At 43.1% G+C, this 121896-nt stretch overlaps 2 protein-coding genes and 1 pseudogene across 3 annotated transcripts; 2 read left to right on the top strand and 1 right to left on the bottom strand.

Annotated features, from left to right (window-relative positions):
• The first annotated feature begins 292 nt into the window (after nt 1–292).
• Nucleotides 293–454, top strand: LOC132440112 (small nucleolar RNA SNORA62/SNORA6 family; annotated as a pseudogene).
• Nucleotides 455–3747: 3293 nt separating this feature from the next.
• SLK (STE20 like kinase) lies at nt 3748–60839 on the top strand. 2 transcript variants are annotated; one of them, XM_060034126.1, is made up of 19 exons: nt 3748–4505; nt 21968–22132; nt 24325–24373; nt 24703–24852; nt 31299–31371; nt 31530–31724; nt 32535–32616; nt 34582–34710; nt 35057–36427; nt 38406–38536; nt 38764–38887; nt 40344–40523; nt 42951–43043; nt 50420–50549; nt 51150–51274; nt 51790–51978; nt 52533–52658; nt 53836–53949; nt 57162–60839. In XM_060034126.1, the coding sequence occupies exons 1-19, from the start codon at nt 4356–4358 to the stop codon at nt 57306–57308; spliced, it is 3723 nt and encodes a 1240-aa protein (XP_059890109.1). In that variant the 5' UTR covers nt 3748–4355; the 3' UTR covers nt 57309–60839. The 2 variants fall into 2 exon arrangements, with proteins under 2 accessions (XP_059890109.1, XP_059890110.1); XM_060034127.1 differs by lacking the exon at nt 42951–43043.
• An 808-nt stretch (nt 60840–61647) lies between these two features.
• COL17A1 (collagen type XVII alpha 1 chain) lies at nt 61648–113093 on the bottom strand. Its single transcript, XM_060034128.1, has 57 exons — nt 112960–113093; nt 105342–105404; nt 103408–103452; nt 102042–102146; nt 100917–101051; nt 98649–98696; nt 97708–97743; nt 96642–96689; nt 95127–95270; nt 93740–93898; nt 93061–93132; nt 91670–91741; nt 90776–90844; nt 89553–89714; nt 89098–89178; nt 87912–87956; nt 86677–86889; nt 85876–86097; nt 85483–85512; nt 85078–85104; nt 83711–83737; nt 83546–83608; nt 82701–82805; nt 81869–81931; nt 81174–81209; nt 80487–80540; nt 80079–80114; nt 79512–79547; nt 78801–78863; nt 77567–77602; nt 77229–77300; nt 76427–76453; nt 75442–75477; nt 73596–73631; nt 73281–73361; nt 72136–72171; nt 71531–71608; nt 70596–70649; nt 70435–70476; nt 70219–70272; nt 69690–69749; nt 69349–69375; nt 68989–69021; nt 68834–68908; nt 68476–68526; nt 67879–68004; nt 67218–67355; nt 66820–66888; nt 66347–66487; nt 65785–65874; nt 65574–65684; nt 64944–65090; nt 64317–64661; nt 63701–63838; nt 63395–63457; nt 63159–63239; nt 61648–62798 (listed from the first exon to the last, which is right to left on the bottom strand). Exons 2-57 carry the CDS (start codon nt 105391–105393, stop codon nt 62746–62748), a joined length of 4548 nt encoding a protein of 1515 aa, XP_059890111.1. The 5' UTR covers nt 105394–105404; nt 112960–113093; the 3' UTR covers nt 61648–62745.
• Between the last annotated feature and the right edge of the window lie 8803 nt (nt 113094–121896).

Genomic DNA, 121896 nt, shown 5'->3' with positions numbered 1-121896 from the left:
GGAGCTATCACAGAACTTACCTCAAAGGGTTTATATGAGGTTTAAATGAGATGATACATGTAAACCACTTAGCACAGTGCCTGGCATGTAGTAAGCACTCCATACATATTCAGTTTTTAATTTTTAATGATATCCTTATTATTATCAGTGAAGGTTAGTTATCTGGTAAATTGTGAAGACAGTTCTCCGCTCACCAATCTGTCAGTGAGTGGAGACAAAACATTGTGTATTAAATGAATACTTTACGTGGCCACTGTTTAAACTTAATTTTTAAAGGATTAAAAATTCAAGGAAGGCAAACTATATTTACAGTTAACACAAACATCTAGATATCCCACTGGCCGATGAACTCACAAGTGTAGGTAGTGTGCTACATGAGGGGCAAGTTTTTCGCTAACGTCACAAGGGTCTCTGGCCCAATGAGTGGAGTTTGATAGTAATACTTGCTACAAATGTAAAAAACAAACAAACAAAAAAAACCCATCTAGATATCATGGTCATTATTGGGAAAATCTGAATCTGACTAAATATCATCTCACCTGGTATTATTAAATAATTTCTGTGGTTGTAACTTCATGGAAAAACTATATAAGCTATTATTAACTCCACAATCATTTCACCAAAGTATGTTGAACTTGATCACCTCATTTATACACTACTGACCATGTCATTTGATATTATTCATTGATATGATGAGGCAATTCATAAAATAAGAAATAAAGGTGGCCAGTATACATCTGAAAAGGTGTTACATCACCAACAATCAGAGAATTGTAAATGAGAGATTATTTTGGACTATCTTGGCAAAGTTTAAAAAGATGGATTGGGTGCTATTGAGGGGCTGGTGACACTGGCATTCTCATACCTACATTGTTAGTAGGAGCAGAGATTAGTACAACCTTTCTAGAGGCCAATTTGGCAATACAAGTAAAAACAATTAAAAATATGTTCTTTGATTCAGCAGTTCCACTCCTTGAATTTTATCTTAAAGGAATATAATCAGACAAATACACAAAAATGCTTGTATGTGCATGCTCACTGCAGTGTTGTTTGTGATGACAAAAAATTGGAAACCACCTAAATGCCTGCCAGTAGAGAAATGCTTAAATAAATGATGGTAGAGCTATACACTGGGACTCTATGCAGCTATTAAAAAGATAGATCTATTTGTGTTGACATGAAAGATGTCCATGATCCATATCAGATACCATTTTTATATTAAAAAGGTATATGCATAGAGAAAAATTTGGTCATCTATAACTTTTTAAAAGCAGCTTTATTGTGGTATAATTTACATACCATACAATTCACCCATTGTAAGTTTACAATCCAATGACTTTTGGTAAATGCGTATAGTTTTGCAAGCATTACCACAATCCAGTTTTAGAACTTTTTTGTTACCATCCAAAGTTCCCACCTGCTCATTAAGGCTTAACTTTTAACAGTGGTTAGGTTGAGGATGAAGTCTGGGAGAGTGAAGGCAGGAGGGGAGAATTATACACAGCTTCCTAGTTTATCATTTCTGTCTCATTTGAATTAATTTACACCAAGGATATACTATCTTTTCATTGAGAAAACAGTAAAGGTTTTTCTATTTTGAAAAGAACAAAAAAAGGAAACAGACTTATACCCTTTGACCCAAATCTACTTCTGGTAATTTACCCTAAGGAAATAATCAAATATGTGGAAAAGGATCTGTGAACAAATATATTTATCAATGTTTTATCTGAAACAGAGAAAAGTTGTTAAGCAATCTAAATATCTCATGATGGAAGAAAACAATTACTAATCACACTGAAATATGAAAGGTACAGGATGCAAATATTTATATGCAATCTTTATAATTTTATCCATGTAAAAAAAGTTAATGCACAGCCAGAAAGTCCTGTTTGGAAATATAATGAAATCTTTCCAATGGTTATCTCTGGATGGTAGAATGATAGCACTTTTAATTTTTTTGTGCATTTCTTCATTTCCCACAATGAGTATGTATTTTCTTTACATCTGAAGCCAACTACATAAATGATACTAATTAAAAATAGGGTTTCCCTGGTGGCGCAGTGGTTGAGAATCCGCCTGCGGATGCTAGGGGACACGGGTTCATGCCCCGGTGTGGGAAGATCCCACATGCCGCAGAGCGGCTGGGCCCGTGAGCCATGGCCGCTGAGCCTGCGCGTCCGGAGCCTGTGCTCCGCAACGGGAGAGGCCACAACAGTGAGAGGCCCGCGTACCGCAAAAAAAAAAAAGAAGAAAAGATTAATTATGGTATTGTTTTCACAGGTGTTTCCATTTGTCAAAACATAAAAGTGTATATTTTATTTATTTTTACAATAACTTATTCTCTCATTTTTATTGAAATGTAGTTGATTTACAATGTTGTGTTAGTTTCAGGTGTACAGCAAAGTGATTCAGACCATATATATATATATATATATATATATATATATATATATATTTCTTTTTAGATTCTTTTCCATTATAGGTTATTACAAGATACTGAGTATAGTTACCTAAAAGTATATATTTTAAATATGTACATTTTATTGTATATCAGTTATACCTCAATAAACCTATTAAAAAATAGTCTTGAGAAACAAGATCATCATACCCCTCTTACTGCAAGAGGGGTTTTGTTATGCCATTTTGGGGCTGGAGGACAAAATGATTTGGTAGGGGTACTTAGACAGCAAAATGGCCTCTGCTCCAGATAGCATGCATGCATGCATGCATGCATGCATGCATTCATGGAATCTGCCTTCCTATCACATGCCAGGAATGTTGGTAGGTACCTGCATATCATGATGCTTAACCAGCCACTGCCCTGAAAATGCTCCCTCCTAGTGGAGGGGAAGGCGCGGCACCATCTGACAGATTGAAGCCAGCACCCACATTAGGTCGTTTTCCACTAGTGCTGTCCAAGGGGGCCGGAGGCAGATCAGGAAGTGAAGGCCTTAGTAAGTGGTTCAGATGGAGTCACGAAGGGTGACACCAGGATTACGGCTATGGAAGTGGCCAGAAGAAGGTAGATTACCCTCAAGGGAGTGTCGTGGTCATCACTCAAGAAGCGGGCTTAAACAATTTTTATATGTTTATGTCTGTCTTACGTGCACACTTGTAACAACAGCAGGAACTGAAATTGAGCGTTTGCCGGTGCAGGCACCTTGCAAAGGGCTTACATCCATTGCCTCATTTACTCCTCGCCACAACCCCCAGGTCGGGACTTTAAGGACCTTCATTTCACAATGAAGAAACTGAGGCTCGGAGAGGTTAGGCGCCCAAGGTCACAGAGCTCATAAGCTCTGGATCCAAAGCAAACAGCCACCACAGATACTTCCCACTCACTCTGGGGCCCGTTTGAGAACGAAAAGGTCCAGATCGGGACAGCTCAGCTTTCGCTCGCTACGTATTTTCCCAGATCCAGAATGGAGGAAACATCCGCTACCACAACCAACAGGGTCGTACGCAAAGGGGCAACTCCATCAAAGCCGTTGGCTGACAAGAATTTGGGGCTTGGAGGACAAACCCGGAGCAACCGTCAACCAGCTACCAGCTCAAGCACCAACAGCGCACCCCGCGCCGGGGGCAAGCAAGCCTCCTAGGGCCGCCAGCTTGCGGGGCTCAACGCGCGTGCGCGGGGCCAGAGGGGCCACCCCCGCGCGAGTGCGCGGAGAGCCTGGCGCGCGGCCGGGGGAGCGCGCGGGCGCGCTGCGGCGTCGGCGTTGGCGCGCGCTTTAGGCCGAGGCTGCGTGGGCTGGGGAGGGAGCTAGGCGGCGGCGTCGGCGGCGGCAGCGGCTGCGGCAGCGGCGGCGGCTGCGCCCCAGAGCCCAGGGGGACGCGCGGACCTCGCACCGCGGGTGCAGACGGCTGCGGAGGAGACCCCGGGCTCCCGGCCCGGGGCGGGAGAGCTCGGCCAGACGACTGCCCGCCTCAGAGGCCGCCGGCCGCGTCCCTATCCCGGAGTGGCCGACGCCCCTGGAGACTCGCCGTGACACGGGCCTAACCGCGGTGGCCGCGGGCGTCCGGACCACTCGGGCCCGTCGGGCCGGGCTGGTAGAGGGACGAGCGTCCGGGCAGGTGCCGTCCCCCGAGGGCCGGCCGGGGGCCAGGCGCTTAGCCGCGCGGCCCGCGGGCCGGGCTCGGCAGAGGGGCCGCCCGCGCAGCGTCCCCACCCCGCGGGCCGGAGCGGGAGTCGCGCCCCGCCTTCTCCGGAGACTGCCGGGCCGGAGCGGCGGGAGCCCGGACAGCCAGCGCCCGCCGTCGCCCGCCGGGCTCGCGCGGGAGAGCGGGGAGGAGAAACTTTGCCTCTTATTGTTGTTTTTACTCCTTAAGTGTAAGGAACTCTGTTGGGAGGAAGAATGTCCTTCTTCAATTTCCGTAAGATCTTCAAGTTGGGGAGCGAGAAGAAGAAGAAGCAGTACGAACATGTGAAGAGGGACCTAAACCCCGAGGAGTTTTGGGAAATTATAGGAGAATTGGGCGACGGAGCCTTTGGGAAAGTGTACAAGGTAAGAGGGAGAAACGGGAAGTTGCACTTGTGAGATCAAAACAGCCCGTGGCCCGGAGTGGCACGAGGATTTCTCGCTCCCGCGTCCTGTTCCTGTCTCTTGGACCTTATTCTGACTTCGTAAACGTACGTTGGAACTTTATTTAGGTTATCATCCAAGCAGTAGCTGAGAGGTAGGGTTTAAGGCTGAACAAAATGGGGCCTGGATGTAGTTTAAAGAGTGGTTGCCAAACGGAGGCAAGGTTTACCGTCTGCTCTGTTAAACGTTAAAGGAAATGAGGGTGTTCTTTAATTTAAAGGAGGGGTCTGGATGTGGCCCTCAAGCATTTTCAAATCAGAAACTCATTATACTTTTCAGTGGATTTCTATTTGTGTACTAGCTGTTTGCATTCGTATATATACTTACACTAAAGCAGTTCCCTTTTGGGGTCCAGAGTATATATTTGGTTGTATCTATTGCTCATACATAACCAGTCTCTTGGGGATGAGAGCGAAGTGATTGCTACTTGCAGACTATTCTTGACTTGGTGGCTTGACAGCATACTGTAAAATGGAGTGGAATTTCTGATAGAAAATTTTTGGAAGAAAACCTGCATCTGGTATTAGTTTCTAAATATAATTATAATAAGCATTGACTAGAAGTCAATTTCAGGGCTTAAGAAATTAAAAAAAAACATGCACCTACATATATACACATATTTTTACATACAGATATTCATTTCAGTAGAAAGAGGTTTGCTGTTTCAATAGGAAGGCATGGGTTAACTGTTTACTGTCTTGTAAGGAGTATATGAATGATGTCATCAGAATATTTTAATCCTGAAGGGTGAGGATTTTATGAGACAGTTTAAGGGGAAGGACCCACAGGGTTGCCTAGAAGTGAAAATATAAATAACTTAAGTTTATACAGGACTCTGCAGTTTTTAAAGTACTTTCACATAATTTGGCCCCCATGAGAGTTCTGCGAGATATGCAGGTCGGTAGTATCTACATTTCATAGATGAGGACACTGAGACTCAAATTGTTCACATTCACACTAGTCACAGCCTAGATTTGATCTCAAGTCTTCTGACCCCATATTTACTGTTACTTTTTTTTTTTTTAACTTTAATGTCTATTGGTAGAAGTGATAGCATTTTTCCTTCTTTCTAAGCATCATCACACTGTCTGCCTTTGCCCTGCCTCTAATGCATCTCACAGCCCCTCATTCTTAGTCTGGAATATCTACTCTTTTCTGTGTGCTTTCAAAACACATTGTTCACCTTGCTTACTATGGCACTTGGCACATGTTAATGTATTTATGTTTTTATGATAAGACTAGGGGCCAAAATTATATACATTTGGGTTAATTCTATTGCCTTAGCACATAGTGCATTTCTCTTTATATTTGTGGAAATGAAGGAATGTGTGTTACCTGCTTGTGAGCGCTACTGAAGCTACTATGTGCTGTGAAAGTTGACAAAGTCAACTTCAGTGCCTAATGTGGAGGGTAGACTATGGATTTCAACAAGAGCTTACAGTATAGAATGTATGGTAGACAGGGCTTTTAGTGCAGTGGGAAGATCACTCCTGGGAGTTAAGAATTGTGTTTTATTGCTGGTTGTCACAAACCAGCTTCGAGATCTTCGAGAAATATAATGTCTTTGGACCTCCTTTTTCTGAGGTGGGAAATCATAGATTTCCCTAAATGTTTAGATTCTTTTACCCATTAATGTTCTGTGAGTATGCAGTTATCTAGGAAAGGCAAAAATAAATCCTCAAGGCATCTGGGATCTGGTAGTTAGAAGGCAGTAGGTGATTATGGGCAGTTTTCATGGTATAAATGTTTTATTGAACAGGAACAGTGTAATATTAAGACACTGGCTCCAGAGTTGGACTATATCTTGGCTCCCTCAATAGCAGCCTGTGACCTTGGACAAGTTACTTAATCGTTCCATGTCTCATTTTTCTCATCAGTAAGACCTCCTCCTTAGTGTGTGAGAATTAAAGGAGATAAAAAATGTAAGACACAAAAAAGGGCTCAGAAAATGGCAGAAAATTACTGTTGTTACATTTACAGCTCGGAAACAAAATATGGGATGGGACAGGAAAAGGGACCTACGAAGATAGTAAACCATTTTCTGGCACAGGCAGATTGTGTGGACATGCTAATGCTATGTGATTTAATTCTTTAATGACTCTGCAAAGTGAATGTATCCTCCTATAGTGGGACACCAATTGAAAAAATTTTGAAAAACAAGAGACTTACTCCATGTAGTTGAACACTATAAGATTGTGTCAAGGATAATTTTTGTGGGCTTGATTATCTATTTTAGTGTGATACTTGAAGAGTGTGAGTTCTTTGCATCTTTTCTTTTCATCTTTCATTTTTTTATGCTTTCAAGGAGTAAGCTCTGAGATTTTTTTAAAAAGAAAATTTTAAATTTAAACTTATCTGACCTGTTCTGCCTTTTTTGTAACCTTTTTTTATTGTACAAGATTCTCTAGGAATTTTAAATGTATAGACTTCTGTGTAAGAGAAAAAGCTTTGATAGCTTTTTTTTGTTTGTTTGTTTTGTTTTTCTTTTTTTTTTTTTTTGCGGTATGTGGGCCTCTCACTGTCGTGGCCTCTCCCGTTGTGGAGCACAGGCTCCGGACGTGCAGGCTCAGCGGCCATGGCGCACGGGCCCAGCCGCTCCGCGGCATGTGGGATCTTCCCGGACCGGGGCACGAACCCGTGTCCCCTGCATCGGCAGGCGGACTCTCAACCACTGCGCCACCAGGGAAGCCCTGATAGCTTTTTTTACAATTGTATGTAATAGAAAACTATTTCTGAAGTTGATTCCAACTGTCATTTGCTTATGGAAATTAGTAACTGTTACAAAGGTTAAATTTCTAAATAGGCAATCATTTTTCCGTCATATTGTTGTATGCTCTGCACTCAGTCCTGCACTATACAACTCTGTAACAGTTACTCTCTTGCCTGAAAGATCTTCCCAATTTTAAATTTATTTTCTCTTTTTAATAGTATTATTTGACACATAAATGAAGATATGTAGTATCCCTCACAATTTTTTATGTTTAGATTTCTGTTGCTTTTAACAGAAAAAAAAAAAAAAAGGAATGACATGAAATGATCTGTTGAATTGAAGCTGAACTATTGACTGTGTGCTGGATGAAAGTGATTCTTTTTATGTCCCTGATGGGCATGCACTTTTTTTAAAAAAAAAGTAGTGAAATATATAATCTTTGTATTGAAAAGTACAAAACATACATGTACGTTTAGCAAACAATAGTAAAGTGAACTCATATTAACAACCATCAGAGTAAAGGAATTCTGCCAGTACCCCAGAATCCTTCCCACCTCCTTTCTGAATTACTTCCTCTCTCCCCCTAAAAGAAACCGCTATCCTATCTGTACGTTTTTCATTTCTTTCCTTTCTTCATAGTTTACTATCTAGGAGTGTATAACTAAACATGATAACTTTAGTTTTGTACGTATTGAGTGTATTTTGTGTCTTGCCTCTTTTGAAATCAGCATTATGTTTGTGAGGTTTGTCTTTGTTATCGCTAAAGCGGTATGTAGTTAATTGTTGCATAGAATTCCAATATATGGTTACATCACCAATTATTTACCATTGTACTGTTAATGGATATATCAGTTGTTTCCAGTGTTTGGCTTTTATACACAGTACTGGTGCATATATGTATGAGTTTCACTAAGACTCAGGAGTAGAATTGCTGGGTTATAGGGTAGTGTAACTTTAATTTTACTAGATGATGCCATACAATACCAGTTTACACTCCCACCAGCAGCGTATGATAATTTCCTTGCTCTGCATTCTCTCCAACATTTGATATTGTCAGAATTTTTAAGTTTTGACAATCTGATGTTATAGTTTTCCTTGTGCTTTTAATACATCTTTCTCTGACTGCTAATAAGTGATTCTTTCCATAGGTTTATTAGTAATTGGAATTTCTTCTTTTGTGTTCAGGTTTCTTGTTCATGTTCCTCTTGGATGTCTTTTCCTTGTTTATTTGTAGTGTATTCTGGATTTTAACCATTTGCTGGTTATGGTTATTGCAGATACATTTTCATTCTGTGCCTGTCTTTTCATTTTCTTTATGGTGTCTTTTTATGAACAGGAAGTTCTTGACTTTAATATACTCCAACTTTGTTTTTTCTTTTTCAGTTAATGCTTTCTGTATTGTATTTGAGAAATTCTTTCCTGGAGTGTCCTTCCAGTTGTTGGATGGGATGCTGCCTGATTGATGAATCACCTAATAAAGCTAATTAGATCTTTGGGAAAAAAAAAAAGAAAAGAAAGGCTTTCCTAACCTGAGATCATGGAGCTAATCCCCTATTTTATCTTCTAAGAGCTTTATGATTTTGCCTTTAACATTTAGGTCTACAACCCTAAATGTTAAAATAGATTTTTGCAAATGGTATGATATAGGGGTCCAATTTCATTTTTTTCTCCGATGGATACACAATTGTCCCAAGACTCATCACTGGGGGAAACTGTTCTTCCACTGCTCTGCAGTGCTGTCTGCAACATGTGTCTATTTCTGCGATCTCTAGTCTCTTCATTGATCTATGAGTCTATTCCTTTGTCAGTATCCTGCTGTCTTAATTAGGAAAGCATTGAAACAAATCTCTGCTAGAGAAAGACTTCCCCTTGTTCTTATTCAGCAGTGTCTAGTATATTCTTGGCCTTTAGTGCTTTCATGTACATTTTAGAATTAGCTTAATTGAGTTCCACAAAAAAACCTGTTGTGCCTTTTTGAAGGGGTTTTATTGAATTTATATTTAGATCAACTTTGGAAAAATTAACGTCTCCCTGATACTGAGTCTTCCTACCTATGCATATGTTTTATCTCTAGGTCTTTTTTTAAATATCTCTCAATAATGGCTTATAATTTTCTTCCCCAGAAGTCTTAGGAGCTCAGACTACTTCGAGAGTCTCTTAAATGCTTTGTTTTTCCTATTGGAATTTCTTCCTTATTTTGGTTATGTACAGCCTTCAGTAGTCTTCTGAGAAAGGATGAATGGAAGGTTTGGTTTTTAAGACCAGGCCTGTCTGAATATGTCTGTATTATAATGTCATACTTGATGTATAGTTTGGTCGTAGAATTCTAGGTCAAAAATACATTTTTGAACTAGCGTTGGTGAGGACAAAGAGCAATTGAGAAAATCCCCATCCCTTACTTATGGCCAGTCTTCCAAAGTGATTGTATGAATTTATACCCCCATAAGTAAGGGATGGGGATTTTCTCAATTGCTCTTTGTCCTCATCAACACTTGCTATTGTTATTAATACTGTTATTAATATTTTATGTTAGCCATTCTGGTGAGTGTGAAGTGGTTTTATTTACATTTTCCTTATGACTAAAAAAATTGAGTCATGTGCCTATCGAATATTTGGGTATTTTCTTTTTTGTGGAAATTTCCTGTTTGCCCATTTTAAAAAAATAGCTGTATTGAGGTATAATTTATATAACTCAGAATTCACCTATTTTATGTTTATAACTTGATGAGTTTTAATAACTTTGTACAGTTGTGCAACCATCACTACAATCTAGCTTTAGAATCCGCTTTTGACCACCTGAAGTTCCCTTGTGCCTATTTACAGTCAATTCCTGTTCCTGCGGGAGATTTCTTTGTCTGATTACTAATGAGGTTGAGTTCCTTTTTATATACTTATTGGCCATTTGGATTTCTTCTTTTCTGAAGTGCTTGTTAAAGTCTTTTGGATTCTTTTTCTTTTTCTCACTGATTTATGGGAGTCTATATATTCTGTTAACTAATCCTCTCAAGTTATATATGATGCACATTATTTTCTCTTGCTTTGTAGTTTGTCTTTTCTTTCTCTTTGTGATATCCTTCTTTTGTATAGACATTTCAGATTTTAATGTAATTCAGCTTATTAACTTTTTATACTTAGTGCTTTTTGTCTTAAAGTTTCCTTACCCAGGGTGATGAAGATGTCCTCCTCTGTTATGTTCTTAAAGTTTTATGGTGTTGCCCTCTTCCTATACATTAGGTCTGTAATTAAACTAATGTTGGTTTTTGTCTATAGTGTGAAGTAGGGGTCCAGTTTCATTTTTTCTGTGTAGATACCCAGTTGTCTCAACACAATTTACCGAAAAGACCACCCTTTCCGTATTGCTTTGCAGTGCCTCCATCATATGTCAAATGTCCATATACACATGGTATATTTCTATGAATTTCCTATTTCTTTAGGATAAATTCCTAGAAGTAGAATTGTTAGGGCAAAATACGTGAGCATTTATTAATGTTTACTGTGAAATTACTCTAGAAAGGTTTATAAATTAATTTTTAAATTAATTTTGAATTATATTGTAAGATGTTATGGAAAAACCTGAATGAACTTTTTGGCCAATCCAATACAAATAATTAAAGAACTTCTATTTATTGGGAAAATTAACTTGTTAGAGATTGAAATTAGTTTCTTTGACCATTACTCTAATTATTGTTCCTTCTCTTCTCTCCATAAATGTAACTATTATCATCGGTTTCTTTTTCTGTTTGTTTTGTTTTTTGGGTTTTTTTTTGGCCGTGCTGCGCGGCTTGCGGGATGTCAGTTCTCTGATCAGGAATTGAACCCAGGCTACGGCAGTGAAAATGCTGAATCCTGTCCTCTGGACCACCAGGGAACTCCCCATCATCAGTTTCATGTATATGTTTCTAGATGTTTTTCTGTGTACTTATGTATATATACATGGGTTATACCTATTGAAACAACCCAACAATGGTCTGTTTCTGTGCCTTTGTTCCTTGACCTTTTTCAATGTTAGTTTTTATCCTTTTAAAAAAGTATTTGCTTTTTCAGTAGACAAAAGGAGTATCTGTTTATTTCATTTTCCATTTCTCTCATTTTTAAAGAGATTGCCGTTTAAAAATTAATTGAATTATTCATATTCTAATAGAGTTGTTTTCTTGTTGATTTGAAAGTACTTTTTATGTACTATGAAAATGAGCACTTTATAATAATGGTGCAGTTATTTTAGTTACTTTAGTTTATGCTGCTTTTTTGATATAAAGACATATAATGTTCTTTATTCTACAAAATCTGTCAATGTGTTACTTTGCTTTTTTTTCCTTCACTTTCATGCTTAGAAAAGCCTTCCCTACCCAGAAATTAGATAAATATTTATCTATATTTTCTTCTAAACTTCTTAATAGTTCAGTTATGAAGAATTTTAATTTTAATTCATCTGGAATATAATTTTTTTCTGTGGATTGATATGGCGCTCTATTCTACCCTAAAAAAACCAAAAATATATTTTCTCTATTTCTAGAAATGTAAATACTATTATTTTGAAAATATAGCAAAGTATAAAGAAGAATATATAAAAATAATTCTACCTTTTAGATAACCTGTTAATTTAAAAGAACTCAAGGATATACTCATGTGGTTAGAAACTTGAACAATACAAAAAATGATAAAATTGAAAAATGAAAGCCTTCCCCGCCAGTCTTTTTTCCTGAATTTAGCCACTATAATAATATCTGTGTATCTTTTCAGGTAAAGTTTTATGCCTGTATGAGCATATATACAAATGCTTGTTTGTAAAACTGAAAATATATCAACACATGCACGTTAGTATATACAGGTGAACTTAACTGCCTGTCAAATTGATAGCATAATCATACTGGAAAAGTGCTTCAAATGATGTTTTTAATTAATTAATTAATTTTTGGCTGCGTTGGGTCTTCATTACAGTACGTGGGCTTCTCATTGTGGTGGCTTATCTTGTTGTGGAGCACAGGCTCTAGGTGCGTGGGCTTCAGTAGTTGTGGCACGCAGGCTCAATAGTTGTGGCTCGTGGGCTCTAGAGTGCAGGCTCAGTAGTTGTGGTACATGGGCTTAGTTGCTCTGTGGCATGTGGGATCTTCCTGGACGAGGGCTCGAACCCGTGTTCCCTGCATTGGCAGGCGGATTCTTAACCACCGCGCCACCAGGGAAGTCCCAAATGATTTTTGAATAGAGTGCTCTGACTAGTGGGATATATTTAAAGGATAAAAAGAACAGCAAAGAATGCTTGAACTTTATTAAATAGGTTTGTTACTAGTAGTGATACTAATATTATAATTCTGAAAATACTTTATATGTACTATAGGATAGAGCAAATTAATTATTATAGGGCTGTTTTCGGAACTAGGTTGTAACTCGGAGAAAGGGGTTATAAGCATGAAATGTAAGGAGGAACCCTGTGACATTGATTTTTGAACTGGAGGTTTTAGTTTGAACTCGTGATAAAACATGCACTCATGCCCCCAACACACATACACACACACACACACACACACACACACACACACACACACACTACATATATACATATTCCTGTTTTCCACTGAAAAGGCCTAGAAGTAATGATAACTAGTACTCCTAGCTCTTGGTTTCTAAATACCATTCCCCACTAAAAGGAGCCAGGGCTCGTTGAAAAGTCTGATCCAGGTCTGGGCTAGAGAAGTACAAAAGTGATAAAAATTGAAAAGTAAAAGCCTCCCCACTACTCGTTTTTTCCCAAAGGAGCCTGGATATCTTGGACCAGAAAGCAAAGATATGCTCAGAAATTAATGGGGACATGCCCAAAGAATACCGGTTAGTTTTGAGCAACAAAAATATCAACAAAATAGTAGCCTAATAGAGGAATGCTAGTTGGTTAATATATAAAGATTGATAAAATTAGAAAAACCACTATTTTGCAACCACACTATAATAATTCAGGCAAAAATTATTGATGGATGCTAAAAAAATCATTGTGTGGAAGGCTGTGGAGGAACATGGTTTCACCCCGTAAGTATCGTAAGTAAGTATCACCCAGTAAATGTACCTTTTTGGTAGAGAGAGCTGATGGATACCATCTTAATCAAGTGATCAAACCTGGGGTTAATCAACAGTAACAGGAGGAACTGTATTTTCTGATGTAATTCAGTGGGAACTGTATATAATCACCAAATGTAGTATTTTTGTTAAAGATATTTAACCTGAATCTGATAATGAGGAAACAATCAGACAAATCCATGGTTTGAACTTTTAAAAATGTAAGCAATAAAGGAGTTTTTTTTTTTAGATATTTGAGAAATTTGAATATGGAGTATATATTAGATATTGTATCAATGTTAAATTCTTTGAGTATGTTAATTATATTGTGGTTATATGTGAAGTGCAGCTTACTTTGCAAGTGGCATAGTAAAAAAGAAATGCATGTGTGTGTGTGTTAGTATATACATATCTATACACATACATACATATCTTTTACATATATATGTAAAAGATATGTATGTGGATCTTGTGTGTGTGTATTGAGAGTGAGAAAAGCAAATATAACAAAATGTTAATCGGTGACTCTGGGTGAGGGGTGTATGGGTGTTCACTGTCTGTTCACTCAACTTCTCTGTAGGTTTGAATTTTTCAAAATAAAAAAGTAAGGGGTCATATTTTAAAATACTCTTCTACACATTGCTTTATTTCACTTAACAGTTCTCCTTTTCACATTTTTTCCCTCCCTCTATATAGTCATCATTTTTCTCTTTCTCTTTTTCTATGAAAGGAGAAAGAAAGTCTCCTTTCAGAGTAGGCAACTACTTCTGTACTATTACTAAAGTTATTTGGTGTTTATTAAATATCGCATTATGTTTTGTACTCAATACCACATGAAGTCCAAATTCCTAGCATGTATACATTTATGTTTTAAAAGAGGTAACTGAAACTTTGGATTGCAAAAATAGCTTTAACGTGCTGGCTTTTCTTTTTTCCTTCTTTGTAAAAATCTTAGTATTTGTGTGGAATAACTTACCTTGACAGCAGCATGTTCTGGTCCTTTTATAATTTAACGTTGAGAATGGTTGTGTGGCAATGACCTTCCTTACCATCTAAAAGCCTTTATTTTTCTTGAGTTAATGTCCAGAAGTAGTACATCTTTGTCGTATTTTTTTGAAATTGTCTTTTCGTGTTCTCACTTTTTCATCTTTTCAACTACATAGCCTATGCAAATTTCCACAGCTTATCTTTCACACAGTTGTCAATAATGTTTCAGTTTATTCAGGCTGCTCCGAGTCAGCAAGTCCTTGAAATAAGTGGGAAAACTGTGTGATCTGAGAATTGGTAAAACATTTTGGAAACTGCAGATTTAGCCAACATTAACTTATTACTGACATTTTGCTGTTGGTATCTTGACCGGCAGTAACTCAGTTTTCAATAAATAACCAGAACAATATAAATAAAATAGTGTTTGGGAATATAAAGAGAATATAGAGTATATTCCTTTCTCTTTTGCAGAATTCAGGAAATGAGATGAAAATTCTTTTTTAAAAAAAAATTTATTTATTTGGCGATGCCAAGCGGCATGTGGGATCTTAGCTCCCCAGCCAGGGATGAACTCATGGTCCCTGCAGTGGAAGCGCAGAGTCCTAACCACTGGACTGCCAGGAAATTCCCCGAAAAATGCTTTTTTAAAAAGGATTTCTGTAATATTTCCCAGATGGGAAGAGTATAGTTGATCCTCATTATTTGCGGATTCTGTATTTGTGAATTTGTCTACTTGCTAAAATCTGTTTGTAGTCCCCAAGTCTCTACATGCATTACTTTCACAGTCATTTGTGTACGTGTGCAAAGCTATGTAAAATGTGAGTCCCTAGACCCACACATTACATGCTGAGATTGAACTAGGTGATGCTACGTCTTCTTGTCTCAGCTCTCATACAGAGATTTCCAAAGGATGGAGACAGTAGAGAGCAATGTAGTGAAGTGCAAGAAGCTCCTGCTTTGGGACGAGTTGGATGGGGTTTGAATCCCAGCTCTGGCACCTGTTAATTGGGGCAGCCACCTAACATTTCTGACCCTCATTTTCTCTTTTGTAAAACAAAGAAAATAGAATCTACCAGGATGGGTTGTTTTTGAGATTGAAGATTATAATCTATGTGAGGAGGGGTGTGTGTGTGTATTTCTTTTAGGAGCAGTGGTTCAGTATTCACTAATTCAGGATTTGTAGTGACCTATATAGAACATAACTAGCACAAATAATGGAAAGCAACTGTATATCTTTGCCAAGTGATGTTGAGTAATTTTATTCTCATTTGATATTCACACTCATTCCTAGCAAAATCGTATCAGGGCTCTGAGAAGATCACCAGAATTAGCATATAATGTAAAACAGGTAGCAACAATAGCTAAACAATCTAAAACTATCTGCTTTCTCTAGTGCTATTCTTTTTTTTTTCCCTCACTTAACTGCTCTTTGGAACTTTGAATGTTTATTAATCAATATTTGTTTTTAATTTTTTTAACTTTTTACTTTATGTTTGAGTATAGCTGATTAACAATGTTGTGATAGTTTCAGGTGCACAGCAAAGGGACTCAGCTATATATATACATGCATCTCTTCTCCCCCAGACTCCCCTCCCATCCAGGCTGCCACATAACATTGAGCAGAGTTCTCTGTGCTATACAGTAGGTCCTTGTTGGTTATCTATTTTATTTCTTTATTTTTAAATGCATAGATGTTTTTAAAAGTTTTATTTATTATTTATTTTATTTTTGTCTACGTTGAGTCTTTGTTGCTGTGCACAGGCTTTTCTCTAGTTGCAGAGAGCGGGGGCTACTCTCCGTTGCGGTGCGCAGGCTTCGCATTGCAGTGGCTTCTCTCGTTGCTGAGCATGGGCTCTAGAGTGCAGGCTCAGTAGTTGTAGTGCACGGGCTTAGTTGCTCTGTGGCATGTGGGATCTTCCCGGACCAGGGCTCGAACCCGTGTCCCCTGCATTGGCAGGTGGATTCTTAACCACTGTGCCACCAGGGAAGCCCCAAGAATAGCTCAGTCTGCCTTTAAGGGGCTTGTTGAAAGCCAACTAACAGCTGGAGGTGCCGGGGAATGAACCTGGGGCCTGGTACATGCATGTACATGTTGATCCCAAACTCCGTGACTATCCCTTCCCCCCATCCTTCCCAGTATGAGTTTGTTTCTGTTTTGTAAATAAGTTCATTTGTATCATTTCTTTTTAGATTCTGCATAACCAAATATTTAATACTACTCTGTGTCTTAGTTCTCCCATCTATAATCCTCATCTGTTTTAGAAGGATTATGCCACTTATTAAATTCGTGTCTTTCAGCTCCAGACACCCCCTTCTATGGCTCTACTTTGTGATGCTGTTCTAAGATTTTGCAAATCACATTTCTGACTTGCCAGCTGCTCACTTTTAGGTTTCAGAAGTATGGAGCACTAGAGGGAGGCTGCAAGGAGGAGGAGGAAGAAAGAACCTACACCTTTCTCTTTGTTTCCTGTGGGCTCCCTGTCTGCTTTCCTGTTACTTTGACCATCATCCTAGTGGAAATTCTTCACTCCAGCAACAGTAGTCCTGAATTCAGTTTGTAGTTTTTCCAGCACTCACAGAGCCAGCCTCATCACAGCCCTTACTAACACCAGCTCCAGTTGGCTAGTCTCCTCTTCTTCAAAAGGTACCCTAGCCCCACAAGATCCTCTTCCAAGTTCAGAGCTGCCAGCAGCAGCTGAGCAGAGCAGCACTCTCTCGTCAGGGAGCTCAGTTTCAGCTCTGCAGAATCTTTCCTCCAGGTTTCTGAGTTTTAGTTATTCCAGTCTCTTTCCTTGGCTCCTGTGATTCGTGAAGATAAAAACATAGTGATCTTTAAGTGATCACAACTGATCTCTGAAAACTGTTTATGTATTTAAGTTATGTCTCCTTTAAATTAATATCTGAGTATTTGTTATTTCATTCTTGTTTTTATTAACATTTGTTTAGTTATAATTACATCTTTATGTGAAGAATTTTCATGCTTTAGGTGGTAGATGAGACTGGTTTTTTTTAAAATAAATTTATTTATTTATTCATTTTTGGCTGCATTGGGTCTTCGTTGCTGTGCACGGGCTTTCTCTAGTTGCGGCGAGCGGAGGCTACTCTTCGTTGAAGTGTGCGGGCTTCTCATTGCTGTGGCTTCTCTTGTTGCGGAGCACGGGCTCTAGGCGCCAGGCTTCAGTAGTTGTGGCTCGTGGGCTCAGTAGTTGTGGCTCGTGGGCTCTAGAGCGCAGGCTCAGTAGTTGTGGCGCACGGGCTTAGTTGCTCTGTGGCATGTGGGATCTTCCTGGACCAGGGTTCGAATCCTGGTCCCCCGCCACTGGAAGGCGGATTCTTAACCACTGAGCCACCAGGGAAGTCCCGAGACTGTTTCTTTTTAACACTTTATTTGCATTATGTTTGTTGATAGTTTTACACACTTAACAACGTTTATTTCAGTTTTGATTTTTAGAGTTCTCTGGAATCAGATCCTGATGAGTAATCAAGTTATTTTCAAACAATAATGTAAGAAGCACTATATTTTCTAATGTAAATTTTATTTATTATTTATATTAAACCAAATGGTATTATTGTTGGTTTAATTAGTATACCCAGGGCAATGGAATAATGAAATTTGTTACTACAAAGAACTTTAGAGATTATCTAGTATTAATTATTTTTCCCCTTTCATGCCATTCTATTCACAAGTAAAATACACATCTTTAAAATCTTCCAGGACATTGGTAGAGGCATGCAGAAGCAGGATGACTTTTAACTTTACTCACAATATCCTTGGTCTCTTACCAGGGCTTGTATTTTATAGTGTTCCTCTTTAAGAACAGTTCCTCTGTACTCTTTCTTCCCAAAGTGTTAAGTTAAAATGGTGAGAGAAGGGCTTATTTCTCACTGGCTTATTTCCTGACTTGGGGGAGGGTGAGTTCTATTTATTATTTTTTCAACTGTAGTGTCTTTCTTAGAGAGATAAACGTAATGTCATATTTTAGCAGTTATGATAGACTTTTTTTTTTTTTTGCGGTACACGGGCCTCTCAGTGTTGTGGCCTCTCCCACTGCGGAGCACAGGCTCCAGACGCGCAGGCTCAGCGGCCATGGCTCACGGGCCCAGCCGCTCCACGGCATGTGGGATCTTCCCGGACTGGGGCACGAACCCGCGTCCCCTGCATCGGCAGGTGGACCCTCAACCGCTGCGCCACCAGGGAACCCCAGACTTTTAACTTTTAAACATCTCTCTAATTGGGATATGTCCCAATTTATTGATTGACGCCTTAGTATTGTTCGCCAGATGGCAGTTGTGATGTATCTGTCATTGCTTATGCTTTGTGAACGTAGTTGTATCTCTGGTGTCATACAGTTGCAAACCCTTGATGTTTCAATCAATAAACCATTTAAGAACGTTTTGAAGAAAGAATGTGAGTCCTAGTTGTCATCTGAAAGCTTCATTTAGCACCTGTGGTAAGATCAAGAAAGTATCAGCATTATAATTGCAAAATGGGAGACAGTGGCTTCAAAGAAAATTTTGGAGACAGTAGTAGAGGGGCACTTTTTAAAGAAATGCTGCATCACCAAAGCTTTTCATGGCTAGAGAATGATATTTTGTGGAAAAACACAGACATTAGATAATTCTGAGTGAAAAAGTGACTCAAGAGTTAAATGTGAAGAAGTGTTTAATTTTTCATGTATGCACAAGGGTAATATACGCTAACAATTTTTGTCTATATTTATCCAGAAGAGCTCTTAAAAAGGAATAATGTGAAAGTTCTAAATGATAAAGTGCCTGGCAGTTTTTCTTTCTTAGTGGAGCGTAAGATAATGGCACATCTTAAAAGACTTCGTAATTTTGATAAAATATGGTAGATTAGCATATTATTCTAGAGTGGTAGTTATGACTGATAAAGTTATCTTTTTATCCATACATATTCTGTGAACCCTAAACATTAGGGTTACTTTGTTAGTAATTAGTATTAATTTTTACCTCTACCTAAGGAAGTAAAATGTAGCAAAATCTAATTAGGAGAATTCCCATATATAGGCTAATACCTGGTTTGTTTATTCTTTCTACCTAAGGAAGTAAAATGTAGCAAAATCTACTTAGGAGAATTCCTATGTATAGGCTGATACCTGGTTTGTTTATTCTTTCATCATCATCTCAAAGGTTAGATAATAGATCCCTAAGAAATATCCCATAGCCTGATTTTTTTGTATCTTATTGCCTCTGTAAAAATAATACATGTCCATTTAAAAATGTAAACAATATGAAAAATATAGAAAAAGTCAAAAGCACGTGAAACTCTGCCATCCCCACTGATGATGTCTTTCCAGATATTTCTTATGTAGCTATCCCTGTGTGAAAATGGATGTGTAGTTTTTGTAAAACTGCATACCTTTTGTGTTTAGTAAGTTACTTTTTTTCCATTCAGTGATATGTTGTGGCTTTTGTCCCATCTTAAGAAATATTAATTGGTTAGTCAAATAATTTTAATGGTTGCATAATTTTCCATTGTAGAAGCATACTGAATGATTTAAGTAGGTTCCCGTTAATGGACATTTAGGCTGATTAAGTTTTCTTTATTGTAAACAGTGCTTTGATGAATATTTTGTGCATGCATTATTTTTTTGTAAAATTATCTCCTTATAAATTATTAAAAATGGGATTTGGACATTTATTTGTTTATTAAAACACTTATTACTAGCTTTTGAAAGTTTGCTATTTTTTCTTTTAAGGTGATAGATTTACTGAAGTGATGGTAACATATGTAATATTGAAATGTCTTTTAAAAACCCATTAGTATTTTAAGATTTGATTCCTAACTTTAAAAAATGATCTTGGCTTCTACTACATATTTGGAAACCTTTCATTTCTAATAAATGGAGGTGAGAAGTTATTCAATTAAAATGGAAAAGTTAAAGTACTAAAAACAATGAAAAATAATTAAACTGATGGAAGTATAGGGAAACTGGAGAGGGTAATGATTAAAATAAAGAAAGGGCTTTGGAAACAACCAGGATTTGAATCCTGATTCAGCCTCTTACTAGCTCTACATGACCTCGGGGAAGCCTTTTAATGTCTCTAAATTTATTTATCCTCCTTAAAAGTAGGGATGCTAATATATCATGGGGTCATTTTGAGGATTAAATAATAATAGTAATAATTCCAGATAAGATGTTTGAATCTTTTTTACTATGTGTGGCAGGTGTTGTATTAAATGTTTATATGTATTATTTTCACTTGGCAAGTATTTATTAATTCTCACAAACTCGTGAGATATAAGTATGTTTTATTGATGAGGAAGCTAAAACTAAAAAAGGGAGTTTGTAAGTTGCCCAAGCAACATAGTTAACAAGTGGCAGAGTCAGAATTTGAGCCCTACCAGGCTGACCCAGTAGAGCCTGCAATTTGAAATTCTATCGTATGTGTATATAAAGCACTTAGCACAGTGAAAAGCATGCATCAGTTAATATTTATGTTTAGGCTATCTTTAAAAAATAAGTATGTCAAGAGAATGAGAAGACAAGCCACTTGGAGAAAATGTTGGCAAAAGGTATATCTGATAAAAGACCGTTATTCAAAATATATTAAGAATTCTTAAACCTCAACAATTAGAAAACCTACAGTCTGATTAAAAAATGGCCAGAAGATTTGGACACCTCACTGAAGAAGATATTCAGATGGCCAATAAGCATATGAAAAGATGCTTAGTATCATATGCCATTAGGGAGTTGCAAGTTAAAACAGGGAGACACCACGACACACTTATTAGAATGACAAAAATTTATACCAACACCACCAAATGTTGGCAGGGGTGTGGAGCAGCAGGAACTCTCATTCATTGCTGTTGGGAATGCAAAATAGTATAGGCGCTTTAGAAGACAGTTTGGCAGTATCTTGCAAAACTACACATACTCTTACCATATGATCCAGTAATTCTGCTCCTTGGTACTTACTCAAAGGGGTTGAAAACTTAATGTCCACACAAAAACCTGCACACAGATGTTTATTGCAGCCTTATTCACGATTGATAAAACTTGGAAACAACCAAGATGTCTTCAGTAGGTGAATGGATAAACAAACTGGCACATCTATATAATTGACTATTATTCAGCGCTAAAACGAAATTAGGTATCAAACCATGAGAAGACATGGAGGAATCTTAAATGCTTGTTACTAAGTGGAAGAAGCCAATCTGAAAAGGCTACATACTGTATGAAAAACAAAACTATGGAGACAGTAAAAAGATCAGTGGAGGGGTTAGGAAGAAGGGCAGGATGAATAGGCAGCGCATAGAGATTTTTAGGGCAGTGAAACTATTGTGTATGATGTTATAATGGTGGATACATATCGTACATTTGTCCAGACCCGTAGAGCACATACCAGGAGTTAATCCTAATGTAAACAGTGGACTTTTGGTAATAATGATGTGTCAATATAGGTTCATCAGTTGTAACAAATGTACCACTGTGGTGCAGAATGTTGATGGGGGGGAGGCCGTGCATGTGTAGGGAGGAGAGTACATGGGAACTCTGTGTACTTTCTGCTCAGATTTGCTGGGAGACTAAAACTACTCTAAAAAATAAAGTTTATTAAAAAAAAATTTAAAAAGCAAGTATGTGTTATAAGCATGAACTTTTGATACTTTTGTTTTTAGGCCCAGAATAAAGAGACCAATGTTTTAGCTGCTGCAAAGGTGATTGACACCAAATCTGAAGAAGAACTTGAAGATTACATGGTTGAAATTGATATATTAGCATCTTGTGATCACCCTAATATAGTGAAACTTCTAGATGCCTTCTATTATGAGAACAATCTTTGGGTAAGTATTTTCTGTTAATCTATAGGAATAACCAAAATGAGTTAATTGTCCTAAAGAGGTTTATAAGTTTTGTAGGCCTATTTTATGTACTACCTCTTCTTTTTAGTCACTTATGCTACTTGAATGAGAATTGACCTGCTGATGAGAGGGTCATTAACAACATAATTATCCTTAGCTTCAACAGATGTTTTTTTTTTTTTTTTTTTTGCGGTACGCGGGCCTGTCACTGTTGTGGCCTCTCCTGTTGCGGAGCACAGGCTCCGGACGCGCAGGCCCAGCGGCCATGGCCCACGGGCCCAGCCGCTCCGCGGCATGTGGGATCCTCCCGGACCGGGGCACGAACCTGTGTCCCCTGCATCAGCAGGCGGACTCTCAACCACTGCGCCACCAGGGAAGCCCCTTCAACAGATGTTTTGATGTGTATTTCAGATTGTACTGTATTTCATGATAGTTTGGCATTGGACTCAAATGTAGAAACTTCGTTAAGAATATTAAATTTCCTAAATAATGAAATTAGATGCCTTTCTTGTTTTTAATTAATTTTTTTTCCCAGTTGGAATTTCTTTCTTTCTTTGAAGTCTTTTTTTTCCTGCACTTTTAAAATTTTATTTTTTCTAATTGAAGTATAGTTGATTTACAATGTTGTTAGTTTGAAGTGTCTTGTTTAAATTTAAGTGTCTTGATTTAAATTTAAGCATTTACTTAAAATGTTTTAGAGTTTCTTTTGTTTTTTTGCAGTTGTTTATAATTTCTTATACTAAACTTTTGATAAATCATGTAATAAATTATAAAATGCTTACTAGAAATGTTAAATACTGGGTTTGCCAAAAAGTTCATTCAGGTTTTCCCTTATGGAAACTTTTTGGCCAACCCAACATTTATCTTACATATTATCAAGCCCAACTTTAGTGCATGATGTAGTGGCCAAGTCTGTATGTAAAAATTTTATTCATTTTTAGGAAATATTAGGCATAAATAAATATATAAGTAAAGTGTTAATATTTAGTATAATAACCAGTCAGTCACTTGCTCTGCACCGATCTAATTTAATCAAGAGGACTTTTTGAAATGGAGTTTTAGTTTTTTCTCCTTGAAGGAAGAAACAAAGTGTTACGAAAGAAGAGTAGATTGTACAAGCTGTACCTGATTGGGAATCAAAAGGCCTTTATTTTTTGATTTTGGTGACGCTAGGCAGGAGCTTGAATAAGTCAATTAACCTTTATGACTTGTTGACTCATCTCTAGGATGAGTAATGATCTGTCTCTCAAATTATTTTTCATATGATACAATGAATTTCCAAACAATTTATTGGCAAGCTCCTGTAAAAAATAAAGTGTTGTTATACAGAGGAGAAAAAAGTGTGAAGCTACACAATTTGTTAAGGTATGTAATTAAAAATAAAGTCTGTAGTTATTATTAGTGTGGTGCCTTCTAATATAGTTGTTCAGAGTTCTAGCAGAATGTTTCCAGAGATAGTAATGAAAATGAATTCCTAGACAACTTAATAAATAGATAAGATCTTAACTTGAGACTATTACAAAATAAAAAGCTGGACAACTGTGAGGGACAGTTTAGTGGGAGAGATAGACATTAATTAATCAAACAATCATAATAAATATAAAATTAAAACTGTGATAAGGGTTAAGAAGGAAAGGTGCATGGTGGTATGTACCAGGGAGGTCTGGGAAGGCATCCATCAGGAAGTGATAATTGAGCTAGGATCTGAAGCTTTTGTATATGTTTTTTCTCCTATTTTTTAGAAAAACTAAAAGTTTCTCTTTTCAGGGTTTATTCCTAGAAGTAAAGTTAAAAAATATACTTGATCACTTACTTCTCAATAGTTACCTTAAAAAGGAGAGTATAAAATCTTTCAGTGGTGATGAAATGGATATATAATACTGTCCTGAATAAAAATTCCACACCTGGTAATTTTACAGAAGCAGGGACACTAAAAATGAAGATTAACAAAAATGCACATATTTCCACAATGTGTTTTCTTTGTGCTTTCTTAGTTGTATATCATTTAGACTTGTAACTCTTTTTACAAAGAAAATCCTTATGGTTGTTAGCATACTATTGTTTCTGTAACCTAGGTTATTTTATAGCTACTTCTTTATCTTTTATGCTAAATTGAAGAAAAAATACTCAAACTCAATGTCATGTTAGACACATGCTTTTTTATTTGCCTGCAGATCCTCATTGAATTTTGTGCAGGTGGAGCAGTGGATGCTGTGATGCTTGGTAAATGATTTTTTGTTCTTCATGTTTATATCTTAAATTATACTTTAAAAAGTCAAATGATTTCAAACATTTATACATATATATTTATCTTATTGTTTAGAGACATTCAGTAAGTTAAGAAATCAGCCTAATTATTTTTATATTCTTGGATAATTGTAATAAAATTCTAAAATTAAACATTGAGTATAATATGTGAAGAAAGTTTTGTGTATAGTTTTTTAAAAATCAATTCATTGTGTATGATCTTTGGCAGTGATGGTAAAGTTATATAGCCTGCTGGTATGCTTTCACTGTACAAAATGCAGATTTGTTTACTTTTTTCCTTGTAGAGCTTGAGAGACCATTAACTGAGTCCCAAATACAAGTAGTTTGTAAGCAGACTTTAGAGGCATTGAACTACTTACATGATAATAAAATCATCCACAGAGACCTAAAGGCTGGAAACATTCTTTTTACCTTAGATGGCGATATTAAGTTGGGTAAGTTTATTCCTTTATATAAAACATTTGAATTTGTGCTTTGAGATTTCCCCCGTATGTCTGTAACTTAATATTGTTTTGTTACAAGTCAAATATGTGAAACATGGAGAATTATATTCAAATACGTGAAACATGGAGAATTATTCAGTGTTAATTTTTTTTCCCCATTTATTTAGGTCTTCTTTAATATCTTTCAACAGTGTTGTATAGTTTTCAGAGTACAGGTCTTTCAATTCCTGTATGCTTTTATTTATTTATTTATTTATTTATTTATTTTAAACGTCTTTATTGGAGTATAATTGCTTTACAATGGTGTGTTAGTTTCTGCTTTATAACAAAGAGAATCAGCTATACATAGACATATATCCCCGTATCTCCTCAGTGTTAATTTTTAAGATACTTCCTTGGAGGGAATTCCTTGGCGGTCCAGTGGTGAGGACTCGGTGGTTTCACTGTTGAGGGCCCGGGTTCAATTCCTGGTCAGGGAACTAAGATCCCATACACCATGCAGTGTGGACAGAAAACAAAACAAAACTTCCTTGGATACATAATTATCCATTAACTCCCAGAATTCCTAAGTATAGGTACCTCATATAAAGACTCTTTAAAAAGTAAGAAAGGATGGATTTTTATTTTTAAAATGGCACACTTTTAAAAGACTGGCTAATTATTTTTCCCTTAAATTTTTGTATGTAGACTTAATACTTGTAAATATAATACATGTAGAAAATGCTATAGTATGTAAAACCACTAACTTAGTTTTATGTTCATTTCCAAAACTCATATCTAGTGGGTTTTTTTTTCCATGTTTAGTTTTATATTTTATTTTGTAGATATAGTATCTTGGCTAAACTAACAAAGTAACTCACCTTAAGTCTGAAAAAGATGCCTAAAATAAATGTAAGGACTAGAATTTTTAATTTTGTTTTTTACACTGAGGGAATAAATGATAATTTCATAAGGAGAAATAGATGTAGATTTTAGATGGGAAATTAATGAATTTCATATACGCATACAAATAGAAGTAAGTATCCCCAAGATATGAATTAAAAAAAAATCTGGTGATGAAGTCTAAATTTGGGTATTTTGGATGGATATTAAAAACAAAATATATTCAAAGGCCATGCTGATACCAGTGATCATAGTCATTTCACTTCACTTTGTCATGACATCTAAACAGGTATAATTTGATATACTACTAAATTTTAACCTTTTTATTAAGAAATGGTTACAGATACAGAAAACCACACTAACAGTTGTGTAGCTTATTGACTTGTAGCTTTGTACATAATAGCTTTGTGACCACCACCTAGATAAATAGAATGGGACTTCCCTGGTGGTCCAGTGGTAAAGAATCCACCTTGCAATGCAGGGTATGTGGGTTCAATCCCCCCTGGTCGGGGAACTAAGATCCCACATGCCGCGGGGCAGCTAAGCCCAAGTGCCGCAAACTACAGAGTCCACACTCTCTGGAGCCTGAGAGCCACAACTAGAGAGAAAAAACCCACACGCCACAACTAGAGAGAAGAAGCCTGCGAGCCTCAACAAAGAGGCCGCACGCCACAGCGAAAGATCCCGCATGCCTCAACGAAAAAAAAAAGAACTAGAACTATGTCAGGCACCCTAGCAGCTGTTTCATGTGCCCGCTCTCAATCACACTGTCCCTCCCTTCTCCACAGGTAATCTATATCCTGACTTTTATAGTAATCACTTCCTTGTGTTTCTTTATGGCTCTATCACCCAGTGTTCATGTCTAGACTTTAGAGTTTAGACTTACCCATATTTAAAACCTGCTTTTTCTTCTAAGTCTCTTTTAATTTATAGGTTGCCCCCCACCGCCCTGTCATTCCTTTTTTCTCTTTACATTTTATCTATGGCATTCATTCTCATGGCATGCTTTCTCAAAGAAAGTTGGTTCTTTGGGGACAAAAAATTTTAGTGTTACCATGGTTGTGACCCTCCAAAGGCCCATAGATATACACAAACAGATATACAGTATATCTGTGGCATTAAAATTTCATGGGGGGGAGGGAGGATTTGGAAAAAATGTCTAAAAAGGCTCCTTAGGAGAGAGATGAAAAAAAGGTTGAGAAACACTGATGTATAGGACCTAGGCTGTTGGACCTGTAGAGTTTCTCTCATCTTGCATTTTGCTGACTGTGTACTCCTGATGACTTTAGTAAGTTCCTCTCTGTATTTCCCTCAATTTGCAGATGAATCCAAAAGCCTCATCAGTCTCAAGTCTGACTTTTTTGGCAAGACTATAGGTGGTTTTGTGTTCTTTCATTGGGAGGCATGTAATACCGGCTTTTTGATCTTTTTTTGATGTTAGCAGCTGTTGATGTTTAATGCCTATATCCGTTCTTTGATTGGAGTGGCAAAATGAATTACATCATTTTGTTTTCGTTTATTATTTCTGATAATAATTTTGGTGTAATTATTCATCAGTTATTTCATTATTTTCATTTATCATCATTATAAAATTAGGAATACTTATATAAAAAGACACTTCCCTTCAACTGTTTGGTTATTCAGGAGTGTAGTTCCTATAGACAGGACAGGAAAAATGCTTGATCCTTTCCTTTTATTTATTTAGCTTTAAAGACAATGAATTGGTTCTCTCTCATCCTTAGTTGGTGGCCAGTATTTTTTTAAATGGCATTATTAATTCATGAATGTAATTTTATGTTATAGGTTTCAAATCTATTACAATTTTTATCCTTATTAAAGCTCACGTTGTACCATCTTGGTCAGTGGGAGCTTCTTCAAGCTGGCTTGTTAATCTTTTTGACATGACTCTACTAATCTTTGGTAGATTCCTTGCCATCTGTTAGGTTGAGATGTTTCAGGCTCATCTTTCACATTTCCTGCCTCAGACCTGTAATTAGCCATTTCTTCAGGAAGCCCTGAAGAAGTTGTTTTAGTAGGACACGGTATTTCAAGACCACAATCTGAGTGTTAGACATGCTTATAGTTTCTGGATTTGCCTTCATTCTAGGCCTTTACAAAGGACAGAACTAGGCTCTCATGAGTTCCTACATATGACCTATTCAAATTCAGGGTAAAGCCTTTTTTTTTCCTTCCCTTAGCCCCTTCTGTATTACATCTGTATCGCTTTTCTTCTATCCTGAGAATCTTGCTTCTCAAGAACATTGAAGATAGATTTGGAGTATTCTGTAATTACTCATTTTAACCTTCACTTCTATATTCAGCGCTCACCACCGCTCTTGTTCATGTCTCTTTGGTTATGTTGGTTGTCTGAAGTTCATTCTCTGGTAGATTTCTCTGAAAGGGCTCTCTGAGTTCTTATATAATGGTAACACTTCTACCCTTTATACTTTGAAGGTCAGTTTTGCTGGATAGAAAATCCTTGGTTCACATTTCCTTCCTTGAATATCTAAAATATGTTCCTCTGTTTTCTTCTATTATAAAGTGTTATTGAAAAGTCTGATGAGAATCTGATTTTCTTTCTCGTGTAAGTCATGTGATCTTTTTGCCTAAATGCCAAAGACTTTTTTCTAAGGACTAAACTTTTCTAAGTGTTGTTTTTTTGTTTCCCGCTCGCCCCCCGCCCCCCAGGAAGGTTTTCTGTAATTATAGATATGAGTATTTGTTCCGTTCCCTTGCACTGACTTGCTCCTTTGGAGACTTTTATTATCTTTTTGTCAGGCATGACAATCATCAGTATTTATAACTTTCTCTCAGGTTCTTTTTATCTTTCTTCATTTTTTTTCATTGTGGCGAAATATACTTAAAATTTACCGTCCTAACCATGTTTAAGTGCACAGTTCTGTAGCATACGGCGCATTCACACTGTCGTGCAGCCAACCCTACCACGCCTCTCCAGAACCTTTTCATCTTCCTCGACTGAAACTCTGTACACATTAAAACGCTTAAGTCCCCATTTCCTCCTTCCCCCAGCCCCTGGCAACCATTCTCCTTTCTGTCTCTGTGAACTTGACTACTCTCCATACCCCATGTAAGTGGAATCCTGCAATACTTTTCCTTTTGTGACTGGCTTATTTTACTTAGCATAATGTCTTTAAGGTTCATCCATGGTGTAGCATGTGTTAATTTTCTTCCTTTTTAAGGCTGAATAATATTCTGTTATATGTATACACCACATTTTATTTATCCATTCATCCATTGATGGACACTTTGGTTGCTTCCACCTTTTGGCTTTTGTGAATAATGCTGCTATGAACATGGGTGTACAATATCTATTTGAGTCCCCGCTTTCAGTTCTTTTGGGTATATACCCAGAAGTGGAATTGCTGGATCATATGGTAATTCTCTGTTTAATTTTTTGAGGAACCACCCTACCATTTTCCACAGTGGTTGCGCCAGTTTACGTTTCCACAACAATGCACAAGAGTTCCAGTTGCTCCACCTCCTTGCCAGCATTTGTTATTTTCTGTATTTTTGATGATAACTATCTTAATGGGTGCGAAGTGGTAATGGGTGTGCATTTGTTGTGTTTATTTGCTCTTGCATTCCTCCTACTTTAGCCTTTGTTTCTAAAATTGTTTTTTATTTCTAATTTTCCCTTGAGTTCTGTCACCTCATTTATGAGTTTTAAAATTCTGACTTCTGTTACTCTTTTATGTCATCATTTTTTAGTCTTGTAGCTCGTTTTGAAATATAATTTTGATCTTTTTTAGTGCATGTTTTTCTGTAAGTGTACTGAAATCTTATTTGAATACAGGAATATACTTCTGTGTAAAATAATGTATGCCATTAAAAATAAGTACATTTTTGAAGATTTAGGAATGCCAAAATAGTTTTGAGTTGGTTGACATTTAAAATAGTTGCACTTTGTTTCATTAATTCATAAATACAGAGAACCTTCCAATTCTGTGACAGTGTATTAAGTGTACACAGATGCATGTAGAACCATACTATCCTCAAGAACCATATATACAATAATCAAATTTTTATGGTCTTGTCAGATCACATTGTTACAAATGGAAGTAAGTATGTAAAATGCTATTTTAACAGACCAGCATATATATGCCATATCATTATAAGTAGAACTGTAAAGCACATAATGACCTTAGTTTTCCCCTTTGCACAAAAATGAAGATGGCTTCTTGTCCCTCCTTAGTTTACCTCCTGCTCATAAGAGTGCTTCGAGAGGTACGAATGTTGACAGTGGACCTTAGTGGTTTAGGCCTGTTTCTCAACCTCCTTTCCCAGTCATGTTCTGAGGGGGAAAAAGTTAAAAAGAATAGACCATTAGTAGCTTCTAGGAACACACTGGAATACGTACTGAGCTGACTCTGCCTGAGTAGAAAACCTCTTCTGGCAGGAATTTCATATTGTGATCTCAATCCCGTCCTGTGGAAACATGGCAAGTTATAAGTTGAGGAAGTAGGGGGGTAATAGGGATGGAGAGTCCTGAATACATCTATTTATGTTGCATTTTCTGCAGATATATCTCCCAAGTATAGTAAGTTCTATTGGCAAATTCATTTATTAATTTAATTATAAAACATTAATGAAATATCTAGTGTGACAAGAGACTTCATACACCATATTAAGAAGCTTAAACATCATTCTACAGGCAATAGGTGGCTGCCAAGATGTTTTAAGCAGGAGAACTGTATATGGTCAAAAAAAGAAAAGAAAGAACTACATAATAGACATAAGTAACTAGAATATAGGGCAGGATTTCATGAGTTTTAAGAGTTCTACGGCCAAAGTATCACAAAGGTTAAAATTACACATATGATTAATAACAGTAGCTGACGTTTATTGTGTGTATATTCTGTGCCAGGCCTTGGGGCATGAATAGTAAATACAGGATTTGTGGTATTTATTCTGTTTTGAGAATCATGGCATGTCAAATGAAACTTTAAAAGTTAAATGTATATGGCATGATTGAGCTCTAAGCTGAAAAGGAGTTAACAACTGATAAAGCTATAATGTTGCTGTGCCCTATAATTTAAATTAGAAAGCATCGTTCCTAATTATTTTCTTTGTGGTATAATTTTATGAGGAAGTTAGCAAGACATATGCTGTCATAAAAGCTGCTTTGGTATAATTTCTGTTTTTCACACTATAGAAAAAATGTCCCTTAATTTAATTGTCACATATAGCACTAGTTGGCGTTTATTTTGGTGAAGTGGATAGACTGATCTATTTTAAAGTTACTTTTTTTTTTTTTCAATTCTGGAGAGTTTGTGATCTGAAGATGTGTAAGGATGGTGGTATCAAGTGTATTAATGATGGAATCTTTTCTTTGGCAGTTTTTTTTTGGGGGGTGGGTGTATGGTAGAAAGAGGGTGGTCAAAATTAGGATGATAGAGAAGTTATTTATCTTTCTATTTTGCTTACCCTTTAATAACAGTGGCCTTATTAAAGACTTGATATGCTTTTCCCTTATGTTGAATATAGCGTCCTTTGCTTAAAAACTGTCATTAATACTTTTGTATGATTATTTCAAGCGGATTTTGGAGTATCAGCTAAAAACACAAGGACAATTCAAAGGAGAGATTCCTTTATCGGCACACCCTATTGGTATGTATTCAGTTTTATGGATTTGCAGCGTTAGTTATGTCAACAGTTATTATTACTCATGAATTTTGTCCACATAATCAATTATACTATCTTTCACGTGGTTTGTGATCATTGCTCTTAAGTTAAACATCTTAATTTTCAGTTCTCTGTCTTCATAGGATGGCTCCTGAGGTAGTCATGTGTGAAACATCTAAGGACAGACCCTATGACTACAAAGCTGATGTTTGGTCCCTGGGTATCACTTTAATAGAAATGGCTGAGATAGAACCACCTCATCATGAATTAAATCCAATGCGAGTGCTGCTAAAAATAGCAAAATCTGAGCCCCCTACATTAGCACAGCCATCAAAATGGTAACGTATTCCTAAACAATTTTTTTTAAGAAGCAAAACTTGATGCTTTATTCTTCCAACTTTCCAAGGGTATTTAAATTTAGGTACATGGTACAAAGATTGTATGAAGTAGAAAACTGATTTTTGGTGTATTTTCAAGACTTAAGGACCATATAAACTCCTGTAACTAACTTTCCCCATAAATTAAAAGATACCAGTGATTTGAAACTTTCATGATTTCTACATGAAAGAGATATTTTCTGTACTATGAGAAAGTGAGGCATATATGTGATTGATCTGTATTTGTGGAGTTTAATATAATGGAAGGGGGCTTCCCTGGTGGCGCAGTGGTTGAGAGTCCACGTGCCGATGCATGGGACACAGGTTCGTGCCCTGGTCCGGGAAGATCCCACATGCCGCGGAGCGGCTAGGCCTGTGAGCCATGGCCGCTGAGCCTACGCGTCCGGAGCCTGTGCTCTGCAACAGGAGAGGCCACAACAGTGAGAGGCCCGCGTACCACAAAAAAAAAAAAAAAAAAAAATATATATATATATATATATATATATATATAATGGAAGAATTTTTGTGATTTTTAGCATACTTGTGGATATATGGCTGTATCTCAATGACTTAAACTATGAATCTATTTACATATATGTAACTTATATTTATAGATAAATGACTTATGACATATTAATATTCTCATAACTAGTTTTCTTATGTTGAATTAATACTATTACATACATAATGGAACTTAACCATAGTTTCTCAGAGTTTTGATTTTTATTAGCAAGAAAAATAGAATGTCATTATTAAAATTTTATTTTGAAGGTCTTCAAATTTTAAGGACTTTCTAAAGAAATGCTTGGAAAAGAATGTGGATTCCAGGTGGACTACATCTCAGCTACTGCAGGTAAGATAAGAGTAGTATGACAATGGCAAACCATATAATTGTTGTAACATCTCTTTAAGAAGAATACAGCTTCAGATTCCTTCAGTGTGCCCTCTCTCCACTTGAGTTTCCCTGTGCAGACTCACTCAAGGTTCATTGTAGTAGTTAACATTTGCTTTACAAACATTTGCTGCTGTTATTAAAGGGCATTTATTTAGCTTTTAAATTTCTCGTATGCTTTTTTGATTCGGTTTAATTGTGTTTTTTTCATTTTGTTTAGTTATTTCCACTTTATCACTTACATTTTGTTTCTCCAGTTACTAGAAAACAAGCACCTTGGTGGCAGGGGCCATGAGCTAATTAATTTTTTTTAATGTCCCTTACAGTGAGGGTAAATGTTCAGTAAATATTGCTAACTTTTAAAAAATGTTGTTAAAGTGATTGGATAATTTTGTTTTATAGCGGGACTTGTTTGTAATATTTGAAATAAAATTTTGTCAATAATAGTATAGGTAGAGAAATAGAATGACAAGTCTTGAGGCAGTTACTGTTAGATTGAGTACAACTCCTCCATTGTAGTTTTTTCGGTTGATCTATTTATCTGGGGGGAGAAGCGGGAAAAATTTCCTTTCTCTGTACAACAAGTATATCCTTGGAACACACTTTCTCTTATTATTTCACTACCCCCCCATTTGAAGGCCTTAATCTGTGACAAACACCAAGTGCTGAGTGTACAGAGGTGAATAAAATACCTTCTTACTCTTAAGAATATTTGAACTATGTCAAAAAACAGATGTTTATAGACACTTTTTATTAATTTTTATTGGAGTATAGTTGCTTTACAATGTTGTATTAGTTTCTGCTGTACAACAAGTGAATCAGTTGTATGTATACATATATCCACTCTTTTTTAGATTTCCTTCCCATTTAGGTCACCACAGATCATTGAGTAGAGTTCCCGTGCTAAACAGTAGGTTCTCATTAGTTATATATTTTATGCATAGTAGCGTATATATGTCAATCCCAGTCTCCCAGTTCGTCCTATGCCCCCTTCCCCACCTCGGTAACCATAAGTTTGTTCTGTACATTTGTGACTTGTTCATCTATACCATTTTTCTAGATCCCACATATAAGTGATATTATACAATATTTGTTTTTCTGACTTACTTCACTCTGTATGACAATCTCTAGGTCCATCCATGTCTCTGCAAATGGCACTATTTCATTCCTTTTTATGGCTGAGCAATATTCCATTGTATATATGTACCACATCTTCTTTATCCATTCCTCTGTCAGTGGACACTTAGGTTGCTTCCATGTCCTGGCTGTTGTAAATAGAGCTGCAGTGAACATTGGGGAGAATGCATCCTTTCAAATTACGGTTTTCTCTAGATACATGCCTAGGAGTGGGATTGCTGGGTCATATGGTAGCTCTGTTTTTAGTTTTTTAAGGAACCTGCACACTGTTCTCCCTAGTGGCTGTACCAATTTACAGTCCCACCAACAGTGTAGGAGGTAGATACTTTTAACGGAACTTTAAAGCTTTTTGTAATTCTTTTATTGAGGCTTTATACATATTGTTACTTTCTAACAATTAAACATATTGTAAACATACTGTTACTTTCTAAAACTAGTAATGTACTTGAAACTTGCTTTAAATTTTAATTTAGATTTTAGGTTATGAAGTTTTCAGACATACAGAAAAGTATATATACCTACTACCCAGATGTAATATGTTATCATTTTTGACATATTTCTTTCAGATTCTTAAAAAAAGGTACAGATACAGTTGCAGGCAGCCCCTACTCCTGCTCAATTCCCTCCCCCTCCTTCTTTTCCCAGATGTAATATCATCTGAAGTTGTTTGTATTTTTCCTACTTATATGTTTATGTTTTTGCCACATAACAATGTGTTTTATATATTTGAAATTTACTTCACAAGCATTTCAGTTGTTACTGAGTATGCTCTTTTTAATGATTAAACAGCATCCCTTTGTGACTGTTGATTCCAACAAACCAATTCGAGAATTGATTGCAGAGGCAAAGGCTGAAGTAACAGAAGAAGTTGAAGATGGCAAAGAGGAGGATGATGATGAGGAAACAGAAAATTCTCTGGTCAGTATTTAGAAAGGAAATTTCATTTAGGTCATTTTTAGAGTTGAGTTTTGAGGTATGATTGCAGCTGTGTCTAAGAATTAATTGATGGGTAGCATTACAAAAACCTTTAATTTTAGAGGTGAAGATTTATTAAGTTTGCTCCTTGCTGCCCATTTTTGTCATATTTATTATGTGAAGATTTGTCAATTCTTTAAGTTATTTTTATAATTTCATCAAATTTTACTGAATAAAGATATTAAATCATTATATATATGAATTAAATCATTTTTATATATGAAACGTTATTTTGGTTACCATCTTGAAATTATGTTTTAACACTAAAACTGTATAAAATCTTTTTTAGCCGATACCTGCAAGTAAGCGTGCCTCCTCTGACCTTAGTATTGCGAGCTCTGAAGAAGATAAGCTTTCACAAAATGCTTGTATTTTGGAATCTGTCTCAGAAAAAACAGAACGTAATACTTCTGAAGATAAATTTAACAGTAAAATTCTTACTGAAAAACCCACCACCGATGAACCTGAAAATACTGTGGTAGGCATTAATGAACATGTTAATGATACTCATTTAGAAGCTATGGCTGAACTTCATAATAGAGCAACAGTAATCGGGGAAAATGGGAGAGAGGAGAAGAGACCCAAGCTTGAAAATCTACCTGACACAGAAGACCATGAAACAGTGGACATTAATTCAGTCAAAGAAGGAAAAGAAAATAACATAATGATAACTTCAGAAACAAATATTGAACAGAATCTGAAACCTGAGGAAGAAGGGGATCAAGAAAAGCAACAGATATTTGAAAATAAGTTTATAAAATCTGAAGAAATTGAAGACACTGCTATTCAGACAATGGATTTAGTTTCTCAGGAGACTGGAGAAAAAGAGGCAGATATTCAGGCAATTGAAAGTGAAGTTGAGTTTACAAAGGAAGACACCCTCGAGGAATTGGGAAGAGATGACAAAACTGAAAAAGATATGATCAGTGATACAAGCAAAGTGATAGGAACAAATGAGGCAGAAGACGTTGCTCAGAAGGCAACTGAAAACAGTGCTGAGGATGCTCAGAGTAATGATGGGAAAGAAGTGGGTGAAGTAGGCCAGATATTAGTGATCAAGTCCACAGAGGGTCCTGAGGCTGGTGGTACTGAAGAAGTTTCTATTAAAGAAATAGTTGAAACTAATGAGATAGATCAAAACTCTGTAGAAGGTAAAGGTGAGGAACAGTTAATCAGCAGTTCAGAGAACATAGTGGAGACCAATGAGGAGCTCGGGACAAATGAAGTTGAGATTACTGAATCGAGTAGCACTGAAGGAATGGAGGTCAGAAGTGCGGTGACTGATAGTGACCAAAAGGCTTTAGGAAGTGAAACTCGGGATGCTCATGAAGCCACTGCTCAGATGGACACAGAGCAGAAAGATATCCCATGCGAAGTGCCAATTAAGGCAGAACCTCAAGTTCCTGCCACTTCACAGCCCAGTGAACCTCAGCCTGTTCTAATACCCAGTATTAATATCAACCCTGAAGATGCAGAAAATAAAGGAGAAATAGGTGCTTTATCAAAAACTGAAACCATGTTACCAGAATCTGAGAATCAAAAGGAAAATGATACTGATTCAGGCACTGGTTCCACTGCTGATAATAGCAGCATTGACTTGAATTTATCCATCTCTAGCTTCCTAAGCAAAACTAAAGACAATGGATCAATATCTTTACAAGTAAGTGTACACGGGTCCTTGTTTGGGTGTTTCTTTGTTATTTTGGCAGTTGAGAGTTTATGTGAAACTGACATCTTGAAAACAAAACAACACTAAATCAGTGTAGTATTAACCCTATAAAATTCTTAAGGCCTATGAGGGCAATCAATTAAAAAAAAAACCTAAGATTCTGGATGTAATCTTTAAATTTTTTTGTAGTACCTATCTATTTTTCCCAACTTGATAGAAATAGTATAATACAGTTGCTTACTGGAATTTGGGTTTTCCTATTGTACATACCTAGGTATAATTGTAGCAAGAATCAGCAGTATATGAAAGAATTGAGGACTTGAAAGAATCATCTCTTTTTAAGAATGTTTAGGGTATAAACAGCCCGTTACCACTGGCACGTGCGGTGACCACTCTTACCTCCTCAGTCATAGCAATCACTACTGCCGTGAGAATCATCGTGGGAAGAAAGCCAAATGCTAACCCTCGAACACTTGGAGCTGTTAAGCATAATTCTCCAATCTGAGTTACTGGGGGGGCTGTGTAGAAGTATGGAGTGGGGCCAGAGAATACGTATTTATAGCAAAAGATCCCATGGAATTCTGATACAGGTGAGACTCTGGATTGACAGGTGGCAGAAAAGCAGAAAGAACTGAAGAAAATTGACCTTAGGGATAGGACGCCAGGGCATGACTGATCAGCCTGCGTATCTGCCCCAAATTATTACATGTATTGCCTAGATGGTCTTCAGTTTCCAGGTTGTTTCCCTGCTGAAATTCCATTAATCTGAAGTTCATTCACTGACTTAATAGTTAGCCTTTCCAAAAAATTCAGATACTTCTGTGAGAATTAAGATGATATTAGCTGTGGATACTTTAGTAGGAACTGAAGAAATGGAAAATTTGGAGGTTACAGGGAGGTAGATTTATTTTTGGAGCATGCCCACTTTAGGTTTTAGATGAAGTCTGGATAGGGTGGCCGTAGTTCAGGGCTTAGGGAGAGCAGTGTGAGAATACTGGAAGCCTAGAGAGTACAACAGTAAGAGGCTGAAGAAAGGTGATTAGTAAGTGCCAAAGATCAACTTAAAAATTCTAATGCATTTTGAATGTAGTATTTTCACATTCCCCTTTTGCTCCCTCTGCTTTCTAACCTTTTCCACCTATCAAAACTAAGTAATTATCTGTTCTGAATACTTACATGTTTACCAAGAAGTATTTGTAGCAGTGTTACACTTCTGTTATTTCTCTTTGCTTTTAAAAAGCATTTGGATAACCAACTGAGAAATGAAGAGTTTGGTCTTGATAAAGAATTTTGGGCAATAACTAACAGGCAGATCTGGTATTTTGGGAGTACGGTAAAGGTGCTGTCTTTCTAGTAACTCTAAAATCACTCATCCATCTCCAGCCCTGAGATGGAAGAGGGCTGGTGATACTATTGTTGATGAAATGGATTTTGAATCCCAGTCCTGGCAGTGTTTATAAGTTATATGGGAGCCTTTCAAAATGAAATTCTCAGCCACCCTCAGACCTATTGATTTAGATTCTTTAAGGGATGAGCCCCAGGAATTCATTTTTAATTGCTTTGTAAGTGTTTCTAAAACAGAAAAGCAGAGGTATCTGCGAACCTACAGGATAAAAAGAGGAAAGAATGGTTAACATGTGCAAGTTGTACTAATTACTCTTTTTTGTGAATTGCTTGTTACCACTTGTGCCTAATTATGATGTGGTATAAAAATTCTACATGTACATCATCAAAATGCATAATTTCGCTTGAAAAAAAATTGATTTTATCTGTAAAATCATGTGAAAGTCAAATGAGGTGTGAGATGATATAATTGGCTTCAAAGTTGAGTCTTACTGATTTCTATTCATACTTTATAGTGTAGTCTTTATAGCTGTTCAGTTTCTTGTTTTTGTTTTTTTAAGAAGAAAATGTTTTCTCTCTCTAGTATTCCCCATATAAAGCCTAACTAAAATAAAATCTCACTCAGGAAACAAGAAGACAAAAGAAAACGTTGAAGAAAACACGCAAATTTATTGTTGATGGTGTCGAAGTGAGTGTAACAACATCAAAGATAGTTACAGATAGTGATTCCAAAACTGAAGAATTGAGGTTTCTTAGGTGAGTAGAGAAACAACATGATTTAAACTGGTTTTGTGACTTCTCAAGTCTCTGCAGAGTCTGAAGAATAGAGAAACAAGAGTAAAGTCTTGGCTAATTTTGGATTCTTGTATTACTTTTCCATTTGAAAATAAATGTTACTTTTAAAGTTTTTTTTCTTTTAAAGCATTACTTCAAAGGTGTAACTTTTGCTGTCTTTCTCTATCCTTGCCATTAAATTTTATCAGACGTCAGGAACTTCGGGAATTAAGATTTCTTCAAAAAGAAGAGCAAAGAGCCCAACAGCAGCTCAATGGCAAACTGCAACAACAGCGAGAGCAAATTTTCCGGCGTTTTGAGCAGGAGATGGTGGTAAAGTCTTGGAATTTTGTACCCTTTTGTTAATAAAGAAATTTAAGGCTTAGAAAAAAACCCACCACTGGCAGGTTTTAGAACTTGTTCTCTGATTACTAGATTTCTCTGGCTTTGTGATGCATTTCTCGCCTTTATCTCTTTGGTGTTTTAGATGCTTTCTTTTTTCTTCTCTTCTCTTCTCTTCTCTTCTTTTCTCCTTTTGCCTGACTTACAGTGTGTTGGGTGTTTTCATTTTTCTCTGATTAAATCTGTCATGAAAACCTGGAATCATGAAGCTAGTAGATGGTTTGCAAAGTTCTTAGGTGTGCCTGTTGCTGTATAACTTTTTATTGTTACAATTTGACCTCTCAGAATTAGAATCCAAGATTTAAACCAGTCTAGAGCAGTTGTCTTCAAACTTGGCTGAGTATTAGAACTTCCTGGGGAATTTTTCAAAATACACTTACTTCTCTAGCTACTACAGTTAAGCTTCCACATACCTTTTCACAGCTGCTAGAGAAGTTAGTGCTAACTTGTAAAGGGTAATTGTCACCGAGTCTTTAAATTTTTACTTTGTGTTCAAAGTTGGAAAAGGAATTATTAATGTGATATAAAATTTCAGTAACTTATGTTGAACATGTAGCTTAATGTAGGTTAGAAAAAAGATCATCTGAAATGTTATAGGATTCATGGTTGATTGTAGTACTTACATTTTTATAATTTTAAGTGGTAAGGATTGTTTTGTGTGAAGGTTGGCATTGCTGATTACATATGTTGGATCATAACTTAGAATTCCTAAGAAAATTATGAACTTTTGTTCTCTTTGAGTATTTTTACAGTACTTATATTCTGTTTTTTCAGAACCTTATAAAAACTGTTTCTCCCCCCCCATATTTTCCAAAATATTTTGCTTTTTAATTTTTTTAAAAAGGAAACACCATTTACAAATACCTGTGTCTAAAATTGCAATGTTACTCAAGTATTATATAAGCAGGAATCTTTTGTTGAGAGAGTAGATTTATAATTCTAAAAGGTTTGTATCAATGAAATATGATGTTTAAGAATCTTAATGAGGAAGAGTAAATTTGAAAATGACAAGTAATGGTACATTTTTAAAATAGACTTCAAATGAGACCTTTGATTTATCAAAAATTTTATAGGATAAATATTGAAAATTTTCTTTAGTATTTCATAGCAACTGGATATTCTTCTAGATTGTCTAAAATTTTTGAACATTCTACACTTGTACAATAGAAAAAAGTGTTTCCCATATTAGAAAAAAACGAAATGCACATCTTTTTGAAAAATTTTTAAAACATATTTGAGTGCATTTGAACTTGTTCAGTATTGCAAAGGGTACATATGACGTCACTCAATTTAAATGCCAGTTATGTGCTCTTAGTAAACATCTTCAGTATAATGATATGAGCGTTAATGTTAAAGTTAAATGATCTTGAGCTACATCATTTTACAGAGCAAGAAACGACAATATGACCAAGAGATTGAGAATCTAGAAAAACAGCAGAAACAGACTATTGAACGTCTAGAACAAGAACACACAAATCGCTTACGAGATGAAGCCAAACGCATTAAAGGTGAACAAGAGAAAGAGTTGTACAAATTTCAGAATATGTTAAAGAACCGAAAGAAAGAGGTAAGTGTAACTACTGTTTTTAATGTACACTTAAGACTGTCTAAGGAATTAAGATAATACTTGGTAGTTAAATGGCACTCATTCATTTTTTTTTTTGGTCTTCCCAGCAGTTATGTAGGGTAGTAGTAAGGTCAGATGTTATCACATTTTACTGCCAAGAAAACTGGAGTAGAAGAGGTTTTAATGGCCTGTTCAAGTTCACAAACTATTATTAAATGTCCAGCTAACCCTTGAACCAAGTCTTCAAATTGAGTGTAATCCATTTTCCTTTTCAACCTATCACTTCTCCTTTATTAATGCAACATTTAAGGCCTGACATAGTAATGTTTTTTTTCAAGAAAGCATACTATGTTCTGTTTGCCGGTGGCAATAATAATTCATCTTAATATTTATTTGTAATATTTAATTCATGCTTAAAAATTTTTTTTCTCTTGATTAGCTTGATTACCTTTCTTAGACTTTGTGTCAAAACAAAAGCTGAGTAAGCTGAAATTTGAAATAATATCTTTAAGTTTATCAAATTGTGAGATACTTTGAAGAATCACAGGTGGAAAATATCTGTAAAGTCATTTGATTATAATGAATTTTTTCATTTTTCCTGAAACTGTTCCATATTGTCATAGAATCTATTTGTGGTATTATTTACTATGAAAGATTGTCATTGTTTCAGAAAGAGGATTTACATATTGTATTAGTGTGTCTTTTTCTTCCCCAATTAAAATAACACTAAGAGAGCTTTTACATATTAGCAGTTTTGAGAGATAATTTTATAATTTATTCTGTTCCTTTAGTGTAAGAGGAGAATTTATCTTTTCATGATATGAAAGACCCCAGGACAATATTATGATCAGTTTTATTAGTTTTGGAACACACTAATATCAGCCAAACTAGTGAATACATTTTCACTTTTGTTGCATGTCCCAAGTACTCAGATTCATTGATTTTAACAATGAAATTATGCAGATAATGGAACATCATTTTGCTGAACTTGAGGATCTGCTTTAAAAAGGATAGAATCAAGCGTTAATAAATACAGTGCATTCTATGATTTCTTTAGGTAAAGATAAATGAAATGGTATATAGCCTTTTGATTTGGCTACCATTTCTAAAAATTACTGTTTATTATATTTTATATAGAATTGCTCTATATACCATGATGTATGCCTTTACTGTATTAACTAAATATTAATTTTCTTGAAACCATGAGTAGTTTTTATTAAGAGGTTATTTTTTAATATCAGGTTAAATTTTGTAGGCAAGTATATGATTTAATTATAGATATATAGAAGTTTCTAGTTATTGTTACTGTTTTGGACTAGGAGAGGTTTAGCCAGAGAACATGTTTGAGATAGCGATATGCATATTTTAAATAATTCTATTCTGTATTTTTTTCCTTACCGCTAAACTTCTTGCATTTGGGGAGTCTCTTCTTTTTCATGGTGATTTGGTTTCATGAGAGATTACTGATGGGAAATTTTAAATACACTATGTTAAATCAAAATCAGTCTCTTTCACAGACCATCAATGGCGTGTGGTGATTTGGAATCTGGTTGCTTTTGGTGCTTCTACTTATAAACACGTGATCGTCTTTCGTAGTTGGATTACAGATCTATTGTTAGGTGGAATACATATCTAGGGTTTTGAAATGATTGAAAGAAGGAGCTCTAAAATACACTTCATTTTATAATATACTTTATTTGGTATAATAAATCATAGCATATAAACTTACTTTATGAGGGGTTATATTACTGATTTTAAAGCTGACAATTGATTTTGGCTTAAATTATCAGCAAAGGAGAATGTTTTTCTAATCTAATCCCAAAATCATCAGATGTGTTCATTTTTATTGCACCATATATAAAATAGTTTATTATGAAAAAAGAAAACTTAGTGTCCATTTGTCTCTCCTTTGTGTATTCTAATGCTTACTTTCCCTTTTGTTTTTCTTTTGATCTCATTAAGTGGATTTCATTTAGAATTATTTCATTGGTTTTATCAAGCCAATTATGAAATTTTACAGATTTATAAATGAATGGCATTTGTTTTCCTTATATCCAATATTTCAGACAATGTCAGTAGATATGTTTATAATTTTATGATCTTTCAAGGTCAGTTGAGTTTATCACCTTTAGTTCAGCGTTAGCGTTGCAAGTAATTCTTTACTGATTGTCTTAGGATCTAAAGAGAGAAAGATATGTAGGGATAATTAAGCAACTAATTTTCCTTATATGGTGTAATGTCCCTTTCTGCACTGAGATTAAGCATGTTCTATCCTTTCATTCTTTTTCACCAAACTAACACCTGTGCTAATGCATGTTGAAAGGAGCTTTTTAACAACTTGACTTGACTTGTAGCTTGTCTGCTCACATAAATGCTTGCTGTGGAGAAAGTGTTTTTCCCCACCTCCTGCATGCTTATACACTGTAGGTTATAAATGAAGTGGAGAAAGCACCCAAAGAGCTGAGAAAAGAGCTCATGAAACGCAGGAAAGAGGAGCTTGCACAAAGCCAGCATGCTCAGGTAACAGCAGCAGCTTAATGCTACTAAAAACAGAAAGCGGCAATATTCTCACAGCTCAGTAAACCATGGTTGAAAGGGTAAATTCGGTACTTATGTGATGTTGACGTCTCCTTATACAAAGGTTCCCAGGGCATTCTTTATGTAGTACTAAATTCACACTAATGGTGACATTTAAGTTGCTAACGTGAAATTAAGTTAAATGTTTGGAAAGCTGACTCCAGATGAAATAAACGTGTATGTTAATGTATAATCCACTGTATTCTTATTTTGATCATGATGGAAGCTTGTATTTAAGTGGTAATGTCAATGGTTGATAGAAGATTTTTAGGGCAAAAGAATATAGAGGGTGAGTATATAAGCTTTATGCATACAAAAGGAATGCATATTTAAAAGGCCATTAATTCGGGAGTCCCCTTATGGCCTGGTGGTTAGGATTCCGGGCTTTCACTGCTGTGGCTTGGGTTCCTTCCCTGGTCGGGGGAACTGAGATCCTGCAAGCCTGGTAAATGGTAATGTTAAATGGTAGATCAAATACTTATTACTGTTAAACTCAACAATGTAAGCAACTTAAAACCAGATTTTAAATGTTAAGTATGTTGTTTTTCTTTTTGGTTCAGAATCCAGCAGTTACAAAAATAGACAGTTTTTACCTATATAAACCTGATTCTACATTATGATAAGGCTGAGCCAATTGATGGGTGAATTCTCTACAAAATAGATAAATTGGTATTTTCAACAGACTTTTCTAGAAGTATCTCACATGAGTATGAGGTCTTTTATACTTGGGATCACCTTTCTTTTAATTAAGCTTGCACTCAGCTGGGAGGCAAAGAGAGAAGTGAGCTCAGTTTGTAGTTACAGATGTTAATGAAAGGAAGAAGAGACATGGATTATTTATTTGTTGCTTTAAATTATCTTTTTAATGTGGGTTTTATGTAATTTAAAAAGTGGTTCCCAGACTTTTGGATTTTATAGATTCATGGAAAGAAACATAGAAGCAACAAAACCCTTTGAGAGGCATGACAAATGGGTTGCCATTAAAAATTTTTTTTGTTTTTGACAAGGAAGGTTATTTGAAACTGCCCTTTATTTGTCACCATCATTTCAAAAGAGAGATGATTTTAACACCATGAAAAATAAGGAAACTATCTCAGAATTTAAAATTTTAATAAAACTAGCCTATTTGAATCAATGTAGTTGTTTTTTTCTTCCTGTGAGCCAATGAAAATTTTTGTCTTGGCCTGGTATGGGAATTACTACAAGCACACCTCGTTTTATTGCTCTTCACCTTATTGCGCTTTTGCAGTATTGTGTTTTTTACAAATTGAAGGTTCGTGCAGCCCTGCATTGGGCAGGTCTGTCAGCACCATTTTTCCAGCAGCTTTGCTCACTTCGTGCCTCTGTGTCACATTTTGGTAATACTCACAATATTTCAAACTTTTTCATTATTATATTTGTTATGATGATCTGTGATCTTTGATGTTACTACTATGACTTGCTGAAGGCTCAGGTGATGGTTAGCATTTTTTAGCAATAAACTACTTTTTAATTAAGGTATGTATGTTTTTTAGACATAATGCTATTGCACACTTTAATAGACTACAGCGTAAACATAGCTTATATATTTGGGAAACTGAAAAATTCATGTGACTTGCTTTATTGCGGTGGTCTAGAGCCGAACCTACAGCATCTCCAAGGTATGCCTGTAGTTAAGGTGATAATAGCAAACACAGCATTTACTGTATGGCACATACTGTTCTAAATGCTTTACCTATATGAACTCATTTAACCTCACAACACAGGAGGTAGTTACTCATATTACCCCCATTCTACAGGTGAGGGAACTAAAGCACAGGAGGTTGAATGACTCTCCCACGTTCACGCATTTGGTTAGTGGTAGAGCCAGAATTCTCATGTAGGCAAGTTTGGCTCCATGTTTCATACACTGAACCACCACATCATACTGCCTCTTGTATTTAAGCTACCCCTTCTGTGCCTAATCTAAATTATTGGCTTGGCCCAGTGGTTGTTGGCCATGTCTTATTAATAGGTGAAGAGGAAGTCCTTGCTGGCCACACATCAATTTTGGGGTAATTTGGATTTCAAACCAGAAGATAACAATTTGGTTTAGCCTTGTAAAGGAATGTAAAGTTTTTAATTCCAAAAAGTAATATGTCAGACTCCAAAGTTGAAATTGAGGATTTAGTGTTGAATGGTAAGTGATCCAATGCTTTAATAAAACTTTGTTGGTGATTTTTCATATAATTTGAGGGGCTAGCCTGTATTTTCCAACTAAAGCTGAAAGCAGTAGGAAATTTCTATCTGTAAATTTAATGAAGAATTTAGTAATCTAACAAATTTCAAAAGTATTTCTATTTAGCTACCACTTTTGATGAAGGTGTGTTAACACATGATAACTTGAGTCTAATATTTTAAACTTTTTAAAGAGTTTATGAATAATAGCCATATGGTCGTGGAACTAGAATGTATTTGATCATCTAGTCCAGTGGTTTTCAAACTGTACTCTCAGGAGCTCTTGAGTTTGGAAGAAGCATCTCGAGAATCCTTCAAAAAGTGAGGACAGGGCTTCCCTGGTGGCGCAGTGGTTGAGAGTCCGCCTGCCGATGCAGGGGATGCGGGTTCGTGCCCCGGTCCGGGAAGATCCCACATGCCGTGGAGCGGCTGGGCCCGTGAGCCATGGCCGCGGAGCCTGTGCTCCGCAACAGGAGAGGCCACAACAGTGAGAGGCCCGCGTACCGCAAAACAAAAACAAAAACAAAAAAAAGGACAGTAGGGCTCTGGGCCCCTGCTTCAGAGCAGGACCACTTTACATCTGTTTTATAAACTGAGATTGTTTTGGTGAGATTTTTAAAAAGAGAGTTCAACTGGTTTAAAAACAATGGCAGCAAATTAGAGTTTGGAAACCACTGATCTAGTTCAAATCCTTCATTTTACAGATGAGAAAGAGACCCCTTTGTTAAGTGACTTGTTCCAGGCCTCAGGAAACTCTGCGTTTGTATAATTATTCTTTCCATTTACAAAAAGTCATTCAGCTCTATTCTTACCTGGGAAGTGCGTTGTATTCTGATCCACAGGGCGTTGCTCAGGTCATGATTCAGTCTTTTCAGTTGTCATCTTGTGCAGTCTTCAACGCCCAAATGCAGGACGTAAGTCCCGCATGCCTTGTAGGAGGGTGCCTTCTTCTGTTTTACCTGCTTTTTCTTTGGCTCACATGTGCCTTTTCATGGTTAGCTTCATTTGTTGTAAATCTGGAAGATTGATAGATGATAATGTCAGTGATGACAATAGTAATAACCTGACATGAACTTTATAGTACAGTATTCTTTGAAGAGTTCACATTTGATTCTCGTTGCCAACCCCTAATACAGGGATGGAGTGTATCTGTTTTACAGATGAGGAAATCGAGGCACAGAAGACTAAGTGATTTGCCTAAAGTCACAAAAGAGATTAGTGGTAGAGCTGGAACTAGAACACTTCTACTACAGTGTTCTTTTTTCTGTCTACACCACCACAAATTTTAATCTGAGATTTTCACCTTTTTCAAGAAATATCTTCTCAATAGTATTTTATGAACTTTGCACATGTGAGAAATTGAATGCTGTGGTTAGATTTTTATCTTCGTGTGAAGTGACATTTTGATTGCATATATGTTTATGTAGATGTTTTAATTATGGATATGGTCAGAAAAGCCATGTTAAAAGTGGTGATTTTAGTTCCATTTAGTTTTCACTGTTCAAATTGTCCATAATGAATGGTGGGTTGCTATTCTCCATGTTGCAGTTTTAAATTAAGTCTGGAGTTCCAGGCTGTATTCTTTCTCACAGTTTCTATAGGGAAATGACTAGCTTATTTAACACTGTAATTTTTGTTTGTGATGTTTGATATACACAACTGGAGTAGATAGAATACAGCTTGATTTCAACCCCTCCTTCCCCCCTCCTGAAATTATTTATTTATTTATTTATTTATATTATTGTCAGCCATTGGACTCTATAGTTTTCTGAAAGAGTAGTCAAAATGTTAATTATTTTTTGACGAGAGGGAGAAATTATGAATTACGAACACTTTTCTGATCATTACCATTTTTAGCTTTTAAGTTAAAGTGACTAGATGATGTACAAATAGTGCCACGTATCATAACCCTTTCTTAGAGTTTTCTAGAACCCAAAGCTGTATTTTTAACGTTCACAGTTATCTGACTAATAGGATAGATTCCTTATCAGAATTAAAACTTGTACATTTAAAGAACACTCATTTTACAATTTCTGTGTCCATTTTGAAATTGTTACTCTTGGTGATCAAATTGATGTGTTATTATTTTTTTAAATGAGTGTAATTTGTGCAGTCTTTTTGGAATGTAAGATCACTTTTCTTTTAGATCCTAAGAGTAATTTCTAATTACAGATTCCACTGTGAATGTATTATACTTGGCTTTTGAAGTTAGGAAATTTAATGAAAGCTCAGTGATATTAAATTTTCATTTCTTTTGTGGTAATAAAATATATTAATGTGTAAGGGACCTTTTCGGTAGTTTTTGGCCTTAATATAAAAAAAAATCAAATGTGCAGTATTCTTGACTGTGTAATCATCCACACTCTGCTTGATTCTTCAAGTCCATAGCTCTGTAAGGCAGCTGGTGTCTTTGCAAACTCTGACGGTTAGGAAACGCTTCCATACATTGCCTGCCTTGACCTGTTGATCTTTATTTACCTTCTGGAGCAGCACAGTGCTAGTTCTGCCCGCTTCTATATAACAGTCTTAGCTCCTTTTTCCTCATATACTGGCCGCTTCAGGGCATGCTTTTGTAGTTCCTTGTCATTCATTTTGAGTCTTGATCTCTGGACCCTTATTCCTTGCTTTGAGTTCTCTGTGGTTTACTTTTGAACTTTTCAAAGTATGTTACTAAGGGAAGGGACCCACTACACTTTATATGGGCTGACAGATAAAACCAATTTGGGACCAATAGAGTGGAAACTCCTCGAAGGCAGTACTGTCTTTTATTAATTTTAGTAACCCTGTAAGTAGTACAGTCCCCAGCATTTACTAAGTGCTTAATAAAGGTTTTCTTTGACCTGAACTCTTATCTTGTTTAATTTAGACATAAATATAATAATATGACCAAAAACTGCATTGACAAGAAGTCACGTTCACTTTTTTAGTGGCACTGGCTTATACAGTTGACCCTTGAACACCTCAGGTATTGGGATGCTGACCTTCCGCGCAATTGAAAATTCACATACAGTTTTACAGTTGGCCCTCCGCATCTGTGGTTCCACATCTGGACATTCACCCAACCATAGAATGTGTAGTACTGCAGTACATACTTAGTGAAAAACTCCACGTTTAAGTGGACCCACACAGCTCAAACCTGTGTTGTTCAAGGGTCCACTGTGTTTACCTTTTTTAGTTTCATGTAAATATTTATTTGCCCCATCTTTTACACTTGATTTTTTTGATAACTATAAATGTAATATTTTTATTTATGATAATCTGGACCCATTATTTCTGTCCACACAGATATTTTTTAAAAGTTCTTTATGCAAACTAGTAGTAAAAATGTTGAACAAAAGAAAACTTTTGATATATCTGCAGGTTATATTGTTTATTAAACAAGTTTGCACATAGAAATTTCACAATGAAATTAGAGAATCAATTTAATTTTTATTACAAATGATATTTACTGTAGGAAAAGAGAAGCTTGACAACTTACTTTGTTATAACTGCTTATAAGATAGGATGGAGATTTTTGCATCTCTTTAAACAAAGCGCAAAACCTTATTCTAGATAGTTGAATTTAAATATTCATTGAGTTTTTATTTTTTTCTTTGCTGTGATAAAGCGATGTAGGTGACTGTAGTCAAGTTGGCAATTGTAAATTTTTTTTGTATAAATTTGCTCAGCATTTATTATATCTACGGAACTGACAACTTGCGTGATATTTTTGTTTAACGACACCTAAGTACATTTCCTGGCCCCAGTACATAAGACCATAGCTCAATAAATACAAAAGTACATGTTATTCCACTTGCAACTGGCAGTTGTATTTTATAGAGACAGTTTATTAGTCTTATACAGTAGCAACTGTATATTTGTATTTATGCTAAAATACAAATCATGATGTAGATGAGACAGCAACATTTGTGACAACAAACTAACAGGATGTCATGGATGGTGAGACCTGATTCTCACCTCCAGAGAAACAGTAGTAAGACAAGCACCTTGAGGAGCACTGCTGACTCACTCTTTGTGCACTGAAGACCAGGCTGGTAGTGATCTAGATCCTGTCAGACTCTGTCCAAGGCCTAAAAAATAGTTCCAAAATGGATCTTGAGGTTTTATATCTCTTAGATGTGCAAGAGGAGGGATTATAGGTGAAGTGCTGCCCCACTTTAGAAACCCCAAATTTCTAAATCTATACTCAAATTGATCAGAATACCCTTGAGCTGATCACAAACTGCTGTAACAGCCAAGAGAGGGATGGAGAGCCAAATGTTTACTGGCAAAATTTGCATTTCTTCAATTTGAGTATGCTTCCTTTCCTTCTGCAAATGTATAATCTAGCATAATGACCATAAGTCACTTCAACCTTCCCTTTCCTTACACAGTAATTGAAGGATTTTTTTTGAAAGTATAAGTTTGGCATTCGGGCAAAAATAGTATGTACTCAGTAAATACTGTTGAATGAATGAGTGAATCCCTTACATGTTGGTAGAGTTCTCTGATTATAAGGAATTTTGTTTGTAGAGTCATAAAATGTTAACTCATTTTCCTGTTTCTAGTTCACATTTCTCCAGCAATGCATTATTTCTCATTAAATCCTTAAGGTATTGTTCTTTTTAGGCACAGGCTAAAGATACAGAATCTGTCTTTCTCTGTTAGTGTAGCCATGGTATGGCTTCGTCTTTATTAATAGAAAAATAGAGAGTTTAAAATCCCGGTATGTTTTTCTTGTTTGCTCTTTATTGCCTCTCTTCCTGAAAGACATTTCTTGTTTATTCTTGTTTTGTCCACACTCTAGTGAAATGAATAGTCAGTTTTAGAAACTGTAAATTTATTTTTTTTCCCAAAGATGTAGGGCATTTTAATTATGAGTGGGTTATGGACTTCTTTTGTATGTGTTATTCTTAATAGTTTAGAATATTATGTATTCTAGTACTTCCTTTCCGGGCTTGAATTGGGTGACTAATACATTTATGTTATGTCTATACTATATAATCTTGGTGATTTTTAAATCTAGTTGACCTTAGAAACTTGGTTCAGAAATCTTGTTAATCACTAATATATACAGAGGTATAGATAAATGGATGTTTTGCTCAGTAGATACTTATTAACTGATGGTTAACTATGTCTAATAGGAACAAGAGTTTGTTCAGAAGCAACAACAAGAATTAGATGGCTCTCTGAAAAAGATCATCCAACAGCAGAAGGCAGAGTTAGCCAATATTGAAAGAGAGTGCCTGAATAACAAACAACAGCTCATGAGAGGTATATGAAATTATGCAGCATATGTATGTATATATATATCTCAAAACATTGCAGAGATATACCTTGGAAATTATTTGAATGTTTTCTTTTGCTAGAGTGGTAGAGGGAAAGATGAAGCAACTTAAATAAGAGGAAAATACTTTATAAAATTAAGAAATACTGCAATAGAAGTGAACATAAACATATAATCCTTAAAACATCTTTTTTTGTCCAGATGATGGTAGAAATATACCTGAATAATTTTATGTACTCATTATGCCTTACAGTGTTGGTATACTTAAATTGGCTACATGATAGAATGGAATTTTAAGCACTTATTTCCCCTAACAAATACCTTATATTTTTTTTCTTTCTCATTAAGATGATTAAATGGAATTTTGGTGTTGTGGGTAGGGCATTCTCTGTTTACAGGACATCAGAGCAGAACGGAAAGCGGTAATGGATATTATCTTTATGTTGGTAATATTGCATCTATAGCTCAGAATGTCCGTGTGTATTAATTAGTGTATTAGAACACTTGTATGTAAATATTAAAATGAAGACCAAAGTACATTAGTAAAAAGAGCAAAGTTACATTTTGAAATTGCTTTCTTCTTCTAGCTAGAGAAGCTGCAATTTGGGAGCTTGAAGAACGACACTTACAAGAAAAACACCAGCTGCTCAAACAGCAACTTAAAGATCAGTATTTTATGCAAAGACATCAGCTACTTAAGCGCCATGAGAAGGTTAATGAAAGGAAAATTTGTTCACTTTTTTGTTCATTTTAAAGTGTGCAGAGCTATTTATTTTTGAAACTTATATTTTTTACAGAATAAAGTTCAGGTTTCCTTTCTTTTATCCTAAAATTTCTTTGAAATCTGGAGTAATTAGTTGTATGTTGGTCACGATTGCAAACTCTTTTCTACAGATTCCAAGGAAGGTAACTAATTACAATGCTTAAAGACCTCTTATACATTATAATCTTCATCTTGTCTCTCAGAGTTAGCTATTTTGGCTCCATTTATGGTTCAGGTATCTTAAAAATGTGGACTCCCTATACTTAGTATACGAGAGTCAATATGAATCTCTTATTACTAATAGCTTATTTTTCTTATAAATTATTTTTTGCCTAGTATTTTGCTGGTTGGTATGCAACAAGGGAGAGAGTAATTTGGGGAAGCAACAGCAAAATGACATGTTTGAGCATACATGTGGGTACTGAGTATTATATCTACATCACTGGACTCTGAAACTTTCTTAGGAAACAGAACAAATGCAGCGTTACAATCAACGACTTATTGAGGAGTTGAAAAACAGACAGACTCAAGAAAGAGCAAGACTGCCTAAGATTCAGCGCAGTGAAGCCAAAACTCGCATGGCCATGTTTAAGAAGAGTTTGAGAATTAACCCAACAGCAACACCAGATCAGGATCGTGAAAAAATTAAACAAGTAAATAAGAAAATTACTCTCTTTAAGTTTAAACGTTTTGGGTGGCCTTTAGGAGTACCACGTAATTGTGCTGTAAACATTTGGAGCTACCTTGGGCTCGCTGATGTTCACCATGGCTCTGTACACATATGGCATATACCAACTCAATCTCCCCCGGGTGCTGGCAACAGAGAGCTGTTCTCTTCCACGCCCCACACCAGATCCAGGGCTAGGCTGGTCCTAAGACCAGCTCTGGGAATAAGATGACTTGGCCAGCTTTTCAGTCAAACGTGTGGTCTCACTATACTTCTACAGTCACAGATCCCACACGCAAATTAACTGAGGTCACTAAGCAGGTAGGAGGAAGAAGGTTTTAATCAGAAGTCTCTCTCCACCTCCCTACACTCCACCAAAGCCATGACGTAGACTCCAGCTTTGAGTCCCAGCATATTACTACTTGAAGCTTTAGTTTACTCTACTTTAAGCTTTGTTACATTCCCTAATTACACCTTTGGAAGATACAGAAATTACATTACTTGTTAACCATATTTATCTTTTGTTTTTCTTACTTATAGTTTGCTTCTCAAGAAGAAAAGAGGCAGAAAAATGAGAGAATGGCTCAACATCAAAAACATGAAAATCAAATGCGGGATCTTCAGTTGCAGTGTGAAGCCAATGTCCGAGAACTGCATCAGCTGCAGGTTAGCTGCAGAAGCATGAATGCAAAGATGGTACTAGGTGCACAGTACAGGTGGCTGGTTTTGAGGAAGTAATAGCTACTCAGAGGAAGCTGCACATTGCTTGTGAAGATGCTGGGATTTAAAGGTTTTCTTTCCTCTGTAGACCCAAAGGAAGATCAGTTTAGTATCGCAGGCACTTGTTTAGACCTTACACAGCCGTGATTAGTATAAACATGAAGCTAATTTATGATATAAGAAGTTGCATCTTTCGGGCTTCCCTGGTGGCGCAGTGGTTGAGAGTCCGCCTGCCGATGCAGGGGACGCGGGTTCGTGCCCCGGTCCGGGAAGATCCCACATGCCGCGGAGTGGCTGGGCCCGTGAGCCATGGCCGCTGAGCCTGCGCGTCCGGAGCCTGTGCTCCGCAACGGGAGAGGCCACAACAGTGAGAGGCCCGCGTACCGGTAAAAAAAAAAAAAAGAAGAAGTAGTTACATCTTTCAAAAGTACTATTGAGAATTTTTAGTGTATTTTGCAAAGAAGATGAACAAAGTTTTAAAAATGATGTAGGCATTTTTTTTATCATTCTGAATTTAAAATTTCTTTTTATTTAAGGAGAAATAGTTCATTTTCTTCAAGGTTTTTGAAAAAGGTGATAAGTATATGAGAATTCTTTTCCTAAGGAATTTAAACATTACTTTAGAGAGGACTGTTTTTGAACCTTACCTGGAGTATGCAGCTCTCTAATATAATATAATATAATGTATTGTAATGTAATATAATTTCTAAAATGTTACAGTTTCAGAGTAGTGTATACATTGTGGATATGCTACATATGTGCTTAATTTACTAGAGTGGAATAGTTTCTAACCCCATGTTCTGGTACCATTGGATAAAATGCTTGCAAGTTGCCCTCTGAAGTGTCAGTTTTGTGAGTAAACCTTCTTAGAAGGAAAATCAGGATCAAACTACTTCTTTCTATTCAAGTTCTTTTCATATGGATAACAGATCTAGCCTCTAAACTTGCAAAAATGAAGTTATGACTCTTTTCATAATTCTTGGCCTTCGGTTGTTAGAGGAGAATTTCAACCTCAGTAATAGCCTTATGTTTAATGAATACTTTATTATTTTGGAAGATAATTGTATTTGTGAAAAATTGCTAACTTGATCTGAAATTTTTTAAATCCAAACTTTATTTTCAGAATGAAAAATGCCACCTCTTGGTTGAGCATGAGACTCAGAAACTAAAGGAGTTAGATGAGGAACACAGCCAAGAATTAAAGGAATGGAGAGAGAAATTGAGACCTAGGAAAAAGGTAATTTTAAAAGCTTTAATTAAAATATGCTTGCATTCATACATCCCTCCATCCTCCCAGCTGTTGGCTCTTTACCTAATATGTGTCAGGAACAGTGTCAGGGACAGGAGACACAGAGATGAAGAGTCAAAGTCCCTGTCCCCGAAAGGTTCAGAATCTAGTTGACAAGCCGTTGCAGATCAGTAGCAGCATTTGTCTGAAGGAGGTAAGCACAAGATACAGAGCAGAGGAGCACAGTGTGCCAGCAAAGGAGGAGGAGTGCATAAGTCGCTCAGGGAAGTCAGGAAGGGTCAGAGAGGAGATGCCTTGTAAGCCAAGTGAGGCTTGTTAGATGAGTAAGAGCTTGCTAGGAGGACAGACAGATTGGAGTGGAATGGGGGCAATTTAAGTACAGAAAAGAGAATGAGTGAAAATAATGTGTACAGGAATCATAAGTAGCTCCCTATCATTGTAGCATTAGAGGGAGTGTGTGCCTGTGTGTAGGCATTAGGGAGGGAGAGAGGGAAGGGATGACAGCTTTGTCTGGATGGGTCGACTGGAGCCAGATTACACGGCCCTTGTGTGCTGTGTTAATTGACAATTTAGTAAAATAGAGATGGCTTCCTACACCGCGCCAGCCAGCCAGCCAGCCAGCCAGCCAGCCAGCCAGCTATCTTCTTTGTTTGCACTTGACTCCCTGCTAGCCTGGTCCAACTGGTCAACCATTTCAGCTCTGTCTTTGCTATTACTGTATGATTCTCTCTCTTTGCCAACTGTCAAACTTAAACCTTTATTTTCTCTTGGGCTTCCTGCCTGCTATACATTTCAACGATTCCTTTCTTCCATTCACCCAATGGGTTAATCAAAGAAATATGTATTTAGCACCTACCATGTGCTAATAGTGTGGCTTTTTAACTTGAATTTTGTTTTTTGTTCCATTTTTGAATAGGTAGTTCATTCATGTGTTTCTGCATTCAAAGGGTACACAGAGGGGTGAAAGTGAGAAGTCCCTTCTCCAGTTCCTCCTTTCACCCTTTGCAGTCTAGCTTTCGCCTCAAATTCCTCCCCAGTTGAATTGGTTGACAGTGGTCACCAGTGGCATTATCTACCTGTTCTTCTTAAAAATCTTCTTAAAATTTTCTTCTCACCTGACTTTTGTGACATACTCTCTTCTTTCTCTGTGCTCTTTCTTTGTCATCTAGTCACCGGAAATGTAGACATTTTCCAGTTTTACACTCTTACCTCTGCTCTTTATCTTGATGATCTTGTAGATTGTCATGGCTTCAGCTGCATGTTTAAGGACAATTCCAAAACTTGTATAGAACATGAATTATAAAGTCATACAGGTCTGGGTTCAGATCTCAGTGCTGACACTGATTAATTTCGTCTCTTAACACTTCTGAGCCCAGTTTTCCTCATTTGTAAAATGAGGATGTTACTACCTCCCAATTGGGGTTGTTAAGACAGTTAACGGAAGTGATGCGTGTACAGTACTTGTCCCAGTACTTGAGATGTGGTCAGGATCCAGTGAATGGTTGTTATGGTTATTATTTTATTGTTTTTATTATTGGTTCGTGCTCTCAGCTCTCATTTTCCATGTGGATGTTACATTCCTCCTCGTTTCATTCATTCTGTCCCATTGTCATCTCATCAAAGGTTTCTTTTTTTGATGACTGTATATAAAATATAGCTTCAATGCCTACCTCGAACACTCTCTATCCCCTCAACCTTTCTTTGTTTTTCTCCATAATATTCATCACCACCAGACACATTTCTTTATTGTGTGTCTTCTCCCACCAGAATGTAAGCTCCTTGAAAGCGGGGACATTATCTTGTTGTTCACTGATATATACCCAGCTTCTGGAACAATTCCTGCACATTGTAAATGATCAGTACATACCTGTTGAATGTTGTTGAACGTTGACTAAAGATTGTAAACTCAGTGGAGATAAAACTAAACTCAAAATCTTTTTTCTTTCATCTCCATCTCATCTTTCCCCCCCTCTCCAGTCCTACCCACCGTCAGGTGTTCTTGCTAACATTTCTGTTCTCTTAACTGACATCTAGGCTAGAAACCTGAATTACCTTTCATTTCCATCACACCCCACATTCAATCAGATGACAAATAATTTTGACTCTTATTTCCTAATATTTCTCTTTCCCTTTACTGTCTTCCTACTATTGGCTTAAAATTGTTCAGTAATGTCCTAATGGTCCTTCTGGTCTCTTGTTCCCTTTCCTTCTACTTGCCTGCCATCACCAGAGTGTTTATCCTCAAGAGCATCTCTGTTACTGTCATAGTGGTGTTGATAAATCTTCAGTTCCAACAGAGTAGAATGTAAACGCCTCACTTTGACTTTGAAGCCTTCATAGTGCCACACTTTGCCCATATCAGCCCTTCCAGCTTCGTCTCCCACCAGCCACTTTGTTCCCGGTTCATGTTCCAGTGCTGGGTATAGTCACCGTTACTCACAGCAACTCCACAGTTCCCTGCCTCTGTGCATTGTTCAGCTCACTTTGTCTGGCGTGTCTTCCCCATCCTGTCTGTCAAATTCTTATCTTTCCTTTGAAACTAAGCTCATGGTGTTCCTCTTCTGAGAAACCTTCCTATACTTCCATCTTTTCCTGTACTTTGTATTTTTACAGCAGTACTTCTCCTGAGTCACTTGTCCACAAAGTAATTGATACCTCAGATATTTATCAAGCACTTACTATATTTGTTCCATATTGTGGGGTTGTAAAGATGAATCTGGTTTAGGTGTTACCTTCAAACAGTTTATAGTTCAGTGTGAAAGAAAAGACATGCACGTCAGTAATCAAAATAAAAAAATAGAAAATGGTAAGTTCCATGTGGAAGAGACGGTTAATATCAATAGTTAATAACAGGTGCCGTCTGTTGAGTACCTAGTGTGTGCTCAGTACTTTATTACCACATTTAATCCTCTCATGGCAACCCAGTCGAAGTAGATGGTATTATCGCTGTTTCATAGCAGAAGAATGAAATGATTCTGTAATATAGAGAAGTTAAGTAATTACCCCCAAGTTATCCATTCATGTGGCTGAGCCAGGACTTGAACCCTGGGCTGGCTGTACAGCCTGTGGTCCTAGCTGTTGAGCAGTCTCTTCTCCCTTAGGATAACAAAGTCTTTGGGGCAAATAATTTTATCTGGGCTGTCAGAGTAAATTCTGTTTTTAATACCAGTGCATAATTTCTTTTTCCCTTCCTTTTTAAGACACTGGAAGAGGAGTTTGCTAGGAAACTACAGGAACAGGAAGTGTTCTTTAAAATGACCGGGGAGTCTGAATGCCTTAACCCATCAACACAGAGCCGGATTTCCAAATTCTATCCTATTCCTAGCTTGCATTCCACTGGATCGTAACAATGGGAAGCATTCTGTGGTTGGGTTTGTCTTCTTAAGTATATCATTCTGTTCTCTTCATCTTCTGCCATAGTCTGTATCAGAGAGCTCACGAAGACAATCACCTGCCTCACCTTCCAGATGTTTTTTTGTTTGTTTTGTTTAGCAAAGATAAAGGGAAAGGCACTAAGACAGATGCTGGGCCATGCTGGCAAAGTAGCATCTTGCAGTAATTCCCTAAGGTGATTTTTGTATATAATCTTAAAAATTGTGTTGTTTAGATACTGTTACCTGAAAAACTGGTAGAGAGATAATGTTTAAAGTTATTTAAAAAAACCCTGTTACGTCACTTAAGTATTACTAAATATCTTTTTTCCTGACTTAACTTCTCAATGATGCCTAAAATCTATAGTTGAAACTGCTGTAGAGAGTTGGATTAATTTTTTGGTGAATCAGCTCTCATGAAAAAACTATGAGTTGCTCAAAATATGATATTGATTCAGTAAATAAATCTGTTACCTTTAAATGTTAGCATCAAACTCTTTTAAAAGAGAAAAATTATTTCAATAATTTGTCTAAAATACTTACCTGTTTAGACATGAGCTAATAATTAAGGGTGCTAGTTTTATTAAAATAGTGCCTAAAACACTAAATTTCAGTTGAGTCTAAAATTGCATTTCCTTTTTTGATTCAACAGGGACAAAACACCCTTAGCATTAAGCATTATTGTTTTTTAAATCTTGCTCCTATTACCAATTGATAGAAATTTTCATCCTAAAGTATATGTTGTACAAAGTTGGAAAGATGAAAAAAATAAACGGTAGCTTTTAGATGTCCAAATTGGAAATGTAAAACTCACCAAATTAAAAAAAATACAGATATAGCTATCTCAGCTTATTTCCTAAAATAATACATGAGCTGGTTAAATGAATTCTCCCATCTTAGCAAATTCTGTTTAAAACTGTTGGAGGCTGGCAGGCTCTGAGTTATATTTATGAATATATTTTTATGAAATTAATCTTAAAAGAGGCATTTGTTCAGAATAGTTTTTAAGAATTTAAAATATTTAGGCAAATATCAGAAATGACTTTTCGTTGTTTTGAGATCAAGTCATTTATATTTTGGTTTTGTTTTGTTCCATGTTTAAATTATTTACTTTGATTTGAGTGGGAAAAGCCTGAAACCTTTATCATGAGGGTGCTGATACGTGTAATTATTAATGAAATGTTCACTCTAGTCCCTTTTGAGGGTTAGAATTTCAAGCACGTGTCAGCTCGAAACAGTATTATAAACCGTATTTCGGGTGTGAGACAGTCCATTTGTAGACGAAGCTTGCTGCCTGCCACGTGCGCCTGTTCTGTCATGAGTGCCAGGTACCAAATTGTAGACATTTCAGTTTTTAGTTATATTACATTTGAGGCTCGTGAAAAATGCAAATGCAACTTTGTGGGAACACTGATTCATGTTAAGAAAATGTAAATATCTGTAGCACTTTCTTGCAGTTAATTTGAAAACTTTGAATGCTGAACCTTATTTTTTCAGTGGTTTAGATGATTTAAAAATGCATGTGATTTTAATTTTGTAATTGTTTTGACAAGCATAATTTACTTGGACAACTTTGTAGGTAGCCTTAACTTCTGGCCAAGTTTGTTTTTTATATAAATATATATACATATATATATATTATGTATGGTTGTAAATTCATACACTTATCACATGAATGTGTTACTGTATACGAAACTCTTAATGCTTTATTCTCAAATGCTGGGTTGAAAAATGTTTTGGAAGACTTTTAAAATATATATCTTTATAAAGTAATGTTCAGGGTGATGATGGAAATTGTTTATATTGTTATGATAGAAATGACAGTATAATGTTACCCAGTGTATTTAATGATTTATTTGAAGAGGGAGAGAGGAAGAAGGTTCTCATACCACTTTCTCCTTTGAAATTTTCAGTTTATTGGCTTTTTAAAAATTAATACTTTAGGCAGTGGACATTTTTTCAGTATCGTTTAAAGGATATCCTGTGTGCTGAATAGTTTATGGCACATAATTAATTTGGTCTGAATATTTGGTTCTTTTTCTTCCTTTCAAGTTGACAGAGTATTGAATAAAGAGGCTCAGAGTAGAACGATTGACACGCTGGTAAGTTTGTTAGCACCTCTTGCATCTCCCGTAAAACTGCCCTTTGGATTCCTTGTTCACGCTCGAGTTCTCTTTCAAAAGTGACCAGACCATGTGCATGTAGGAGCAGGACTACAGAATGATATTCATGTAGAGGTAAAAACCTTCATTTTAATACTTACAGTTACATAAATCTTTTCAAAAGGTATTTTGTTGTATAGACCATGCTGTTTGTACCCATCCCTGCGCACTTCTTGCTGTAGGCCCTGTATTCACGTACAGAAGTGTGAGCCTTCTCTCTTGCATGAAGTGTAGGTGGGGGGTTGGGGAGGGACACAGACATCTTTGAAATCAGAGAGTGCAGTCAAAGGCATTCCTGAGTTGGTGGTTTTGTTGCTGTGGCAGAATGTGCTATGAAATGCATTGAAGAAGCTCTCCATGTGTGCCCCCTAGTTACAGCCTCCCCTCCTCTCCCTGCGTGCTGTGGACACGCCAGGCCACCACGCTTCTGCAGGTCTAGCTCATGGAGCTCGTTGCACCAGGTTGCCTTTCCTAGTCCTGTCAATCCATGGTCGGGTGTGAATTGCTGAATTAGCCGCCATACTATGTGGACTCACAGTTAAGCTTTTTCTTACCGTTTTCTATGGGGAAGCTATAGGGTGGGTAAGGAGGAAATTTGGAGTGCTTATACCTTGCTGAAAATGTTGAAACTTTCCTGTGACAGGATACAGCAAATTGTAATTAAATATAAACCAGAACCAGAGCTACCTCTAAGTAGTGTTTCCTCAAGCACAAAGCTCTCAGGCATATGAGACCCACTGTGATGGAGGGTCTCTGATTTCTTGAGCATCAGTGAGTTTCAGAAGTGATTGTCTTTTGTAGTCTCCTAGTTCCCTTGTAACTACACACTTTTTTCCCCATTCCACACTGTGCTTAAATGACAAAGACTCTTCTGAGAAGCCAAATTCTGTCAAATGATTAGCTAGAGATATTGTTGATTACAGGGAAATGTAGAGCTGTGAGGCGGAGGCGGCGAGCTCTGTAGTTCCAGTTCTAATAGGCTTCTGGTTGAATAAATCAGTTCTTTCCTGGGAAATGATCTTTTATAGGAAATGGGATATTTTAAATGCTTTTCTTAAGTTGAAGGCACAACAGTTAATGCCACTACTGTTGCTATCCTGTGGCTGACATGGTTTTGATACAGCTTTAAAACTTCTGTTACCAAGCTTGGGGTAGAATGTGATACCAGTTTTAAATGTTGGCTGTAGCTTTTTGTAATCCTTCTCTGATTTGCAGTGTAATAACTTCACAAGCTAAATTTTCAGAAAGAATTTTGTTTCAGAAAATGCCTCTTGTCTATTTGGGAGCAACATGTCTTTTCAATCATGGGGTTGGAAAATGAAAAATAAAGTTATTTCTTACTCTACTTTGGGAAGCAGTCTTTTATTGGGACTATTTGAAGCTAGATTGTCCTGTGTGAGAACATTTTGTAGCATTTTTTAAAATCCTAATTATATTTTAAAACTCGCAGTCCTCCAGATCTTCTGACCCTTCAGACTTACTAGCATTCCAGACCATCTGTAGTCATCACACACAAGAGGGTCCTTTTTACTGGTAACTTGGGACTGGTAACTGGTCTTTCATTGCCCAAACCCCACCTTTGGGTGGTACTTAAAATATTTCCATCGACATATGTATATATACCTTTTTTTATGTCCTTTTTTCCCCTTGGAATGGATTATTTTTCTCACCAAACATTTCACAAACTGTGACGTCACTTCTGCTAAAAACAACCTCTTTTCATCATTCATGCAAGATTCAGTAGACATACTAGGCTGACCATTTGGCACGTGGTCAGTTTGGATGGAGGGAGGCACAGCATGTCATTTTCTAATCCAGGAGCATTGCATACTGTGGAGCTCATGCTTGACTTTTTGTTTTTTAATGAAACAAAAGAGGCTAAGATCCACCGCCATCCAGCTGAGGACATATCTCATATCTGGGTTCTGTCCAGAGAAGCTAGCGAGTTTGGGCTTTTACCGTATTTCTCTTGGGCATACGATTCTATGAAGACTTTGGGATAGCTTGGATAGGCAGATCTCATAACTAGGACAAAACTCAAAAGTCTGGTTAATCAAGGTAAGAATCATTAAAGGGGATATAATACTTGAGCTTCTAAAGCTACTATTACAAAAACAAATTGAGTCAGCCTTTAGGTAAAACTAACATATGAGAAAGGCACGATGCGTTCATTCATTATACATAAGTTTTCATTAGACAGTAAAATGTCAAAATTAACCGAAAATGTTTTCTTCCTTTCCCTCTTTCTTTTCCTCCTTTCCTTTCTTCCTTCCTTCTTCCCTCCTCCCCTCCCTTCTTTTTTTTTTTTTTTGGTTAGATGGATCACATTAAGCATATTAAAAAAGAAAAAACCCTTTAATTGGAAATTTTGCAATTGAAATGACTCATCTAATAGACCACGTGAATATTTGTAGACATTGAAAAGTGCAATAAAACCAACTGCGCCCAGTCCCCCATGCATTTCCTAAGTGCAGAGCAGGGGTGCCGGCTTCCGGTGTCAGGCAGTCTGCTCTCCCTCCCCTCCCCTCCCCTTCTTTCCTCCTTGCCCCCTGCCTTTCTCTTCCTATTGGCTGCAACCTAGTTCAGTGTAACATACTATCAACTCTAGCGTGGACCTATGGAGACAGATCATAGCTGCAGTCAAACTTCCTAAGTGGGAATGTGATACATAGAAATACTAGTAGAAACCCTGTCACCACCTCACGGGAAGTGGATTTCTTAAGTTTTTTCAGCTGAGAGTTTTGTCTATGACTAGAGAATGCAGAGTGAAGAGAGGAGAGAGGAGGTGAGAGCACAGCCTTGCAGCGTTGACCAGAACAGTCCCATCACGTGGCTCCCAGGAAGGCACCCCCCACCCCCATCCCATCTTCCATTTCCTGGGCTCATTTTTAAGGTGAAGCTCAAGGGCTCCTGAAACAACTTTTATGTACCTGGCTTTCCTAGGCTGGGGCTTGAACTCAGTGTTAAAGAAGCCGAGGAGCTCAGGCCTGGACAGCAGGGAGGCCAGCTTCATCCTCCCACACTGCATGCGGCCACTGTTGGGTCTACCCCGTGAAGCTGCTTCAGACTGTGTACCTTGGACTGAATTCTACATACATATATTTTGCTCCAGACTAAGATAAGGGTTCTAGTTGCTGTGCTGCCTCAGTAGGACAGTGAGATTCCAGCTTTTACCCTCTGGAGAGGTCTTGACATAAGCGCCATAAGCCACTGCGAGAACTGGTCCAGGCGGCTGTTACGCCAAGGGTCGCTCATGGCTTGACGGCGATGCTTCTCCTTCTCCGGCCAGCATAGACTTGGTCACCTAGAAGTTGGAAGATGAATGGGAAGTTAGAAAATGTCCTGTGGTCTGTGGGGACTTCCGCTTGGGTAATTACAGTAACTGTGACTACTACAAAACCGGCTTGAAAGATGAACTCTTCTGTAAGACTGTCAACTGATTGAAATTGATTACCCTATTTCATTACCAGCCTGGTTCTCCTTTTCCTCCCTGCATTGACATTCTTCTTCCTTTCTCCCTGGCTGTTCATTTGATAGTTACACAAAGTATGCTGTTGCCAGTACCTGCCTTTCGTAGCTGGCATTTGCCTAAAATTTTCAGGCTTGCTCTGGAACACGTGGCCTGCTTCCCAGCACTCCAGGAACTGTGGCAAGTGAGGCTTACCTTTGTCTCCTCTTTCTCCCTTGTGTCCTCGAGGGCCGGGTGGCCCAGGCTGACCTGGTGGCCCAGCAGGGCCCCTCTCACCTAGGAGGACAGAAGGGGGCACGGCTAAGCGAGGCACAGTGCAGGGCCTGAAGGAGCCGCACATGTTCCCAGCACGGCGCTGGCAAGGGAGCTGCTTCCCACAAGAGGCAGTCGTTAACACGGGATCCTGGTGGCTGTTTCCTGCCACCACTTACCTTTGGGGCCAGGGATGCCCATCTCTCCCTTCTGCCCAGGGGGTCCTGGGATGGCTCCATACGCTGCAAGGGGGAAAAGCTGGCCTTAGACGAGAGCTCGTCCTGGGGCTTGGGAGGTAAAGTGATTCGTTCAGACTGACACAGGCAGGTGGTGGTAGAGTTTGGACTTGTAAGAAGAAAACGGTTCAGAATTTATCCGATTTTCAGCATCTCAAGTGTTAACAAGGTTTCTGGGGAGACTGGTTTCTGTGGAACAGACTACACGGCAAGTGAAGTGTTGGGAAAGTAATCGGGGCGTGCCCTTACTTCTGAAGAAGTCCATGAGGTCCTCGGTCACGTTGCTGTAGGCAGAGAAGACCTTGCTGATGCCAGGGGGCCCCTGGGGCCCAGGCCGGCCTGGTGGGCCCCGCACAGTGTAGGCCATCCCTTGGAGCAGGCCCTGACCTGTAAAAACCAGAGTGGTGGGCACAGGCAGCAGGGGTCACCTGGCACCCTCCTCACGGTGGGAGCGCGGTGCCCTCTGACTGGCTCCCATCCCAAACTCTTCTGTGCGGCAGCGAGGGAGGAGCCTCCTTAGTCTCCCCTGTTGACAGGCACGTCTCGCCTCCGTGGGCTTGTTTCACAGGCCTTTTACTGCATAGCTGTGCTGGTGAGCCGCCCGGGAAAGGCTTAGTCAACAGCCTTCCCTCAGCCCCACCAGAAAACCTTCATAGTCATATAGACTCTTCTGGGAAAACAAAGGACAAAGACCCCAGCATCTCTGTTCCCTGCAGCATAGGTTCCAGTCCCGACTGGGCCCCTTGAACTAAGCTTGTCTTCAGTCCCTGCCCGTCTGATTCCAGAACTGCTGTCCTCCTGGATGTGGAGATGCTCACATGCTCCCGTAACCCCGCAGTGCTGAAGCCTACGTGTCCCCACTTACGCTGCAAGCTGTCAGACACCCGAACGGCCAGCTCGTTGTAATCCAGACCTCCAGCAAAGCTGGCCCCGAAACCACCGTCACCGCCATACATGCCGCCTTCTGCCGCTGCCCCATAGCCTCGGCCCCGGCCTGTGTCCAGGCCAAAGGCTCCCCCTTCGCCCAGGGAGCCTCCGCTGGCTCCTCCTATGCCTGTGGAGGAGCTGTGGGAAGAGGCCCGACCGAGAGAAGAGGAGCTGCCGCCCCGGCTGTAGGAGCTGTCCGTGGACACCAGGCGGCTGTCCCCGGGGGGACCCTGGGGCCCGGGAGGACCCGGCGGGCCGACGATGAAGCCGCGCACGTCAGGGCCTGTGGGGAAGAAGCGGCATTAGTGGGAGCCAGGTCTGGGGGAGACAGAGCAGTGGGACTTGGGGGTGTCTCTCCCAGGGCCTCAGCACGCCTGAGCAGGATGTGAACTCGCACCGAGCGGGAGCATGTGGGCTGGGAGGAAGCCGGGCTTCCTCGACCGACCAGGGCGGCTTATGTGTTTGGCCTCCAGTTCCCTTCAAGCCCCGCTGGCTGCCCCTCTCACAGGGAGAAGCCTGGTCTGGGAGGGGATGGAGGAGGCAGAGTGACGTCAGGGACACGCACTTGTGAGGTAGCTGATCAGCTCACTCCGGAAGTTGTCGCTGTTTTCAGCTGCGTATGTCACCAGAGCTCCCGAGACACCCGGGGGCCCTCGAGGGCCTGGGGGGCCAGGGGGACCAGGAGGGCCTGGGATGGATGACAAGCCAGCAGCTGAGCAGGGGGCAAGAGAAAGAAAGATCAGGGATCCCCTGCCAGGACCGCGGAACTCCCAGCCTGGGCCCGTCTGGAAGGAGGTGGTGAGGGAGGCCCCCACACGCGTGTCCCGTCCTCCCCTGGGGTGACTGCTCCCCGCTGCTCTCCACCCCCAGTCCCGGGCCTCATTCAACCCAAATCATATCCCTTCCCCTCAGCCCTTCTGCCGCTGGGAGTTGGGGCTGCTGGCTGGGCACCTGGTCACCCGCTGGCCCCTGAGTTCTCTCGTGACTTGGACGCATGGTGTCCCCCCACTTCTCCCCCTGCCAGGGCTGAAAGCACCTCAACGTCAAGTGTGTCCCCCTCCAGGGCCCCAGAGCCCGGCCCTGTACCCGCTCTAGGAGGACTGGTGCCTGGGCTGAGCCCTCCATGGCTGCCCTGGCTCAGACCCGCGGGAGCCCTGAAGGTCAGGCTGCAGCCCTCGCCTGCCTCACTCCTTACTCTGCAGGTAGGATGAGAGGTCCTCCATGCTGATGCTGGACCACGCGCTGCCTGGGAGCCCTGGTGGCCCAGGGGGACCTGGGGGCCCAACAATGCCTCTGAATTCAGACCCTGAGACACCAAGGAAGAGCAAGGATCGGTCACAGCCTGGGCCAAGGAGCTCTGCCGTCCACCCCGAAGCACTCGGTCAGATGGCCCTGCTCGGCCGTACCTTGGAGCAAGGAGAGGAGCTCCTCGTAGGATGTTCCCGGCAAGCCTGGGGGCCCTGGGGGGCCAGGAAGCCCAATGCTGACTCCGGAGCCTGAGGAACAAATCCCAAGTTGCGATGGATGCAGATCAGACAGGGAAGGGCAGATGGAAACACCGTGTCAGAGAGGAAGCCAGACAGAAGCAGCCTGAACAGAAGCGGAGGCTGGGATAGGGGCGAGAGGGGCAGCGGGAAGAGACCGGCAGAGGGTAACGGCGCCACGGAGGAGAGGCCCCAGGGCCGGGGACGAGTGCAGGTCAGAAGTGCCCACAGCCCTCCTCCTGCTGGGTGTGTGCGTGTGTGCATAGAGAAGTGTGCGTGTGAGTCGTGTGCAGGACGGTGCCCGGGACACTCATCCTGGCTTCCCTCGCCCAGCTCCGTGACCTGCTCTGGGGCCACAGGTTTGAACAGCTCTGAAGCGCCCCCGCTCCCTCTGGGTTGGGTGCAGCCTGGCGGGAGAGGGCCAGGGGGCCATTTCCGGGGTGTCCCGCCCGCTGCCTGCCCCACCACGGAGGCGGACACTCACTGGACATGTAGCTGAGGACGCGGCTGCTCAGCTCTGCGTAGTCCAAAGACTGGAGGGACCAACCTCCACTGGCTCCTGGTGGCCCTGGGGGACCCCGAGGGCCCATCAGGTACTGCCGTAGATATTGACGCACGTCATCCCCTGAAAGGAGAGGAGGCGCCGGTATGGACCACACGTCCAGCCTAACCTCCCCACAGACTGGCCCGAGTGACGTGTGAGCTGGGGGTTCTCAGACCCCCAGGGGGACATGAACAAGCTTCCGGGAGCTGAAGGGGCTCCTGCCCGGTTGCCTGGCCTTAGAGGGGAGAGCTGATGCCCCCTTTCCAGCTGGCTGCTGGGAGGGAGGAGGGAGTGGCTGCTGGGAGCGAGGAGGGAGTGGCTCCTTGTCCCAAGGGACCGCCAAGTGTGCCTGACAAGTGCGGCCAGGAGAGAGGGAAGGCACCCCACCCTCTAGCCCACCACAGCCGACTCACGCTGGAGCACAGCCAGGATGTCTTCAGAGGAGATGGAGGTGGAGGACGTGCTGATGCTGTACCCCGAAGCTGTGGGGAAGGAAACCGGTTACCCGCTTAGCTGGTACTGAAGCAACGCACTCATTACTCCAGAATCACAGACCCGGTCAACCAGCTGTTTCCGTTTGGGGGCAGTGAATGCATGGGGGTGTTAGCAGGCTATTTATAATGTCTATATTTCTTAATCTGAACAAACCTTTTTTGAAGCTAGATTCGGCGGCCTGATTACCGTGAATTCAGCATTGAACATCACATTCAGAAAAAGGGCAAAGCAAACAGCAAATTAAGAGACGAGACTCCAGGAATAACCGTGGACCCTGGGAGGAAGGTGTCATTACAGGGGCTGGGGAGAGGCTTACTCTGTAAGTAGCTCACGACGAGGCTGGCCAGCTCTGAGTAGTTGAAAGTCTCACCCGTGATGGTGGTGACAGGCCCGGGGGGACCAGGTGGGCCTGGGGGACCCTGAACTCCAGATAGATAAGACCTGATACTGTCACCTGCCAACAAAGAAATAAAGCAAAGTCAGGCTTGTCCCCAAGAGGGCGTGTCCTCCCCACAGAGGTGACCTGAAGTACTTGATGAAATGCACCCACCCATCCCACACAGGGGCCAAGGCAGGGCCAGCAGGGAGCCTAGACTCCCCTTGCTATAGATGGAGAAACTGAGGCAGACTCTGTGCTGGGCCAGGTGGATCTCCATGGCTGTAGAGTAACAAGACTCCAGTCAGCCACCCATTTGACAAAGCTCTGGTGCCCACATGTGTGGAAATCACACCGTCACCTCCACAGCACATGGATGAGGTTGGGGGAGTGCACACCAGTATGAAAGTGTGTGTGTGTGTGTGTGTGCGCGCGCGTGCACGTGCATGTGGATGAGCATGTGGGTGTACGAGCCTCTGCTGGGGTGAGGACAAGTCTATGTATCAATACGTGGACACGCGCGCACGCACACACACACACACGCGCGCGCGCACACACACACACACACACACGCTGCCCCACTCAGGCACCGGGCACTCACTCTGCATGTAGTCAGAGATGTACTGCTGAACCTCCAGGCCGGAGCTGCTGATGGAGCCTGGAGGCCCGGGGGGCCCTGGTGGGCCTGGTGGGCCCTGCATGAACATGGTGCTCGATGACGATCCCCCTGCAGGAGAGAAAGCCTCTGAGTTGGTCTCTCCACCCTGGGGTCCAACAAGGGAGCCCAGGCAATGCTTTTACAGTCTGAGGAGGGAGATTCTTTCTCAGTAGGAGAACTAAGACAGTGGCAAAGAGCTCCTAGGAGCTCTCCCAGGCCGAGCCCTCCCTTTTCTTCGGCAACCTGCTCACCGCCCACATGGCCTCCCTCGCCCCTGAACCCCTAGCTCCCAGGCTCTGTTCTCGCCGTCATTCATCATCGGCGTCGCTAGTCATCTTTATCGTGCAGGCATCCTTCCCTCCCACCCCCGCTAACTTGTAACCTCCTTAAAGGCAGTTCAGAGATCCCAGCACGTGGAGAAAGTATCTCATCAACACTGAATCATGGATAAGTGAATGAATTAGTTAATTAACATCCTCACTGGCACGATCAGCCTCGCTTGAAGAAGGAGAGAAGAACTTGGGCACCTTTGGTTCTTACCTCGAGAGGGCCCACTGGGAATGCCGGGAGCCCCTGGGACTCCGGGATCACCTGGAATCCAAAACAAGCAGCTCTGTTTGCATCACCTCCTCCAGGAAGCCTCCCCTGGTTCCTCAAGTTCAACCACACTGTCAGCTGTGGCTCAACAACTGTCCCATGTTTCTCAGTCTCATTTCTGCAATGGTGTCACAGCTTCCCTGGGCAGACTGTATCCCCACCCCCGTCCCTTTCTCCCTCCAGGCTCTCCTCTCTTCAGCCTCTTCTTCCTTCCAAGTCTGTAGCATCAGCAAGTACTCGCTGCCCTCTATTCGGGCTCTGGGAGCCAGCCTTGCTCCCACTCCTCCCCGCCTTCACTGACCTCTGTCACCCTTGGGTCCCTGAGGGCCGGGTGGGCCTGGCGGTCCTTGTAGGTTGAGTCCGAGAGAACTGGAGCCTGGAGGCCAACAACACAGGGCAGTCAGCCAGGTGGGGAGAGGCTCCGGCAGAGCCGGCAGCAGGGGGCTCAGCACTTACCTGAGGCTGAGAACCCTGGGAGGCCTCGCTCGCCTGAGGGACACAGCAGAGAGGGAACAGTCAGCTGTGCCGGCCTCCTTCTCCCCGTGCCCCAGCCCAAGACACCACCTCCCTCCCGAGGCTCCCCAAGATTCAATGGCTGGGGCAGCACCGGCCCTTGGGTGGTATCTAGAGCTGCCGCACAGACAGACACACGCACACACATACGCACGCACGCACACATGTAAGTTCTCAACCATCAGAGACACGCTCTGATCTACCCTCATCTGGACCAAACTCAAGAAGCTCAGGGATCTTGGAAGGTCAGCCTTTGCCACTCCCACCCCTACCCCAGGTTTGTTTGATGCCAGTTCTATTTACCTTGGTGTCCTCGGGGGCCTGGGGCACCTGGAGGAGAAGACAGTCATGAGACAGGTCCCACCCAGACGCTGTGACTGCAAGGGGCCCGTGGGGAAGGAGTCGGGGCTCCAGGGCCCCTCGTGCCTCTCCTCCCATCAGGACAAGGACAAGGCTTCTTGACAGAGCTTCCGACCCCCTGCCCCCCGCCCTGCTGCAGGCTGCTGAGCCCCTAATGGGATAGGGCAGGAGGGTGAAGGCCCGCTCATCCAGCCTCATCAGAACTCTCCCGGCCACCAGCTGGGTCAGCTGGGGTCAGCTGGGGTTCACACAGGCTCCTGCGCTCCCTAAGACACGGTGCTCACCTTGCTCTCCCTTGGGGCCTGGGGGGCCAGGTGGGCCTGGAGGGCCAGAGAAGAAGGTCTCTGTAGAGGAAGGAAATAGTTTTGAGTGTGGACAATAGATGGATGGATGGATGAATTTTCTACTAGAGACAAGTTCTGGGCTAAAGAATGTTCTAAAGTTATTTCCATATGTTTCTATGTTATACTGTCAGCATTTATCTCATTTCATGAGCATGTGTCCTACCTACTTTATCAGAGCTGGGCTCCCTGAGGACAGGAACTAGGTCTCCCCAGTTGGCCCAGAAGCTTCCCAAAGGCAGATCTCCCCCAGGCTGGGCAACCAGGGATTCTCAGGGTGGCTGGGTTGGCATCAGTTACCTTCTCTCCACACAGCAGGTAGCATGGAGTTTATGCAAACACACTCACGGTGGAAAGTCAGAAGGAGAAAGCATGGTGAGTAGGTCAGAAAGGCTGTGTGCCCATGACCATGGCATGGGCTGGGGCTGGGGCTGAGGTAGAGAACAGGAGCGACTTGACTCCCCAGCATTACCTGAGCTGGTCAGGAGAGATCCTGGTGGGCCTGGTGGGCCTGGCAAGCCTTCCCCTAGGTAAGAGAGCACCCAAGACCTATTAATGCCAAGAGGTGGGCCAGGAACACTCTGCCCAGGAGCAGAAGTGACAGAGAAGCTCTTTCCTAAGAGCCGGCCCAGAAGAAGCCTGGGCTCTGGGTCCCATCGTCTCTCATCTCCCATTGCTTAGCTCTCACCTGCTGGGCCTCGGGGTCCTGGGGGTCCTGGAATGGATGGTCCTGTAGAAGAGGGTGAGGAAGAGGCAATGCTGAACCCAGGATCTTGGCTTCCTCACTAAGTGCCTTGAGCCCCCTGCCCCCAAGATTCCCCACCTTCCAAAGATCCCTGAGGTGCTCACCTGGTGGCCCAGGTGGTCCAGGTGGGCCTTGGGGACCTCGTAAATCAAGACCCTCTGTGGAAAGGAGAAACCAGAAATGAGCAAAAGCTGTCATGAGGCTGCTCTCCGCCAGCCTCACCCCTCACCAGGATCCTCGGTGCTTGTGCTCACACCCACACACCAGGCCATGGGTCATGGGTCGTGGCACAGGACCCTCCAAGACCCCCTCTGCTAGAGATGCCTTTTGCTCAGAGGCAGGGCAGGGCTGAGTCGAGCTCCCTGGTGGCTGATGGGGGTGTGCAGTGATGATTAAGAGCATGGCTTCGGTGTCAGACAGCCTGAGTTCAAATCCTGCCTCATCACTGCCAGCTTGTGGGCAAGTTCTTGACCTTTCAGCCTCAGCTTCCTCCACTGTAAACCAGAGGCCCAAGACCTACATCACAAGGGCCTTGTGCAGACTCGGTGGGACGACAAGGCAGAGCGCCTGGCACGTGGTGACTGTTAGACCAGGGCTAGCGTTGTCTTTGCTGTTCAGGTGGCCAGGTGCCCAGGTGGGAGGCCCAGCGGCATCTCTGCCTGGGTTCTTTAAAGGACTCTGGGAACCGGAGGACCCAGGAGTCAGCGCTCCTAGGCCGGGCCTATGGCTGAGAACCCAGGGACCCTTGTCGTTGTTCATGGTGTGGGGGATTCAGGACTCCTCCAGTCACACTCACAGGGCTGGGTTCAGAGGCCTCCTGGAATCCGGAGAGCCTCTCTGACAGCTGTGCCATCCCCTGTGACTCATCCTCCACAGCTGATAAAACCCCTGCTGTTCCTTCTCAGCGAGAGGACCTGGCCATCCTTACACTGGGGCTCACGATGACTCACTGGTGCAGCTGCCGCAGGCCCCAGTGCATGGCCACCTCTCCCACTCCCACCCCTGTGTCACCTGTCCCGGAGAACAAGGTGGCACTCACGGGCGGAGAGGACCTCAGAGATGGAGCTGCTGCTGCCCATGAACGATTCACCAGGAAGTCCTGGCTCCCCTCGCGGGCCTGTGGGGAGGACACAGAGTTGGGGGACACCGCCTGCAGCTGTCAGTGCTTTCTCTCTGGAGCCGCCCAGGTGCTCGGGGTGGGGCAGGGCCAAGTGGAGCTGACTGTGGGCGGGGCTGAGCTGACTGTGGGCGGGGCCAGAGTGTTGGCTGGGAGCGAGACACACCCCAGGAGGACCTGGAGTCCGTGTTTTGATATTTGGATAAGTTGCTGGACAGTGACACGATTCTCAGGATCTGGTCACCAGAGGCCTGAGGCCTGTGAAGATAGCTGAGCTTGATCCTGACCCAAGAGCCTCAATCTCCCTTTCGGGAGGACCCCTACCTTCTCAGAAACATGGAAGAAGGTGGGACGAGGTGTCTCCTCTGGCTACGGAGGCCTTGCCGGGGCCTTGGAGAAGAGCCCGGTGGCCCCTCACCTCCCTTCCCAACATGCACATCTCTCACTTAAAGATGGGGTGCAGGGCCACCCCAGGAAGGAAGCTCTCCACAGCCTACAGTCATGCGTTCTTTCAGGGTGTGACATACCTTGCTGTCCTGGGAGACCAGCTGGGCCAATGGGACCTGGAAATGGGGTTGGGGAAGAAAAGGTTTTATCACACCTCTAGGGGCAGAGTTCTAGAAAGAACTGAAGAAAAGACAGGTGCCTGGGTACATTAAGTACCTTCCTCACAAGGCATGGAACAGTGGCCCAAAGAGGTCATCTTGCTTATTTGAAAGCAATAAGCAATTTGAGACCAGCCCTGTGGTCCATTCCAGTGAGAATTCCTCTGCCAGGCACTGGGGCCCCTGGGATGGGCAGGACTGCCCTCTCTGACACTGTCCTCCGATGGTTAGGGACTTCTAAACACCCCCAGTGTCCCCAGTCTCCCTGGAGTTTATCAGGAGGGAAGACCGATCCACACTTGCATTGGTCATATTACACACAAACATTTTAAATAATTAAAAAATAGATATAAAAAAACAGCCATTTTGGATAAATAGAAAAAAGTATCACCCACAATTCTTTAACTTACAGGCATTTTGTTGTATTTCCTTCCAGCATTTTTTTGTCGTATATAAATATAGTTGCAACTACAGAGCACACATTATCTAGTATTCTGCTCTTTTATTTTTAAAAAAATTTTTTATTGGAGTATAGCTGATTTACAACGTTGTGTCACCTGCCCTTTTAAATAACACTGTTATCTGCTAACAACTTTAAGTCTTCATATTTTTGTAGCCGTCTCATTATTGTTGGACAATTTGGGGCTATTTGCTTCAAATAGATTCCTCGCACTTTTGTTGCTCTTGATGCATATTATCAAGTTGTTTTCCAAGAGGAAACAATTTGAGGACTGACTCTGACAATCAATACTGGTTCTGGAGGCAGAAGGACCTGGGCCGAACCCTGACTCTGCTATTTCTTATCCGTGTGGCCTTAGGCGTGTCATTTGCCTGCTCGAGCCTCCAATGGTACTGCGGGGACCTAGTGAAGCAATGCCATGCAGGGCTTAGAATACTTGCTGGGGAGTGATCAGGGCTCAGCAGGCTGTCTGGGAGGGGCTTTCTCAGCCCCTTCCTACTCTTCCCCGGGTTCCGGCCCGGGTTTCAGGATTTGAGCGAATGCTGCTATAGTCAGATGCAAGCAAGGCCTGATGCTGATCTGGGGCAAAGCAAGAAAACAGACTGACCTGAGGCACCTGGAGGTCCTGGAGGTCCCATGGCTCCAGGAGGTCCCGGGGGACCTGGGACAGTGAGAGTCGATGATCCCTCTGAAAACAGAAGGCACGTTGAACGCTGAGCCCCCCTCTCCTCGCTCAGAGGGGACCCAGGCCAGGCTGTGGGCCAGGTTGGGCCAGTATTACGTCTGAAATCCCCCGACCCTCCTCACTTCTGACTGGAAGATTCAGCACTGCACCTTGCCCAAAGCACGGAGCCCGCGGACTTGCAGGGTGTTGAGGCAGAGCCAGGGCGGACGCCCTGTACACAGTGCAGGGTCTACCTACCTGAAGTCACGATCCTGCCTGGAGCTCCCGGTTCACCTGGGAGGGGAGGCAAAGGAGAGTGGTTATTCCCAGGATCAATTAGTGGCTCAATGAATCATTTTCAAGGCTTCTGATTGCATCTGAGACCCACTCCTGGGCTTCTGACCCTCAGGCTGAAGGCATTTTAATGAACTGAAGGGGAGCATACAGGATGCATTAAGCACCAATCTCTGCACTGGAGACCCTGGAGGCTCGAGCATCAATCTTCTTGGCCCACATTAGCTTTTGGAAGAAGCTGGGACTCTGCGAAGGGGCTTCATTTGTGGATGTTGGAGAGTTTGCCTGGTGGTGAGGCCAGAATGAGCTGACTCAGGAGCTGTTCCCCCTCCCACACTCTATCTTCTCCCACACTGGGCATTGCAGGCTCTTACTAGGAATTGCTTTAGGTGCAAAAAGCACTGAGAGGTCAAAGAGCAGAGGCAGTGAGCCTGTGGGGTAGAGCCTGGTTCCCAGTGCCCCTCAGGTGCTAATTCCCTGGGACAGTAGTAGGGTCTACACAGAGTCAAGAGGGGGTTCCGTGGTCTGGGAAACTCCGAGTCATGTAAAGGTTAACAGATCTCTTCTCTGCCTTGTGTCTTAGAGGGTTGAAAATGCGAATGTGCATGGAGGACTTCCAAGAAGGGAATGTCAGATTCACACTTTCCCAAGGCTGTCACGATGGAAATCCACATTCTGCAGAACCAAGTGAGTGAAGTAGAGGATGGAAAAACCCTTGACTGGAGATTCTTCTGGGACGTTTTTGTCATTTCCCAAGGCCTGTGGGCAATTCAGTCATCCACACGCTGAGGGGTGATACTGATTTCCCCCTTTGGGGAAGCTTGCAATCTGCCAGCCCCTCAAGGTCAAGGCCAAGAGAAAGCACTTGACTTTCTTTTTGTTGGAACACAATCCAGTGTCAGGTACGATATCCACCTCTGTGCACACTGGACAGAAAGTCACAGGCCCTGGAGAAGGGCAGGGTGTCTCTCCTCGAGAATCCCCAAGCCTCTGATCTTTTACTAAAGATGCCATCAATCTGTGAGCAGATCTGTGGACCCAGAGACGAGTCTGCCTGGGATGTTCTTGAAAGAACTCCTTGGCCCAACCCGTTGTTAGCCATAGTTTCTGGAAAGCAGGTCCGCCCCCCGCAAGGTGACAGTGACAGAGGGCAGCTCCACCGAACGTCAGGGTTCAGGAACGTGGGGTCACAGGGACAGAAGGAGAAGGACCATCCCTGAGCAGCCCCTTTCCTGGACTGGCTCGGGGTTGGGGTCTGATGGCCCAGAACCGGATGCGAATGTCGCCCTACATGTAAGGGTCTGAGTCCTGAGGATGCCCCTCTGAGAACTCTGACTTTGGCCTCTTAGTAACATCTGAGAGGCTCCTCCCTGCCTGCATCAAAGCCCCCTCTCAGAAAGGGGGTGGCAGTGTCCCCGTTACACTGAGGCCTGTGTGGACCATAACACTTGTCCCAGGGAAGAGGCACATCATGGGGGGACCACGCCTAAGTGAGGGGACAGGGCACTCGTGGGGGGCATTACAGAGTCAGCGGTGGGGACAGCACCCTTGCAGATCCTCCTCCATCGAGGGCTTGGAGACAGCCAGGCACCAAAGCGAGGCTCTGGATTGTGGGGGGAAGGGTGGGGCTTGAGGACTCAGGGCTTAATTGGTCAGAAGAATCCCTGGCTCCCCAGCCTCACAGCCTTCCACTGAAGCCACTAGATGCCACTATTGATCCAGGCTCTGGCCACACAGGGACCTCCCTCCTGCCAATGCCTCCCCTCCTGCCAAAATGACCGGTGACTGTCTAATTTGGAAAATCACTTACCTTTAGCCCCTGGTCGGCCGGGGGTCCCAGGAAGTCCTGGTGTGATTGAAAACAAGTCAGTCAGGATGATTGAGAGCCAGCAATTCCAGACCCCCTGTGGTAGCACCTGGCGCTCTGTCACTGGCAAGGCCACAACTGCTGACTGAAACCTGCAGACCCACCTGGCTCAACCTTCCACCTTAGCCCAGCTCCCTCGAGGGAGCCTCTTGCTCTGAGCCCTTCTCCCTCTCTAGGAAATGGAGCAACAGCTGGGCTGGAGGCAGAGGCTCACAGGTCCAGCTTTGGGGGATCCCAGTCCCTCTGGGTGATGAGCCCCCTGCAGCCTGCAAAGCAGCCATTGTAACCCACCGGCCCTGCAGCCTGGGGGAGTAGGGGCTGGGCTTCCTGTATCTGATGCAACACCCCCTCTTGCTTTTGTCCACAACTCCAACAGGGAGCATTTGAAAGATATCCCTGTGCGCTCAACTGGTGGGGGGAGACGCTGTTTGATTTTATTTTACATCTTTGCCTAATTTCCTTTAGGAGTTGGGGCTGGTGTGGTGACAGCTTCTCAAATCCAAGTGGGTGCACACTGTCCAACTATCGGACAGGCTTTGACACTGGGGCTGTCCCAGGGAGGCCGGGCCCTTCTGCATGAGATGAGTGCCCACTCCCTACCGTGCCACAGGGGATGTGGGCCTCTGTGGGGCTAATGGGACTCCTGGGCCTGGAGCCTCCTCTTGGGGCTCCCTGCACCAAAGGGGACCAGGCTCAGGCAGACGGCATTCACACGTGACCTAACCTCATTCTCCTAGAATGGCTTTCTAGATTGTTCTGTGCATAGTTTTCCTTCCTAAGGTGTTTCTCAAGACTCACATCAGAATGACCTGAACCCATTTGTGCTGGGGGAGTGAGGGAAGGAGAGGTGACTGGAGGAGCATCTGCTGAATGCCGGGACTGGGAGGTTGGCGGTGGCGTTTGAAGTGGCAGTGACCCGATGACTCACCCTGAGGTCCTTGGGGTCCTGTGAGACCTACGGAGAGTAGAAGACATGAGAGGAGAGTTGAAGGGCAGAGGAGCCGACCCCTCAGCAGCAGGAGTGGGCGGAAGGGATTGGTGGGCGCAGGAGGACGAACCCCGTGTCTGGGGCAGCCAGACTCCAGGGTCCTCGCAGCCCTGGACGAGAGCAGTTTTCTGACTCACTGCTCCATCAGGGGATGGTTCTTAGCCCATTTGGGCTCAAGACCCTTTGGTGTCTGAGAGCTACAAGCCCCAAAAGTTCACACACTCACTGAGCCCTAATGCTGCCCCCAGGGTGCTGGGTGCTCTCCATCTGTGCGCCCACCAAAGGAGCCCAGGGGCCCCCTGTTCCTCATCGGCCCCTGAGGGTTGCCACCTCGTCCTCCCGGCTTTCTGGGCTTGTGTTGATTTGTTCCTCCTGCAGCCCTGAGGATCTTGCTCCTGCTAGGCCTTTGGTGGAGACCCTAACAACGGCTTATCTCCCCAGGCTGGTGGCTATTGGCGAGGGTCCAGGCACGGCCCAAGGGGGTCCACAGGGGACCCAGACACTGAGGTGGTGATAAACTGGCATTTTTGGGAGACTCCTTGCCCCTTTCTAGAACTCCTTGCTTTCAGTGTTGATCTCTCTTTTCCAAGTTGCCAGACTTGGTGACTCAGGTGTCAGGACTCACAGCCGCTGTGCAAGGCTCAAGCCAGCAGTTGTGGCATTTTCCTAATGAGCTGCTAGAGGAAAATGGATTAGGGAAGGTACATACACACACACACACACACGCTTCCCACTCTGTTACCTGGCTTTCCTGGGTCTCCAGAAGGTCCTGGTAAGCCCCGGATTCCGGGCATCCCTGGAAGACCTTGTTCCCCTAGAGAAAGCATGACCAACGCGGAAACGTTTGCCTTTTAGGCACGCTGACCAGCCAACGCATCGGAGCCAATGGTCTCTTGGGGTTTTACTGAGTAACTTGCTGGCAGGTGGAAGGGAGGAGGGGGATGAGACCGGGATTGCACACCTCCCCGTGATGTACGCCCTCTGGCCTTGTGATCGGGGGGCTGGGGGCTGAGCGCTGGGACGTGGGCAGTGGGGGCAGTGGTGGGCCGGGGGAGTGAGGAGAGCAGCTGAGTGACCAACCTCTTGGGCCTTGGTGTCCGTCGGGGCCAGCTTGTCCTAGGAAAGCAGATGCAAGTTCATCAGTGACTCTGGGAGCTACTCTGGGACTCCCTCCCTCCACTGCGTTATAGCCTCCCAAGCTGTCTCCTAGGTGGGGCACCCATGCATCCCCTCCTGCAGCCATCAGACGTGGAAGAAGCCCTGTCGTTGTCACACCTGCAGGGTGAAGCCTTCCTGCCCTCTCCTCCTAAACCAGTAATGCCTCTTCTCCTGCTGAGAACTGTTCCATGGCCCCCACTGCATCTCCCACATCGACGGCACAGGACTCGCACACACCAGATGCTCAATACACGTCGGCCTCATTTGGTCCAGGTCCTGGAGGTCAAGATTCTCCAAGGTCTTGTCTCCTCTGCTGTAAGCATCACCCTAACCTCTGTCCACAGTGATGTCCTTCGGGGGCCAGCTCTTCCCACCTGCTTTTTCCCACCTCTTTGTCTTTCCTCACTCATGTCTCTGTGTGGCATTTTCTAAATTGATGTGATTAAAATCTTCTTTACTTTTTAGAACCATCTGAAAAGGCACCTCCTTCATCCTTCCGGTTGGAAGAAACTTCTCTCTCTACTGTTTCCGCATAGCACCCTGTACCTTTCATGGCCCTTGTCATCGCACACAAGCTTTATCTCCCCTCGAGGGAGGAAAGGCATCTTACTCGCCCAGCACAGCATCCTGCACACCATCAGCGCTTCCTAACACTTCGTTAATGAATGAGATCATGAATGCACCGCGTCTCCATTGGTGGGGCTTAGACCCTTCTGGGATGTGGTGTCAAATGCCTGGCCCCGTGGGGGGTCTTTAGCCAGCTTCCTTGTCCTGGCTGACAGGTCCCTCAGTAAGGGTCAGCCAAAGGGCTGAACCCTGGAGTATCAGGGCTGTGCCTGGAATTCCGTGGGTTCCAAAGAACCTCAGCCCTTGTTTCTCCTCCCCAAGGGCCTGAGGGTCTTAGAGGCAGGAACCGGGGCAAATGGACCATATCCTGCCAAGCGCCTCCAGAGCAGTAGGAAACTGTTAGAGACAGCAGCTCTCTGAGCCCCAAGAGGGATGCCCAGATCCAGGAACAGCCTGTAAATGGAGCCTCTACCGGGGGTGGGTAGATTAGAGAATGGGAGATGCAGCTCTAGGAGAATCTCAACTCTAGGGCCATGACGATGACTGCGGCGGGGCAGACCCATGGTGTCTGCTGCTGTGAGACACTCACCCATTGCTCCTTTAGGCCCGGGCTCGCCCACAGCACCAGGTAAACCTTTCAAGCCGGGCTCGCCTGCAAAGGAAATGGACTAGGTGTTTGGAGGAGCTTGACAGTGGTAGAACACTCTACTCTCCCGGCCACCCCCAGGCCTGCCACCTCCCCAACCAGAGGAGCTTGGTGTGCCAACCAGAGGCTGGAGACACAGCGTCAGCTTTGATTCTAAAGTCAGGCCTCCCACCCCCGGCAGCAGGCACGGACTGGCCCAGAGGCCACACCTGGTCTGAAGGGGCCTGTGTATGAGTCTTATTTCCTTGGCAACAAAAAGCTGGCCCTTGTAGCCAAAGCACTAGTACTGTCAAATTCCTTTGTAATCATGCAAGTTGGCAGGAGGTAAGTGGATACAAGTAGGGCAAACTTTCTGCCACTTAGGGAAGAGCTTAATTTTCCCAACTCAATTCTTCAAAAGAATCAGAGATAATCATAAGCTCCCTTTTCTGCCCCAAACATTTACTGTCTGGACCATACATGCTGATGCTGGCTTATACTCCATTCCGGGCTTTATTTTATCTTGTCCTGCTTTTTTCTAGATTGCAAGTCCCCTGAAGGTTTTAGACAGAGATTCGGTCTCCTACTTCTGTATTTTTTCCCCCCATCTCCAGTACCCAATGGATTTACAAAAAGTCTTTAGTGGATCACAGTAGATTCCTGTGTGGGACTGACCTGTGAGGCCTCGGGGTCCTTTCTCACCCTGGTCACCTAAAATAAAAATGGGGCAGGGGTTGGGGGGGGTGGAGGAAAGAAGCGTCAGTCAGAAGCAAGGAAAAGAATCTCACCCAGTAAGAGGGACCCCGGGCTGCAGAACGGTTCCCACTGCACCTGTAAGCTGCTGTCAGCTGAATGTTGGCAAGAACTCAGCATTAACAAAGCCCAAGAGGCACACTAGATAGATCTCTTCCTGGTCAGGGCCCACCCACACACTGACCCAGGCCCTGCTGTCACACCAGTGGGTGCTGTGGGCAAGAGGGGGACCACACTAGAGGGGAGAAGCCTCAGTACTGCATCGATGCCACCCCGAGGGCCACCCCGAGCATTGTGACGCTGGTACTGTTTCTCCTCTTTGTGCCTCAGTTTCCCTGAGAGGTTCGACTAGAATCTCAGATCCCTCCCAGCCCCAGGGTCCAGGAGCCAAGTCATATGGGTTTTTGGACACCAGGACAGGGGTCACATCTGGGTTCCCAGGAGTCAGCAGGCTGTGGTGTTGTCCGGGCAGCAGCAGGAGAAGCATACCTTTGGGTCCTGGTGGTCCCATAGGTCCTTTGTCACCTGAAAAGGAAATGGACACCTTAGTGTAAAGAGCCTTGGTAGGGACGACCAACAAGGGGCAGAGTCTGTGTCTGAAGACAGGCTCCTCCCCAGTCCTGACTGCCTCTTCCCCTCATGCACCTGTTGGCCTGCACAGGCTGTTGGCATATCCACCAGACCCTGTCCCCCCAGACCTCCTCCTTTTTTTTTTTGGCTGTACCACACAGCATGTGGGATCTTAGATCTCTGACCAGGGTTTGACCCGTGCCCCCTGCGTTGGAAGCATGGAGTCTTAACCACTGGACCGCCAGGGAAGTCCCCCAGACCTCCTTCTTAAGTGAGTGGCATCTACAAGGTGATGTCCCCTCCCTCTAACCCCTTCCCCCAGCTTACCTCTGATGCCAGGGAGTCCCACTTCACCTCGGAGCCCTTGGCGACCTACAGAGCCTGCACACAGAGGAAACCACGTGGGTGGATGAGTGTCCCCAGCTCTGGAAGGGATGGACATGCACACGGCACACACACACACAACACGTACACACACCTATTTGGCACACAAATGTACACACACACATAGGCACACACACTCCCTGGAGTAAAAGTCAAGGGCTGCTGTTCACAGACTCCTCCCCATGTCCCTGCTACATCGTCCTGGTGCAGGTTCCTTGTCCCTGAGATTACCAGGCCCGGGGATGAGGACCCCTCATGGGACCCTGGCAGAGACGTTGGCCTGCATCACAGAGTGGGCTGCAGCTCAAGACTCCCAGGACAGCAGGACAAGCTCCGGCCCACAGGGGACCAGGTGAGGCAGGCGCTTTGCTCAGATCAAGGCAGGCTGGGAGCTGCCTGCTGCTGAAGCTGCTGGAGGGCCTCGTGCCCCAAGTCAGGTCAGAACAGATCTCAGGGGACCCATCGGTACCAGCCTCAGCCGCAGGGGACACACGTGCAGATGTGAGTTTTGTGTCTCTTAGAGGCTCTCTTTATAATTGCTTCATTTGCTTAAAAATGTTTGTTTCTCCATTTAACATCCCTCTCTTTTCCCCAGAAATAGCGTGTATTTATGAGAAGAAGGCTACTGACCTGGGGGACCCTGTGGGCCAGGAAGACCGCTAGAACCTGAGGAGGACAACACGACAACGATGATCAGATGGGTCGGGTACAGGCCAGGGACACTGACCCCATGGTGAGTTGCAGGTGTAAGGGGTGGGGCACGCACCCCCAGGTGAGGGCTGTGTGCGCACACCAGGACCCCAGAGCCAGTGGGTCCAGGAGTGATCCCAGTGCAAAGTCCTCCTTAGGCAGGAAACTATAGCTGCTGGGATCAAGAGACCCTTTGCTCCTTCCCGGTCAAACATTTGAGCTGGGGTAGGGGCAGGGGCAGGGAGGAGAGTGGACCAGATGGGCGTCACACTGTGAGAAGGCCCCATTTGCCTGGCTTGTCCAGACATATTGCTCTCAAACGTTTGCATCTCGGCCCTAGCCAGCAAGGAAATTGTCTGACTTCTGATTTCCAGATCCATCCCCCCACTTAGGGGCCACATAACAGGGCCATCAAAGAGAGATGGAAACGTGACTCCCAAATTCACCACAGAGCCAAAAATACAGCCCCGATCCTGATGCCCAGGGATTTCTTTGTGGGGGGACCCTCTGTGGGCCCGTCGACCACACACAGGCCTGGGACCGTGGGTTAGGACCATCTGGGATCCCAGCGCCTGGATCTCTGAGATCCATCCTGGTTGTGGCAAACTTGGGTACAGTCTGGGTACCTGGCTTACCTTTGGGACCCACAGAACCTGGGACACCAGGTGGGCCTTGAATGCCCGGTTGACCAGCATCCCCTGGGGAGAAATAAGCACTTTGAGAGGGTACCCCCAGTTTGGTTGCCCACCCAGCCCAGTGGTGTCATTTGCAGGGTGGAGGGAACACTTCCCACCCTGCCAGTGGTCTCTGATCCACTGGGGCCTCCATGAGGCCAAGAATCAGCAAAACACCTTCAGTTCCTACCTCCAGAGTCTTTATATTCCATGAATTCTGGCACCCAGTAGGTGCTCAATAAATATTTGTTGCCTGGTTGAGTAATATTTTTAAGAGTGAAGCTAAAAATAAAGCTTCTTGCTCACGATCTTTTGGCCTTGAGAGGATTTCTGGTGTCTGTGCTTCAGTTCCCCTGATGAAAGCAGGCTCACGGTTAAGTACCTAATGCAACATCTTCCCAGCTCCCTCCAGGGCTGGGCTGGTGCCTGAAGCTTCCCCCGCCTCCTTCCAGCCATGAGAGGCTCCAGGGCAGGCACCCCACTCTGTCTTCCGTCAGGCCCTGCCCTGAGCTCTCCACCTCAGCCCTGTCTCGTCCCCACCCCCTCCCAGGAAGATCATTTCTCCCTGTGACCATGTTCTGTGGACTCAGACTGCAGGGGTCTTAGCCCCAGGCTTGAACGCACAGCCCAGCCCACGCCCCCTCATTAGACCACAGTCTCTTCAGGGCCCAGCACAGCCCCTGGCTCAAGGCAGGTGCTCAGCTAATGCTAGTAAAAGACAGAGGGAGGGAGAATGATGAAAGAAGGAAGTGTGGACGCAGCTAACCCTCCTGGTGAAGGAATCACGTCTTACCTCTGTCTCCTTTCTCTCCAAACCCAGGAGGCCCTGGTTCACCGCGAGGCCCCATGGGGCCTTCTCGCCCTCTCTGGCCCATGGGTCCCTCCATGCCAGGCTCTCCTAAAGACAGGAATGTCCATCTCAGTTAGGGTCGCGAAGGACGCCCCAGGCAGCACCTCACTGGCGGGACACCTGCCTGGAGCATCCACACCCAACTCCCTACCTCTCTCTCTCTCTCCTGTAGCCCAGACTCAAAGCAGAAGCCAGAGAGTTTGAAAAGGCAAGTGGATCGTGTCCCATTTCTGCCCCAACCTGCCCTGCAAATGGCTTCTCTACTCACTGGGAGTAAAAGCTGACCCCTCGCAAGGCCTCCAGGGTCCCTCCCTCTCGACTCTCTGCCTTCTCAGTGGGCTCCAGCACCCGCCCCCATTCCTCCTGTTCCCTCCCAAGCTCCTGGACCCACGGGCACACGCTTGCCCCAGGGCGTGTAGCTGCTCCCTCTGCCTAGAGGTTCCCCCAGATCTCCTCAGGCCTGGCTCTCGCCCCACTTTCACTTCTTTGCTCAAATGTCACCTTCTCAGCAAGGCCTTCCCTGCCAGCCCTATTTTCAATTACCCCTCAGCCCTCCCAAGGCTCCACTGGGCTCTGTGTTCCCATTTCACGAGCCACTTCCTCCCTCTATGTACTTCACTTATTTATCATGTCTATTGTTTATCTCCACCCAAAAGTAGGCAGGGGTTTTGTTTTGTTCACCACGTCTCCCCAGCACCGAAAACAGGATCTGACACACAGCAGGCACTTAACGAACATTTACTGAATGAATGAATGAGGGAATAAGTGAACAGAAAAGCGGTTCTCACCCACGCTGCCTTTTTGTCCCTTTGGTCCCTCCGGACCTTGGTGGCCCAAGGGCCCAGGGATACCTGTGGACACACAAGAATAGCTCAGCCCTGCTTTCCTCCCAAACCCCCGGAGCAAGGACCGGGCAGCCTGCAACCTCAGCAGAACCACCAGAGGCTACGCACCTGGAGTCCCAGGGAAGCCTCGATCTCCTGTGGGAAGAGAGAGAAAAAAGTCAGCCAGAGGACTCAGGCGGGTCACCTAAGGAGCCACCAGTGGAATTCAGGTGGGATCGCCAAATTTAGCAAGTAAAAACATGGGACTCTCAGCTAAGTTTGAATTGCAGGAAAACATTGAATAAACTTTTACTTATAGTGACAAGCGATTTAGTGTTTATATGTAATTCCCATTTGACTGGGCATCCTATATTACAGTCAGGAGGAGTGTGGGACCTGCAAGCTGGAGCCTTGAGGAAGTGGGGCTGAGGCGGTGACCCAGGGTGTGCGTGTCGGGGCAGGGAATCCTGAAGTTGAGGGCCACCAAGTGGAGGAACCCCAATTCCTGCACCGGGATCCCCTGGGAAGGAGAGAGGGGTGACCCTGTCATTCCCAATAGTGATTCTCAGAATGCTCTGTGCAGCCCTGGCTTCAGAACCACCCGGGGTTGATCCAGGCCACAGGCTCATGGCCCCACCCACACCTGCTCCTCAGAGGCTCTGGGAGTAGAGCCCAGAATCTTCCAGCAATTCCCACATACCCCGAATCTTGAGAATCCCACTCAGCTAGATCGAGGGGCACTTCTGTGGTCACTGGGACTGGAAAGATCTTCCTGCCACCCCTAGGCCTGTCCCAGTGAGTGTCAGACCACTTTTCTGAGGACATGTATCAGTTTCCTACAGCGACACTGTGCCACCCAAGTTAGCAGGTGACTGTCCCCCAGCTAACCAACACTGAGGGGCACCTTTTCCTGTGACTATGTCCTGTCTCCCTGCCAGATGCCCCTACTTCCCCTGAAGGCAGGTGGTGTTGCTCCTACTGAAATCCCCCCCTCCAGGTGCTCCATTCCTGACTGGTGGCTTTTATTCCCAGCCTACCTGGGCCAAAACCCCTGAGAGCAGGCTTCTCACCTGGATCGGTGATTCCTGACCTGGTTCATCAGAATTAACCTGGGGGGAGGGGGTCCGTCCCCAGAGCATCTGATTCCTGGCAGGGCCCAGGAATCTGTATTTCTCGAAATCTCCCCAGGGGTTGTGCAGTAGCAGGCCCTCAGGCTGCCCTTTGCAGCTGGGGGAGATGCAGGCCCTGGATGCAGGCCTCCTCAGGGTCCCTGGCGTGGGAATCCCTGAGAAGGGGCCAGCGCCACCGTGCTGCCCCAGAGATGTAGCCTGGCTCTGCCGTGAAGCCCCCGGGTCCCAAAAGCCCGAGGGTGTGCAATTCCCGGTCCTACCACAAGGGGAGATGGCCAGGGGAGTGGGAGGTGCGTTTTCTGACACTTGCTTCAAACTGTCAACCCTCGCTAATATTTAAGGTAAAGTTTTCCAGGTTTTGTTTACCTTTAGGGCCTTGACTTCCCATGTCACCTAAAATCAGAAAGACATGAAAACTGTGAGATGGGGTGAGAACCCAAGGGCCATTCTCTCCTAGTATCTTAAGGCCAGCTGACAGCGTGTAAATGGCATTTCAAGGTGCGCTGGCGTGTGGTGTAGCTTCCTCGCGGTGTCCGTCTGTGTCTCTCAGGCACCTCACTCGGCCTCTCTTAGATGATGCCTTAGTTCCCTTCTCATTCTAAGATATTCTGACTGTAGAGCCAATTCTCAACCCTCCCAACAGATTCTGTAAGATCTTTCCACTGCTCATCCTTCAATGTGCAAAAAAGAGAAGTTTTCTGATCCTCCCAGAAAACCCAGCTCCAAGTGCAGGAAATGAGAGCAGGGAAAGGGCTCCATCCACTGTGATACCTTTAGGGCCAGGGTTTCCTCGGAGATTTCCTACAAGAGACAGCAAAGCCTGAGTTAGCCGCACATCTTCTGTGTCACACACACATACACACATGCACACACACATTTGAAGGGGATCACTGTGGTACAGTAGGAAGAAACAGAGGCTAGGACTAGCCATCTGATTCTAAAGTGTGCAGGTTGTGTGATCTTGATCATGGGCAATTCTCCCCAGGTCTGAGTTTTACTAGCTGTAAAACAGGATAGCAATACGGGTCCTCCCTCCCTCCCTCCCTCCCAGGGCTGTCAAGAGGGCTGAATGAGGGGTGCTTGAGAGTGCCCTAAATGGGTGCCACGCCACATACAGGAGCCGGGACCGGGAGCCACTGGCCCTTTGCCTTGCGATGTGCTCACCGTTTTCCTGTTCTGCCATCAGCTTGCCCCTCATGAATTGCCATAGGTCTTCCTGACTGTAGCCGTCAAGCCCAGATTTGCCGACACCTTCGCCCAGCCTCGGCGCGACACCCTGCACGGAGTCCTGGCTGGTCCTCTCCATCTTCTTGTTGTAAAGGAACATGCTGCCCCTGCCCTTCTCCAGCTCGTCCACACGTGCCTTCAGGTTCCTCACCTCCTCGGCTGAAATGGACACACGGAGGCAGTGTCAGCACAGGGGCCCCCGAGCCAGTGCCTTCCAAGCTTCCAGGGGAGCCTGAAAAGGGGGCTCTGGAGTCCGTGGCGGCTTCTTCATGCCATGGGGACATTTTGTTGGCATATTTTGGGGGAGACAGTCTGTCGTGGCTACCAGCAGGATAAGCTACTCAAATTCGGAACCGAGCCTTGAAGACGCCTGGCCATCATCTGAGATGGTCACAAAGCTGGCCCTCTCTCCCAGGAGCTGGTGTGAGGGCCAACAGAACGTGGAAAGTAAAAAGGCTATGAAAGGCCTGGCCTGATTGTTAAGGGCAGCCAGGTGCTTAGAGCAGGATGCCACGGGGTTGGGGCCCGGGGCCAGGACCGAGGAGCTGCCTTGGAGTCCCAGCTCAGCCAGGGAGCAGCCATGGGACCTTGGCCAGATGCCTCCTGGAGGCCCAGTTTTCTCATCTGCAGTAACATGGGGTCTGCACCCATGATCTCTGGACCTTGGCCCCTGACGCTTGGGACATTCACTGATTCTTGCCCTTCGGAACAGGCAGCGGGGCTGCCATCACCACATACCCAGAGCGATGAGGCCAAAGAGCAGCCCCAGGAGCAGCAGCCAGGTGAGGAGCAGGCCCAGCAGCCACTTCCACCAGCTGCAGCAGGAGCCGCAGGGGCACCAGGCTGGCGCTGCCCCCCACGAGCCCTTGCCGCCTCCACCGGAGACCCCACTGCCGGCGCCCCTGCCGCTGCTACTGCCGCCCCCACGGTGGCGGTTGTAGCCGTAGAAGTCTGTGGAAGAGAGGGCAAGGGTAAGGTGAATGCAGGCAGCTCTTGCCCTCTTCCCTCCAAATTCTCCAACTTTTGGTGCCTTCCTGTGGGCCTGAGTGAATGTGAGTGGGGCTTTCAGGTTCCTGAGTGGCTCCTGGAAAAAACACAGGGCTGTGGCTGGTGAAGAGTGGAGGTCTGACAATCCTGGCCTTGAGCTGTGTGACCCAGAGAAAGTCACTTAACCTCTCTGTTTCATTTTTTATAAAATAGAGTTCAAAGCTGACCTTTCTTCATGAGATGGATGTTGAATGAAATGAGATAAGGCACGTAGAGTAATTAGCAGAGGATGTAGCAGTTACGACCAGGCTTAAAATCCTTGGTTATGAACGTGGATCTGCTACAACCTCCTGCATTTTATTATGCCCAAAGCTGAATAATTCTCATCTTCATGTCTCAGTTCACATGGCTCTTTCCTTGTAATCCCCACAGTGCCTAGAACTACACTCAGCTCTTAAGGGGTGGTCAGGAAGCTTTTTATTTTTATTTATTTTTTAGTTTCAGTGAAAGTGTTGTTTTTAGTATCTAAAATGGGCTGATACCCCTTGATCTGCTTCTCTCACAGATTATGGGAGCAAGTGAGGAAAGTGTAAACGACTGGAGAAGTGTGTGGTCTTAGTGTCACCTTGCAGCCCGTGTGGGTGGGGGGAGGGGAGTGGTTTGTAAGACACGACAGTAGCCTTGCTGTGCTGCTCCTGCCATGCTGGCAGGCTCTGCAGCTAAGGGCAGACAATGGGCACCCAGCAGGGGCAGTGTGGCCCGTGAGCACATCTCCTGAGCTAAGCTCCTTCAGCAGCCCTGCTCCAGCCCCCAGCCAGCCCCTCTCCCGCCCTCCACCCCGCTCCCACTGAAGGCTTTTGGGGAAGATCTGTAGAGTTGGGGGGCTCGTGCACGCCCTGGCTCCAGGCTAGGGGGCCGTTATCTATTCCATTCACCATAACCAGCCCTTTCTGCTCCAGTCACTGCAGGGCCCAGGTCTTACTCACCTGCAGAGGCAGCCTTGCCCTTTGCGGACACGGTCTTCACGTCTCCTGAAATACAAACACCGAGAACACATGTTTTGACTGAGCCTTTCAACTGCAGGAGCCCAGTCCAGTCCAGCCTGTGTGTGGACTTGGGACAGGGCTTGAAGTAGATGTGCCCCCAGGGACCTTGTGGAACAGCCACGTGCATGTGCAGGAACATCTATTGACTAAGTCCTCACAGATCTCATATTTGCAACAATCACATTGTTGAAGACATGGCTTGGCAAACAAGTCACAGTGGGAAAAAGCACAGTGTCATAACCTTCTTGTGACTTTCAACCTCTAAAGCCCGAGACATTCTTTGGAGGACCGTGTTAGGAATGACCATGGCATTCAAATAATAAATGTGCCTGTGAGAAATGACTCTTGATTTCTTGGTTACAAGACTGCACACAGGTTCCTAACCTGGGGTGGAGGGAACAGAAAGGCAAAGACGGGCTTGGAGGAGGGCTGATCATGAGTCCTGGATGCTATCTGACCACTGAGTTTGTGGGCATGTGTGGCATTTTCTGGGAAAACTTGTTTATAGCTTTCATCAGATTCTGAAAAGGATCTTTGGGCTCCAAACCCCACCTCCACCCCTAAAATGTAAGGAACTGCTAACTTAGAAGACTTGGCTTCCAACCTTGAGAGGATTATAACTGATGTCATTTGCATTTTTAAAAAAATGTTCTGTGACTTAACTTTTCTCTTCCTTTACTGACCTCCTTAAAATCAGTGATTTGGAGAGATTCACAGGAAGCAGAGCAGTGAAGAAATGTGGTTATCCAAGACAGAATCCAGGTATTTGGGAAGAAAAAAAATAAAGCTAGCAAGCGCTTTGGAAAGCCTTTTTCTATTAGCTCTGAAAATTATGGAGGACAAGTAAGGTGAGAAAAAAATACCACTGTGGACTTTAGATGGACCATGAGAAGAGTTTGCTTCTGTAATTAGCACCTGTGAATCAACAGGGGAGCTTGTTAAAATGCAGCCTCCGACACAGCAGGTCTGGGCTAGGGCCCGGGATTCTGCATTTCTAACGCGCTCCCAGGTCTCACAGATGCTGCTGGTCCAGGACCACACGCAGAGTGCTGAGGTCTTGGGAGACAAATGAATGACCGATGGATTGGCCGGAGTCAAAGTGGACAGCAATCAGATTTGCTCTTACCATTAGCTTCTGACATTAGGTAGGTGTCAGTGGTGCCTGCAGCTTGCTTTTCCTTTTTTAGGGTGTCCTCTGAAAAAGAAGCTATGCACACAACCCACGATGACCCCGGATATTGTCTCCCCGCTCCCGCCACCCCACATCCTTTCCCGCTTGTGGAGGTAGAAGCTAGCCTGGTAGGAAGAGGGCCTGCTTTCCCGGGGTTAATCCGCCCAGTCTGGGCCTGTGGTTAGGAGACTTATTATTGCCCAAAGACACTCTGGGAGCTCTTTGCTGGAATTTCCCTGACTTGTCTGCATTCAAGGCAGACCCTGGGACACCCTATTTGTCAGCCATTTTCCATTTGAATGGGATGACTGTGGTTTCATCATTCAAATGTCTCAAACCATCTTGCTAGGATATTTGTCTACGCTGTTTGTCCTTCTTCCAAAACCCAGGTCTCGTGGGCTCCCACGTACTTGCAGTGACACTGGCGGGGGAGGCGGTGAAGACCTTCCCGCTGTCCTTGGTCATGATCAGCAGCTCCATCTCCTTCTTGGCAGGTGTGTTGTCTTTCTCCAGGATCAGGAATTTACAGTCCTTGTGCAAGAGGTCATTGTTCTGGACACTTGTGGTGCTGGCTGGAGAGGAAAGAAGTGGGTGAGGAGGACGGAAAATGTGGAGGGAGAGGAAGAGGGAAGAAATGACCAGAAGAAGGAGAAGAGGAAGAGAAGGAGTGTGGAGGAAAAGAAAGAGTTAGTGGGTGTGTCAGAGGGTCTCCTGCTCTTGCTCTCCATGGTTACTAAGAAGCATCTTGGGGACCAGAGACACCCTCCCCTGCCTAGCTGGGCCTGGCCATCAGGAGGTCAGGTCAATGTCAGAAGTGCTGGGGGCTTGCCTGAAGGGCTGCCCTCCACCTGAACATTACAGGGTCTTCAGTGAATGGTCAAAAGTTGCTGTGTCAGGCAGGCCTTTCTTTAATCAACGGGGTGGGTTCATTTCTAACTGCAGGTCTCAAGTGTTTGCAGCCTGGGGGCGCTTTTCCTGACCACTCCGTCCAGCATACACACAGGCCTGTCTCTACCACCCCATTATGTCAGCCCTTCAATTATGTGTCATTTACTGTGACTATCTTGTATACTTTTTCCACTTGTTTGTTATCTGCCTCCTCCACTGGAACTGTCAGCCTGGTGAGGGCAGGAATCTAGCCTCCTTGCCTATGTCTGTAATCCGGGAACTCAGAACACGGTCTCACACAAAGCAGGTGAATGAGTTGTTGAATGGAGGGAAACGCACCAGAATCAGAGCAACGGAAGAGATGGACACATGACTCGTGGCAGCCTAAGTTGATAGATTCCACGGGAAGTAGGGAGGGTGCAGCAGCTTCTGGGGGGCGCCCTGGCCCTTGTGATAGGTAACCAGTAACCAGGCCAGGGGCTTCCAGCAAGGGTGGGGGCTGGGGTGTGAGTGCCTGACCCTGCGCAGGTGTGGAGCTTCCTGGCCCCCTGGGACAGGAAGGCCAAGGTAAGGTAAGGGGCATACCCCCCTGCCCACTCCTGAAAACAACCAAGAGGCCCGTGGGGTGAGTCCCATTTGCAGACCTCAGACCACCAATGGGTTATGTCCCCTCCTGCCATGTGTCACTCAGAAGCAGCTCTTCCTGTGGGCCAGCCTGCCCCCAGCAGCTGGGGACAGCACTCACCTGTGGAGGTGGACACCCCAGTGCTCACAACGGCAGGGCTCTGGGGCATGTTTCTCTTCACACCATATGCTGCAAGAGAGGAACCTATGAATGAACAGAGCCAGCATAGGAGGGCAGCTCCACGCTGGGTGGAAGCAGCCTGACCCACCCTGGCCGACAGGCAGCCTCCCCAGGTGAGAGGAAGATATTGGGTTGGCCACAAAGTTCATTCGGGTTTTTGGTAGCATCCTGGACGAACTTTTGGCCAACCCGATAATAATGAACAGAATAATAATGAATAATAGAATCAACTTTCTCCCACCTTGGGGGCAGCAGTGAGTTTAGATGAAAACGTCTATGATATAATCCCCATCCTTGGAGGACCATTCCAAAGGCCACCTCCCCCGTGAAGTCCTCCCAGACCCTCCCACATTTCCTTCCCTTCTGAATTCCTTCAGCTAACACCTGCTCTGCACAGCTTGATTCATGCTCTCTAACAGGATCCCCCAGATGTTTCACGTGTCTTAGACTTTCTGCTCCAACTTAACGGTAAGCAAGTTGAGTTCAAAGGCTGAGGCTCACACCTTTTCTGTCCCCCACCCCGCCGGGTGCACTATAAAGTCAGCCAGATGATTGACTTGCAGTGACAGTGGGCTGTCAAGGACAGCAGTGAGACATGGGGATATACAGGAGACGCCGCCAGCACAGGCTCCCACTCATGTCTGAGCCAGCACATGATTCAGGTTGGCATCTCTGGGTCGAGGTGTGGAGGGTTGTTTCTTTGGTGGGAAAGGTCGATTGATTTTTAGGGACATTTTTCCCCTCTAATTCCCTTCTTGAAAAGGGCTATTGTGAGTTATAGCTGCAAAGAGGCGTTATTTCCCATCCCCTAGGCTCCAAACCCCAGTTACGGACCTGTGGAGGTGGTGGTCATGCCATGGGACAGGGCGGGTGAACTGGGGGCCAGATTGTTCTGCATGCCAAACACTGTGAGAGGAATTGAGGACAGGTGAGTGCAGGTACATAGATGAGGCCCCCCCAGGTTCAGGCAGCCAGTCCCAGGAGCTCCCCAAACCATTTTCACAAGTAATGCCTTTGCATATGACAGAGATCCCTGACATTCTCAGTTCCCACACTCTCACTGACACGGCGATTTTTTTTAATACCCCACCTCCCTACCCCAGGCAAAAGTTACTAAGCTCCATTTATTGAGTAGTTAGGTTCACACAACTTAATAGCGGTAGTTCACATAGGGTCTGTTGCTGTATGCCTCAAAAATTTAAAATATCCCAGGGGTTCCCTTCCCTGCAGTACCCTTGGGTGCCGTGGTGTACAGTGTGGGAACTGTGGATACAGACACAGTGGAGGCTAAGAAGCACTGACTGGGCAGGACCCTTGTTTTCCTCCTTTCTTTTCTTGGCTCAAACACACAAAACTCCCCTCGCCCCCATTACGATTTCAAAGGCTGGTTATTTGTTTGTTTTTAACAATGTGCAGAAGCTCATTCCTCCCCAGGTAACAGCTTCTCTTATTCCATCCTGTCTAGAGTTTGGGGCACAAGATCATGGATCCAACATCAGCCTGCCCTCCTCAGTCAGGACTTTGCAAAGTATTGATTGAATAGCAAAGGAAGGAGGAACAAAGCATGAAGCTGGTGTCTTCTGGGCTTGTGGGACTCTAGTCAATTGGAGGTGTTAAAATCAGAAGGCAAGAATACCAGCCATCACCGTATTTATTAGTCATGATATCACAGAGGGGAGGCAGATTGCTTTAACAAAAGATGTGGGCGGATCACTTATTTACGTATAGGCTATTACGATGTATGTGGAACTAGAGTGAACACATACTTCTTTAAAATGATCCTATGTTTGCCTTGGACGTTAAGCAGTAACATTATTGAGCCGCCAAGGAACTGCGATATTTATAAAAAGATGTGAAGTTAAGCTCTTTCTAAATTAACAATGCTTTCCACCTCAAAATGTCCTGAGCTCTGCCTCACTTGGCCCCTTTATTTCCATCTCTCCACCTCTCCCATTAAGTAAGGGGACCAGAGCAGAATAAGCACGTAAGTGTGGTCTCCGGCGCCCTCCCCCTTAGCCCTTTCCCTCCGGGACTGAGCCGTGTCTCCTACGGAGGGCAGGCTCTGTGCCTTCTAACGCAGCTCCTTGGCTGCTGGTTCCACGTTGCCATGGGCGTGGAGGAAGTCCTCATGCTCTCAGTCAGGAAGAACATCCTCCCTACAAACCATTCCATTGTCCTCACTAGGCAAGAGCATCCCTGTTTGTTTCAAGCTGGCAAGCACCGACCTGAGGAGCTGGTGCTGATTCCAGGCTGCAGAGCTGGGGAGCTGGAAGCCATGTTGTTTGGAACTCCAAAGACTGTGGGGGAAGAGGAAGGCTGGTGAGAGGACGTCCACACAGAACAGGGGCAAAGAAGCACAGGAAGAAAGGCCAGCACTGCATTGTGTTACATTTCTGTTTTTAGGAAAAACCTGGGCTCTTGCTTTGCAGCACGGAACCAACCATTAGTCTGTGGTGTGCCTTGGGTCATAACAGCCAATGGGCGGTCACAGGTCGGTGGGGTTTGAGTGGGCATCAGTTCCAGCCAAGCCCCTCTTGTTAGTGACCATTTTACAGAGAAGGCACTTTAAGCCCAGAGAAGTTAAATGACCTCTTAAGGTCACACAATTAATCCACATGGAGTGAAACCAGGTTCCTTACATTTGTTTTCATGGTCTTTCCCATTACATTTTTTTTTTTTTTTTTGGATACACTGTACCATGTAGTCCTTTCCATAGGGGACCCACCAGAGGAAATGCCATAGAAGTTGAATTGAAGTTCCAGTGGAAAAATCTTGGGATGCTTGGCCACAGAAAGCCCCTCTAAGAAGCCCTGGGGATGGCAAGTGCCGGAGGGGTCATTCAGCTCCATCATAAGGCGTGGAGGGCTTAGCACTGGGAGGGGATGTGCACTGCAAGCCACGTACCTGATCCTGCAGAATAGGCATTGGTGTTGAGGAGGGATGAGCTCTGGGCTGTGATGTTGTTGTGATAGGTGCCCATGGAGGACCCTGCCGGCAGTGTGGAGGACCACATGTGGGAGGGAAGGTTGGCATCCAGGATGGTTGTGTCATAGGTGCCGGACACTGGAAACAGACATGCCCGGCCACACCCCAGTGAGAGACAAACCCCCTCTATACTGGGGGGATCCAGTGGGCTTGGTTTGCCAGGACTTGCCTGGTTTTAGCCTTGAAGATCCCATGCCCTGGCAACCCCCTCAGTCTGAGGTGAACTGGGGCAGTTGGTCATCTCACTTCTGTTTGAAATCTCAGAGCTGGTGAAAACCTGACCTCTTGGGTTAGAAATTCTTGTTGGCTCTTGGTGAAATCTGAGGTAGGTAAATTTTGCTCTGTGGTCCACCCATTTCTCCTGCTAAGCCCCCTTTGCCACCTCCTGGTGCATTGTCCCCGCCAACGGTCTCTCTCTCCCTCTGTTGCTGACTCCACCTTCCAAGATGCCATGAACCTGTGACTCCCTTACAGTAGAATTCCAGGCAGACAGCAGCACAGGTAGGGAAGCCCTCCGTCCCAAGGCCACGCCACACGGGTGGCAGCCTTCTCCGGTTGAACCCTCCTTAAACATTCCCATGTGCCAACCAGACCCAAGGGGCACTCTGCCCCCAAGAGGGGCTATGGGTACTGCTTCAAGTCTGAAGTCAGTTCTGCCTATTTCTTATCTGAGAGGGAGTTAGCCACTCAGGTCACAAAGTACCCTGAGGTTTTGGTTTTATATTGAACAACACAAGATCACTATCTCAAGATGGTTTTTCTTCAGTAGTGAATGAGAGGAAAGCTTCACCTCATAGCAGAACTGGCTTCTTTCCTCATCTCCCCCAGAGACCTTGCCCTTGGTAGGCACGTGATATATGAATGCTGAACTACACTCATCCTGCTTGACTCCCCCCAGAGGCCCTCACATCCAAACGGGCAGTGGCCGTGTCCATCCCGCTCACTGTCTTTCCTCAGTGCCCGGTGCTTGGCATATAATAAATGTTCATTGGATGAATGAGTGAATGATAGAAAACACTGCAACTTTCCCCAATAGTCTTCATTCAGGGAACCTGGCCAACACATTCCCAGGACATGTCAAGAATCTCCTGGGAGAGAATCTCTAGGCTCTAGAGCCGGACTATAGCCAGCACATAGAATGGTTGACCAGACGGGGGTGAGAAGGGTGCAGCCCACATTTTCACGCTGCAGGAAGAGCAATGCTCAGGGTTTTGTGAAGTCTCTACCACGGCCTGAAAGCCCTGCCCGGACACATCTGCCACCTTGTTCCCTTCCTTCCGCAGCAGATCGGGGCTGTGGGGCTTACCTGACTGGGAGCTGGCTGTCACCAGTTTGGTTTCCACGGTGCCTTTCTTGGGGATGGGGAGTGTGTGAGAGGAATTCCGGGTGGGGCTCACGCTTGCCGATCGGCTTCCCTTGAGCAAACGCTTGACGTCATCCAATTCCGTCCCTGTAAAGGAATCCTCCACTTTTTCATCAGGCCCAGGATTCCTTCCTGAGCCCAAGTGCAGTGGGAGGAACATTCGCGGCACTCTGAATACTAGGGAGGATGAAGCCTCCGCCTCACCCGCCAGGACATTTTTGGTTAGCCTTATAATTTTTGCCTTTTGTCCATTTATAGCACTGATTAACCTGGTGATTTGTAATATTAGTGGCCGCATAAATACAGTGCCTCTACAAGGAGGTCAAAGTTCTCAGTACATACTAGACCTAATTAGACCTCATCAGACAGCACAGGGAAGATTCTGTGGCTGGAAGACACTGTCATCCTGGAACATTTACACCCAGGACAGTTGGAGCACCAGACCCCTTGAAACAAATGCTTCAGCAGTGGTCTCATCCCGGGTACAGGATGCCTCAGGTGTTGGGTGCCTGACCTTGTATGCTCTGTAGTGTCAAAAGGAATTTGTGGCCCATAACTCTTAAATATTACACTGCTTTCCTGTGGGTTAACTGCAAGCCCCTCTGGCTGATATAATCTGTAGCGAGGTGATTCAGTGGAGTGAGCACCCCGTGCCTCCCGAGGTGGCAAACAGAGGGGAGGGGGGCGTCGCGCAAGGGCAACGCACAGGACATCTTCAGACGACATTGCTGGAGGACTGCCCAGGCAGCCCCTCTCCCGAGAGCTCCATCCTTTGTGCTCAGCACCCCGAGCCTGGAAGGACTCAGGTGAGACAGCATCAGGCCTGGAGTCCAGCCCAGGCCCTGAGCTCTTTGGGCAAGTCCCAGGCTCTGATTGCTGAGCCACTCGACCCAGATCTCTCTCCTCCTAGTCTTTGTACTTGGCTCTCACCCATTTGGGCTCATTTCAAAGTGGCAAACAACAGGAGTCCAACACAGTCAACAGACAGAGACCGGGAAATCCTTGACATTCGAGATAGAGTTCAAACTCTCACACTCTGCTTCTGAGCCTTCTCTAAGCTTCACCAGCCCCACTGCATCCCCTCCTGCTCTTTTTCCTTCAGCTGCACCGAACCTTCCTCCCGTGTCTCTGCCCTCTCATCTCGCTGAGTCTAGCTGACCCACCCTTCAGTCTCCCTTCAAGTGACTGACTAGCCCGGGGAGACTCCTGTGGCCCCCACTCCCTCAGCTCCCTGAGCTGTCATGGTTGGTAGGTTTATTGTCTCCCCTTAGTCTGTGAACTGTGAAGCATCAGGGACCATGACTGACTCAGAGCTCCTCACCCCCCACACCCAGCCCGGAGTCCCCGTCAGAGAAGGCCTTAGACATGTCACTTATGATGGAGTGACTGCACACACACGCGCACACACACAGCAGTAGCCCTGGGTTCCTGGATCCTTCCCAAGACCTGAGCACTTACATCGGGTAGATGGGGATGAACTCTGCAGTCGAACTCGGATCTCGCTCTCTGTACAGGGGAGAGATGGAGAAGCTGTGAATGAAGGAGCTTGGTTCACAGTGCCTGACACTGAGCTCTGAGCGGCAGATTATCTTTGGGTTGCTCTGCAATCTGTGTCCTGGGAACAGAAAAGCTAGGTGTGCCCAGGAAGAGTGCTTAGAAAGAGGCGTCTCCTCTCCACCCCCCAGCCTGCCCACAGCTAACCTCCCAGGCGCCTGGAGCAGAAACGCCAGGCTGAGCCCCGAGACTCCATCTCGATCGGCAATGACCAGCCCCTTTCACAGGGCCCTCTCCGCAATAGCAAGACAATTCTAAAGCCTGTAGTGTTTCCTTAGCCATTCTGGCCTCTTTAGGGCAGAAAGTGGGTGACTTAACATTATGAGCTTCAGGTGGAGTATGGGCCTCTATCGGACTATCAGCCTGAAGTTGTAGGTGGTCGGTATGTGCCTAACTTTCCAGTTACCAATACAACCAGGCCCCTGGGAAGTTTAGACTGGTCGTTGAGAACTCCCGGGGCCTGTGAAGAATTCTGCCTTCCATATAGCCCTCACACGTTCCTTGCCACCCTCACTGGATATATCAAGGCCAGCTTTCTCCAGGACACGTTCCCTCCTAGGGCCTTATCTACAGGCAGTCGTGGAGAGTGCAAAACTCTCAGGGAGCCCTTTGTCCCCTGGAACGATGAAAAAGAAGGGCTTGTGCTCACTTTTTGCTGCACAAAGGCAATTACAGCACATCTTGTTAAAGTCACCCAGGAGGCCGGGTGCGAAACCAGATGTGACGCCAGCACCTTCAGACAACCCACAGCAGTGCGAACCACTCCGTGTACTTGCTAGGTCGCTGTCAAAATCTACCCTTCCCACCCTCATGGAGCCAGCGGAAGACGCCCAGATGCTACAGGCTCCTTAGAAGCCGTGACTTATTCATTCTTTACACCTCACATTTCCTGGCTCACAGCTGGACACACGTTAGCAGCTCAGAAAATACTGGTTGAATGAACTGAACTGAATCCAGCACCAGAGCTCACCTCGTGTTTGGCTCCGTCCTCTGGTTGAAGAAGACGCTGAGAAACAAAGGAAAGTAATATTAGGCACATATAAGAGGTGGCATGCTAAATATTTGTGACATGGAGGCAGACCTATTTGGGTGGGAGGTGGAGGTTGTTTTCATAGTGCATTTATATCCAGATAGAAGCCTTAATGTATGGTGGGTGCTTAGTAGATCATGCCCACATAGCCAAAGGGCAGAGTGAGTTTTGTAAGCCTCAGTGCATTTAGGGTGTTAAGTTAGCAAATGAATGTGAAGTTGGCTCACACTTAGTGTTAACTAAGGAAATTGGGAGCACGATCCATTCGGACTGGCTGACCACACGGATCAACTGTATTGAAAGACTGCCAGGTCTTTCCCTTTCCAGGTCTTTTGTTAGAGACTGCCTTCATTTTCCCACTGTATGCAAATAAATGCATGAAATTATAATCACTGTAAAATCCATGATCATATCATAAATTCATATGCACAGTGAGAACCCAAGAATATGGACTAAAGATTTAAAGCCATGTGAAGATACAGCCTAGGGTTTCATTTGGTTAAAATGTGTCCCTTTGAGACTGCTCTGGAGGAGGTGCTGGGATGTTTGACATCTGCGCATTCTAAGCCCTGCTCCCCTTTGCAGGGAGGTCTCTGTGGGTCCTGTGGAAGGAAAAATCCTATGACCGTTGCCTGGCCTGAGGGCTTATCTGTCCAAGCCTGAGCCTTGTATGAATAACTTGCCATTTCACGAGCAAAGACTTATGACAGCAAACTAATGTGGCTGACAGTCCCCTTAAGATGCTTCAGGATAAAGAGCAGGGAAGAGGGCTCAGCAGAGGTCAAACTCCTCGAGAAGAATCCACTTAACTCATGATGCTCCCCCTCCATCCCCGCCAGGCACGTCTGACCATTTCTACAGAAAATAAGGATAGGACATACCAAATTCCTTCCGAGGGCACTCAGGGGAAGAGTTGCCGCTGGAGCTCCCTGGAGAGAGGAAAAAACACTTAGTACAAATGGCCCCTTAGGCGCAAACGGCTTCCCAGAGAGTGGGTCCTTTCTGAAGCTCTGCAGCCTGGGTGTTCAGCACCAGATTTAAACAGGATTCGCCCAATGGATGTGCTTGCGGCACTCCCTTCTGGTCACCGATCTACTGTGGTGGGGCAAGGTTTGAGCAAAGGAGAGCAGGAAGTTTTCGTTTCCTTTTTGTTTTCACGTCCTCGACTGCATTGGCCCTATGCAGTGCTGACACCAGAGAACCGGCTCTGATCAAATGAACGTGCTGTCAGCACCAGGGGCTCTCTGACTCCATGCAGCTCGTCCCGGATGTGGGCCTTGTGAAATGAAGAGACAAAGCCCACGTGCCGGCAGAGCAGCAGGAAGCACTGTGGTGACCCCATCCACCTGGCCTAGGTTTGGGGCTCTCCCTACACCTGGCAGCCGTGGGTCAAAATCATTTACTGGGGTACCCATCCTTAATCCTGCTTCTCTATCATTGGTACCCATATCCATTCACTCTTAGACCCATTTGCCACCTGGCTTGTCTATTTTCCACTAAAATGTTTCTTCAGATCACCAGGAACTCCAGTAACCTTAGGAGCAGGACCCAGATGTCTTCCTCTCGCCTTCTCCTTCTTGGTCCTGAGCGCTCTCCCTCCCTCCCTCCCTCCCTCTCTCTGACTTCAGTGGCATCGCCACTGACTCCTCCTCCTTTCTGTGATCTGGTTGTTCTTTCTCCATCTTCCCCCAACTTTATCTTTCTATGCTCCCTTCTGCTTTTTTTTTTTTTTTTTTTTTTTTTTTTTTTTTTTTTTTTTTTGCGGTACACGGGCCTCTCACTGCTGTGGCCTCTCCCATTGCGGAGCACAGGCTCCGGACACGCAGGCTCAGCAGCCATGGCTCATGGGCCCAGCCACTCCGCGGCATGTGGGATCTTCCCGGACCGGGGCACGAACCCGTGTCCCCTGCATCGGCAGGCGGACTCTCAACCACTGCGCCACCAGGGAAACCCCCCTTCTGCTTTTAAACTCTTTCCTTGGCCAACTCCTTCAGTTTTCCAACCTCTACTAACAACTCCTTGTGAAAAACCCCAAACCGGGTGTCTTGCCTTGACTTCTCCCCTTAGTGCAAGTCCTATGTGTCCCACTGCCTGCGTGGTACCCCCAGCAGAAAGCTGTGGCAGCAGCTCCACTTTAGGACAAAATAACTGAACTCGTCCACTGGGAGGCCTCCCCCTGGCCTCCCTGCTTCAGTTGTCGGCACCACCATGAACCCAACCACCTGTGTCTGAAATCTCAGTGGAAACACTGACTCCTTTTTCTCCCTTCCCCCCAAAATTGAATAATTAACAAGCCCGTCAATTCCAGCTCTGCAACACCTTTCACTCCAGGTCCTCCTGTCGGCTCCCATTGCTACCACCGCAGTCCCAGCCAAGGTTCCCCTCCCCGGACTACTGATCACCTCCTAACTTGTCACCGTGTTCAGCCTCTTCCCGCCCTATGCGTCCTGAGCATGGCAACCAGAGTTCTAGTCCTGGACCACAGACACGATGGACGCTTTTGCTCAGAAATCTCTGTGGCTCTTCATCGTGTGCAGAATAAAGCCCAAACGTCTTGGCCTAGCACCGAATCTGCGTCTTTCCATCTCTCTTCACACAAGTACCACTGCTGCTCGTACCTGAGCCCTGGACTCCCGTCTTCGCTGTGCTGCTGTTCCTGCAGCCTGGAACAGCCCAGCTCTCCATCGGGTAAAGGCCTTACACATCATGAAGGCCCAGCTCAGATGCCACCTCCCACATAGACTCTTCCCTGAAGACCCATCTGGAAATGATAACCCCCTTCTACTTCACATTATAGCTTATCCGTCATCTTAACTTGTCTATTAGATCCTAGGCCCTCTGAAGACAAGATCCAGGTCTGATTCATTTAAGCGTCCATCCAGGCATTCTGCACGGCATTAAACGCCTGGTACATATCTGATAAAATACCAGTTGAAAAAGTGACTAAATGGATAAATGAATAAATGAGGGGTCGATAAATCAACAAAATCCCCAAGTAACCTGAGTCCATAAAAGAACCGTAACAAGAGTGGAAAGAAAGGTGGGAAGGCCCAGGTGAAGACAGGTGGCTGAGGCTTCAGTCTTCAAAGGATGAGAGAAGTTACTGAGGGAAGAGAGTGGCTCTCTCTTAAAGTCTATGGGACCGGTACCTTCGTATGTTCCATGGCGGGTGACGTGCGTTTTTCTCTCAAAGGTCGAGCCTGGTGAGTTGGGCAGAGTGGAGGCCAAGTCACCAGGGGCCCTCCTGTAACTGGAGGTAGAGGCATTGCCTCGTGTGCTCCCACCTACAAGAGGGGAAAAAGCACAGACCCTCAGAGCACTTCACAGATTGACATACGGTTCCACTAAGTGCACGCAGACTGCTCCTAATAAAGGAGGGCCCTACGGAGGGGCCAGAGGACTTCAGGAGAGCACGTCCGAAAGGATCCACCCCTCAGCATTCCCGTGGCTGCTCAGAAATGGGAGATGGAATTATTGCTACTGGAAGGTAGGGAGGTCCTTTATGTCTGTGGCCAAAGTGCACGGAAATGGAGAAGCGGGATGTTTCTTGAGGACTTGGCCTGCAATCGTAGAGCACTGCTGGGTGGACCAGAATACAACCCCACGTGGAAGTATTCCTCGAGAGGTAAGGGCAGGCGCTGCACTTGGTCAGCCCAGCTGTTTGCCTGTCTTGGGTCTTTTCTTTAGTGTCATTCCAAGATTTTAAAAGTGGCTTCAGCGGCTGTGTGTGTGTGTGTGTGTGTGTGTGTGTGTGTGTGTTTTCCCTGCTCTGTTTTGTTTCAGTTTGAAAGCTACCATGAAAGAATGCTTCTTTGGGAACAACTAGGCCTGTGTTGGACGCTTGCCCAGTGGAAATGCACAAAGTGCGGGTTCATATGTCACCAGATTTCCTTAGCACAGTAACCCAATCGTTAAGTTTCTTTTGTTGTTGTTAATTCAATCTGTAAACCCTCAGACATGCACACCCTTTTCTAAAAGAGATGGCTTAAAGAGAGTAATTCAGTGGGAAAGGAGTCAACTCCCCAGGAAGCCTTCTTAATTAATTATTGTTATTTATATCGGGGGACAGAATGATAACTGATTCCATTTTAAGTAGGCTTCAAATGTGGGTAGTTCGAAAGTCTCACCTTTGGTGGGATGTGTGTCCTTTACACAGCTCTTTGGGATATTTGGAATGGGTGACAAACAGTGGTAATGGTCTCCCCCTCCATTCGGGACCCTCTCTCTCCCTGTCTATCTGCCCTACCCCAGCCCTCACACCAGCAGGCACTTACTTGAGTTTATGTAGCCGCTGCTGCCATGCATCAGGCTCTGTTTCTCTAGCCGACTCCCTCCACCAAGAGAGCCTGTTTTAGCATAGCCGTTGCTGGTGCCCCCTTCTGCAGAAAGGAGGAGCAGGTGACAATTTACAAGTGGAGTCAGTGCAGAGGGTTTCCTCGTTCCCTGCCCCTCGGAAGCCTTCCCTGGCTTCTCACCCACGAGGCTCTTGGTTTGGGGCCCCTTTCCCACCTGCACTGCACAATACATGCTGCCGTGCTCTCGGTTTGTTTGCTTTTGATACAAATGTCAAGAGCAAATATTCTACCCAATTTAAAAAGAAAGTTCCCTGGGTGGAGCATAGCAAGTTGCTGATTAGGAAAATTAAATATTTGAAAAGTCAGCAAGTGACAAAAACTCCTTGAGGCCAAGGCCTGGGTTGGTCTTGCTTTTTTTGAATGCCTGGTCGGTACACTGGACATGGCAGCCACTGGAAGTGTTGGAGGGATGAGTGAGAGCTCTGGGTTGCTGGTGTTTCACCTGGCAGCCCATCATGCTCCAACCTCCTGTGTGTGGATGGAGGGATCTCCCCACTCCCCACATTGAGCCAGGCTTCCCGAGAGGTGCAGGGCTAGTTTGAGGGCTCAGATCTCCATTATAGAATCCACTAACCCTAATAACCTCCTGAGAAAAAAGTGGTTTCAGACAGAAGCCTGGCTGTGGTTCCCTCCTCCACCCCAGGCCCAGGCTGGATAAGATTTCTGAAATTTTAGTGTCTAGATCAGGCAAACTTATAGAGACAGAAAGTAGGTTTGTGGTATTCAGGGGCTGGGGAGAAGGGAGGGGGAATGGGAGTGACTGCTAATGGCCGTGGAAGGTTTTTTTGAGTGATGGAAATGTTCTAAAATTAGATTGTTGCAAAGGGTCTGCACGACTCTGTAAATACACTAACAACAATTGAATTATACACTTTGAACGGGTGGATTTTGTGGGATATAAGGTAATTTCAATACAGTTGTTTGAAAAAAAGATTTCAGGGCTTCCATAGTGGCGCAGTGGTTGAGAGTCCACGTGCCGATGCAGGGGACACGGGTTCGTGCCCCGGTCCGGGAAGATCCCACATGACGCGGAGCAGCTAGGCCCGTGAGACATGGCCGCTGAGCCTGCGTGTCCGGAGCCTGTGCTCCGCAACGGGAGAGCCCACAATAGTGAGAGGGCCACGTACCGCAAAAATATATATAATAAATAAATAAATAAATAAATAAAAGATTTCAGATATTTTGGACTTGCTCAACGGGAGAGTGAGTACCCACGGAAAATGTTACATGTGGAGCCCTTCACACAGGCCTTACTGAGAAGAAAGCTCTCAAGATGGTCACTTACTTGGTGGTAAGGACGTAAGTCTTGTAGTTATTGTTTCCGTGATAACTAGAAAAACACAAAGAAAAGATGAGATCTTAAGTAATGTACTGAAATCTCTGTACTTTGGCAAGGTCTCACATCGTTCACAGGTTCGGCTCATTAAATTATGTTCAATATAGACTTTTATACACTTGTGCTTTAAGGTATTTGATCTGACCCACTGTAAAAGCAAATAGGTGCAATAACAATAGGGCTTAACGTACCTGGAAAACAGGTTTATATCCCTTTGGTACCAAAAGTAGTTAGTTACCCACTGATTTGAACAATGAGTTGTCTTGCATTAATGTCTCTCATATAACAATTAGATCTAGTCCAGGTCTGGATTTGCCCTTGAAGGAGGATCAGGCCCTCAAGTCACTCTCTTTCTCTGCACTGCCCCTTCTAAATGGTCACCCGGTCCAGCTGAGGCCAGCATATCATCCTGGCTGATTACACTGTGATGCGAATAATTACCTTGAACCCCTTTATGAATTTGGGGGTGTCTCAAGGACATCATAATTCATTCTAAAGTCTTCAGGGCCACCCCTGAGTGTGAGGAGGTGTAGGAAGGAAGGGGGTCGGTAAGTCACATTTGGTGCTTGGACAGATGAACATCCAAGACAGACTTGAAGAACCAGTCCCTTTGCCTCCCGAAACTGAGAAGACTCCAAGTGATGGTGAGTCTATAGAGGTCACAAAAGCTTCCGGTGTTTTTGAAAAACACCAGTTAGAAGAAAGACCTCTTGCCTTCCTGAATCACTCTCTCCTCTACAGCAGCATGGGGAGGTGAGTAGACTCCCAAAACCATAACTGGGCCAATTCTGTGCTCTGACTGTGACCATCACCAACCACTACCTCCCTCTGGGTTGGACATCAAGGAGCACCTATCTAGCTAAGGTCGCTGGTTTCTAGAAGCACCCTTCTCGTGCACACGCCCAAGCATATTCATATGCGTGTTGTGTATGCACGTATGGTTGGTGAAAGGAGAAAAGGATGAAGAAGATTGTGGGGCATCACTTTGTGCTGCTGGCAACGGCTGCATCCCACACCGGTCGTACTGCTCCCTCACCCTTTCCTTCTTCACCCTGCGTGTTCCTATTAGCTTGGTTGTCCTAGCAGCGACATGGCGTTATGAATGGAGCAGAAGCATCATTCCATGCGTAAAAGGAAATGGTTTTTCAGACTAAAATGGCAGCTTGATTTGAATAATAGTCCTTGAGCTTCCACTAAACCTCTCATTGTGTGGACCTTTGGGATCCTATGACACATAAAAATAAATTCTTGCTTAAGCTAAAAGTTCCAAGTCTGTGGAGCCAGAATTTTTTATTGGCAATATATGAAAGTCACAGGATAAATGAAAGAGTCAGAGCTGTTAAGGGGCTATTTTAATGTCTCTGAGTTTATTATTCGGGCAGTTTCACAAAAGAAATGTGTCTGTTTCAGTTTTCGGTGTAGACTGCAACTGTGACACCAGTGTGATTCCAACTTTGTCCCTGCAATAATGATATATTATTCTTTTGGATTTCTGTTGCCCTGTATCCCTAAAATAGAACACGGTTAAATAAGCTGTTGTAAATTCATTCAACAGGATATTATGAAACCATTAAAAATGCTGGTTATAAAAACTGGAACACAGAAATGGTGATTTTCATCTTTGAAGAAAAAGCAGAACACATTTTGATTACACGTGTGTTAAAAAAATCAACAAAAGGCTTCTTATAGGAAGAAATAGTCTATTTAGGAAAACATTTAAAATGATACAGTGGGGAAAAAAAGCAAAAAGAAAAAGCTAAGAAAAAACTAAAAACAAAGGAAATAGAAAAAAAGATACAGTAGTTGTGGTAGAATTAGGAATAAATTATTTACTCTTTCCAAAAATTTTTTTACTTTTATAATGACACGTTTCATGCCCTTACGTCTTTCAGTGACTTCACTGCCATCTCGTTTGTTCTTCTTGGTTACATCCATACCATCGCCCCCTATGGAAAAAGCCAGAAACCATGAATAACCATGTCTATGACCATCACTTCATAAGTATAGGTCCCTACTATTCAAGCTGAGAACCAAAACTTGATTCCTAGAATTCAAAGCATAATTCTTTCGTGTGTATATTTTTTTAACAAGAGTCATTCCCACTTCCTGTATCAGTGAGAGAGTAATTTAATAGTTCCACCTTGGATTCTACTCCTTTGTATTGGGATTTTTTTTTTTTTTTTATTGAATGGAGACACCATAATTTATCTCATTCCCCACTGATAAAGATTTAAATTGCTTTCAACTTTAACTTTTTATAATACAATATATATACAAACAGGGAGAATAGGACAATGAATATCCCTGTTCCCATAATCCAGCCACAACAATCAAAAATTCATAACCTGTTTCTTTTTTAATTTTATTTTTTTATACAGGTTATTAGTCATCCATTTTATACACATCAGTGTATACATGTCAATCCCAATCACCCAATTCATCCCACCACCACCCCCCACCCCTGCCGCTTTCCCCCCTTGGTGTCCATACGTTTTTCTTCTGTGCCTCAATTTCTGCTCTACAAACTGGTTCATCTGTACCATTTTCTAGGTTCCACATATATGCGTTAATATACGATATTTGCTTTTCTCTTTCTGACTTACTTCACTCTGTATGACAGTCTCTACATCCATCCACGTCTCTACAAATGACCCAATTTCATTTCTTTTTATGGCTGAGTAATGTTCCATTGTATATATGTACCACATCTTCTTTATCCATTCGTCTGTCGATGGGCATTTAGGTTGCTTCCATGACCTGGCTATTGCAAATAGTGCTGCAATGAACATTGGGGTGCATGTGTCTTTTTGAATTATGTTTTTCTCTGGGTATATGCCCAGTAGTGGGATTGCTGGGTCATATGGTAATTCTATTTTTAGTTTTTTAAGGAACCTCCATACTGTTCTCCATAGTGGCTGTATCAATTTACAGTCCCACCAAAAATGCAAGAGGTTTCCATTTTTTCCACCCTCTCCAGCATTTGTTGTTTGTGATTTTCTGATGATATCCATTCTGACCAGTGTGAGGTGATACCTCATGTAGTTGCTTATTTAGGTCTTCTGCCCATTTTTGGGTTGAGTTGTTTGTTTTTTTAATATTGAGCTGCATGAGCTGTTTATATATTTTGGAGATTAATCCTTTGTCCATTGATTCATTTGCAAATATTTTCTCCCATTCTGAAGGTTGTCTTTTCATCTTGTTTATGGTTTCCTTTGCTGTGCAAAAGCTTTTAAGTTTCATTAGGTCCCATTTGTTTATTTTTGTTTTTATTTCCATTACTGTAGGAGATGGATCAAAAAATATCTTGTTGTGATTTATGTCAAAGAGTGTTCTTCCTATGTTTTCCTCTAAGAGTTTTATAGTGCCCAGTCTTACATTTAGGTCTCTAACCCATTTTGAGTTTATTTTTGTGGATGGTGTTAGGGAGTGTTCTAATTTCATTCTTTCACATGTAGCTGTACAGTTTTCCCAGCACCACTTATTGAAGAGACTGTCTTTTCTCCATTGTATATCCTTGCCTCCTTTGTCATCAATTAGTTGACCATAGGTGCGTGGGTTTATCTCTGGGCTTTCTATCCTGTTCCATTGATCTATATTTCTGTTTTTGTGCCAGTACCATATTGTCTTGATTACTGTAGCTTTGTAGTATAGTCTGAAGTCAGGGAGTCTGATTCCTCCAGCTCCGTTTTTTTTCCTCAAGACCGCTTTGGCTATTCAGGGTCTTTTGTGTCTCCATACAAATTTTAAGATTTTTTGTTCTAGTTCCATAAAAAATGCCATTGGTAATTTGATAGGGATTGCATTGAATCTGTAGATTGCTTTGGGTAGTATAGTCATTTTCACAATGTTGATTCTTCCAATCCAAGAACATGGTATATCTCTCCATCTGTTGGTATCATCTTTAACTTCTTTCATCAGTGTCTTATAGTTTTCTGCACACAGGTCTTTTGTCTCCCTAGGTAGGTTTATTCCTAGGTATTTTATTCTTTTTGTTGCAGTGGTAAATGGGGGTGCTTCCTTAATTTCTCCTTCAGATTTTTCATCATTAGTGTATAGGAATGCAAGAGATTTTGGTGATTTTTTTTTTTTTTTTTTTGCGGTACTTGGGCCTCTTAATGTTGTGGCCTCTCCCGTTGTGGAGCACAGGCTCCAGATGCACAGGCTCAGCAGCCATGGCTCATGGGCCTAGCTGCTCCGCGGCATGTGGGCTCTTCCTGGACCGGGGCACAAACCTGTGTTCCCTGCATCGGCAGGCGGACTCAATCACTGCGCCACCAGGGAAGCCCTGTGCATTAATTTTGTATCCTGCAACTTTACCAAATTCATTGATGAGCTCTAGTAGTTTTCTGGTGGCATCTTTAGGATTCTCTATGTATAGTATCATGTCGTCTGCAAACAGTGACAGCTTTACTTCTTTTCTGATTTGGATTCCTTTTATTTCTTTTTCTTCTCTGATTGCCATGGCTAGGACTTCCAAAACTATGTTGAATAATAGTGATTTGATTCCTAGAATTCAAACTTGAATTCAAAACTTGATTCCTAGAATTCGAAGCATAATTCTTTTGTGTGTGTGTGTGTGTGTGTGTGTGTGTGTGTGTGTGTGTATATATTGTGTGTGTGTGTGTATGTGTGTGGTACACGGGCCTCTCACTGTTGTGGCCTCTCCTGTTGTGGAGCACAGGCACCGGACGCGCAGGCTCAGCGGCCATGGCTCATGGACCCAGCCGCTCCGCGGCATGTGGGATCTTCCCAGACCAGGGCACGAACCCGTGTCCCCTGTATCGGCAGGCAGACTCTCAACAACTGTGCCACCAGGGAAGCCCCGTGTGTATATTTTTTAATGAGTCATTCCCACTTCTTGTATCAGTGAGATAGTAATTTAATAGTTCCACCTTGGATTCTATTCTTTTGTATTGGGATCTTTTTTTTTTTAAGGTCTAATTGAGCAGGCTGCCCCCTGCTGAATGTTAAAGGTCTTACATAGAAGATCTGGTGCCCTGACTATAAAACTTCCACTTTTTGCCCAAGTAACACATAGCTGAAGGATATCTGTCAAAGCACATGGTGCTTTCAACTAATTCATTTTGATGTATCCCATAATGTTCAGTGTTCTATATGGAGCTCTACAAATACAAGACATTCATGCTTCATTATTTAGAGTTCGGATGTGAGAATGTTTGATGGATTCAAATCAGGATAAAAATCATAATGGTCATACTTGTGTGGAACTTTACACTTCTTATAACATGAAACTTTCTCTTCATAACGCACCAGGCCTACTATGCTTATTTACAGACATAAGTAGTGAAAACATGAAGAAAATCAGTGTAAAATCTATTGAAATACATAGGAAAATATTTGTACATATCATCTGTGTTCTCCCTTCACTCTTACTCTGTGTTCTGAGTAGAAAAATCATTGAGATCTTGTCCGCTGTCCTGAAGCCTGGATGAGATAAGGCAAGGCTGACTTAAGGGGTGGGGCCGGGCTGGGGGGTGGGGGAGGAGCGTGATTCAGGCTTGAACACACAGAAGACCATGGCAAGGATCCCTGACCAACTGGGTGCATTTGGCTGTAGTTCCCAGTCTCAGGCTCTGCAGGGACTTGAAATCTGGCTTTCCCTGTGGTTCTCTCCTCCCAGCCCCCCAACCTTCCCTTCCTCCTCGTTTATTTGTTGGATGCAGTTCAAATTGGATTCTAGAATTCTGGAGCAAGCTACTTCTGCCCAGGACAACCCTTTCTTGAACGCTTTTAGTCTTTTTCTTCTGCCTGGTGACCTTAGGGTCTACTTATCCATTAGGTGCAATGGGCACAGTGCCTAGCCCCATCATACTTTCAGGGGCCCACAAAAATGTTTGAACTTTTTTATAATCGAAAGGAAAAATGAACACAATCCAACCTGGATTATATTCTTTCAATGCAGGTTTTTTTTTTGGTTTGTTGTTGTTGTTGTCATTGCTTGTTTTTTTCCTGGAGGCAGGACATCCACAAAGGCAAAATTATCTAGGGCCGACAGAAGTCCTAGTGCAGCCCTGAATGACTGTCCCACTGAAAATCAAGACCAACTGGTCAACTACCCAGGGAAATTCACCAAGATCCACACACTTAGCGTCAGGGCCTGATCGAATGTGCCAACTTTTTGCTCATCAGAGTTTTTTAAATGCAGCAAGGAATGAGGCATCACGGAAAAACTCCTGGCTGCATCTGAGAAGACTCAGTTCTTTGCAGGTATGTTTCCCAGAGCCAAAGAGCAGGGGCTCCATAAGCAATTTAACAATGGAGTTCAACCTCATTAGAGGGCCAAACCTAGCCTGTGACTGTCTGCATTCCAGCTATTACCTGTATGACTTATGTCACACCAACCTACCTACAACCTGACACCCTCTCTGAAATCCTATGTTGAAGCATGAATTGCCTTTGGTACCTCTGAAATCCCTCCTCCTTTTTTTATTTTCTCCCAACTGGTCATTAGCTGTGAAGCAGGAGGTATTTTGGAGTTCAAATGCCCCTGGCTAAAAAAAAAAAAAAAAAAAAAAAAAAATGCCCCTGGCTGCTGGTGGGGAGCCACCTAGGATGGCACCTGAATCGATATGAAATATTATCCTGAAAGGAACTGTTTATAACAATCCATGGAAACTTTAACTTCCCACAAGTTATTGCTTACTATGATCCTTTAATGAAAGTTGCTGCCGGCAGCTATAAATTTGGGTTTGGCTGGGTTGTTTCCACTTGTAGCCATCAAGGCAGACTGATGATAGCTCCACTCCATTTGTTAAGAGTCTCAGCGTCTAGGCAGCAAAACTGGCAAGTGTTTTCTTGCCCTTTCTGTACCCCGAGATATAACAGACATTTCTAGGTATCCCCCATCTTTTTCTTAGGTCCCAATGATGAAGCCTTAAGATCTGCAGCAAAAAGCCAAGAGTTCCCTAACTTCCAGAGGGCGTGAAGAGACAGCCTGCTAAGAAATCAGATGCCCCCCTCCAGGGCCTGGGGGCTCTTCACTGACTGGTGCTCTGGGATAGAAGGCCTCCTAGGTGGGTGCAGGTAGATTGGTTCTTGCCCCTCTCTCAGCCTGCAGCCCCTAAATGGCTGCATCCCATGGCCTTAACACAATGATTTCTCGGGCCTGAAGTACACAGGACGGAGCTCTGCTGACCTTGCCAAAGCTCTTTCCCAGATTGATAGTCTGAAATGGCAGAGATGTTTTGGGAGGTGGATTCCTTTAAACCAGAGGTAATGGGAAGCTTTCTGTGAGTTATCAAAGGAAAATGATGGGTTGAGGCACAAATCTGGACAGGGATCATCCCATGGGGGCCTATAGTTTTCCCACAGGACTTCCTTTTTAAATATTTTAAGTGCCGGTAGTTTTAAAAAGTGTAACTTAAGGGAAAGGAAAGTTACATGCCCAGGCACGTGTCTGAGCCTGCCTCTCCCAGCAGTGCTCATCCGTACACCTTCCTCCAAAAGCACTACTTAATGGAAGCACAGTCAAGTAGCATAATTTTAAACTTCTTGGATGTCTGAGCCACTTAACTAGAACCGAGGATAAGCAGGTCATTCAAGTTCTTAATTCCAAAATTATGTTCATTTCCATCCATAGTTCTAAGGGGCTGCTTTGTGGCTATTTCAATACTTAATGTTCTTTTGAAGATGTAAAAATGATCCTGTGTCATTTTCTTATGTAAGAAAACACAATGCAAAATCCTTTTTCTACTTGTATGAGGTTTTTTCCTTTCCCCTTCATTTAAATGATGTCACATCCACCTGAAACTATTCCGATGAAGATGGGGTGTAACCCAGGCACAAACCGCTGATACCAACAGAAAACCACCTCACTGAACTTATTATAACAACTCATGAAACACTTGGCCTTTGACACCAAGAAGGGAATAGAGAAGCTAAGTGTTTTTCTACTTTCCAATCTCTGCATACTTTACATTGTAAAACAAAACAACGGAATAACCAAAGTGTGGGAAAACCACCCACTAGCTCTTGCTCTGTTAACAGAGAAGGGGCAAGCAGTTTGCAGGGGGTATGAACACCCATGTCCTAGCGTTAACTGTTTCAGAGGCTTCTGACTCCACGCCACCCCACCCCCGTGGCTCCCCAGCAATGGGTCTCCAGCTTGCTGCATTTGGCTTCCTCCATTTTCATAACCCAGGGGTGAGGGAGCTTGGGCCCTGGCTTTGTGATCATGCCGCTTGTTTCGAGCCATGTTTGGTTAAATCCTGCCGCCGCTAACAATGGCAGATGAGCCAAACCAGACAGATGCAAACTTCTTTCGGTCAGGCATAATTTAAGAATGTGGTTAGTCCTTAGGTCAAATCGGTTTCACCAATCTGGGTTTCTATCCAAGCTTGAAGCAGGACTCCTTGCTTTAACTGCCCCCATGTCCACTCTGATCAGATTCGTGTGAGTGTTTTGAAGGGGCTGAGAGTAAAGCAAGCCCCCTCTGACTCTCGGAAGGGCTCCCTGGGGGGCTGGACATGTGCTTTCGTTTAGTTCCGACTTTGATCTGTACCTTAGCTCTAAGAGAAAGCATGTGGGTGTAAGGAGAAACAATTCTCCTTTCCAAATAAATTTCTTTTAAAAGTCTCGCTCACTACCTTTTATGGACAGAACAAATCCAACTCTTAAGGCTACTAATTGACCGCTTCTCAAAAGAAGTGAGGTACCACAGGCTTTGCCTACACTTCAAAAAGTAAAGTGGTAATTTGTCAGTTAGTAGTTAATGTGGTCCAGTGAGATACCTCAACTGGTAATTCTCACCCCAAAATGAATTCCTTTTGGCCCAAATTGGCCAGTAAAAGTAAGACAGATTTTTTTTTTTCTTGTTCCAAGTTTGCCTCCAGGAAGTTTCTGGATTAATTATATCATTTCAGATATTCCACTTTACTTTAGATTAGGGGTAGTAATCGTCAAGCGTGATATACAGCAGTGTCCACCCGCCCCTTGAGCTTTATCAGAACCTCCCAGCGCAGACACCCGGGTTTGTGTCTAATAAGCACTTTGGTTCTTAGTTCTCAGGGGCTACTTCTAGAAGCCTCAACTCACCTACACTTTAACTTCACCTCTGAGCTGTCCTCTTGCTGTCAAGGGGAGAGAGGGGAAGTAGAGGAGGGTGGGGAGAGAGAAACTGATTGAGAGAGAAGGAATTATAAACTCATCATATTTTAAATAAAACAATTTAACACAAGTCCTTTTACACTACTGAAAACAATACCAAAGAAATCTGGCCACTGGAGCTCACTTTATCTTAACTGGCCTTTTTCTTCTCTTTCCCACTGACAAAACTTTCTTGTTGTTCCTTTAAAAGACCTACCCTAAAAATAGAACACATGAGCCAAAGTAATCATTTATGATCAATTAATCACTTCAACCAGAACACTGGAAACTAAATAATGTCATCTCAGATTCTCTGACAAACATTGAAGTTCTCAGTGGCAAACCTCAAATTAAAATCTCACAAGAAGAGAAAACGGTCAAATTCCTATTACTTACCTAGGTTGAGGTGTTGAAGGAACCAGAAACAACTTTGAGTAAATGCCCCCTCTCTCCTTCTTCCCCTGACGTTTCCTTCTAGACGTTTGCTGTTCCCACTTTTTTTTATCCAGGCCCAGTCAAGGTGTGTTAGAGCTGAGTGATCTTTCAAAAATGTTCACTTCTTCTCTTGCCCTTGTTTCTTTCGGTTCTTTGCTTCCAAACAAGTCCTGACAAAGGTGTGTCGGCATTTACAGTGTGACTCCACCCTTCCAATTATCTGACACTTGCCGGATTAAAAAAAGTCTGCCTCCAGGATCAAACTTTACAGGAGGCAGAAACCTTCTCCAGTTTAGGTGGATCAATCATTTATGGGCCATGGGGAAAAGGGAGCAACTGTTCAGAATAAGGAAAAGACATTTTATTGCTCCTCCTTACCTTCTACAGCCAGAGAGCTGCCACAACCCGGTATTCCCCTCGCGCGCTGCCATGGGAATAATCAAAATCCCCATGTGCGTGACTCATGGTGTAGCCAGGCGTGTAGGGGCCTGTGGTCAAGGTCTGAGCCTGAGCCCTAGAAAAACTGTGAAGTTGACAGGATTTATATTCAAGACCTGTTTCCCCTATACATACCTTTTCCCTCTTTCCCCCATTCTGGCCCAACCCATGTCAATCTCACCTGGAGGAAACAGTGGGTGAACCAATTCAGAGTCAGACATTAATGACTGAAAATATAGAGCAATTGGTGGCATAGGGTTCATTTTTTAAAAGTAACCAGGTATAGTAATGCTGAGTCTAAGGAGTGATGTGAGTGACAGGATTTTAGGCATTTAGCCACCTAGTAATGGAGAGAGATACTGTTGGGGAGGGTTAAGGACGTTCTTGCCCCTCAATTCAGCACCCACATAGTCTCTACACATGCAAAGACATGTGTGGACTCCCAGAGGCCCTGTAACTCCAGGTACATTTCATGGGGCCATTAGACTTTTGTAAGAGGGCCAATTTGCGCCAATCTAGAAAGTTCTCATGAGCACCTGGATAGCATCTGGCTTTCTGGGACCCCTGAACACTAACTTGAGGGACTTCCCTGGCAGTCCAGTGGTTAAGACTTCACCTTGCAATGCAGGGGGTGCAGGTTCGATCCCTGGTTGGGGAGCTAAGATTCCACATGCCTCTGGGCCAAAAGAACAAAACATAAAACAGAAGCAATATTGTAACAAATTCAATAGAGACTTTAAATATGGTCCACATCCCTCCATAGCCCCCCCGCACAAAAGAGTAATTTGAGACTCTTGGTGTTGGGAATATGGGAAGTCTGACCCTAGAACTCACGCAGGTGGTTCTTTGGAACCGTAGCATCTTCTTCGGACCCAATGCCAGGTTTGGATTCCCTGTTCTGAGGCATTATTCCAAGATCCTGGAGGGGAGCTGAGGAATTCCTGTAGCATAGTGTCCATGCATGTCTACACTGTGCTATTGTGGGTACTCACACTTCATGGGAGGGTAGCAGACAGCCAAGCATCCCTTGTGGGATTCTCACTCCTAAGCTCCCAATATTTCTGCATTGAAGTCACTCATTTCAGACCCCTTTCAATGGTCTAGAATGTGGCACTTATTGGGTTCTTGTTTTCTGGGATGTTCCTGCCTTCCCTAAATAAATATTTATTCAACATGTCTGCTGTTTATCTCACAGAAGAGCATTGAAGGATCTGAAGAGGGAGAGCTTTCAGCATGAAATGAACATAACCCTGCCTCATTTATTCACTTACTCATTAGCTCATGAATTAAACAAAGATATATTGGCTTCTTGCCTCCTGCTTGGAGGCAGACATTGAACTGAGAATTTGGTGGTGAAATACAGACATATTCGCAGTCCTTACGGAGTTCAGAGTCTAGTGGAGGAAGATAGGCCTTAAATGTATTAGTCTGCTAGGGCTGCTGTAACAAAATACTACTGGTTTTGTTAAAAGCCAGAAATAACAAGTCCAAATGGAGTCATTTGTCCCCACAAGAGCAAAGCAAGACTTAATTGCAATTCCAACCTCTCCCAGGAATGGAACCTTTAAGTAGACAATCCGAAATTTCCTGATCAGCACTTAGTGAGGTAATCTGCTTAATAAGACCCCTGCTGTTCCCTTCCCCCACAAAATGATGACCTGGTCTGAAACAATTCTTTCTTGTCTTTTGCTAATAACATCCTTGCCCAACCCTCCTTCTGCCTAAAAACCTGCCATTTTGTACAACCCCTTGGAGAGCCCTTCTATTTATTGGACAGGATACTGACTGATTCATGAATCCTTGAACAAAGCCAATTAGACCTTCAAATTTACTTGGTCAAATTTTGTTTTTTAACAGATTGGTGGCAGTAGTGGGATCCAAAGTGAACTTCCGATGGCTGTCAGAACATTCAGGCATGGTACCCCGTGAACCATTTTGAGTTCACTACCTTTCTCACTGTTTCTGAGGGAGGTTGGTGAGTTCCTCTCTGGTTAGCTCTGCTTTTTTTGCACTCAAGCTCCCAACCTAATTGACTTTCCTCTACAGGACAGGTCAGCTTGAGCTTGTAAATGATTCTACCCAGAGCCCAACTGAGCTGGCGGATGCTTCTGCCTACAGCCCAGCCCCTAACTTTTCAGACCACAATTCCCCAGGTGAAAAACCCAGCCCTAGGCTCTGTCCCTGGATTCCACATTGGACACTGCTGATAGTTTGGTCTGCAGTTCTCTGTTTGTTTGGAATCTTTCCCCAGGTTTCATGTTGGGAGCTGTTGCGGGCAGCTGGAGCTCTCCATAGGCGTGGAATTAGACTATAGTCCCCACTCTTTGGGGTTTGCTGGTCCAATCCTTTCCCCAATCCAAGGTTCCATGGGAATTGGTGGGGTGTGCACAGGGCCATCTTCTGGCCACGACACAGTAACATCTCTTACTTACTGCTAATACATTAAGGTGTTTGTCTTGTTTTGTGCAGCTAAAGGCTATTGCTAAGTGGGTACCTGGAAAACCAAAAGAAACCCCTGTGGGGTCTGTCCCAGGATCCCCAGATTCCATGTTGGGAACTGTTGGTGGCAGCTCTAGTTACCCCATTTATTTAGAATCATTCTGCCGTCCCCATTTTTTGGGACCTGCAGGTTCAGTTCTTTCTCCACTCCCCAGATTATTAGTATGACTCTAAGAAACCCAAAGGCCTAGCTAAAGAAATGGGATTCTTTATATCCAAAGAGTTGTGTGTGTCACCTTCTGGCATACTTGCTTACTTTGTGTTTAAAAACTATAGTCCTGGAAGTTGAAGATCTCTAACAAGATGGCAAGATTTTATTAAAAACAATCTAGAATTACAACAGTCATTATGAGGAAAATTCCAAAGAGATAAGATCATTTAAAAAGTGCACTTAAAAGCAAGAGCTCCTAAATCAAACAGAATTGAATACCTATTTTAATTAGCATGATGAAGGCTCCAAAGGTTTTTGAAATTTCAAAATAGTTTCATTAAAAGATTGGTTGGGGCTTCCCTGGTGGCACAGTGGTTGAGAATCCGCCTGCTAATGCAGGAGACACGAGTCCAAGCCCTGGTCTGGGAAGATCCCACATGCCGCGGAGCAACTAGGCCCGTGAGCCACAACTACTGAGCCTGCGCGTCTGGAGCCTGTGCTCCACAACAAGAGGGGCCGTGATAGTGAGAGGCCCGCGCACCGCGATGAAGAGTGGTCCCCGTTTGCTGCAACTCGAGGAAGCCCTCGCACAGAAACGAAGACCCAACGCAGCCAAAATAAATAAATTAATTAATTAAAAAAAAAAAAGATTGGTTGTACAGTCAGTGCTCGCGTGTGCACTCTGCCCTTGCCCAGCGCAGGGCCCTTTACATATAGCTCTTCATTTCATCACCACAACCCATTTAGGGAGGGATTATGAACCTCATGAAAGCCTGTAGCCTGTTAAGAGGCACTGCTGATATTCAAAGCCAGTTCTCTTTCCAAAGGCCATGTTCTTATTCACCTGGAGATGCTGCCACAGCATGTCTTCCCTAACCCCATTAGTTTTTGCTGTTGTCTACTTCTGTCCCAATTATTTGTTCACTCATGCATTATATACCAAATAGCTACGAGATTCTTAATATGCGTCCTGCTCTGTGCTCGATGCTCTCAATACAGCAGGGAAATCAATGCGTTTCTTCCATTCATGGAACTTACAGTCAATCAGAGGAAATTGAGAATTACTAATCATCATCGTCAAACAGTATTTATTAAGTACCTAGAAAGTGCAGTCTCTGTCATTTTTGCAGCAATGTTTTACTTTGGTGATATCACCTTCACTTTACATATAAGGAAACGGGCTCAGATACATTTGGCAACTGGTTCTGATTTCAGTCAGCTGTAAAGTGTCTGATCAGGGATGCCAGCCTTGGCCTGCAGAATGTCCTGTTGCCTCCTCATGACATCACCCTGCCTCATTACTATGCCTCTTGATTCTTCAATGAATTTCTCATCAGGAACATAAGTCCCTGTGCCACCATCTTTTGCATTTTTTTGCCGCTACCATGTTGTTACTTTCCCTCTAAGTCGCTTCTCTGTCAGAATCTCCCACAGATGGGATCATTTTTGTACAAAGTAATGTGTTCAAAGTAATGTGCTAATAGTCTCAAACAGCCTCATCTCCCATGAGAAACACACATGCGCATGCACACACGCACACACACTTTAGCCATGGCGCATGTATTAAATGAACTAAAAAAAAAAAAAAGATTGGTTGTAAAGGCTAATGAAAAATTAAAGACACTAAAGGTATTTAAAACAACACCTAGGCGTCCCCCATTACACCCTTCTAGGCGGTCATCAAAACACTGGCCCAGAAGTTGATGCCTCAATTGTAATCAACTGAAAGAAACACTGGAAAAAAGATTCTCCTCAAAGGCCCTCGCAAATTCTTCAACATCAACTTAAGTGCCCCGATATAGGCCCCTCCCAGAGTTGACAAAATTCTGAGGGCTTTTCTGGTAAACTGCTGTATTATTCCCTTAAGCAGCCAAGGGGAAACTAAAGTTAAAATTTATTGGGTTGTTCAATACTGCCAGAAATATTCAGTTTGTTCCAACTGAAACCTGACAAGATATTTGAAAGGATTTAATAACTTTATGATCAGAAATGTGGCCAAATTGGAAGCTGTTATTCAGGGCCTGCTAGGAGTTTTTTTTTTAGGGTTCTCCCCTTAGCTAAATGTATCCAGAGGGAAGGAGACATTCCAACAATAGGTGGGTGGGTGCATCAGTTCTTTTTTGTCAATCCCCAAACCTCCTCTATTCATCTCAAAATAGTTGTAAATATTGGGATATTAAAAACAGAATTGTCCTGCAAATATAATCCTCAAACTCCATCTTGGAGAAAACCTGGACACCTTCTCTGTGCCTTTTCTACCCTCATTTTCTCTAGGACCTAAGAGCCATTCTTTGAAATGCAAATGTTTCTCATCACAAAAAAAAAGGAGGAAGAAATTGAGCAGATTAAAAAAAAAATTAAGTGTCTTCTCCACAAATATTAGTAGCTATAAGATTTCTATTTGCATCTATGTGTATCTATATATGTATGTTGTAGATGTGTGATTTTTTTTACCTCTGGCTGGTGTTGCTAAACTTAATTTGTAAAAGAGCTGTATTTAATTGGGTTAAAAGTCAAGTGCTTAGATAAATTAAGGGTTGGGTATTCCACAACTCTCAGAATATAGAGACTAACCCAATTTTTTTTTAAGTTCACGTGATCTAAGGTTAATCTTTCATAAATAAAATCTAGTTTGTTTGTTGGTTTAATTAAAACAGACATGTCATTAGAGTTACCAGCATTAAATATAACACTTTTATTCTACCTTGATTTACAAATTTGTCAGCAAGAAAAATAGGTATGATGAAGTTTTTGTAGATAATATAAACCACTTTTAGGAGCATATGATTTAGATAGGTGTAATTGGATAAGAGTTTACAGATAAACTTTTTAACAACAATTATATTTTATGGTATATGTACTTAAAACTAGCAACTAAAATGTTTTTGGTAATTTGAAACCTTAGAGTTTTGCTAAATTAAGGTAAATGATGGGAATTCATTGAATATCTAGAGTCCAAATTAAAAAAAAAACTGAAACATTAATTATTGAACATAGGTTTATCTATTTTAGGCTTCTTTTTAGAGAAACTAAAGATAAATTTGGTTCTCTTAGAAAACATGTCTTTTGTCACATTGAAAACATGTCTTTTGTCACATTTAGTTTCTTTTTAGAGAAACTAAAGATAAATTTGGTTCTCTTAGAAAACATGTCTTTTGTCACATTGCGAAGAAGCACATGTTTCTAGAAATAATGAAATGTATTCATGAATTTGTCGAACTAAAGAACACTGGTATAAGAGACAGTCTACGATTGTTTACTTCTTAAATTTTCACTAGAAATAAAGTTTCTAAAGGTTTAGAATACTAATGTAATTAAAGCTACTGAAAACAAAAAGTGAAACATCTCCATATGCAAAGAAAGTAGGTTGTGTGTTTTTGGCTAAGAAAACTATGAAGACTGAAGATGGATTTTGGTTAAGGGAAGTAAGAGTAATTTTGTCTAAACTAGAATTTCTGGTTATTACAGAATGGAAGGGAAGAAAATGAAGGACAGACTAAATGTATACAGAAAGAAAGAGGGAAAAAGAGAATTTTACCTTGTGTAATCAAGCTGACTAAAATCCCATTGTTACTATAAGGGTTTTCAAAATTAAGATTTGACATCATAGTGTATTTATGTAAAACTAGAACTTTTCTTTCATCTGCTAACTAGATAATTAAGTATTTTTCATACTGATCTGTGATCGTATTTAGTCAAGTGTCCAAACCTTTTGATATCTTCAACAAATCTTCCAAAATCAAGTTCCAAAAATGAAGTCTTTTTGACCTGGAAAAGACTTTGGGATTTTTCCAGAGGGCCCCTGGAACATTCCAAAATATTTCTTAGACTAATTAGGCTTACTTGATACATTAAATTACATGGGAAGTATTGCTAAATAGGAAGTAACATTAAGCCTTGTTCATGTTTTGTCTGCATAGATAGATGTTATAAGTGTTCCAGAAATTATGTAAAATTCCTGGAAGTCTGATGTGTCCTGCTATAAAATGTTGTCTGTTATCAAAATGGAGGCTCACACTAAAAGGACTGAACATGAGTATCAGGGAAATGCCCTGGCTGACTTTCACGCAAGAGCAGGAGCAATAGAATCTATAAAGACTGTGGCACATGTGGATGAAGCCCATTCTGCTTCTGCAAAAAATGACCCCTCATCACCTGACTTTGACATTCTGATGTCCTTGTAACATGGCAACAATCTGCTCCTGAATCAGAGACATTAAGATGGGTAAACAATGGCTGTAAATTAATCTCCAAAATATATAAACAGCTCATGCAGCTCAATATTAAAAAACAAACAACCCAATCCAAAAATGGGCAGAAGACCTAACTAGACATTTCTCCAAAGAAGACATACAGATGGCCCAGAAGCACATGAAACACTGCTCAACATCACTAATTATTAGAGAAATGCAAATCAAAACTACAGTGAGGTATCACCTCACACCAGTTGGAATGGGCATCATCAGAAAATCTACAAACAACAAGTGCTGGAGAGGGTGTGGAGAAAAGGGAACCCTCTTGCACTGTTGGTGGGAATGTAAATTGATACAGCCACTATGGAGAACAGTATGGAGGTTCCTTAAAAAACTAAAAATAGAATTACCATATGACCCAGCAATCCCACTACTGGGCATATACACAGAGAAAACCATAATTCAAAAAGACACATGCACCCCAATGTACATTGCAGCACTATTTACAATAGCCAAGTCATGGAAGCAACCTAAATGCCCATCGGCAGACGAATGGATAAAGAAGATGTGGTACATATATACAATGGAATATTACTCAGCCATTTAAAGGAACAAAATTGGGTCATTTGTAGAGACGTGGATGGATCTAGAGACTGTCATACAGAGTGAAGCAAGTCAGAAAAAGAAAAACAAATATCATATATTAACGCATATATGTGGAACCTAGGAAAATGGTACAGATGAACCGGTTTGCAGGGCAGAAATAGAGGCACAGATGTAGAGAACAAACTTATGGACACCAAGGCGGTAACGCAGTTGGGGAGGGCGGTGGTGTGATGAATTGAGAGATTGGGGTTGACATGTATGCACTAATATGTATAAAATGGATAACTAATAAGAACCTGCTGTATACAAAAATAAATAAAATAAAATTCAAGAAAGAAAAAAAAGGAACAGACAGGGCTATGGGAAAAACAAGATGGAGGCTTGGTTCTTCCCGGCTCTCTGGCAAGCCCCATTTTTTGTTTGCAAATTTCTTAACCCACTATAGGAAAATTTTTTTTTGTCTCCAGAGGCCTCAGAACTCCTTCTCTGGGCCCTTTGTGTGTCTGTACCTGGACTTTGTCCAATTGTCGTTTAGTATGGGTTATCAATATGTTCTTGTTGTTGCATGTACGTTTTCTGGTTGGGTTGTAGTCTTCCCTTGCGGCACTTATATAAACAATCAGGCCAAATTTAATATAAACAAATTAGTTTTACTGAGATTATGTTCGGGAAAAAATGTAGAGGGAAGAATTATGTTTGTACCTTTATAGATATTAGATTCTAGCCTTGTTAATTATCTTTGAGGTTTTGTTATATAAATGTAAACTAGACTGAATCCTGAATTCTTCTAGTTTCCTCAAATATACGGCCACAAGAAATGTTTCACATTTTCTCCCACCCTTCTGCTTTGAAATCACACAACAAAAGATGGCCCTCCAATCTCCTTGAAAGGGACTGTACCAGGTCCTCCTCACTACCCAGACGGCAGCCGAACTTCAGGACTTGAGCCTCAGACACACATCACACAGATGAAAGGGCTACAGCTGGCATCTGGTTCTGTACAAAGGCTAG

Source organism: Delphinus delphis, chromosome 16 (assembly GCF_949987515.2).
Source record: "Delphinus delphis chromosome 16, mDelDel1.2, whole genome shotgun sequence".
In the NCBI taxonomy this organism is placed as follows: Eukaryota; Metazoa; Chordata; class Mammalia; order Artiodactyla; family Delphinidae; genus Delphinus; species Delphinus delphis.
Note: the sequence above shows the minus strand (reverse complement) of the source record. Positions and strands in the feature narration are given on the sequence as shown.

Coding starts and splice junctions, on each gene's coding strand:
- SLK (XM_060034126.1), top strand. CDS start 4,356: ATGTCCTTCTTCAATTTCCGTAAGATCTTCAAGTTGGGGAGCGAGAAG. Junction 24,374..24,702: donor AGTGGATGCTGTGATGCTTG/GTAAATGATTTT, acceptor TTTTCCTTGTAG/AGCTTGAGAGACCATTAACT. Junction 40,524..42,950: donor TAAAGAACCGAAAGAAAGAG/GTAAGTGTAACT, acceptor TATACACTGTAG/GTTATAAATGAAGTGGAGAA.
- COL17A1 (XM_060034128.1), bottom strand. CDS start 105,393: ATGGATGTAACCAAGAAGAACAAACGAGATGGCAGTGAAGTCACTGAA. Junction 77,301..77,566: donor CGGACACCAAGGCCCAAGAG/GTTGGTCACTCA, acceptor TGCTTTCTCTAG/GGGAACAAGGTCTTCCAGGG. Junction 62,799..63,158: donor GGGAGAAAGAGGAGACAAAG/GTAAGCCTCACT, acceptor TCCAACTTCTAG/GTGACCAAGTCTATGCTGGC.